Genomic DNA, 144,179 nt, shown 5'->3' on the forward strand with positions numbered 1-144,179 from the left:
CCTTACAACCATAAAATGCCTGACTGTTTAAACCCTGAGCTGTGTTATTTAACTGTAAAGCTGTGCATTGCTGAAAGTTCTCTGACCATCCCCTGTATAATGTCTGCAGTCTCTGAGTGTCTCCTGCAGTATGTCCGCAGTCTCTGATTGTCTCCTGCAGTATGTCCGCAGTCTCTGATTGTCTCCTGCAGTATGTCCGCAGTCTCTGAGTGTCTCCTGCAGTATTTCCGCAGTCTCTGGTAATCTCCTGCAGTATGTCTGCAGTCTCTGATTGTCTCCTGTACTATGTCCGCAGTCTCTGATTGTCTCCTGCAGTATTTCCGCAGTCTCTGATTGTCTCCTGCAGTATGTCCGCAGTCTCTGATTGTCTCCTGCAGTATGTCCGCAGTCTCTGATTGTCTCCTGCAGTATGTCCGCAGTCTCTGATTGTCTCCTGCAGTATGTCCGCAGTCTCTGGTAATCTCCTGCAGTATGTCCGCAGTCTCTGATTGTCTCCTGCAGTATGTCCGCAGTCTCTGGTAATCTCCTGCAGTATGTCCGCAGTCTCTGAGTATCTCCTGCAGTATTTCCGCAGTCTCTGATTGTCTCCTGCAGTATGTCCGCAGCCTCTGATTGTCTCCTGCAGTATGTCCGCAGTCTCTGATTGTCTCAAGCAGTATGTCCGCAGTCTCTGATTGTCTCCTGCAGTATGTCCGCAGTCTCCGAGTGTCTCCTGCAGTATTTCCGCAGTCTCTGATTGTCTCCTGCAGTATGTCCGCAGTCTCTGATTGTCTCCTGCAGTATGTCCGCAGTCTCTGGTAATCTCCTGCAGTATGTCCGCAGTCTCTGATTGTCTCCTGCAGTATGTCCGCAGTCTCTGGTAATCTCCTGCAGTATTTCTGCAGTCTCTGAGTGTCTCCTGCAGTATTTCCGCAGTCTCTGATTGTCTCCTGCAGTATGTCTGCAGTCTCTGATTGTCTCCTGCAGTATGTCCGCAGTCTCTGATTGTCTCCTGCAGTATGTCCGCAGTCTCTGATTGTCTCCTGCTGTATGTCCGCAGTCTCTGGTAATCTCCTGCAGTATGTCCGCAGTCTCTGATTGTCTCCTGCAGTATGTCCTCAGTCTCTGATTGTCTCCTGCAGTATGTCCGCAGTCACTGATTGTCTCCTGCTGTATGTCCGCAGTCTCTGGTAATCTCCTGCAGTATGTCCGCAGTCTCTGATTGTCTCCTGCAGTATGTCCGCAGTCTCTGAGTGTCTCCTGCAGTATGTCCGCAGTCTCTGATTGTCTCCTGCAGTATGTCCACAGTCTCTGATTGTCTCCTGCAGTATGTCCTCAGTCTCTGATTGTCTCCTGCAGTATGTCCGCAGTCTCTGATTGTCTTCTGCAGTATGTCCGCAGTCTCTGAACCTCTCCTGTAGTATGTGTATTAATGTGCCCCTTTACTTGCTCAATTATTTGGGATTGCTCCACTGCTCAGTGAGAGGTAATGATACGCATGAACCTCTAGCAACCAATCAGCAAACAGTAGTGATCTGCTTTAATCTCTAGCAACCAATCAGTAAGTGCTAATGATGTGCTGTAACCCCTAGCAACCAATTAGTGAGCGCTAATAATGTACATTAACCTCTAGCAACCAATCGGCAAGCAGAAATTATGTGTTGTAACCTCTAGAAACCAGCCATTGAGCAGTAATGATAGGCTGTAACCTCTGGCAAACAATTACAATCGCTGCCTGTTCTGCTGCAGTAAACTGATTTTGAGTCTACCTGCTATTTTTTGTATGTCTCAGAATGGAGGGGGGGCCCCAAGAAAATGTTTGCCCAGGGCCCAATCAAAATTAAAGACGGCCCTGTCTGGAAGGGATGTTCAGCTTTTGGTAACACCTTTGGTAACAGGTAAAACAAGAAGTGGTATGTTATAAAAACAACTGTGGTGAACCCTGGCTCTATCCCATGCTCATTTACTAAGGCAGCCATAACTGCTTGTAACTGATGACACGGTCCATGTGTCAAGCTGGAGGGAAAAGAGTGGTTGGCAGACATAAATGATCACCTTTTTCCAAAGTCCTGTTTCATAAGAAGTTGCCTCCTGTGGACCACTTGTTCTTCTCGTTCTGGGGTCCTTAAAGTTGAATTATTAATCCCAGCTATACTGGGCCAGAACTAGGGTGGAATCTGTGAGTTGCACAGACCCATCAAGTGTCCGGGGCTGTTATGCAGCATCCTTAGTCACCTGGTCTGCTTCCATGTGTGAAAGTTAATATGGCTACCTAAGCAAGAACCTGGAAGACTGATAACAGCCAATCAAATTAACTTGGCATGCTTTATTGGTTTACCTGCCGAAGTAAAAACAAACTTCTGGCCCTTCAAATGGAACCAAAAGCTCTCGATATCTTGACTATCTATATAAATATACGTTCTTTTATCTTGAGCTGGGGAAAAAGGATCCAATGACTTTGAATACAGGGTATCCTTCTGGGTGATAAACTGCATACTCAAATCTACAAAAAATGTGATATCTGGGTCTTCAGGGAGTGTGTCCCGCACTGGGCTCACAGCAGCTGATTCTAACACCATCAATTTAACACATGTGTCTTCCTTTGTCTCCAGCCTCCTCGAATAGAGGCAATAAGGTGGCTGGATTCAAATGTACGCATTTTTCATTGTTAGATTTGTACATAAACAAACTCATATTTTAAACCTTTGATTAGACAAACATTTAATTAGCTGTATATTTGCTGCACAGAATGTCGGACCATTAAAAATTAAATGTTTGACCAAAACAATATCTAACTTTGTCTAATAGCACCTTTGCATAAAAGCTGTAGCTCTGATATATCGGGATGAACCCTTCATTACTGGGTCCAGCTTGCATAAATATATTACAATGGCTTGTTTTCTATCATGCTGTTTGTGTAAGAACTCCAGTTTCATGTTTCAAAAGACAACTTTTTCCTGGCAATATTATAATAAATGATAACAATACCCTGCGGTCATGCAGAGATGCCCATAAATCCAAAATATTCTTCTGCTTATACCACTGTACTTACAAGGAAAAGGGGCACATCATTTTACAATCCACACATTCTGCTTTGGATTTCAAAAATAAAAACAAAAGGATCAACAATCTGTATGATTGTATCTACAACTATGCGTGTTTCTTAACGCACTCGCTAGGAAAGCCTCCCTCCATTGGGATTGACCCCCTTTTGAGGTCCTATGCCCACCAACCTTGTTTCGCAATTATATGAAATATGACTCTGACATACCAGAAAACAACATATGCACCTACACTTGCTGATTAGTAAGGTACTAGCTCGTCTCCAACATCTAGAAGAATTGGTGGCCCAACATCATGACAGATTCTCCACCTTGTTGCCACATGGACTACTTGGATAGTTTTTTTGGGTCACCCTCATTTTAAAAGGCTCCTCTCCTAAAACCCAACTGTAAATCTAAATGTTCGGAGGCCTGCCTTCCCAAAGATTCTTTTTGGAATGTAGATTTACTTAACCACTTCAGCCCAGAAGGATTTGCACCCTTCCTGGCCAGGCCATTTTTTGCAATACGGCACTGCGTCGCTTTAACTGACAATTGCCTGGTCGTGCGACGTTATACCCATACAAAATGTATGTCCTTTTTTGGCCGGAGAGGGAGGGACCAGATGTGGATTCTGCGTTGGAGCCGAGGCTGATTCCCTGAAGCCTGTGCACCTCCCCCCTGGGATGGCCGACTAGAGAAGGGCCGTTCCGTGTCTCCTGTCCTGGCCGGCACCCCCCCTACCCCCCTGCCCGCTAGCCTGTCATCCAGATGATCCCGCTGCGGGCTCCATAGCAGCAATTGTTGCCATGACGGGCAGAAGATCCCCCTCCTCCAGAGCGTTGGGCGTGCACCTGTCTACTCGTGCTTCCAGCAAACTGGGAGAGCCACACAGAACTACAGAGCACGGAGCTTTAGATCCAGCTGACAGGACACGACGCTTGAGGCTGGGAGCACACAGTAGCTGAGGAAAGAGGGAGAAGGTTGCTCGTGATGGGATGCCCAAAACCGCAAGTAACACTGTCACTGATAAGCATGCTAAGGGACCAAATGCTAAAGCTGTTGCAGTAAGGTGTGGTGAATATGAATCTGACTGATATAGACGTGTGATGTATGGTTAATCCAGGATACCAAATCGTTAGACATATGTTCAGAAGACCACAGATTTCCCTACTGAAACGCAGATATGGTGATCATAAAGTAAATTGGGTGATAACACAATAACGCTAACTAGATATACCTGCCACAAAAAAGGTGACTATTTAAACTGTGCTGGGAAAATCAAGATCATATAATAAAAACAAAATAAAAAAAGGGGGAGAGAAAAGAGTAAAGGTGCTTTTTTAGCAACATAGAGAATTGTTTACACCGGAAAACACAGAGACTAGTGCACTCTCGCAAACAGCGAGACTGGCTTATATCTGAAAACTTGTCCTCCTCAGGTAGAGGTGTATAGAGACAACAAAAATTGATGTATGTATAGACTTGCTGACACTAGTGGATGCTCATTGGTCAGTTTCACTCACGTAGAGCCCAAAACAAAGTAGTTTGACGGCACAGAGGTCCTACAAGGAGGAGGAGACTGAATCGTGAGGTACCTGGTTGAACTATCTCAACTGAAGCGCCCGTACTAAAGAGAAATGAGAGGTAAATCAGTGAAGGGGGCTACAGGGAACCCCCCCCCCAACCTCCCAGGTTAAGCGCAAGCCCAGGAACTATTAAAAAATATATGGTACAAGAAGGGAGCAAAGAAAGCCCGGGCAAACAAGTGGCTGCCAAAAACAAAACAACAGAGGGAACCCAAAAGACTGGCACAAGAAGACAGTTTGAAGATGCAGATACCAGCCTAGCGGGTAGTGAGGTACCCGTGGCAGCAGAGGAAGAGGCCAGAATGAAACCCAAACAAAAAAAACAGCTTCCAACCGAGAGTGAAATGGCAGAAATGTTTGCAAGACTAGAAATATTTATAAAGGGAGAAATAGCAACCCTGCATGAAGATATGAATCATATTGTAAAAAGGGTGGAAGACATTATAGTCAGGTTGGACTCGCAGGGAGAGGAGATTAAAAAACTTAAGGCACAGCTAAATGAGATGCAGAAAGATCAGATACATATATTATACAAAATTGAAGATCAAGAGAACCGGAACAGAAGGAAAAATCTGAGGATTAGAGGTCTCCCGGAGATACAAGGAGAAAAGGAGGAACTGCAGGAGACAATGGACAAAATCTTTGGGCATATGGTAAAGAGCAACTAGTAAAATCCAGTTTGAAAGAATACATCGGATTAGAAAACCTGCTGAGATTGCTGGGAATGCTCCAAGAGATATCACTGCAAGATTCCATAATTACCAAGATAAAGAACAGATTAGGGTATGCCTGAAAAATAATCTACTGGCGATATACGGAGAGACAACACTGCAGGTCTTCCCAGACCTAGCAGCTGAGACCTTGGCCAGAAGCAGAATCCTGCAGCCCCTGCTGATCCAGCTTAAAGCACATAATGTCCAATACACATGAGGTTTTCCTGCTTGCTTAACAGGACGCAAAGAAGGCTGCTCCGCAGTGTTAAGGTTCCCAGAGGATACACCAAAATTCTGTAATCGCTTAAATGTGCCATTAATAGAAATCCCGGGCTGGTGGGAAAGAACTGAAAATATAGGCGGTCATGAAATATCGCAAGCATGGCAACCTGTCCTCAAACCGAAAAGACCAGAAGGGAGGAAGATGTAAAAGATCAAGGACTTTGTACATTAGTTCAGAGACGTAAAAGTGTACCTGAAGAGGCTGGAGGGAGGGAGCTGTGGGTTGGTGTGGGGGGTGGGCGGGAGGGGGGGCTGAGGGTGAGGGGAACGGGCAGGGGAACCCCCAATAAAAATTTGGGGGGAAATAGCGGCTCTGATGGTGGCCAGGCCGAGTTCAACCTCTAGGGGACTAACCGTGGGACCAGGAGGAGAAAGTGGGGCCTGGGTTGGTTGGGTCATGGGGAGACCTTTTTACCCCAAATGGGAGGGTAGGGATGAAGGAGGGGGGGAGGGAGGGGGAGGAGGTGGGGATTGTGGTGGGAGGGGGGGAGATGGGGCAGAGCAGAGCATTCACTATATCGACTCCTACTCCTTCAGCTGGCTTGGATCTGTAAATCCTCTCCTACTGTAAAAAAAGATGTCTCGCTTAAATTTAATTTCATATAATGTAAGAGGCCTGAAATCCCCCATAAAACGTGCTAATATAATGGGTGAACTGAAATTCTTGAAAGCAGAGGTGGTTTTGCTACAGGAGACTCACCTTTTTCTTGGTAAGAGTAAAAAAATTTTTTCTAAGGATTTCCCAATTTGGTACTATGGAGACTCTCTGACTAGTGGCGCAAAAGGAGTCGCTATAGGGTTTGCCAAGGAAGTAAGGTTTAAGCTAGAAGAGAGAATGACCGACCCAGAGGAGCACTATCTTTTTCTAAGAGGTAAATTAAATGGATTAGAATGCTCACTGGCAAATATATAAGGCCCGAATAAGAACTCAAATAGATATCTATTGGGAGTTCTGGTGAACTTTGAGGAATTTAAGAAGGGGGGGCCATAATAGCAGGAGATTTTAATCTCTGTCTGGAACCAGGGAAAGATAGTACGTCCCATGCACGGGGGACGGGTGTGGTATGGATGAATAAATTGAAAAAGAAGCTGCATCAGTATCAACTTGTAGATGTATGGAGGATGCAACATAATAATGTAAGAGATTACACATTCTACTCCCCGCGCATGCGACGTACTCGAGACTAGATTTTTTTCTAGTTGAGCACTGGTTACTTGAGGAGGCTATTGGTACAAATATTGGAACAATGACCTTCTCAGACCATGCGCCTGTGAGTCTACAACTGAAAATAGGGGAGCGTCAAAATCAGGGTAATAGTTGGAGACTAAATGAGGACCTTCTTCATGGCAAAGAAGTTGATAAGTGAATCAAAGAAGAGCTAGAACTGTACTTTAAAATAAATGTGCCAGGCGAGCTATCAGAAGCCACAGTTTGGGAGGCTCATCAAGCGTATATCAGAGGCATTTTAATGATGGTGGGATCTGAGAAAAAAAAAATAAATGAGAAAGATAAGCTATCCCTGACAAAAGAAATCTATGATTTAGAACAACAACATAAGAAAATGGGTGATGGGGAGGTTTTGGCAAGGTTATTTAGGAAAAGAGAGGCTATGCGGGACCTAGTGGAACAAGAAACCCGTAAGGTATACAACCTTATGAAAAAAGAAAGATACATAGATCGAAATAAACCGGGCAAATTTCTGGCAAAGGCTCTGAGAAAAAAGAAAAATACCAACTATATTGAAAAAATAAAAACAATGACAGGGGATATCAGACATAAAAATAGAGACATTGCGACAATATTTCAAGAGTACTACGGGGGGTTATATGCAATTAACAAAAATGATACACAAGAGGTGAAGGAAAAAAATGAGAGAAAATAAAAGATTATTTAAAATATATCCAATTATCTAAAATTGTGGAAACTGAACAGAGTGTTTTAGAAGCACTCCAGGAAACACCAGTGGGCAAAAAGCCCTGACCCCGATGGGTTGACAGTTCTATATTATAAAAAATACCAGGATCAATGAATTCCCGAAATGTGCTCTTATATGAACGGGATTGGGGATAAATGGGAGATGAGGAGGGAAGCACTGGAAGCCAACATTGTCATTATTCTGAAAGAAGGTAAGGACAGTATGCTTTGCTCCAGCTACAGGCCCATATCTCTCCTAAATGTAGATACGAAATTATTTGCCAAAGTGCTAGCTGAAAGATTGAAACAGATAATTAATGAGATCATACACCCAGATCAGGTTGGGTTCATACCAGGAAGAGGAGGGCGAGATAACGGTATCAAAACACTATTGGCAGTGCAGAAAATCAAAGATGGTGGAGCCCCAGGACTACTCCTGTCAATCGACGCTGAAAAAGCGTTTGACAGAGTGGACTGGGGCTTCATGATGTGCACGTTGGAGGAGATTGGACTTGGGGACAGAATCCTCAGATGGATAAAGGAACTATACTCCCAACCCACAGCGAGAGTGAAGGTAAGCAGCTTACTCTCTGAGCCATTTGAAATGTTCAATGGCACAAGACAGGGGTGCCCACTTTCCCCATTGTTATTTGTGCTGGCCCTTGAACCCCTCCTTTCTAAGATAAGGCAAAACCCGGATATTAGTGGGTTAAAAATTGGCAAAGATGTGTATAAATTTGCTGCCTTCGCGGACAACATTTTATTTTATGTCACTCGCCCGAGGATTACCCTCCCGAATCTGATATCTACCCTAACAGAATACGGGAAGTTCTCTAATTTTAAGGTCAACCTGGCCAAATTGGAAACGTTAGACATTAATAAAAGCAAACTTAGAGAAAACAGATACGAACTGACTACACGCACTGAAAACCAGTTACAAACCCACAAGCACAAACTGAAGAGCAGTAACAATCGGAAAAGCACAAGTCTGAAAAGCGCAAATCGTCTCTCACCAAACTTCTACTAACATGAGATAAACACGAGATTAGCAGAAGGAGCCCAAAGGGTGGCGCACTGGGTATTGATCTTCTGTTTTCTAGTTCCGTCGTACGTGTTGTACGTCACCACTAGGGATGAGCTTCGAGTTCGAGTCGAACTCATGTTCAACTCGAACATCGGCTGTTCACCAGTTCGACGAACAGCGAACAATTTGGGATGTTCGCGGCAAATTCGAAAGCCGCGGAACACCCTTTAAAAGTCTATGGGAGAAATCAAAAGTGCTAATTTTAAAGGCTTATATGCATGGTATTGTCATAAAAAGTGTTTGGGGACCTGGGTCCTGCCCCAGGGGACATGGATCAATGCAAAAAAAAGATTTAAAAACGGTCGTTTTTTCGGGAGCAGTGATTTTAATAGTGCTTAAAGTCAAACAATAAAAGTGTAATATCCCTTTAAATTTCGTACCTGGGGGGGTGACTATAGTATGTCTGTAAAGGGGCGCATGTTTCCCATGTTTAGAACAGTCTGACAGCAAAATGACATTTCAAAGAAAAAAAAGTCATTTAAAACTACTCGCGGCTATTAATGAATTGCCGGTCCAACAATACACATAAAAGTTCATTGATAAAAACGGCATAGGAATTCCCCACAGGGGAACCCCGAATCAAAATTTTTAAAAAAAATGACGTAGGGGGTCCCCCTAAATTCCATACCAGGCCCTTCAGGTCTGGTATGGATTTTAAGGGGAACCCCGCGGCAACATTTTTTAAAAAAATGGCATGGGGTACCCCCAAAAATCCATACCAGACCCTTATCCGAGCATGCAACCTGGCAGGCTGCAGGAAAAGAGGGGGGGGCGAGAGAGCGCCCCCCCCTCCTGAACTGTACCAGGCCACATGCCCTTAACATTGGGAGGGTGCTTTGGGGGTAGCCCCCCAAAACACCTTGTCCCCATGTTGATGGGGACAAGGGCCTCATCCCCACAACCCTTGGCCGGTGGTTGTGGGGGTCTGCGGGCGGGGGGCTTATCGGAATCTAACAAGGGGACCCCCAGATCCCAGCCCTCCCCCCTGTGTGAAATGGTAAGGGGGTACAAAAGTACCCCTACCATTTCACAAAAAAAATTTCAAAAATTTTAAAAATTACAAGAGACAGTTTTTGACAATTCCTTTATTTAAATGCTTCTTCTTTCTTCTATCTTCTTTCTTCTGTCTTCTATCTTCCTTCGGTTTCTTCCTCCATCTTCTTCTTCTTCTGGTTCTTGTTCTTCTGGTTCTTCTTGTTCTTCTGGTTCTTCATCCGGTTTTCTCGTCCGGCATCTTCCTCAGCAGCGCCTTCTTCACTTCATCTTCTTTCCTCGGGCCGCTCTGCATCCACGATTGGACGGGAGGCTCCCGCTGTGTGACACTTCTCCTTATCTGACAGTTCTTAAATAACGGAGGGAGGGTGACCTCCCCCCCTGGCGCACAGGGACTTCCCTGTGGCATTCCCCGTGACGTCAGAGGGGGGCAGGATCACCCTGCCAGGTTGCTTGCTCGGATAAGGGTCTGGCATGGATTTTTGGGGGTACCCCACACCATTTTTTTTTATTTTGGCGCGGGGTTCCCCTTAAAATCCATACCAGACCTGAAGGGCCTGGTATGGAATTTAGTGGGACCCCCCACGTCATTTTTTTTTTTTTGTTTATTTATGTAAAGAACCCGGCCCACATGGACCAACAAGTTACAGAGTACCACATGTACCACATAACATTACAGAGTGTCAAGACTCAATACAACATGCGTAACAGTTACAAATTTCCATTAATCCCTTTATCAAAGCGGTACATAGCATGGTAGTTCTCGTTACTTCAAAGGATGTAAATTCTTTGTTAATGCGGTGGTTTTATGGAGTAATACTGTCCACGGGGTCGGTCCTCATTTCCTTATAAAAGAATTTAGCAGAGGTATGAAGGAGAGAGTGAAAAAAGTAGTAGAAAGAGGGGGGTGGGGGGAAGGAGGGGAGGGAACAAGGGATTGAAAGGAGGGGGGGGATTGTCTGGTGTTCTAAAATTACAGTGGGTCCTATTGCTACTAGTGAGGTATCAGCTTTATGCTATTGATTGTACGTTTATGGGACACCGTCAGTTCTTCTCAGTGCTTGGCCTGCAGACAGGTATATAGACATAGTCCACAGCTGCCAGGTTTTAGAGAATGTTTCTTCTCTGTGTTGTGCTGTAAGAATAAGGTCTTCCATTTTTCTTATTTCTTCCACTTTCTCCAGTGGGAGGGTGGATTTCCAGCAAAGCGGAATGCAGGCCTTAGCCGCATCCAATAAGTGGCGTACCACTTTTTGTAAACTCTGTCAGGGGTGTCCGTAGCATACAACAAAAAGAGTGCCGGGTCATCGGTTACTATCCTGTCAGTGAAAAGCTGCACAGTTTCCCGAACCACTTTCCAGAAGTGTGTCAGTTTGGGGCACGTCCAAAAAATGTGTAAGAGAGTTCCCTTTTCCCCCTGACAACGCCAGCACAAATCTGACATTGTAGGGAAAAATGTATGCAGTAATGTTGGGGTTCTGTACCATCCGGAAAGTATTTTATAACTTGTTTCTTGGATCTTGGCGCAAATGGAAAATTTATGCGTGAATCTAAGTATGTGCTGCCTCTTTGTGGTGGTGAACCTGGAATCTAAATCTGTTTCCCATTTCAGCAGTCCTGGGGGTACAAAGTCCATGGGGGGTGTATTCAGGAGGTTGTAGGCCAGCGATAGCGTGTGTGGTAGAGCTCCCGTATCTGTACATAGTACTTCTAGGGTTGTGAGCATTTGGTTGCTATCCGCGGGGGGTGGGATAGAGTTGAAAAAGTGACTCAACTGGAGTGTCCGCATGAAGTCTAATCGGTATAAGCCATTGGGGTCAGAGAGTTCTCTGTGTGTTCTCCACTGTCCTCCGGTGCTAAAGTGGGATGCTAGATGTAGACCAGCCTCACCTAATTTCCGGAAGATTCCGTCTTCCAATCCCGGTGTGAACAGAGGATTACCTATGATGGGATATAGAGATGAGTTCTGGGATGAGAGGGCCGTCTGGGAAATGAGTTGTGAACATATTCGTGCCAAGTTACCTATCAATGGATGTCGTTTAAGTTCTGTTGGTATGCCCTGGTAACACCATGGTGTGCCACCCAATGGAATTATGGTGTGGGATTGCACCAGTTGAGACCACAACTTAGACTCCTGGTGGCGACACCAGTCTATGAGCCTCCCCAAGTGTACCGCCTGGTAGTATGCACGAATGTTTGGTAGTGCAAGACCCCCTGAGTTTTTTGGGAGAACAAGTAATTTGTTGGAGAGTCTGGGTCTTTTCTTAGCCCAAACAAAATCTGTAAAGGCTGTTTGTACACGCTTAAAAAAGTCAGAGGGAATGTGTATAGGTAGGGCCTGCATTAGGTACAGTAGTTTCGGTAAAATGGACATCTTCAAAATGTTGCATCGGCCTAGCCAGGAATGGAGACCAGTTTGCCAATTAGTCAGTAGTGATTTGATTTTTGCCAGCATTGGTAGGAAGTTGAGTTTGAACAATTTGAAAGTGTTTGGGGGATATATGTACCTAAATATTTTAGGGCGTTATTCGTCCATTTCAGTTTAAAACTGGAATGGAGGTGAGTGAGTTGTGCTTGCGGGATCCCCACCCTCATCGCCTCTGACTTCGCAAAATTAATTTTCAGGTAGGAAAGTGCACCATAAATGGTAAACTCTCATAGTAGGTTTGGGAGTGAGATTATTGGATTTGATAACGAGAACATCAAGTCGTCAGCGTATGCTGAGATCTTATATTGAGTGTGGTTAATGGACACTCCGGTTATGTCCGGGTTGAGTCGAACATGACACAAGAAAGGTTCTAATGAGAGCGCAAAGAGTAGGGGTGAAAGTGGGCATCCCTGGCGTGTTCCGTTTGTGATTGTAAAAGCGTTTGATGTTACACCGTTAACCCTGACTCTCACTGACGGTGCGGTATAAATAGCTGAGATCCAGTTCAGCATCTTACTACCTAGACCTATGTGTCTTAGTGTTGCAAACATGAACGATCAGTTTACCCGGTCAAATGCCTTCTCGGCGTCTGTGCTAAGGAAAACCGTCGGTACGTTAGCTGAGGTGGCTTTATAGAGCAGGTTCAGGACTTTAGTAGTGTTGTCCCTCTCTTCCCTAGTTGGAACAAAGCCTACTTGGTCTAAGCGTATTAAACTAGTTATCTGTTGTTGCATTCTGGTGGCCAGTTTTTTTGTAAACAATTTTAAGTCTGTATTCAAGAGGGATATTGGACGGTAGCTCCTGCATTGTGTCGGATCTTTATCCTCTTTGGGTATCACTGCTATTTGGGCCTGTAGCATGTTATGGTGTAGCGTAGTTCCTTTGCCTAAATCATTGAAGAGTTTGGTCATGTGTTGTCCTAGGGATGAGAGTGGTGTTTTATAGTATTGGATTGTCAGTCCGTCTGGTCCTGGTGATTTCCCTTTTTTGGCATTTTTTATCGCCAGATGTATTTCTGTTAACGATATGGGTTCGTCTAGGAGGTCTTGCGTCGTGGTCGATAAAGTTGGCATGTGGGAGCTTGCTATATAATCTGCTATGTGTTCTGAGGGAGGTGGTGGCATTTGTAGGTTGTATAGTGTCTCGTAATAGGACATGAATTCTTGTGTAATCTGCTGGGGTAAAGTCGCCTTCTGTCCCATTGGAGTGTAAATATACAGTATATATGATGCCGTTTTCTACGATTTTAACGATTGCGCAAGTAATCTACCGCATTTATTGCCCGACTCGAATATCTTCTTTCGGGAGATTTCGAGTGCCGCCTTAGCTTTATAGTGGAGAAGGTCTGTTATCTGTGTGCGTATCGTGTCTAGTTCACTACCCAGCATGCGAGTCGGTGTCTGTTTGTGTTCAGCCTCTAAGTTACGAAGCCTAGTGAGAAGTGATGCATATTGCAGCGAAACCGGAGCGTGGTCCGACCAGGTGATAGACCCAATTGCCGAGCCCTTGACAGCGTGTAACTGGTTTTGGGGTATTAAGAAAAGGTCGATACACGAGTACCCTTAATGAGGGCAGGAGAAGAAGGAATAGTCCCGCTCTCCCGGGTGAAAAAGACGCCAAACATCAACTAATTGTGTCGCGTGGAGGGCGGAGTGTATCCCTCCCTCTACGTATGCCTCTAGAGACTGAGGAGGTACCTGTAGAGGTGTCCTCTGTGGGGAGTAGTGGAATGTTTAGATCGCCTCCGATTATGAGTTGGCCCTCTGTAAAGTTCTGGAGTGTATCTAAGTGCCTCTTCACGAAAGAGTCTTGTTGGGTGTTTGGGGCATAGAAGTTGGTGATGGTCACTTTAGCGCCACCTATGAGGCCCTTCAGGAAGAGAAACCTCCCGGCCGGGTCTGTCCTCACATCGACCAAGGTCCATGGGACCTTTGCTGAAATCTGGATAGAAACCCCTCTAGATTTGGCGTCTGAATGGGTGGAATGATATACCGTTGGGTAATGTCTATTTTTAAGTATCGGGAATTTGTTTTCCCGGAAGTGTGTCTCCTGCAGCAGCACAATGTCAGCTTTTAAACGTTTCATGTCATTTAATAGCATCCGTCTCTTCTCAGGGACGTTGAGCCCTTTTGCGTTAAGAGTGACAATATTGAGCACCTCCATGTTCGCGAGCCAGGGTTAAGGGGAGCGGGGAAAGGGGCTTAGAGGAGAGAGGGTATAGGAAACAGAAAGGAGCAGTGACAAAGGTTAAAGGAACCACTCAGTAGTGGCAAAAGGTGTCGCGAGAGTAATTCTCTCAGTCAACACAAACCAACAGTGTTGGGAAACTAAGGTTTTTAGCAAATTATTGCTTCAACGCCCACCAGGTGTAACCGGGTTGAAGCGTTTGCCTATGTGGGGGAGAGTCTAGCAAGAGCCATGTGAGGAGGTCCCTGCCTTTCCCTGGCCCCCGAACCTAAAAATGCATGTGTAAATGTTAGCAGATCTAAATTACCCGCATGTGCAGGGTTAACATGTGTATGTTGATTTATACGGATACCCAATATCCCCAGGTTAAGGATCACAGGAACAATGATATACTTGGAACATTTCAACTTGTACATCAACCATACAATCTGGCGGTAACATTATCCAACTTTGTTTGCCTCTTGTGGAACCAACATTAACATTAATCCCTGTTTATCTAAAATCTATATGACTACTTATTTGTCTACCGGCCTCCCTGTCATGGGGAGATGCGTATTTGGGCCAAGGAGCGGTGTCCGGAAGGCCCGCATAATAAAGGGGGAACGATACACTAACCCTCCATCGCCCCCGCAAGCCCCTCGCCCCCGCCCCCATTCCCCCGGCATCAATGTGTATTTACATTAGCTCCCCCTGCATCCCCCACCAGCCCCCTACAGGGAAAGCGTCACCACATCATCTACTGATTGCCACTCATTTCCCCATTAATCCCCGCCCCTCCCCCCCTCCCCACCCATCAAAAAACATCTCTATATCAACTCACATGACCCTCCCGGGGGGTCTCGTGTGACTGTCAAAACATAAGTCCAGCGATCTTCATTTACGACAGCAACAGCATTTTCGGTTGCTGTGTTTGTAGAAGTCTATATCTAGCTGTGCGGGTCACGTACTAACAGCCAGATTCCACCCCGTAGAAAGTCTCAGGGGATGTTTGTCCGTGATCTGGGGTATAAGGTGGGAGCAAGTTCTCTCCCTCCTCCCGGATCATGCAGAGTCACGTATAGGTGGGAGAGGGGGGCGGACAAGGGGGGGAGCAGCCGCACAGTTTCCGCCGACACTCACCGCCTGGTATTTTCTCCTCTGTGCGATACTCGTGTCAGTTCCAGATAAGGCGGGAGGTGGCAGTGTATGGTGCACTGCTGGCAGCATGAGGGCAGAGATGGACAACAACTGAGGGGCAGAGGGCGGGGCGAGGGGTCTCATCTCGCGTATAACGGCAGAGCCGGAATGTTCAGGAAACTCTCGATCGGGGCAACGTCTAGGGTGCAGCAAGTGTTTGCCAGTGAAAAAATAAACATAAACAGCCAAAAACTAAAACTAAAAAGATGCGCAATGTGAAAGAGGCTCTGTCCGTTCGGAAGGTGACCGCCAACGGATAACCCCATCTGTATGTGCAGCCATGTCTTCTCGCCACCTCCAGTACCGGTTTCCGCATGGCACAGCGCTGCAATGTGGCCCTGGAGAGATCCGGGAGTATTTGGGTGTGTGCGCCGTCAAATTCGATGTCTCCCTGGTCCCAGGCTTTCCGCAAAAGGATCTCCTTCTGCGCGTAGCGGTGTAGGCAGCACAGAACGTTGCAAGGCCTCGCTGGATCCGTGGATTTGGGCCCCAGGGTGCAGTGTATCCGATCGATCTCCAGGGTAGGAGAGGGGTTCTCCAGGAGTCTGTTGAATATCGCCGTCGCCGTGTCGGCTAAGTCCTCAGGACCCGTGGCCTCCGGGAGCCCCCGCAGCCGCAAGTTATTCCGGCGGCTACGGTCTTCCATCTCCTCCAGATGAAGTTGCATCTCCTGGGCTTCGATTGAGTAGGCTTGGTGTGTTTGTTCCAGGACCTGTAGTTTATCTTCTAAAGCGGCCATTCTGGTCTCCCCGGAGGTGACTCGGTTTTCCACGTGGTGTACGTCTTCTCTCACCTCCTGGATGTCCTTACTGTGAGATTCTTCGATCCTTAGGATCAGAGCCTCTATGTCCGCCCTGGTGGGTAGCGCTCTGAGCATACTGCGTAGGTCATCCTCTACAGGATCCTGGCTTAGTGGAGATCTCTCCATGCCTGAGTAGAAGACCGCCGGCGTCCCTGTGAGGGATAGAGGCGGCAGCTTGTGATCAGAAGCGAGTCTCTGAGTCCCGACGGAGGTTGAGGCCATGGAGGTTCCACGTGGTGCAGCCACTATGGCGCCAGGGGATAAGTCTGCTCTGCCTCTAAAAAAGTGAGGAATCCAGGGTTGTATAGTCCGGGGGTTAGTTCCACGAGTAGTCGATCGTGTCCTGTAGCGTTTGGGATTGTTCATGCCGTGCTCACATGAGGTGAAAGTTGTCTTTTGGTCCGGATAGGCTGGGTCGGGCACGGAGCTCCTCCGGTGCACGCCTTTACTCGGCCATTGCTAAGCCACGCCCCCCTGTAGATTATCACTATGGTTTCTTGCTCCTGATGATAGGCACAAAGACCTTGAAACGCGTAGAGCCAACAACAACCTAGTGTATACAACGATGCATCTGTTCAGGCCGTTCCAATACAATTGTTTTCCTTTTTTATAAATTTTATTTCTGATTTTTTAACCTGCATATTTATCAATCTAATCATGTTCTAAATATTTTTTATATTTCATATCATGTATTGATTCCTTGTTGGAATATGTATTTATGTATATTTTTCTGGCTTCAATGAATTGTAAAGTTATACAAATGGTTATATATAGCAAAATGCATTGAATTATATGAATATAAAAAACTTTATGATAATCTGAATTCATTAAAAGCTACATTTTTTTTTCATTTTATTACTGCTCCCATGTGCTTATATAAAGTCCCGCCATTTGCTCTTTTTATTTAATATGTCTCAAGTGTATCTTGCATGGCCAAAACATCACCCGCTTGGGCACCACATGCTTGACCAGACATGTCGACCTGCCATGCAGTTCGTTGGCAAGCATACTTAAAAGTCCCACACCAAAGAACAAAGCAGACCTCTCCTTGCTCCTCATCAGCTGGGATCTCCAACCCCACTATACCTTCAGTCCTCTCTGAAACCTACACTGAGAGGAATGAAGGTGTAGAATTAGGTGTGTCACAGCCAAGTACTTGCGGGCAATCTGCTATCGGTACACCGACGGCAGATTTCCATGCCCCAGCTGCTGCACCGCCGAAAGAAGTTCACTCCCAGCCATCCACATGCCCAGCGGTTGAATGCTAGCTTGGCTAAATTGCTAGCACTTCAACTGCTGCCTTTTCAGTTGGTAGACTCTGCCCCCTTCCGTGAGTTTGTGGAATGTGCAGTTCCTCAGTGGCAGGTTCCCAAACGCCACTTTTTCTCACGGAAGGTGATTCCAGCTCTCTACCGGCATGTGGAAGGCAATGTCTTGGCCTCGCTGGACAGGGCGGTCAGCGGTAAGGTGCGGTAAGGTACCGCTGACTCATGGTGCAGCAGGCATGGACAGGGATGTTATTTATCTTTCACCGCACACTGGGTGACTCTTCTGGTAGCTGGGAAGGATGCAGGACAGGGTGCAGTAGTGTTGGAGGTTGTTCCGCCACCACGCCTCCAAAATTCTACTAGTGGTGATTCTGACACACCTCTCTCCTCCACCCCCTCCTCTTCTTCTTCCTCCATGCCTCTTCCTGTGCTGATTTGTCCTCAGAACCAGCGGTGCTCTGTAGGCGTTCAAGTGGCTATGCAAGCACAATGGCACCAACCTCCTCTCCGCCCTCCGACAGGGACAACTGACCCATGTGCCCTGTTTGGTTCACGTTCTTAACTTGGTGGTGCAGCGGTTCTTGGGCAGGTACCCGGGCTTACAGGATGTCCTGAGGCAGGCCAGGAAAGTCTGTGTGCATTTCCGCAGGTCATATAATGCCAGTGCTCGGCTGGCTGACCTCCAAAAGGAATTTAACCTACCCAAGAACCGCCTAATCTGTGACATGCCCACCAGGTGGAACTCAATGTTGGCCATGCTGCAGCAGCTGCACATGCAGCAGAGGGCCATCAATGAGTACCTATGTGACTATGGCACAAGGACAGGGTCAGGGGACCTTGTTTTTTTTCCCCACGCCAGTGGGCTATGATCAGGGATGCATGCACTGTCCTGTCACCATTTGAGGAGGCCACGAGGATGGTGAGCAGTGACAGTGCATGCATAAGTGACACTGTCCCTCTTGTCCACCTGTTTGAGCACATGCTGCGTGGAATAATGGACAGGGCACTTGAGGCAGAACAGAGGGAGGAAGAGGAGGAATTCCTTACCTCTCAAGGCCCCCTTTATCCAGTGTTCCTGCATGCACACACAGGAAGAGGAGGGGGAGGAGGATTGTGCCAGCATGGAGGTGGAGCCTGGTACTCAGCATCAGCAGCAGTCTTCAAGGGATCATTTACAGTCCGAAGAAACCCATAGACTTGTGGCTGGGAGGAGGTGGCTGCAGATCATGTCGTCCTTAGTGACCCAGAGTACTCTGGACCGAATGCCTCAGCAAACCTATGCTGCATGGCCTCCCTGATCCTGCAAAGCCTGCAGAAGGATCCTCATATTCGTGGTATCAAGGGGAGGGATCATTAGTGGCTGACAACCCTCCTTGATCCACGTTACAAGGGTAAGGTTGCGGATCTTATCTTGCCGTCACAGAGGGAGCAGAGGATGAAACATCTTGGGGAGGCCTTGCAGAAAGTTTTGTGCAACGCGTTTCCAGAGCCTGGGAGGTTACAATTTCCTGGTCCTCTTGGACAACATGTTGCTGAGGCTTCGGTCAGTCACAGAAGGAGCGGTGGAGAAGGTGGCTGTCTGACCGATGCGTTCAGACAATTTTTTAGTCCGCAGCCCCAAGGTCTGATCGGTTCCAGCAACCATCGCCAGTGTCTGATTCACATGGTGCAGGATTACTTAGGGGCAAGATCAGACTTGGACACCTTTCCCACCGAAATTACTCTGGGTTACTGGGTTTTGAGAATGTATCACTGGCCACAGCTTGCACAGTATGCAATTGAGCTACTGGCCTGTCCTGCATCCGGCGTTCTTTCGGAACGCACATTCAGTGCTGCTGGAGGCTTTGTAACTGATCACAGGGTGCACCTGTCCACCGAATTGGTCGATCGGCTGACCTTAATAAAAAATAATCAGTCTTGGATCACCAGCTACCAAGCACCTGATGCTGATGTAACCGTTTCTTTTTTAATGTGAGATCCCTTCAAGACTGCCTATGCTGATGCTGAGTGACAGTCCTGTTATGCTGAGTGACAATCCTCTTCCTCCTCAATTTTCATGCTGATAGCTTGTAAGAACATTTTTGGTTCTGGGCACCGCCACCAGTGGCCAAGGCCCAATTTTTCTGCCCCTGTTTAACAGGGGCGTGTAATTACAATTTTTGATGCAATACTTTGCAGCAGGGCTCATTCCTGCGCTCCAACTATAGTATCTGTGAGGGGTTGCAGTGTTGTGGCACCAGCACCCGTGCCCAAGACCCAATTTTTCAGCCCCTGTTTAACAGGGGCGTATAATTAAAATTTTTGCTGCAATACTTTGCAGCAGGGCTCATTCCTGCGCTCCAACTATAGCATCTGTGAGGGGTTGCAGTATTGTGGCAGCAGTGGCTAAGGCCCAATTTTTCTGCCCCTGTTTAACAGGGGAGTGTAATTACAATTTTTGATGCAATACTTTGCAGCAGGGCTCATTCCTGCGCTCCAACAAGAGTATCTGTGAGGGGTTGCAGTGTTGTGGCACCAGCACCAGTGCCCAAGGCCCAATTTTTCAGCCCCTGTTTAACAGGGGCGTGTAATTACAATTTGTGATGCAATACTTTGCAGCAGGGCTCATTCCTGCGCTCCAACTATAGCATCTGTGAGGGATTGCAGTGTTGTGGCAACAGTGCCTAAGGCACAATTTTTCTGCCCCTGTTCAACAGGCACATGTAATTACAATTCTTGATCTAATATTTCACAGCAAGGCCAATTCCTGCGCCCACCAAGAGTAACTGTGAGGGCTTACAGTGTTGTGGCAACACCACCACCACCAAAGGCCCAATTTTTCTGCCCCTGCTCAACAGGTGCATGTAATTACAATTCTTGATATAATATTTCACAGCAGAGCCTGTTCCAGCACCCACCAAGAGTAACTGTGAGGACTTATAGTGTTGTGGCACTAGCATCACCACCAAAGCCCCGATTTTTCTACCACTGTTCAACAATGGCATGTAATTACAATTCTTGATCTAATATTTCACAGCAGGGCACATTCCTGCGCCCACCAAGAGTAACTGTGAGGGCTTATGTCGCGCACACACGAGCAGACTTTTCAACCGGACTGGTCCGACGGACCGAGTCTGGCAGACAATTCGACCGTGTGTGGGCTTCATCGGACCTGCAGCGGAATTTTTCGGTCGAAAATCTGACGGACTTTAGATTTGGAACATGTTTCAAATCTTTACATCGGAACTCTGCTGGACCCAGTTCCTATCGAAAAGTCAGCTCGTCTGTATGCTAGTCCGACGGACAAAAACTGACGCTAGGGCAGCTATTGGTTACTGGCTATCAACTTCCTTATTTTAGTCCGGTCGTACGTCATCATGTACGAATCCGTCAGACTTTGGTGTGATCGTGTGTAGGCAAGTCCGTTCGTTTGGAAAGTCCGTTGGAGGTCCGCCGAAAGTCCGTCGGATAGTCCGTCGGACCAGTCCAGTCGAAGAGTCTGCTCGTGTGTGGGCTTCATCGGACCTGCAGCAGAATTTTTCGGTCGAAAATCTGACGGACTTTAGATTTGGAACATGTTTCAAATCTTTACATCGGAACTCTGCTGGACCCAGTTCCTATCGAAAAGTCAGCTCGTCTGTATGCTAGTCCGACGGACAAAAACTGACGCTAGGGCAGCTATTGGAAAGTCCGTTGGAGGTCCGCCGAAAGTCCGTCGGATAGTCCGTCGGACCAGTCCGGTCGAAGAGTCTGCTCGTGTGTACACGGCATTATAGTGTTGTGGCAACACCAACACCTAAGGCCCCAATTTCTGCAGAGTATATAGGGCAGGCCCCTACTTTCAAACATCCAACTTACAAACGACTCCTACTTGCAAACGGAAGGAGACAACAGGAAGTGAGATGAAATCTACCCCTAGGAAGGGAAATTCTCTCCTGTAAGAGTTAATATGGGAAAAATAGGTCTCCTCTTCACTGATGCTTTATTGCCAATCCTTGTTTCACTAAAACCCCCAAATTTTCAAAAAACATTTGTCATTGGGACAGAAAGTGAGGTGAAATCTTCTGAAGAGGTGCACAGACAGCAAAACAAATGTTAAAGGGGTGATAACCCTTCCCTATGTTTTCCAGAAAGTTTAAAAATAGATTTTTTGGCTGGAGCTACACTTTAAAAATGTAACAGTTCAAAATTACAGATTCTACTTAACAACAAACCTACAGTCCCTGTCTTGTTTGCACCGCCTGTATACTGCTGTTCAGAGTATATAGGGTCTGGGGGCCCCACGCCTTTCCTTTTTTTAATTTGGGTGTGGGGTTCCCTTTAATATCCATACAAGACCCAAAGGGCCTGGTAATGGACTGGGGGGTTTACCCATGCCGTTAGTCTCACTAATTTTCATCCATATTGCCGGGACCCGACATTACATTGAAGCCGCAAGCAGTTTTAAATTACTTTTATTCCTTTAAAAATGTCATTTTGTGCAGGGACTGTTTTAAGCACGGGAAACACATGCCACTTTACATGCATACTATAGACACACCCTAGGTACGATATTTAAAGGAATATTTCACTTTTTTTCACTTTAAGCATCATTAAAATCACTGCTCCTGAAAAAACGGTCGTTTTAAAGACTTTTTTTTGCATTGATACATGTCCCCTGGGGCAGGACCCGGGGCCCCAAACCCTTTTTAGGACAATAACTTGCATATTAGCCTTTAAATTTATCACTTTTGATTTCGAACGTTCAAGTCCCATTGACTTTAATGGGGTTCTAAACTTCGCGCAAACTTTTGGTCCGTTCGCCGGTTCTGGTGCGAACCGAACCGGGGGGGGTGTTCAGCTCATCCCTAGTTACCACTTTAGATTTACAGAGGAGGTCTACTGCTAAAATTACTGCCCTCGATCTGACCTTCACGGTGATACCTCACATGCATGGCGCAATTGCTGTTTACATATGACACCAGACCGACGCTTGCGTTCGCCTTTGCGAGCACGGGGGGGGACAAGGGTGCTTTTTTTTATTATTTATTATTTTTTTTATTATTATTTATTTTGCTTTTTTGATTTATTTTTAAACTGTTCCTTTCATTTTTTTTTTATAATTTTTATTGTTATCTCAGGGAATGTAAATATGCCCTATGATAGCAATAGGTAGTGACAGGTACTCTTTTTTGAAAACATTGGGGTCTATTAGACCCTAGCTCTCTCCTCTGCCCTCAAAGCATCTGACCACACCAAGATCAGTGTGATTAAATGCTTTCCCAATTTTCTAATGGCACTGTTTATATCTGGCGAAACGTAAGTCAGGAAATGCTTGTAGCTTCCGGTTTCTTAGGCCATAGCGATGATTGGAGCCATTCTGGTCTCTGATCAGCTCTATGGTCAGCTGGCGGAACCACCAGCTGCATTCTCGGGTTCCCTGTTGGGACAGGAGAGCCAGAGAAAACCATGGAAGATGATGGGGGGAACGTTCCCTCCCACTGCTTGTAAAAGCAGTCTAGAGGCTAATTAGCAACTAGAATTGCTTTTACATGAAAGCCGACCGCTGGCTGAAAAGAATGTTACCAAGATGATCATTCTGGTATAACCACTCAAAGTCCAGCAACATACCAGTATGTTGCTGGTCCTTGTTGGGCATATATTGTAATGTTCTTTTTTTCATGCAGCCTGTGGGCTGAACGAAAAAAAGAGATTGATCGGTGGGTATGCCCACCATTAGAATACCGCCCTTCATCCACCCACTTCTAATGATGGGCATACATGCACCATTTTCTTTTAACTGTGGTGGTGAAATCACCTCCTAGAGCATTGGAGTTGCTGATTTACGTATCGTGGGAGTAAACGCTGTTGCTGTCAAGATATATAAATCAGTGCTGCATCTGAATGTTGTACCTGCTAAGCAAATGATGGTTAACAATTAACCAAAGTAACATTACAGTATAACAGTAAGACTTACCATACCTGCAAAGCAAATACAATAAAACAAAGTCAAAATTAAACATTTTTTAACACAATCTGTGCCTAAAAAATATATGCCGAAGCATGGGGGCAATCCGCCTCTAATGTTAGGAACAAATCGCTCCTCCACCCCTGCCCACATGCTTCGGCATATATGCTCTTTTTTTAACTGTGGTGGTGAAATCACCTCTGCTGCAGCTGAATGGCATACCTGCTAAGCAAATGATGGTTAACAATAACAGTATAACAGTAAGACTTACCATACCTGCAAAGCAAATACAATAAAACATAGTAAAAATAAAACATTACAGTTCTAAAATACAGTAACAAAAGAGAGAGAACAATAGAGCAGACAATAGAGAGTGAATGTAAGAGAGAGAACAATAGAAAGAAGAAAAATAAAACCACAACTATTTTTGGCTTTTTTATTTTTTTTGTGTTTTTAATTTTTAATTTTTTTGCACTTTTATATAAACTGTAAACTATAAAGTTCCAGATTAGGGTCTCTCAAAATGTGGTGACCATCTCATCTTTCGAGACCCTGTGTTATTATGCCTAAAACTGTCCAATACTATACCCTAAGCTAACTTTTTTTTTTGAAAGCCCATGGCGTGTGAAACACCTAAAAACTTCACCCGGTGCCAAAAAAATGTGCACACACATAAGCAGTGAAACACAAAAAAGTGCAACGGGTACACAAGCTCTCTAAAATCAGAGGGCCTTGCCCTGAATCCCCCGAGGCGTTAGGCTTCTGACGGGGACAAGGGTACTTACACTTGGTCCATCTGGCCGAAACCAGACAAACCCCTTTCTCTGGAGGGCCTGCCGGAACAGACCCACCCAAGTACTCAGTGGGGCTCCCCCGAAGGGAGACCCCACGAGAGAGGGCGAACCAAGCCAAAAGGCCATGTCCACCCCCTCCCAAGACTTTCAGGGCAGGCCCGAGGACCTGCAACCCTACTAATCACACATTTGCATGTGCCCTCCCCACTCTCTGGAGTTGCACAGCACCTCCTCTGGAAACTGATAAGGACAGATACTACACTTGATCTTAGCCAAAAGGCCGAGAAGCGATAACCCAATTATTCTCTTTTCCAAGAGAGCGGTGGCCTGGCTGAAACGATTTGAAGCATTTCCCAATCTGAAGCATTTGGATTGGGAAGTTGGGCCACAGCACCGTGGCTGTGATGATCTCTTCCTGGAATTTAAGGAAGGATCCAGTTCATTCTGAAGCTTTGTATAGCACATAAGCATTCAGCAGAGCCAATTGAAATAAGTATACAGACACTTTCTTGTACCAGCGTCTGGCCTTACGGGAAATTAGGTACCACGCCAACAACTGGTTGTTGAGGTCCACCCCTTATATTCTTGGACACAGAGGGGTTTCTCCACAACACCAGTCGCCGTAGGAATTTGGACCGTCATGTCTGCGTGAAGGGAGGACAGAACGAAAACATTCTTATTATCCGTCCACTTCACAGCGAGCAAATTATTACACTTCAAGCAGGCTCTCTACCCCAGCCTAAGATGGGAAACTACAAGCCGCTGGAGTAAGCCCCGGCGATTAGATCGCACGGTGCCTCATGCGCCAATTCTGTGATCAAACAAGTGACTAAAAAGTGGCACGCTCATGTAATAATTGTCCACATACAAGTGGTACCCCTTTCCAAATAAGGGTGACACCAAGTCCCACACAATCTTACCAGCGCTCCCTATGTAGTTTGGGCAGTTCTCCGGCTCTTTGTAACTATCTCTTCCCTCGTAAACCATAAAACCATATGTATAGCCTGTGGCCCTCTCACAGAGTTTATACATCTTGACCCCATATCTGGCAGGCTTGGGAAGATACTGTTTGAATGACAAGCGGCCAGAAAACTTAATCAGGGACTCATCAATGCAGACAACTTGATGGGGAGTAAACAAGGTTGCGAACTGTTGGTTGAAGTGGTTTATGAGGGACCGAATTTTGTAGAGCCAGTCAAATCCAGGGTCACCCTAAGTACGACAGAGTTCATTATCACTGAAGTGCATGAACCGCAAGATCTGCTCGTATCGTGTCCTGGTCATGGAGGTAGAGAACACGGGCATATGGTAAATTGGGTCAGTGGACAAATATGACCACAACTCACTCTTTTTAGTTATGCCCATGAGGAGGGATAGGCCCATGAAGCTCTTAAATTCGGAAAACGTAATAGGTTTCCAATCTTTGGCAAGGTCAGCTGGGGATTAGCGGCAATGAATTGACCAGAATAAAAATTGCTTTGGTCCACAATAAATCTATAGAGATCTTCCGTGAAAAACAGCGAATAAAACCCAAGTGATGTAAAATCAACTGTTTCCACCTTGGCAGGGACCACAACTCCGTCGTCAGAGCTATCTGTCAGGGTGCCGCTGCTGTCTACTGGTTCGTATGAGGCTGAATCTGACAGATGAGTGACTTCCTCTTCACTATCTGTCATGCTCAGAAATGTGTAGGCCTCTTCACTACTGTACCTTTGATTTGACATTTTGGTCTCTAAATTTACTGGTACAGTAGTGAGACTCACAGGATAAAAAGCACCTGACTGTCAGCGACTGATTCAAACGCTACCAAAAAAACTGTTAGCGCTCGCAGGGATCAGGCCTGACTCTGCAAATGCTGCAGTTATGTATGTTGTGTTTTTGTAAGTGACAGTGATCGATTGATACTGCACTTGGGTGGGCTGGGCTGGGCGGAGGGGCTAAACGCAGGTGCTAGCAGGTATCTGGGCTGATCCTGCTAATGCTGTGTTTTTGGGAACCCTAAACTGCTGGGGATACTACTATAGTTCTGCTCATGTATTGATCCATTCAGACACCATACTACTAAGCGAGGTGTATGGTGCGTGCGTGGGTGTTAGCGCTACTGGCACTAATGTCACCCGCCGGATGATCAGGGGGTTAAACCTTTATTGGGTAATATACAGCGGTTATCCTGACACTATAAAAAAAAAATCTAGCTAACCAGCGTTACCCGTGACACTTATACAGTGATCACTGGTGACAAGGGGTGATCAAGGGGTTAAACCTTTATTAGGGGGGGTGGGGGGGGTCCCTAGACCTATCTGGGCCTACACTAAGACTTCCAAGAGGAGAGATGACATCACTTCCCCTGCAGTATTTACACTTACACATGCAGGGGAAAGAGCGATCACCAGGTCCAGGCCAGATATCATTGACCTGGGCCTTGGGATTGATCGGTTCTGGATCTAATCCAATCGTCGTGCGCCCGACGTAACATGGCGGAGATTCGCCCAACCGTGCCATTCTGCCTCAGTAAATCTGCGGCGGCTGGTCGGGAAGTGGTTAATAAACAATGTTCAGCATTATGTGTGTATTGTCAAATGTGTTTTTTGAATTCACTGCTTTCCAGTATACAAAGAAAGCACATTATGTGTGTTGGATTTAAATGCAGGGGATATTCTAAAAATGATGAAATGCATAAAAAATGTATAGGGATCTGATATGAATAAGTAATATTTAAAATAATGGTGTTTTACTAACAGGGAAGCAGGGGAACTATTATTGGACATGTGCGATTCAGTTCCTTCAGATTCGTTTTTTGATGAGAATTCCATTTTTGGAGATTTGGATATATCCGAATTTCCAAATGGACATAGTAACAAATCTGAATAAACCCGAAAAAAGTTATAACGAAATTCAGAATGCATTCGTATGCATTGAGGAGCAGGTTGCTAAGGAGTGGGCAGCTGCTGTGTCCTTAACAACCACGACTCATCTGCTGTCAAAGGGATTCCCTGTTGTCAGCAGAATGTAAACAAAACAAATGCTGGTGAACACTGAAGAAATTACACTTTGCTACAATGCAAAGTAGTGAGTGTACTGCTTGTATAACTGTGTAAATTTGCTGTCCCCTCAAAATAACTCAACACACAGCCATTAATGTCTAAACTGCTGGCAACAAAAGTGAGTACACTCCTAAGTGAAAATGTCCAAATTGGGCCCAAAGTGTCAATATTTTGTGTGGCCATCATTATTTTCCAGCACTGCCTCTTGGGCATGGAGTTCACCAGAGATTCAGAGGTTGCCACTGGAGTCCTCTTCTACTCCTCCATGATGACATCATGTAGATGGTGGATGTTAGAGACCTTGCGCTCCTCCACCTTCCGTTTGTGGATGCCCAACAGATGCTCAATAGGGTTTAGATCTGGAGACATGCTTGGCCAGTCCATCACCTTTACCCTCAGCTTCTTTAGCAAGGCAGTGGTCATCTTGGAGGTGTGTTTGGGGTCATTTTCATGTTGGAATACTGCCCTGCGGCCCAGTCTCCGAAGGGAGAGGATCATGCTTTGCTTCATTATGTCACAGTACATGTTGGCATTCATGGTTCCCTCAATGAACTGTAACTCCCCAGTGCCGGCAGCACTCAGGCAGCCCCAGACCATGACACTCCCACCACCATGCTTGACTGTAGACAAGACACACTTGATTCTGCCCAGAAATAAATGTTTGTGCCTTTTCAAAGAATGCATTACGCTCAGCATACAGGGATCAGATGGATGCATTGTGCTCAGAATACAGGGATCAAATGGATGCATTGTGCTTTAGAATACAGGGATAATATGGATGCATTGTGCTCAGAATACAGGGCCCTTCCCAAAGCAGTGTCCTCTTTTCCCTTCACATCCCCCCACATACACAGCAGTGTCCTCTGCGCCCTCTCCCCCATAACACTGTCCTACCTGTGTATATATCTCCTATTGGCTCTCCAAGTCCAGGAAGGGAGGATCATTCTTCTCTTCCTCGGTATTCAGAAGCATTGCACGCTGCTTACAGCAGACACTCTGTGTCCTTTCCACTGGGCTGGCCTCAGTGCATGAAGGGGGGGCTTTACTCACATCTGCAGCCAGTGCAAGTGACTGCATTACTGGGGAATTCTCTCCCCTATCCTGGCGGCGCGCTACGTGCCCACAGAGAGGGCTCGGCGTGCCAGCTATGCCATAGTTTCACCATCACTGGCCTAGGCCATCTTTATGTAGGGCAACAATTCTTTTTTTCAGATCCTCAGAGTTCTGTGCCATAAGGGGCCATGTTGAACTTCCAGTGACCAGTATGAGAGAGTGAGAGCCATAAAACCAAATTTAACACACCTGATCTCCATTCACACCTGAGACTTTGCAACACTAAGGAGTCACATAACACCGGTGAGGGAAAGTGGCTAATTGGGCCAAATTTGGACATTTTCACTTAGGGGTGTACTCACTTTTTTGCCATCGGTTTAGACATTAATGGCTGTGTGTTGAGTTGAGGGGACAGCAAATTGACACTGTTATAAAAGCTGTACACTCACTACTTTACATTGTAGAAAAGTGTCATTTCTTCAGTGTTTTCACATGAAAAGATATAATAAAATATTTACAAAAATGTGAGGGGTGTACTCAAAAGTGAGCACACCCCTCACATTTTTGTAAATCACTGCCTTGCTAAAGAAGCTGAATGTAAAGGTGATGGACTGGCCAAGCATGCCTCCAGACCTAAACCCTATTGAGCATCTGTGGGGCATCCTCAAACAGACGGTGGAGGAGCGCAAGGTCTCTAACATCTACCAGCTCCGTGATGTCATCATGGTGGGGTGGAAGAGGACTCCAGTGACAACCTGTGAAGCTCTGGTGAACTCCATGCCCAAGAGGGTTAAGGAAGTGCTGAAAAATAATGATGGCCACACAAAATATTGACACTTGGGGCCCAATTTGGACATTTTCACTTAGGGGTATACTCACTTTTGTTGCCAGGGGTTTAGACATTAATGGCTGTGTGTTGAGCTATCTTGAGGGGACAGCAAATTTACACTGTTATACAAGCTGTACACTCACTACTTTACATTGTAGCAAAGTGTGCAAAAGTGGGCATGACTTACATACTTACAGGAAAGAAATTTGCACAATTCCCCCATCAACACAGAGCATGTTGACAGGGAAATCACCAATTATCTTCTCCCAGCAGGGAGGGGAAGCCGTCCCCGCCAGTAGAAGACAGTGATTATTGCTAGCGATAATCGTAAGAGAAACTGGCAGGCTGGTTGTACCCAAGTTGATCAACTTGGTACATTTAGCCTGCCCATTAACAGTTCAAATCTTGGCCAGGTTCTGCTGAACCAGCCAAGATTCGAACCGTGTATGGCTGGCCTAAGATTTCCAGGAGCCTTTACTCAGTATGTTGTTGTAGTTGTCTAATAGATTAGGGAAAGATTTGAAAGTTTTAACAGGGTGGGGGCAGGCTACTCGTGAGCAGCAAATGGAGGTGGCTTCATGGTAATGTTACTCCCCAACCCCAGGGAATATCAGCTAACATTTATCCTTTGGGGAGTCCTTTCCTGCTTCATTTTGTTACTCCCCTTTACTGAACATCTAAAGCACACCATGGGGAAAAAACTCCAGCCACCCATGAGGTTACCACCTGAAATGCTGGTCCACCACCAGACAAGGCTGACTCCCCTGATAATATATTGGAAGCTGTGGGCTCAAGTCTGAACCCCCCCCAACCGTGGGAGACTCAGAGCCCTTCTCAAATGTTGATAGTGCAGCTGACTTCCCGGAAGCTCAACAAGCTCCTTTCTTATGACATGCTAATCTCTTATGCCCCGTACACACGGTCGGACTTTGTTCGGACATTCCGACAACAAAATCCTAGGATTTTTTCCGACGGATATTGGCTCAAACTTGTTTTGCCTACACATGGTCGCACAAAGTTGTCGGAATTTCCGATCGACAACCACGCGGTCACGTACACCACGTACGACGAGACTAGAAAAGGCCGGTTCAGAACCAAGCGCGGCACCCTTTGGGCTCCTTTTGCTAATCTCGTGTTAGTAAAAGTTTGGTGAGAGACGATTCGCGCTTTTTCAGACTCGTGGCTTTCAGATCGTTTTCTGCCGTTCAGTTTGTGCTTGTGGGTTTGTATCTGCTCTTCAGTGCGTGCAGCAAGTTCCGCGTGACTTTAGGTAGTCATTGTATTCTTGTTCGTTCGTTACTGGTTTTCAGGTCGCTCTTCACAGGCCTTGCTGTTCTTCAGTGCGTTCTGTTACTTCGTTCTGAGCAGCCGACCGTTTTCTAGCCATGTTTCGTATGCGTACTCCTCGTACAGTTCGTCCTGTGTGGGGGCTTGGTGTTGGGGTCCTGACCTTGACACAAGTCCAGTCCATGAACAGGGTGGGGAGGAGTTCATGGACCAAGAATTGGTTGCTTCAGCGTGACCAGTTCTGTCATATGCCTTTGCTCTGTGAGATCCGTGAGAATAATCCTGATGATTTCAGGAACTTTCTCAGGATGACGGACCCCGTATTTCACCGTTTGTTGGCTTCGCTGACCCCTTATATCAGCAGGCAGGATACCTGCATGAGGCAAGCCATCACTCCGGAGCAGAGGCTCGTCGCTACCCTGCGGTATTTGGCCACAGGGAGAAGCCTGCAGGACCTCAAGTTCTCGACAGGCATCTCCCCCCAGGCTCTTCTTTGTGGACATTTACTGCTTGTGTTTGTTTGAGCTGACCCTGACAGAAATGTGTGGAGTCCAGAAAATGTCGTGATTGTGTAACCTTATACAAAGCACTGTTGGCTGTTATTTACTAAATGCAAAGACACTTTTCACTACAAGTGCACTTGCAACTGCACTAAAACAGCACTTGTAGTGCAAAGTGGATTTGCCCTTAGGAAATTACCCCCATTTTCTCATAAAACAACAATTACATCACCCCAAAAGTGTTGTAGCGTTGAGACAATAATCCACACATTCTTGATGAACAATCTTTTTAATACCTGCACAATCACATGTGCATTTACCAAAGGTTTTTCTGACAAACCAACATGTTTGTTGTATAACAATTTTTGTGGTGTCATTATCCAAAATCAAAATGTGCATTTTATAGAAAACAGGCCTGTGTAAAACCAACAAGAAAGACACAAATCTTGATCTTACAAAGTTCACATTAGGTAGAACTTGAAGGCAATATCAGACATCAGTATTTAGGAACTGTGTTTGATATTGCGTTCAGATGGGGGAAAATCACCCCTTGGAAAGCCAAATTTGGAAGATGCACACAAATTTCCCAATGTCAACATGTGCTATCTGCCATCAGGGGGGATCAAGGGACGTGTTTTGGGGGAGAAAGCCCTTCCTCACCGCTACTTTATTATTGAGGAAGGGGTCGCACCCCCAAAACGCGTCCATTAATCTCCCGTGATGGCAGATAGCACATGTTGACACACTGTGTGCATCCTCCAAATTTGGCTTTGGGAAAAATCACAAAAACATTTTGCACATTGTAGCAGACAAAAGAAGAAAGTGATTTGGAGGGGTTTTAAACTCGCCCCAAAGCATCAATGATGTTTTTATATTTTGGAATAACATCATTGATGTTTTGCTTGATGTTTTCCAATTGTAAATTACACCCCATGATCTCCCCGATCAGGATCTGGGCACTTTCGGATGTGAAAGGATCTTCATCCACAACCTCACGATCACCTAAAAAGAGAGGAACCCAAAATAAATTAGGTTTCCAAAAAAATGCCGCCATCCATCTCTTATCGGAGCCTGTGGTCGCAGACACTCACCTGTTGTGGTGACTAGTTCCACCACGTCTTCATCCTCCTGCTCATCTTGTGTTGGGGGGATTTCCCCTTCTTCCAGAGGGGGGGGGGCTCTGGTCTCCTCGGATGAGGGGTGTCCTCCGAGTCTTTTCTCCCCTATGTAAAACAAAAATGGTATAATTAGCACACAGATATTTAATGTCAGAACTATAAAGATGAAACATTGCTTGGAAGTGGGGTACAATTATCTATTTTAGCCGAGTTCCAAGATGTAGCTTTTTTAGTGTCCTTTGTCAAGCTGCAATACTTTACCTGTTTAGTACAAGCTTCACAGATGGAGACCCCACCTATAGTATACACTGGAGCACCTGTGTGCCCCCCCTAATAAAAATGGTGTTCTTGTGTCCCACACTAGTGCTCCAGTGTCCAGATGTGAAAACAGCTGCTGAGTGTCCTCTCCTTACACACAATCTAGTTTGCATTTCATTCTAGTAACAAAGCCATCTACACAACCCAATTCTTTGAAGCCAAGTATAGGGCGTCAAAATGGTGGCCAAATGCATACGGGCTAAACAATGGTATTTTATAGTCCGAAATAAAAATGTGTGATCCGAACGAATAATGTGCCCATGAACATGAAAGTTGACATTTTAAACTGTACAACAGTTCCTAAAAGCACATGGAGCAGCATGAACGTAACAAACACAAAAAGAATAGGAACACAGCACAACTACTTACTTTTTTGCAGCACTCTCCGGATCTTTCTGTACTGCTCATGTTCTCGTAATTTCAGGTCCGACCACCGCTTCCTGAGCTGATCTTTCGATCGTCGTACCCCGAATTTCCGGTGCAGACTCCTGACCACTTTCGCCATGATCTTGGCCTTTCGGACATTGGGGTTGGGGTAAGGCCCATACTTTCCATCATAGTCGGCCTTCTTCAGGATGTCCACCATCTCCAACATCTCCCCAAAGGACATATTTGAGTCCTTCAATCTCCTTCTGGATCGGGACGTTTCAGGCTCCGGCCTTTCCTCCTCCTCCTCGTTGCTACAATTAGCACAATCCTGCTGTCTATCCGCCATGTGCTCTTCCCCCACTGCGCCGAATGAAAAGGGGCGGGGAATAGACTAGAAAGAACGTCAGGGGCGGGCGGAGTTATACGCATGCGCAGTGTGTATAAATCGTAACACGCACGCGTCTTACGTACGATCTGTGAGCGGAGGAAGGAGCATCGGAGACGCCGATCGTGAGAACGAAGGTAGGATCTAAACTTGGGCCTATACTGCTTCGAAATGGAAGCCTATATTGTAACAAGATTAGGGGAGTTTGGCCTGACATTAGGGTTTGTCTTGTGTTGTGTCTTGCAGAGAAAATGGATGGGTTCAACGACCACAATTTCCTGCCCCTGTTTATTGACAAGTACAGGGAGCTGCCCTGTCTGTGGCAAGTGAGACACCCCCACTATAACCATAAACAAAAGAGGCAGGCAGCGCTGGAGAAACTGCTGGAGTTGGTAAAGCCGGTGGTCCCCACAGCAACCATCCCTTATTTAAAAGCTAAAATTGGTGGCCTGAGGAGCACTTATCTTAGGGAGCGCAAGAAGGTCACAGATTCCCAGAGATCCGGAGCTGCAGCAAATGACATTTATGTCCCCAGGCTGTGGTACTATGAGAGACTGCGATTTCTGTCAGACCACACTGAAGTCAGGGAATCCCTCTCTACTCTTCCTTCCACGCTTCCTTCCATACCAGCTGAGGCTTCTGATGTCCAACCTGGGCCTTCCAGCCAGGAAGAAGTGGAGGAGCCCAGCTGGAGCCAGGTATAGCATTCTTCTACAGATTTCTGGGCAATAAATAAATGATGTTTACTAGATGTTATTATTGATCATTAATTGAAAGTGTTTTACATATCAATAGACAGTAGCGGGCACCCAAAATTGGGACAAGAATGAAAACTGCTGGGCTCAGAAGGATAGTCTGTTATATTTGTTAACATTCAATTTGCAGCAGTCAGGAGGTGAAAATTGTGTGTGATTGATGGAAAAAATACTAAAACTATGTCCCTTTTTCATACACAGGAAGACCTCAGCCAGGAGGAGGCTGTGGAATGTGGCAGCCAGGAGGAGGCGGGGATTAGTGTCAGCCAGGAGGAGGCGGGGCTAAGTGTCAGCCAAGAGAAGCCTGGGACAAGTCGCAGCCTGACTGAGTCTCAGGTTCCTCCCCTCCGCCTTCCATACAAAAGGGCCAGGAAGGCCACTCCCAGTCCTGTGCAGGATTCAGCATACAGGCTGATCCAGGAGGCTTCTGCGTCCCTCAGAGCCTTCCCCAGTCCTGCAGAGGCCTTTGCCTGCATGGCTGCCACCAAATTGCAGGGCATGCAGGAGGGCCAACGCAAGCTCTCTGAGGACGTGATTTATAAAGTCCTACGTAAGGGGGAGAGTGGGGAACTGACACCCAAGACGGATGTCATTGAGATCGACGATCCTCCTCCTCCTCCTCCTCCTGCTGCCACAACTCCACCACCAGAGCCACCACGTGGAAGGAGGCGTGGAAAGAAGACCAGAGAGTGATGACCCTGGGTTCAGTCTGGTCTGACAGAAGATGCAGTCTCTCCTATGACCACAGCCTGGGGACACAGATGTCATCTGCTGCTTTCTGGATCTCTGGGACTTCTGGACCAGACTGCCCTCCCTTAGATATGGACTCCTCAGGCCACCAATTTTGCTTTTAAATAATTGATGTCTGCCCTGGGGGTCCAAGGCTTCGCCCACTTCTGCAGTTTCTCCAGCGTTGCCTCCCTCTTTGTTTTTGTATAGTTGTGACCCCTTAATAAAATTTTTTTAGGTAAATTCTACTCTCCTGTGTGTGTTTTCATCCAAAAAGGACAGTTTGTTGGTGACGATACATTTCTAACATAATATGTGAAATTAACAAGGGACAACAACACCAAACAATCTCCTACAGATTAAATAGAACAACATATTAATGGTGTTGTGGGAACTTGTCACAAAAAACACACAAACATTTTCGGGAGTACAAATCAAAATCACCAAAAAAAAAAAAAAAAAAAAGAGAAACACAAAAAAAGATTCTACATTAAAGGCAAAAAAAAAAAAAAATATACAAAAATATGTTGTCAGATGTGAGAAATCAAAATATATTGAGGGAATCCCGATAAATAGTAACGAAAGAAGTTTGTGAGAAGTGTGTGTGAATATGAGCATCAAAACTACTTAATTCTTGTCACATTATAAAGAAGAAGAGAGTGCGCTGTATTAAACCATTTTGAACATTGCAGCGTGACGAAAGTGCTGTATCCATTGCGAACGCTAAGTTTACCAGAACGAGCTGTCCCGTCTCGGAATTTCTTCTGAGCATGCGTGGCACTTTGTGCGTCGGAACAGGCCACACGCGGTCGGAATTGGCGCGATCAGATTTTGTTGTCGGAAAATTTTATCTCCTGCTCTCCAACTTTGTGTGTCGGAAAATCCGATGGAAAATGTCCGATGGCGCCAACACACGGTCGGAGTTTCCGACAACACGCTCCGATCGGACATTTTCCATCGGAAAATCCGATCGTGTGTACGGGGCATTAGCCCGCTTCAAGATCATGCTGCAAATAAAAACTCTCAGCTGCTACCATTAAACTTGCCTCCCTTCCCAGAGATCAGAAAACTGGGTACTCGTACTAATGCACTGGAGGAAAAGATGGACTTTGCAGCTTACAGTAACAGAAAGCAAACAACAGGATCTAGCTGACTTTAATGGAGAACTGTCACAGGCTCTGCTGAGTCTGAAGAATTTTGAAAATAGATAACTCAGTGACAACCTACGCCTGAGAGTTCTCCCGAAATGCATCTTAGACCTGACTTTCACAGCCACTGCATTATTCCAAGAACTGTCTCCTACCCTGATCGACCACCTGGAGTTTGATTGCATGCATCGTGCCTTGGGCCCCAGGAAACCTGATAGACCACCACGGGACATCATTAAGTTTACCTATTATCACACCAAGGAAACTCTCCAGGCTGCTTGAGACAAACCAGATCTCTCCTTCTAGGGGCACCCATACCCGCTGTTTGTCGATCTGGCACCGATCGCCATTCAGAAAAGGTGACAATGGAAACCTTACACCTCAGTTCATACCGACCAAGACATCAAATATAAGTGTGGATTCCCTTTTAAGCTAATGTTCATGAATCGTGGGCAGTCTCATTCACACTCCTGATGAAGCCAAAACCAAGCTGGAATCCCTGAGCCTAATGCCAGCCATGGATGCCACCTCAAGTACTGTGAAACCCCTCATACTGTGTTCTACAGATGATCACCTGAAGCCCTTGTGGGAGCAGGTTTCTAACTGAAAACATTCCCTCCCTCGTACACCTCCTCTGTCAGGGTGATTTAAAATATCAACTAGACTTTAACATATTTTTCTTTCCCACTCTGCACAGAGATTGTATAGCTGTAGTGGCCACCAAAACCCATGAGAAAATTGAAACAGGATAAAACAGTAAAAAAAGCTATAAAAGTTTTTTTTTTAAATATAAGAATTTTAATGTATTTATCATATAAAAATAATGTACAGTATGTATAAATATATGTATTCAATAAAGAGTACAAGAAGCAGAGTGCCGATTCTTCAGTGCAGGAACTCAAACAAATGAGAAAACCAAGTGCAGGAAAGCAACCAATCAGAATTCCTCCCACCAAGAGTAGAACTCCAATTTGTTTTCTTTGTTTAGGATAGGGAGAGGAAGATTTAGAATCTTCTGTTGGGTCTAAATGGCTTTTTACTATGGGGCCCTGATTAAGGCAGGTGGTTGTTCCTCCTGTTTATTGGGGGATTTTTGGCTGTGCCCCATTAACTCCACCACTACATAACCTTGAGTGTTTCTGGTGCATGGGTGGGTGAAATGGTCCCAGTTGGACCTTGTTGATCATTGATATATATGGATGTATACTGTATGTCTTGCATACATGCATTTGCTATGTTTTGTAACCTTGATATAGGAGACCTGCATGTCTCTGATATGCCAGAATTTATGGAATATAAGTAAAATATGCTGGTTTTGCATTATGGCTTGTTCTGACCTTGGATTTTTGACACTGCCACCTTTGGGCTTTGGAGATAGTGTAGCACAGTTTGTTAATTCAAAGGCTTTAATGGCTGCCTGTGCCCCATTAGAGGGGCTTTCCTCCCACTTTCTGTTCAAGTGATTGCGTTCACTGAAGACAGGATATAAGAACAACAGAAACACTACTGCTCTTCGTAGCGTGGGGAAAAGTTGAAATTCTTCCTAGAGGTCCACAACACTTTGATCCTCGCACTCTATTTAGGCTAAAAAAGCTTAGAAGGTAAAGTCACAATGCTCTTTTAAAGTGCAAAATAAAGCTGTAAAAAACAATAGTGTTAACTATCAGATGCAATATTTTAAATAACCCTTTTTATATAAAAATATAGAAAAATTTTGATTTTTTTTTTAATGATAAAAGTCATTTTGCCTACTACTTCTAATAAGACATAGGAGCAGACCGTCCTTTCTATCACTTGTTTTTTGGCTTAATACCAGTAAAATAATAAGTGTAAGGCATAGACACCTCTGCTGTGTCATTGTTTAATGCCATACGCTGGATATAAACAATTTGGTTGTACAATCTCTTCCAGACTTTCCTAAACCATAGAACGTAAGGACCTACATTTATTTTATAGCCAATTTGGTAAGTCCTCCCACTTAGTTTTTGGCAAATCTATCATCCAGGGAGACTGTACAATCAGTTTTACACTGTGTATGGTCAATTTAAAGAATTATTTTGTTGGCCCACTTTCTAACCCACTGATACTTATCTTCCTCAAATAAACAAAAATTTGATTTTTGCACTCACTGTAAAATCTTTTTCTCTGCATTCATTGAAGGACACAGTCAAATATTTATATTATCACCAATGGGTTATTACGCCACCTGCAGGAGTAGGACGCTAGGCACAACAAAAAGGATCACACCCCAGGAGCGGCCCCTGCTGTTGGCCAAACCCCATTTGCAACACACAGCTCGGTTAGTAGACAGCAGTAAATAGGAACCAACAAGTGAGACAGAAAAAACATACAGGGGTGGGTGCTGTCTTTCCAGCCATGGAGAGAAAATGATTTTATAGTGAGTACAAAAATCCCATTTTTTCTTCCATTCATTGAAGGACACAGCCGGATGGATATTTAGATTGTGACCAATGGGATGTGCTAAAGCACTGCCAGAAAAAAAAGAGGATGGTCTCAGTGTTAAACATCCAAACATATTAAAGAATCACACCCCAGCAAAACCCAGATCGCTGCCTGCAAAACCTCACGGACAAAACTAGAATCTGCAAGAGCAGCACCGTCAATTATTTGTAGAAGTGAGCTGTGTATTGCAGGTGGGGGTTTGACCACCAGCAGGAGCAGCTTCTAGGATGTGTTCTTGTTGTTGTTCCTGGTGTCCTACTCTTGCAGGTGGCATAATAACCCATTGGTAACAATGTAAATGCATGAAGAGAAGTGACAGATTAAAGCTGAACTCCAGGTAGATATCAAACATTGCAGATCTGTATTCATTAACAAACCAATACAAGTATTTTTTAAATTCAAGCAGAGGAAGAAGCAACAGAAGGAGCCAATCAGTTGTGGCACAGTGCTAACGAGTGACATACTGATAAAACTAGAGAGCAAAGTGACAGAGAGATTAACTCATCAGTCTGTAAATTTTACTTAACTACAGCAGAGAAAATCGGTTATCCTGTCCTGCTGTGCTGTGTAACAGAACTGTGTAAATCTCAGTACTGGCTAGACAGAAATGCAAATCATTTGGCAGGCAAATCAGCTCCCATATGTGTATTCTGTCTGTGTATTTAGCTGCTTGCTGTAGTTCAGCTATAAGGCTCAATTACCCCTCTGTATTTTCTATGTGGTGCAGCTGCAGTGCATGGGCTTTTAGGAATATTTCATATGTGTTAATATTCATCCCTGTAGAAGAGTCTGCATGCATGTAGCCATGGCTGCTGGTAGGGAATAGAGGTAGTAGTCTTGTACTGGTCCCAGGCCCCATTGGGTCAGCAGTGGGACACAGGTTTTGGCTTACAAGCAGGATAAATGCCCGTGTAGATGAGGTCTGGGAGTGCCAGTGATTTTCCCAACCTACAGATTACTGGCGATGAGGAGCTGGATCAGAAGCATTAGGAGAGCTAAGTTAGGGGGAATGTCCCAGAACCTGATAGGGGACTCACACCCCAGAATATCCCTTCTCTCTCTGTTTCCCCTCTTTATTACTGATCTGTTTGGGACAGAGAGATGAGTTCAGTCAGTAGCTCAACACTTTCATTTTGTGCTGATCCTTTAAAAAAACAACTGCATGATACAAGCCTTCTTGTGTGCATACCATTCATTTCCATGGGCCTGCTTAATGCTAAGATCGGGGCAGTTTCAAGTTTATAAAAAAATGAACCCAACCCCTCTCCCAGCTGTGAAAGGATTTACTGCTTGTTTTATCTATACCTTGATAAAACCCTACCTTGACCCAAACCTGTAACAGTCCTTCTTTCCAGCCCTGGAATATAGGTGGGTACGCCTACATCATTACACATAATGCAGGACCAGTGTTGGTTGCTGGTCCTGCACTGGTATGATGATGTCAGGGAGAGGTGTGGTGACCAGACAACTTAAAGACCATCAACAACAGTAGTTTTGGGGAAGCAGATATCAAAACCAGAGCTGGTGGAGCAGAAGAACACAGAACCATGGATTAAGGCAAGTATTATTCTGTTATATCATCTTCTAAAAAACAAGTGTTAGATCCAGTAGCAACTGGAGGGGGCAATGTTAACAATTTGGTAATAGCCTGGACTTGAAAAAAATACACAATGTGCTCTCTTAACATCTAAATGGCCCCAAATGTGCTTCCACACAGTAAATAACACATATGCTGTGTTGCCCGCAACTAGGGGACCTTTTTTCAGCATTTATAGGTATAACTGAGCTAAGCTGCATTGCCTGAATGTGAACCTACCATGTGGTGATGAATGAGTTTTTGTTATAAAATGGTTACGCTATACTGAAGGAAAACGAAGACTGCAAAATAAGCCTTTAGGGGAAACAAATCACAGTAGTGCCTAGTGTCTAAACAGATGCTCTCTTTGATTTTCTAGTTTCAGTAAACACCAATAGTGTCCTTCTGGGATCATCCACTGCCATCTTACTTCACCCTACACTGTCACCTATTATTACTTCTAAATGGTCAATATAACTGAACAACCAATCCCAATTCCACTTTGCGACTGCATTGGCAAAATGGGCCTCACCAGAACAGAAGAGTCCCCAAAAGGGGATGATTCATTTACAAGAGGAGCCTGGTGTGCCAAATCTTCCTGTATCTGCAGTGGATTCCAATGCTGAGATCTCCATGCCATTTCCTGGCACTGAGCAAAACATTTCGGGGGGCCTGCAGCAATCTATTAGTGTTGTAACTAATAATGGGTACAACCAGTGTGCAGACTCAGGAACTCTGCGCAGAGATCTCAGAAGGAGTCCTCAGGAAATTAAAAAAAAAATCCATTAGCTGGTGCAACTGTCCAGCAACTACCAAACACTGAAAATTCCATCTTGTGTGAAGTGACATTTTAAGTAAAGACAGCTAAAACCAAAAAAAAAGTTGTCATGTTTTTCTTCTAGGTCCAGCTAACTGAGACTATCTTGAGGTTTCGTGGTTTCTGTTTTGCCTTTATTCGTGATCTTAATGCAAAATTCTCTGGAGCGTATGTCAGCCTGGAATACAAAACAAATAAACACGGAGGTCAGATTGTGAAGGTTCCAATTAAGGTTCAAATGGTGCATCTGTGTAAGCCCGGCGTGTTTCGTGGGACAATGACAACTCTTCAGGGGCTGATGCAGCATCATTCTACAGAAATACAAATGTACATAAGTAATAAGTATAGAATGATCAGCCCCTGAAGAGTCGTCATTGTCCCACGAAACGCGTCAGTCTTACACAGATGCACCATGTCCTACAGACGGTCTACCATGCTTTTAATGCGATATATTTTAGACCCCACATGTTATATAGTCCTATAGGGAATTCTGTCATGGAGATTATTCTTCCACACCATGTTATGCTACGTGTCATGTCATTTATGTCATAATTATGTTTTTTAAAAAATCTGTAATTATGCATTTACTTACTGTCATAGACTTGTAAAATTACTACTGTAGAAGGAACAAATAAATATATGTTTAACAATTATTCATTATCCAATAATATGCCTCATTCAAAGTCCCAATCTCTCTTCCCTTAAGTGAACTAAAAAACGTGCATGTGAAACGCACATTAAAAAGGGTGTGACAAACGGTGGGAGAAAAATAAATAAGTGGCCATGCAATAGTGCACTGATGTGGCCCTGAGGCCTGGAAGACAAAATGTCCAGTCCTAATAGGCGCAATGCAGAAAGTAAGCTTTGGTGGCTGTGACCATGTGCTCATTCACACAGTGGGGTCCTACCCAAGTGTTACTAAGAGCACCCCTAAGACGACCACTCCCAGACACCGCATACTCTCTGCCCTTCCAGCCCATGGCCAGACAAGATAGATCCACTCAAATCAGGCAGTACTGGGCTCTTTCAGCTTTCCTGGGGGAATTACTCTTGTGCCTCAACTGTCTGTGGGTTCCCCCGATTTCTGTCCCAGCCGGTACTAACCTTCCAAGCCCCCATCACTCCAGCAGGGACACATAGCCAGACACTCCAGCTTTGGTCAGGCCAGAATGACAGCACAGCACTCCTACTGGATCACTCATAAGAACAGATAATACACTGGATCTTAGCCAAAAGGCCTGAGAAACATCAATAACATGTTATGTACTGTATGTGAGGAGCCTGGAAAGTGTTACTTGATGACAGTATCCAATTAAAGTGGACCTGTACTTTTCCCATTCTAGACAATGCTCAGACTTAGTGAATGGCTGCCAAGGCACTAAGTGCTGCATTGTGTGAAGCCAGGGGAGCATCGGTGGTCTCAAAAAACCAAGACATCTCCAAGCTCCAATAACAGTTTCAGCTGAGGAAGCAGTTAAATTAAATGCTCTTAAAGTGACTTCTTTGCTAAAATCAAAGTGTGACTAAAAGTGTTACTTGTTCCTCATTCACTCTATCACTGCCCATAGAGCAAAACACTGCTGTGATGAAGACAAATCACTGCTTGAAGACACTTCAGATATTGACACTTCCAGGAGTGTCAATCCCATGGTACAGCGCCACATTCTATTGTTTCGCCCATCAATCTCAACACTACTGCAGAACACAATAGTAACATCTGGTGAGAGAAACCACAGAGTGCATTGGGTACCAGGAGACACTCCTGTAAATGTTGATATCTGAAGAGTCTTCATGCAGCCATTTCCCTTCGTTACAGTGACTCCATAAGCACTTAGAGAAGTAAGTATGTACTATCTTCTTTACAAGGAATATTTAATTCATACATCATCATTATACAGAGTTGTTTTAAAGATCTGCACAAGCTAAACTGGTTATTTTGCTTCCAATGGTCAAAATACATGTCCTCTTTAAAATCATTTAACCTATTATTCTGCACTGAGACCTTTCTTCCACAAGCACAGTATGTGTACAAGACCCCCTTTACTATACACCCTACCTGTCTGGTGGGCTCAGGAACTCGGTACTTGCAGCAGGAACGGACCACATTCACTGCTGTCTCCAAACTTATCTTGTGGCCGACTGAGACATAGATGGGTTTGGAGCTTTTTTTGCAGCTTTTTAATGCCTAGGGGGAGAAAAGAGAGAAAAAAAAAATTTAAATCTTGAAATTAATATTTTTTCTTCAGTATGGACAGGATTACCGGAATGTAGTCAAGGACCAATTTCTGTGTACTGTCATCGCTCTGGGCTGTGTATGAAGGTTGGAGCAGGCTTCATCAATCACATATGAGAACCGACGGCGTGAGTGGTAAGCTCACATGCTGTAGCTGAAAAGAACTTATTGAGGAACTCCCCCCTCCCATTTTTTTCTTTTTAACCCCTCTTGCTTGTTATGTAGGGTTGTCCCTTATTCACATACTTACATGCCCAGTGAATCCAGCGTTGTTCTGCTGCGATCATCACTGCTCTGCTGCCACAGCCGAGGTCCCACATCACCATCTTCTTCTCTGACATCATCAGGGGCTGGCTTTCTCTTCTGAGTTTTTGCAGCCGGCCCCACATTTGCTGTGTGTACCTTCTGTTGCAGGCTCCTTGGATATCTGATAGAGATATCACAGGAGACTTTACAATTTGGAATTGGGTAGGGGTGCAGGGGGGAAAAGTCCATTTTAATACTCAAGGGTTGTAGTCTGCGCTTTATTTTTATTGGGAAAATAGCAATGGATTGGACCTAGAACACCATCCATGAGAAACAAAGCAGGGACATGACATGTTCTGCTCGCATTCAAAATCCGGTCACCCACCAAAGAGACTGGGTGGCGAATGCCAGGGAGGGGCCCATCCCATGCCCCGCAGACCACATGTGTCTAGAAGAGAAGAATGGTGGCAGCACTCCGATTCAATGCTGATAACGCTATTGATCCAGACAAACAAAAAAGCAGACCCTACCTAGGACATCCTCTACTAAAACTTTTCACACAGAAGACCAGGCTTAATCATAGGAGGAGCAGGAGTGGAGAGATATTTATACACAGTGATGAAATTAATATAGACATAAACACACACATATTCTATCTAGTGCCATTACTTCAAAAATTAGCATTAGTAAACCATCTTTCCTGCTATGGACTATATATTAACCTCAAGTGTTAAAGATACTTGCTAAAAGAACTTTTTACTACACGCAGACTAAGTCAGGTAAAAGAGATGACATAATAAACCACTTCCAGCCCAGGCCTATTCTGGCATTCCTCTCCGTGACAGGAGTCACTTTGGGTGGGGGGGCTTGTGGAACCCAGCTTACCTTGGAGAGCTCTGGAAGCTCCTGGTCCAGCTCCTTTGGCCTCTCCTATGTGTAAGTCACCCTGTGTCCATTCGGGGCACAGGGTGACCGAGAACTCCAGTTTGGTCTGCCTAACCCAACTCACCGTACAACCTCACCGGACTCAGCATTTCCTTTTGACACTGCTGTCCTGGATTCTGTGTGTGTGGTTTGTGCTGAAGAAGTGAAGGGGCTCTTTTCACTTGGGACATTAATGTTTGTGAGCAATATCCTTCACCATTAAGACTGCTAGACTCTTGTAGGAGTATTTCACAGACCATTGCTAGATAGTTTGGGGTGGGGGTAGGGTTGCCACCTTTTCTTCAAGCCAAACCGGACCACTTTACTGGCGCACAGCATTTTTTTTAGTATACACTATAGACAATAAGATTATAAAAGACCTTGGAACGGGAGTGGACGGGGTAGTGAGATGTACACCAACAGACTTTGAGGGATGGGAAAGATGGGACGTCTTGTATGCTTTTATGTCAGTCAGCTAAAAAATGTTTTTTTAATTCTTGATGGTATTTCACTATTGTGAGTTCCGTTTCTCCTTGAAGTGTTTATATGGATTTTTATCTATGAAATCTGCTTCCAATGTCTGTGATGCTTAGTGTGGCAGTTGCCCCATGGATAGATGCTAAAGCGCTGTATTACATTCTGATCTGGGGGCTCAAAATTATGGGGGAGCTGCTGTCTTTAGGTGTGAGGCATGGAAGCAGAATTTATCAATTTTAAATTTTTTTAGTATTTTTAGTTAATCACATGCATAAACACACACACTCAAATGCATACAGATACTGAGATATATACATATGCTCAATTACATACAGTACATGTGCACACACATATATACACACTCAGATATACACAATCATATACATGTATACACACATATATACACACTCAGATATATACAATCAGATACATGCATACACACATATATACACACACCCAGATACACACACACACACATATATACACACTCAGATATATACAGTCAGATACACGTATACACGAAAGACAGAAACAGAATATTCCATAGCTCAACTCACCAACCAGTCTGCCAACTGACCAAATTAACCTGTCCAACAGTTTGCCTTAAAAACAGAGGTTTAGTTAGCACGCATTTGCAAACGCATGCATAAGCTGCAAGGCCTCTTCATGGCACCCTGTGTATGCTAGCAGTCCTAACACTACTGAATTTATAAGTGTCTCCACAGTGGAAGCACATGCATTAAATGGATAGATGAGAGCAGGTGGGCCTGGAGGCAGCCCAATCCCCCTTAAAGGAACAGGAGCACACTGGACACCCAGCAAGAGCACAGTGGCGGCGAAGGTGCCCAGTGTGTCCCCCGGACTAATATATACACCAATAACAAACAAATGGCCCCTGCCCCCACCTATAACTGGCCTTCATAGCAAGGAGCACATGGAACCAGTTGAGCTATGGAATGTTCTTGGTTGGTGAGTTGAGCTATGGAATGTTCTGTTTCTGTCTTTCATGTGTTTGCCCTTCCATGTGCTCCTTGCTATGAAGGGCAGTTTTAGGTGGGGGCAGGGGCCATTTGTTTGTTACATGTATACACATATATATATATATACATACACTCAGATATACATGCATACACACATATATACACACTCAGATATACACACACATATATACAGTCAGATACATGCATACACACATATATACAATCAGATACATGTATACACACACACACACATATATACAATCAGATACATGTATACACACAAATAAACACACTAAGATATATACAATCAGATGCATGTATACACACACATATATACAGTCAGATACATGTATACACACATATATACACACTCAGATATAAACAATCAGATAAATGTATACACATACTCAGATATATACACAATCAGATACATGTATACACACATGTATACACACTGAGGTACATGCATACACACACTCAGATATATACTGTACATATGCTCAGTTATATACATGCACACACACATATATACACACACTGAGATACATACATGCACTCGGATACACACAAACATGCATAAATACACTAGACACAACTACAACACACTATCCGATGAATAAATATATATGTAGCCTGGTAATGGGCAGCCAGCTTCTCTCCTCCCCTCTCTGTCTTGCTGTTCCCGCACTCAAAGCCCAGTCTGTGCAGCTCCTTCCTCTTCCCACCGAAACCAGAACAGCCGGAACTATAAGCAGAGCATCGGAAACTGCGGCCAGGAGGTTCTGCATCCCTCCACAGAGACAAACAAGTCCCTTGTAACTAGGCCTGTTTGCATTCAGACAAATATGTAAAGATAGGTGATATTCTGAGACATGTAATAGATGCTAGATTCTGATTAAGCTTTCGTGGGGGCGTTGGAAGAATTTTTGAGGGTTCCCTGGTGTCCGGGTGTCAGGCACCCAGAAACCCGGACAGAGGATGTAAAAACCGGACTGTCCGGGTGAATCCCAGACAGGTGGCAACCCTAGGTGGGGGTTATGTGCTTGTATGAGACTATTTCTGGGTATATTTGCCTGATGTGCCCTGGTCATTCCTTGTGACACTGACATTGGAAATAACACTGCTTTCAGCACTTTGTTACCCAGATTTAAGTGTGACTGCTGTCCCATGTCTCTAAGTTACCAGGCGATCACACTTCTCCCAGCCAGGAACTATTAAAGGCCACCATTGTTACCACACCCAGCTCCTTTGTATTGTTTGTATTATGTGTATCTTGCAAGAAGATTGGGGGCAGGGCAGAGAGGGGAGAGGGATTCCTCCAACAGCCCTCCCTGCTGATAAGATGGTCTATTGTTCAAATGTTTGAGTTCCTTGACTGTCTGTTTCCAGCTTTGAATCTTGCTAACTGCAACCAGCTTTCTTTTCTCCTGGACTCAGGTAGCCCTAAGGTTAGTGCAACCACAGACATAAGATGGGCAATTAAAGGGATCTAACCTCTACACAGGAGCATTGCTCTGCTCAAACGTTTACATTACTCCGTAATGAAGCTCCACTGCCATAAATTTGTCCAGACTGACCAAAAGTGAAAAAAAAGAAAAGTGCGCTTGAGGTTGGCAGTCCCCGTGTCTATGAAACATATCTAAATAGTGTGAAGTCAAACGCCAACCCCCTTCCCCATGGCTAGTCTGTTCCTCTCATGTAGAGGTATTTCCTAGGCTGGTGTGGTAAGAACCAAATGCCAAAATACTCACTGCACCCAGGATATGGCCGGTGCTGCCCTTCAGGTGAAAATAATCTCCTCCATCCTCTAACTGTTTTGCCTGAAAAAGAATTATCACAGAACTAAATGAATAGACATTCAGATCAATAAATAAAGACTAAGAAGACCAAGTAGTAACAATTTACTTTGCATAAAATGGAACTAAACACAAAATTCAGTAACATACATTGTTCTACTTCCTGCCCAGGCCATTTTTCAGCTTTCAGCGCTGTCGCACTTTGAATGACAACTGCGCGGTTGTGCTACACTGTACCCAAACAAATGTTTTATTATTTTCTTCACACAAATAGAGCTTTCTTTTGGTGGTATTTAATCACTGCTGGGCTTTTTATTTTTTACAAAAAAAAAAAAAAGACCAAAAATTTTGGAAAAAAAATGTTTTTTACTTTTTTTCTGTCAGTAAATTTTGTAACTAAGTAATTTTTCGCCTTCACTGATGTGCGCTGATAAGGGGACACTGATGGGCACTGATAGGCTGAACTGGTGGGCATTGATGAGGTGGCACTTATGGGCACTGATGAGGCAGTACTTATGGGCACTGATGAGGCAGTACTTATGGGCACTGATAGGTAGCACTGATATGTGGCACTGATGAGCACTGATAGGGGACACTGATGGGCACTGTTAGGCGGCACTGATGGGCACTAATAGGCGGTCACTGGTGGGCACGGATGGACGGCACTGGTGGGCATGGATAGGCGGTACTGATGGGCACTGATGAGCATTGATGGGTGGCACTGATGGGCATTGATGGGCAGCACTGATAGGCGGCACTGATTGCCAGCACTGACTGGCATCGCTAATGGGCACTGATTGGTGGCACTTGTGGGCAGTGGTGGGCACTGATTGCTGCCACTGGTGGGCAATGATTGATGACACTGTATTGCTATATTATAATCAGGGCACTGATGATCAGTGCCCTGATTACATTTCTAGATGTACCCCTGCGTGGAGATGACGCTGATCGTCTCTCCTCGCCACACACTCTGTCAGTTTGAGGTGAGGAGAGCCGATTACCGGCATCTCCGTGTTTACATGTGACCGGATGTGATTAGACACAGCCGATCACATGATTAAAGAGCCGCAGATGCGGCTCTTTACAGAAATCAGGGGACACGGCGCGGCCGCCAGGCTGCGTGCCCCCGCGGGCGCGCGAGAGCGGCAGTTCTGGGACGCACCACCCCGCCATCATTTGACAGCGGGGCGGGCGGCAAGCAGTTAACAAAGAGTGATAAAGAAAAGTAATTATTTGACATTTTACTAAGGATTACATGATTATTAGATGCTTACATGCTAATGTTAGGTTCTTTATACAAACCTAATTCCAAAAATATTGGGACGCTGGGTAAAGTATTTTATTCACAATAGAAAATAGAAAACATATTAAATGAATAAACTGTAAAAAATGTACCATTTAAAAAAAATATTAAAGGTGATTTTGAAGTTGTTGGCTGCAACAAGCCTCAAAAAAGTTGAGACAGGGTAGATCATAAGCTCAATAATAGCTTGCAATGCCAAGCTGTGGTTTCCAAAGCGAGCAAAGTCCTTTCTTGTATTAAGAGAGGCATGGACTTCAGAGAGAGAGCGATATCATTTTGCCCCTGTACAAATCATTAATAAGTAAGACCTCATCTGGAATATGCAGTTCAGTTTTGACACCAGTTCTCAAAAGAGATATTGGGGAACTACAGAAAGTGCAAAGAAGGGCAACGAAACTGATAAGAGGCATGGAGGAGCTCAGCTATGAGGAAAGATTAGAGGAACTGAATCTATTCCCTCTTGAAAAGAGGAGATTAAGGGGGATATGATCAACATATACAAATACATAAGTGGTCCATATTGTGAACTTGGTGTTGATTTATTCACTTTAACCACTTTAGCCCCGGAAAATTTGCCTGCTCAATGACCAGGCCATTTTTTGCGATATGGCACTGCGTCGCGTCGCGCGACGCTGTACCCAAACAAAATTGACATCTTTCTTTCCTACAAATAGAGCTTTCTTTTGGTGGTATTTGATCACCTCTGCAGTTTTTATTTTTTGCGCTATAAACAAAAGAATTGGGGGCGTGGCCAAGATGGCGCTGTGAGAAGACGTCTCTCAGAGAGCTCCGCCGGGATCCGAGGCTGTTTCCCTGCTTTTTAGCAGATTAAGTGCTGTGCTACCGGCCGAAATCATCTATATGCGCCGCCGATCGGCTCGGGCGTCCGGCGGCAGGGGTAAGCAGCTAAAATTCCCCCCAGAGGCAGAGATACCGGAGGCGGCCTGTGCAGACCGCGTGGAGGCCGAGAGAAGGGTGCACACAAATATGGCGACTCAGACTGAGCAGCCGGGACAGTCCACCTCATCCCAGCCGAGTCTGGCAGATGTGCTGGCAGCTATAGCCACCTGCCAGGCCTCTCTCACAGCCCTCACAGGAAAAGTAGATGCTGTCCAGTCTGATGTGGGGCTGATCAGACAAGACATGGATAAAATCCGTTCCAGATTACACTCTGCTGAGCAGCGCCTGGGGCATGTGGAGGACACTGTGGCGGCTCATGGCGCTGACATCCGTGCCCTTCATACCAAAATTAAGGCATTAGAGTACAAATCTGAAGATGCGGAAAATCGCAATAGGAGGAACAATCTCCGTGTAGTGGGATTGGCGGAGGGAGCTGAGGGTCACCGACCTACAGAATTTATTGAAGAATTGTTACGCAGCCTCCTTCCTGCGGCCCAATTTTCACCATTTTATGCAGTTGAACGGGCTCATCGAATCCTACCTAAACCAGGCCCCCCTGGAGCGCCACCGCGCACTTTCATTTTGAAATTCCTAAACCTCAGGGACAGAGATGAGGTGCTTCGTGCTGCCAGAGTGAAGGGGGATCTACAATTCCAGAATAATAAGCTACTCATTTTCCCTGACTACTCGGTTGAGACTCAGAAGCTTAGACGCTCTTTTGATCAGGTTAAGGCAGCCATGCGTCTTAAGGGCATTCGTTACAGCATCCTCTTTCCTGCACGCCTCCGGGTACAAGATGGGGAAACCACAAGATTTTTCACCTCTCCCAGAGATGCCTCCCAGTGGTTGGAATCGCTCCCTCCGAATCGCTGACAGGTACCTGCTGTGATACAACAGATTCCTTTCTCACATGATGTGAAATGCTTTCTCACCAGTTTCAAGTGAGTTTATGTTGCACCTGTTGTGCATTCGGAATGATCTTTGCTGAGAACTTTCAAGTACTGTACCCCTGGTTAATCCAGGAGAATTAGGATCTGTGACTGCCAATAGCTATAGCACAGTGTGTTCTTTCTTCCTTTATCTGATGCCAGCATAATGATGGAGGACTTTCCGGAATGATCATGGAAGCGGTGCTTCTGTCTCAGGCTGTGGATTAGGGGACATATCTCTTCTTTTCAAATGTTTTCTTTCCCAGTCACAGATGATGCAGTGTGAATGAGTGTCCTTTGGCGGACTCTTGAGGCAGACCGCAGTACTACACAATTAAACTGCCTTCTATCTGTGCTCAATCTGACATGCATAGCAGCGAATATATTGACCCTTCTATTCCAGTAAATCTTGGGAAAATATGATGTATTTGCTGCATTCTGGGGCGGCAAGTGCCTCTGATGCCCGGAAAATCCTTTATTACGAAAAGGAAGTTGCAGTAACCCTCTTCATGACGTTTAATTGTTTTTTATCTTTTTCAGTTTTCCTTGTTCTCTTCTTTTTTTTTTTTTTTTTCTTTTTGGAAAAGGAAAACCATTTTTCTTCTTATATTTGGGAAACTGATGGTAATAGCCTAATATTAACTTGGTAATCTTGGGGAGGTAACCCCTCTCCTCTTTTCTGTTTACGTATGGCGGCGGAGACTCTCACCACTCTGAGTGGACTTTTCATCTCCACGAGTGACTACACCCACTGGTCCACGCTCCCCTTTTATTGGGTGTTAATGTTTGGGGAACAAAGCATTCCTTGGTTGGGGTGGGGGATGCGGGGAGGGGGGAATGTTCTTGGGGTTTTCTCTTTTTGTTTTCTTTTTGGTTTTTTTTCTACGTGCTTTGGAGTATCGATACGGGGAAGGTTTCTAGATACTGGAGTATGCATGACAGTTTATGTAATTGAGTGTGCGGATGCTGATCCCTCGGGTTGGGTGATCCGTGTACCCCCATTAATTCTCCCACCTAATGGCTGAACTTAAAGTAATCTCATGGAACGTGCAAGGCCTTAATACTGCAGTGAAAAGATCCCTAGTGTTTAAGTTCCTACAAAAACATCAACCGCAGATCTGTATCCTCCAGGAGACACATCTGCAGGGTATCAAAACCATTTGCCTTAACAAGACTTGGGTCGGCCTACATTACCACTCCACGTTTTCCACGTATGCCCGTGGGGTCAGCATCTTAGTACACAAGACAGTGCCGTTTAGGCTTCTGGAAGTCAAAACAGACAAGGAGGGTAGATATGTAATTTTATATGCTAACATATATGACAAAACTGTGGTATTAGTCGGATTGTATATTCCCCCTCCAGCTAATGGTAGTATTCTTCATGAAATTATGCAAACTGTGGTACAATATGATACAACTTTTGTTTATTTACTGGGAGATTTTAACATGGCCCCCTCAGTGGAACACGATAGGTTGCACCAGTCGGCTCGTGACACTCCGGACCTCAGACAGTGGGCTGATGTTTATGCCCTCACTGATGTCTGGAGACACATATACCCGACCTCAAAGGTATTTACTTGCCACTCTGCTTCTCATAAAACTCTATCTCGAATTGATCTGATATATGCCTCATGCCCTGCCTTACAATTTGTTAAAGACATTTCTGTGCTTCCCAGGGGAATCTCTGACCACACGCCCCTCTGCCTGACGTTGACCTTGACTGCCCCCCCGGGCCCCCGGCTTTGGAGGCGATCCAAGTTCTGGGCCGATGACGAGCGACTACAGGAGCCCCTTACAGCAGCCATTTGCAATTTTTGGACGGATAATGTGGATTCTGCCACACCGACCGTGCTGTGGGACACCGTTAAGGCTTGGGCTAGAGGGGAGTTTATGACCAGTATTGCTCGCCTTAAACGTGACTCCGCTCATGAATTGGAGGAACTTGAGAGACGGGCGGCTATTCTGGAGGCTGACTTTGTCGCTAACCCGGGTGATGACCGATATAGGGAGTGGAAACAGGCTCTACGCAGACTCTCCACAGCCAGGATGGCACAAACGGATAAGGCGTTACTCTTTTCGGCCCAAAGAGTGTTCGAACATGGGGGGAAAAATGGGAAACTCCTTGCATGGTTGGCTAAGGGTAATATCCCAGCTACCCCTATTGGTTCCATCAGGGACAGTTCCGGCCAGTTACTCACATCCCCCCAAAATATTAACACTCGTTTTCGGGAATACTTCCGAGAGGTTTACTCCTCCAGGTCTGAGGCGTCTGACTCAGACCTGGCCAGGTTTCTATATTCACTATCCATCCCTAACTTAACAGCGGAAGCCAGGGAAGAATTGGAGAAGGATATCTCGCTAGAGGAGATTCAGGTCGCTATGGGACATCTCAAGGGGGGGAAGGCTCCTGGGGCAGATGGCCTATCATCTGAAGTCTATTCCAACTTCAGCGAAATTCTAGCTCCTAAATTAACCTCGCTATTATCTAATTTTATGGCCCTGGAATCTTTACCAGAGTCCATGAACGAGGCAGTAATTGTGTTGATTCCCAAGCCGGGTAAGGATCCGCTAGAGTGTGCCTCGTACAGGCCGATATCGCTACTTAATGTAGACGCCAAGATCTTTGCGAAAGTTCTGGCTATCCGCTTATCCCACGACATAGAAGACCTGATCGGTATAGATCAGACCGGATTTATGCCTGGCAAGGGAACCGATATCAATCTGAGGCGTCTCTTTCTTAATCTTACCATTCCACATGACAATTTAGGGACCAGAGTTATAGCCTCTCTCGACGCCGAAAAGGCGTTTGACTCTGTGGAGTGGAACTATTTGTGGCTGGTACTACAGAGATTTGGGTTTGGCCCTAAGTTTATACATGGCATTCGATTGTTGTACCAGGCCCCCAAAGTTAGGGTCCGTACAAATAATTGGGTCTCGGAGCCCTTTGATTTATTCCACGGCACGAGACAGGGCTGCCCGCTCTCCCCCAGCCTGTTCGCTCTGGCATTGGAGCCACTGGCAATCTCAGTCAGGAGTGCTCCGGATGTCCTGGGCTTGCGGGTGGGTCTGTTGGAAGAGCGGCTGTCTCTGTATGCGGACGACGCGCTTCTATACCTGAATGATGCGGGCCCATCTCTCCTTGCGGCCTTGAGAATCTTTGACAACTTTGGGGGGTTATCTGGTATAAGGATCAACTGGACCAAATCAGTACTGTTCCCTCTGGACGACGCAGCTGCCTCTGGGCCATCGTCCTCCTCACTACAGTGGGTGACGGAGTTTAAATATTTAGGGATAGTAATCACGAAAAACCCATCAGACTTTATAATTAAAAATTTGAGCCCTATCGTGAGTACGTTGCGTGCGAAGTGCTTGGCCTGGGCTGACTTACCTTTAAATCTATTGGGACGCATCAACCTCCTTAAGATGATGATACTTCCTAAATTTAATTATGTTTTTAGAAATTCCCCGGTATGGGTCCCTGTTTCGTTTTTTAAGGAGGTTGATGGTCTGGTGGGAACTTTTATTTGGGGGGGTGGGAACCCCAGATTGGCGCGCTCCACTTTGTGGCTGCCTGCCTGTTTTGGAGGATTAGCCCTCCCCAACTTTCGGGTCTACTACTGGGCGGCTATGTTGGTGTTGGCCTACTGGTGGTTTCAAGGTCCTAAAATGAATGCGGCAGTCTGCCTTGAGGCAAACTATTTGGGCTCCCTTACTGATCTACGAAACTTTCCCTATCGAGGTCCGGGTGCGTATACGCGAGTTCCCGAACCCACTCGGGCAACGTGGAGGGTGTGGGTGGCTGCAAGAAGTAGATTCCTCTCACCGGGTCAATTATCGCCAGCGAACCCGCTATGGGGAAATCCAGCTCTTAAACACTTCCGGACTGTGCCTGACCCACAGCTTTGGGCCAGGTTCGGCATTACAACTATAGAACAAATTATGCCCAGAGGGGAATTGCTCTCTATCACGGAAATAATGACTAAATTCCAGCTGCCCAGAGGGATGAGGTTTAGATGTTTTCAACTAAGACATGCGGCACGGGCTCAGTTTCCTCAGATACCTTTGCTTCAGGCAGATCCCATTGAGGAGCTATTGGCGTCTGGAGATGTCTCTAAGCCCCTTTCCACCTTGTATGCTGTACTCCTGGGTAAGGACTCTCCTAAAATAGCAAAACTATGGGACAGTTGGCACACCGACATTCCATCATTAGACAGAGAGGATTGGGAGGAATGTCTAGATAATGGTCCTAAACTGGTGATTGCATCCAAGGATAAATTAATCCAGGTCAAATTTATACATAGGATTTACTACACCCCACAGAGACTCCATCGCATATTCCCTGACAGAGACCCTTTGTGTAACAAATGTAAGTGTCAAATTGGAACCTTTTTCCACATGTTCTGGGAATGCCCATTGATAGCAACATATTGGTGTGCAATATTTGCAGAGATAAATTCAAGGTTGCAAATATCCATACCAATCACTCCGGAGTTGGCCCTTCTCGGGATTCATGACAATGAACAAAGAGCCTATCATTTAAAATTGCTTGTTTCCTCTCTGCTTTATTATGCCAAGAAGGAGATACTGATGAAGTGGACAGACCCCTCACCCCCGACCGTGTCGGCCTGGGAGGCACAGATTGAGGCAGCTATACCTATGTACAGAATCACATATATCAATCGAGGTTGTCCATGGAAATTTGAGAAAGTGTGGACACCTTGGCTCTCATCTTAGGGAACCACAGTGGATTTATGTATTATGTGGGGGGAGGGAGGGGTAGTCCCCGGATACATGAGGTACTTTTCTCTGTGATCATCTTGTCTAAAATATTAATATATACTGATGGTTCACCTCTTACACATGTATGACACTGCTATGCGATTGCTCATGCTTATCTGTCATGTAATGTTCTGAATTATGTCAAGAGGTATTCTGTAACCGTCTTCCTTATGATACAATAAAGCACACCTGTTTGTTAAAAAAAAAAATAAACAAAAGAATTGTGACAATTTTGAAAAAAGCACAATCTCTTTTACTTTTTGCTATAATAAATATTTTTTCTTCAGTTTAGGCTGATATGTATTCTTCTATATATTTTTGGTAAAAAAAATCACAATAAGCGTATATTGATTATTTTGTGCAAAAGTTACAGCGTCTTACAGCCTGTGTCCACCATGCAGCCTGTGTCCCATGCAGCCTGTGTTCAATGCAGCCTGTGTCCAATGCAGCCTGTGCCCACCATGCAGCCTGTGCCCAATGCAGCCTGTGACCCATTCAGCCTGTGTCCAATGCAGCCTATGCCCAATGCAGCCTGTACCCACCATGCAGCCTGTGTCCCATTCAGCCTGTGTCCAATGCAACCTGTGTCCAATGCAGCCTGTGCCTAATGCAGCCTGTGTCCCATGCAGCCTGTACCCACCAAGCAGCCTGTGTCCCATGCAGCCTGTGTCCAATGCAGCCTGTGACCACCATGCAGCCTGTGACCACCATGCAGCCTGTGTCCCATGCAGAAGGTGTCCACTGTAGCCTGTGCCCACCATGCAACCTGTGTGCAATGCAGCCTGTGCCCACCATGCAGCCTGTGTGCAGTGCAGCCTATGCCCACCATGCAGCCTACCTGTGGAGGGGAAGAGAGGGGAGCCGCCGCCGCCGCTGTATGTTCCCTCGCCGTGCAGCATCACATAAGCCCCTCCCCTTGTCCGGGGAACTTTGATACACATCACCCGTCCTAGGATTGGATGTGTGATCTGTCTATCAAAGTCAAGGAAAAAGAGGAGGGGCTGTATGTGACGGCGCACGGCAGGGGAACACACAGTTATTGAAATGAAAGGTGTGATGTTCCCTGCTCTGATCATCCATCTCTTCTCTTCCCCTCTGTGATCGGTAGTGGTTTCTAGGCAGCCCTTCTCGCCAGCCCTCAAAATCCGCTCACAAAATGCGAGCGGGCGAGTGGAATTTTTGAGGGCTGCTCTATAGTGTGTACCTGTCTCAATTAAGAGCAGTAAGTGTAATTTCTGTCCGCTGCTACGTTCCTCTGCTTTTAGCAACTATCACTTCTGACAGGTTTTCCTTACACCAAGAAATAAATGGTGACAGGGGAGGGAGCTCCAGCTGATTGACAGCCTCAGCTCTGTTCCTGTGAGCTGTGTGAAGGGGGGGGGGGTGTCCCTTCCCTCCAATCAGCTCTTACAGTTCTTCTCACTGAGTTCTGCAGATTATAACTTTAGCTCTCTGCCTCCTTTTTTCTGAGAGCTCAGATGAGCTTTATAAATGTTGGACTTTGAATGGATGTAAAGAAGAGAAGACTACAGATAAACAGGTATAACGCATGTAGGAGGATTTGATTCGTCTCTGCTTATAACCTGAGGCCAGTCACTTCACTGGGTATATGTAAGGGTTTACAACCACTTTAAATAGCCTTGATCCCCTTCAGTCTGGATTTCATCCTCAACATACCACAGAAACTGCTCTCCTAAAACTAACAAACAATCTACTAACGACCAAAACTAAGGGACACTATTCTGTATTCTTACGCCTGGACCTCTCTGCTGCCTTTGATATGGTTGACCACCCCCTCCTCCTCAAAAAACTCTATACCTTTGGTCTCCATGACTGTACTCTTCGCTGGTTCTCTAGCTACTTATCCACCTTTAGCGTTACTTAAAAATCTACTTCCTCCTCTCCTCATCGTTCTCTTCATTCTTCTCAAGACCTCCTGCTCTCTAGCTCTCTCATCACCTCCTCCTATGCTCATCTCAAGGACTTTTCCAGAGCCTCTCCAAGCCTATGGAACTCCTTACCCCAATCTGTCCGTCTATCTCCTACTCTATTAGCTTTTAGATGATCCCTAAAAACCCTCCTCTTCAGAGAACCCTATCCTACTGACACCTAACAACTGTATTTTCATTTTGTCCATCTGATCATCCCCCACAGCTACTACCCTTTGTTCCACTTGACCCTCCCTTCTAGACTGTAAGCTCGGGGCAGGGCCCTATGATCTCTCCTGTATCTAATTTTATTATAATTGTACTGTCTTCCCCGATGTAAAGCACTGCGCAAACTGTTGGCGCTATATAAATCCTGTATAATGATAATAATAATAAATCTCAGGTACAGTATAACCAAAAGAATTCAACGCAGACTGCACATTTGCTCTAACATGATGCAGTACACAGACTGATCACTTGAGAGTTCAGCTGACACTTTGATAGGGGAGCTCTGTAGCTGATCATGAATTTGTGTCTATTACCTGTTCCTTGTGCGCCTCATTATTTTCCAGTCCGTCCACCTGGAGCAAATTCTTGGCCACTCCGATTGTTGGGAGATCGGTGAGGATTCCAAGATGGCAGGCCACTCCAAACCCTGGAAACAGGAACATGGGACATAATGGATACACGTTATAAATATATTATATATACAGTATGTAGTCAGGAGCTGGCTCCTATGCCGGCAATCCAGGGACATTTTCTGTATTATTATTGTGGGGTTTGCTCCCTCTAGTGTTTGTTGGACTTTATGTGTCAATTTCCTTTTACCTGTGATAGGATTTAGAGCAAAGCATCATGGGATGTGTAGTTCAGAATGCTGAAGTGACTATGCCAGCGGGACTGATCTGAACTACAATTAACAGAATGCTGAGTGGACAGAAGGCATTGCTGGGGAAGGATATAAAAAGGGCTGCGCAGCCTAGATCAGCCTAGATCAGCCTCTCGGGATGCCATTTGACTCTGCCAGCAGGAGGTCTGTGTGACAGTGAGCTGCTGTTGATTTGCGGCCTACACAGCGGGGAGCTGGACAGCTATACCCAGAGGGACCTCTGCGAACAGCATCGCTTCTTCCCTGCAGAGGACCAGAGGGTGTTACAGGTCATCCAGAGATGCCTGCACTTTAGATCCCAGTGGGCTGCAGCGTGGCGTGCGCCATTCCCAGAGCCAGGATACAGAGAGAGTTCCTGTTAGAGTCTTCTCATCATCCACATCGTTGCCAACTGTATCTGAGTTCCAGAGTGGTGAGCGGACATAGCCCATCTTATTGCTTAAGACACTGCTTTCAGACATCACTCACACAGTTCAGCTGGTGGTACTTGTAGTTCCACCCAAGTCAGTTCTTATTTTAAAACGAACACTGAAAGCAGACATCTATGCCCAGTTCACATTATTGATTCTAGTAGCTATACTGGATAACACCATTAGGATCAAATCAAAGAAAGTTACAATACAACAAGGATAACTTAAGTTAAGTTATTGAGTTCAGGAGTGCAGTATGTACAGAGTTCATGAGTGTACTGCGTACAGAGTACAAAGATCAGGAGTGTGCTATATACAAAGTGCAAAGATCAAGATTATGCTACTTACCAAAAATCAGGAGTACCCTATATGCAGAGTGTAAAGTTTAGGAGAGTGCTAGGTACAGAGTTCAGAGTGCAATTCATACAGAGTGAAGAGCTCAGGAGTGTACTGCATACACCGTGCAGAATTCAGTAGTGAGCTACGTACAGAGTGCAAAGATTAGGAGTGTGCTAAATACAAAGAGAAAAGATTAAGATTCTACTACGCACTGAGTGCAAAGATCAGGACTGTCCTATATACTAAGCGCAGGATTCAGGAGTGCACTACATACAGAGTGAAGAGCCCAAAAGTGCAAAGAGTTCAGGAGTGCGCTGCATAGAGAATGCACCGCAGAGTTCATGACTGTGCTACGTACAGATTGCAGGGCTCAGGAATGCATGTCTCACAGGACAGTTTACAACTCCCCTTCCAGTACAGAGCTCTCCTCCCACCCCCAAATCCTCTCTTCCCCACCTACAAAGTATCAGGAGAGGGGCTGCTACAGATGTGCAGCTACAGCTTACAGTAGGAGTGCAATGTTGTTAGGTGGGGGGAGGGGGCATTAGTGCAATGAGGGGGTATAGGCAATGATATTGGTGCTAAGTTAATAGGGCATTGGTGCTAAATGGGGGGGGGGGGGGCAATGTGCTAAATGGGGGGGGCAAATTCTAATTTGGGGGAGAGTTGGAACGTTGGTGCTAAGTGGGGGGATGTTTGGGATAAGTGGAGAGAGAGGGGTTACTTGGGATAAGTGGAGGATATTGGGGATACATGGGAGGAGAGGAGAGGAGAAACATTTGGGAAATGTGGCGGGACAGGAGGGACATTGGGGATAAGTGGGGGGAGAGGAGGGGCATTGGGGATAAGTGGGGGGAGAGGAGGGGCATTTCGAATAAGTGGGAGGGGAGGGGAGGGGAGGGGGGACATTTAGGATAAGTGAGGATAAGTGGGATAATGGGGATAAGTGGGGGGACAGGAGAAACATTGGAGGGACAGGAGGGACATTGGGGGGAATGGTAGGGACCATGAGGATAAGTGGGAGGACAGGAGGGACACTGAGGATAAGTGGGAGGAGGGGTGGGACATTGAGGATAAGTGGGGGGAGAGGAGGAACATTTGGAATAAGTGAGAGGAGAGAAGGGGCATTGGGGATAAGTGGGGGGACAGGAGGGACATTGGGGGACAGGAGGGACATTGGGGGACAGGAGGAACATTGGAGGGACAGGAGGGACATTAGGGGGGGATGGCAGGGATATTGAGGATAAGTGGGAGGACAGGAGGGACATTGGGGGAAATGAGGAACATTGGAGGGACATTGGGGGAACAGGAGGGACATTGAGGAAAAGTGGGAGGAGGGGAGGGACATTGGGGGAAATGAGGAATATTGGAGGGACAGGAGGGACATTGGGGGGACAGGAGGGACATTGAGGATAAGTGGGAGGACAGGAGGGACATTGGGGGGGGGGACAGGAGGGACATTGAGGATAAGTGGGGGACAGAAGGGACATTGGGGGGCAGGAGGGACATTGGGGGACAGGAGGAACATTGGGGGGGGCGGGAGGGACATTGAGGATAAGTGGGAGGACAGGAGGGACATGGGGGGGGACAGGAGGGACATTGGGGGACAGGAGGGACATTGGGGGACAGGAGGGACATTGGGGATAAGTGGGGGACAGGAGGGACATTGGGGATAAGAGGGGGCAGGAGGGACATTGGGGGACAGGAGGAATATTGGGGGGGGCAGGAGGTACATTGAGGATAAGTGGGAGGACAGGAGGGACATGGGGGGGCGGGAGGGACATTGAGGATAAGTGGGAGGAGGGGAGGGACATTTGAGATAAGTGGGGGGAGAGGGTGATGCTCTGTGTATGTGAAGTGTACATCCGTTTCACATACCGCAGTTTACTTGGTCAGGAAGATCCGGTTCCCCGGAGATGTCATTTCATTGCATGTGGGGTAGAGCTGGCAGCCTGGCGCCGCACCGCCAGACTGGCTGCCACAATGTAGAAAGGGGAGATCCATCATCCAGTCCAGAGCGGCGGAAGAGAAGGCAGCAGCAGTTCACACAGTAAGGCAGAGGCGGGACTCCTGGAGCAATCCAGCCCTGCCACCGCACGTGACCTCCGTTCATCCAATCACCGGGCACCCAGAACCTGGTGGCCAGAGCACAGCCAGTGACACCGTCCGTACACAGTTAGCATTTGGACGGAGTGTCACTGGCACCTGATGCTGCGCCCCACCAAATTTTGCGCCCGGGGCCACAGCACCCCCCGCGCCCCCCACGCTACGCCACTGGTGCCAGTTCTCTACCCTCTTGTTAACCTGGTTTCTGTGATTGGGTTAATATCCATGTTCAGTTACAGTTAAAGGAACTTTGCACCATTATATTTTTTTTTATAATGATAATTATTATCATTGTGATAATTATAGATAAAATATCTGTTTGTAGGTGTGTTTTCTTACTATCTGACAGTGTTGAGATATACCTATTTTTGTGTTCTCACTAATTCAGTAAACATACTTGAACTGTTTCTATTAGCAGCCCTCACGGGGGTACCGCTACATTTGGAGGTCCCACCGAGATACCCCATCTGGGACACTCGAGCAAGTCAGGTGACGTGTCCAGGGTAGAAGAGAAAATGGACCCGGTCACAGCCACTGACTGGGGCTGAGAACATGGGACCTGACTGGAACTAACCACAGTTTTTAAAGCTGCCAGGAGTCTCGTGTTTCAACAAGGAGGTGCGACAGCTGATGAGAAAGGCTGTCCCAGAACAAGGGTCCTACCTTTTAGAATTAAAATACGAGTGTGATAACGATTACACGTATGTTCTCTTGGAATGGAGGGAGAGTATTCCAGAGTTTCAGAGGAGTGTTGTAGGTCTGGCAGAAGGCCTGGATGGTCAAGTGATCCCATTGCAGTCAACAGGTGATCTGGAAATGCGAAAAACCCAGGGAGGAATGGTTCTCCCGGATCCGATAAAATACTACAAAGAAATACACCTCGCTAGGGCACTAGCCTGGTGCAGAGACGAGGGACATAAAACCTGGGTAGCGATCGAACAATCATGTACGGAGATTCCATTCCGATGTTTGCCATGGCTGCAGCCAATAATATTGGGAACCTTAAGACATCACCCTTTGATAGGGTCAACCCTAAGAGTAATTCAACAAAGTAATTTATTTTCAAAAGTGGATGGGGAAATTACTTGGCTCCATCCAGTTTTGGGAAATCCGTCATTCCCCCAGGATATACAGATAGCTGCTTTAAACAAGCTATGAGATATGGTAAAACCAGATTAGGTGACTTCCTTGAAGGATCAAGGATGAAAACCTCGTTGGAAATACAGCTGATGTTCAATCTGCCACTGGATCCGTGGCGGATGCAACAGCTTACCCACTTTCTCAGCTCTCCTATTCGGGGGGAGAGATCAGATCGCTTAAATACACCAATGGAAAACCTATGTTTGATAGAAAAACCTTCCGCCCGTGGAGTATCCGAGGCATATAAAATACAAATAGATCCTCCTGTGGACTATGTCCCTAGATTTCTTGAGAAATGGGAAAGAGACTTAGACACCAAATTCTCTAAAGAGCAACGGAGCCATATTCTATATTTTTCCCATTACTCTTCAACAGCTAGTAACTATCAAGAGTTATGCTATAAAATTCTTACAAGATGGTACAAAGTTCCATCATTAATACAGAAAATCTATCTGGAAAAGACAAATATCTGTTGGTGTTGTGGAGAGTCGGTGGGTGATATGCTACATATCTTTTGGTCATGTCGGAACTTATTGGATTTCTGTTCCAAAGTGCAAGACATCATAAAACAGTTAACAGAGCACGATCTGGGATCTGACCCAGTTAGATATCTCCTCCATCTTTCAGATTTCTCAAAACAAAAATACCGAAACTCATTGGTCGCTCATTTGTTGAACGCAGCAAAGGCCTGCATTCCGGCCTTATGGAAGCGGGAGACACCCCCTTCGATCTTGTTGTGGTTTAAAAAAATAGCCGATATATATACTATGGAAAAAGGTATTGCAATTACGCAGGATAAAGAGGAGAAATTAAATTTAAAATGGAAACCATGGTCCCATTTTGTATGTACCAGGGAATATGGCTGTGCACTTGTGGAGGGAGAATTGGCGGGGTAAAGGAGGAGAGAGAACCTAATGCAGCATACACACGGTCAGACTTTTCCGACCGAGTCCGGCGGAAAATCCAATCGTCTGTGGGCTTCATTGGGCCTTCAGCGGACTTTTGCAGTCGAAAATCTGATGGACTTTAGATTTGGAACATGCTTCAAATCTTTACGTCCTAACTCCGCCAGAAATCCGCTTGTCTATATGCTAGTCTGACGGACAAAAACCGACGCTAGGGCAGCTATTGGCTACTGGCTATCAACTTCCTTATTTTAGTCCGGTGTACATCATCACGTACGAATCCGTCGGACTTTGGTGTGATCGTGTGTAGGCAAGTCCGTTCGTCAAAAAGTCAGTCAAAAGTCCGTTGAAAGTCCGTCGGAAAGTCCGTCGGACCAGTCCGGTTGAAAAGTCCGCCCGTGTGTACGCGGCTTTACTTTTTTTTTTTTTTTAATTATTTATTTATTTTTTACAATGGTCTTATATATAATCGGATGAAAAACGAAATGATGTATGCTAAGATATGTTCTGTGATACGCATGCAACTAAAATGTTTTTGTTTATATGTATAATAATTGTTGAAAATAAAATATAGAATTAAAAAAAAAAAAAAAAAAAACAGGTGATCTGGATGAAGACCCCAACCAGTCGCAATGAGGGAGTCCGGTTGCAGATGGCTCAATCACAGGTAGTCTGATTGCTGGAATGCCCCGCTTCATTCTACACAGATATGAGTCGATTGGTTGAGAGCCTGATAAAGAGTCATGCCATCTCTGCTAATCAGGGGTATCGGAAGTTGCAATTCTTCTCAGGCCATGTTCCCACCCCAAGAGTAGGAGGGTGAAGGAAGAGTTTGACAGTTGGATGGATCAAGCCAAGCAGGCAATAGAAGATTGGAATGTGTCTGAAGCAGTGAAGAGACAATGGATCAGTGAAAGCCTCCGGAGTCAAGCAGTTGATGTAATTCGAAGTCTGAAAAGGGGAAAACCAGACTGTGAGGCTATGAACTACATTGAGGCTCTGTGTGCTGTCTATGGAAGATTGGAGAAACTACCGGACTTAATGTACAAATTTGAACATACTCACCAGTGTCGAGGAGAAAGGTTATCGGATAATGTTGTTTGGGTGGATCGAAAATAAAATATAGAATTAAAAAAAAAAAATCTGGATGAAGACCACTCCCAGTCGCAATGAGGGAGTCCGGTTGCAGATGGCTCAATCACAGGTAGTCCGATTGCTGGAATGCCCCCTGCTTCATTCTACACAGATATGACCTGAGCTTTTGATCTTGCAGCTGACGTACCATACACTCCTGTTCCATCCATTAAGGTGCTAACAATTGCCACTTTACAAGCAATTGTCCTCAAGGATGCGAATTTCAGGATCTCATTGTATATAGTTGCAGGTGGTATACCTCTCCACCGCTTGATATGAAAACCCCTTCTGGATGTGACACACCTTCCATGAAATATACATATATGAATTAAGCCCTTTAATATTAAGTTGGACACTATCCTGACACTTTTTAAACACAACTCCCCTAAAAGCGAATAATAGCAATCTTTTGGAATATGGGTGAATTCAGGATGTCCTGTGGATGGCGCTTCTTGGCCTGGCACGGATGAATCTCCCATTCTTATTATTTGAGTGTGTCTTTTCAGCTGCTGTTGAAACAACGAAATATTTGGAAACTACAGCATTGGGAGTGGTGCAAACTGTTAAAGTCCCTGAGGAAGATCGGCACTTCAGAGTGCATTTAAAACGCGTCGGACTATTGCTTTGCGAGCTCCCCCCTCTTTTTAAGCTGGTCTTTTCCCCTTGTATAGATGTTTCTTTTATCATCAGTTATCTGCATTCATTCATATTTATATTTTATTACATTTGTTGATTTATTTATTGTTTGTCCAATAAATTTTGTACTTTTATAATATTATTGCCTGCGTCCATTTAAAGTCCCAAACCTGAGGAATCCTGTTCTTTATGATATGCCGGGATGGGACGCATAGGCAACCTAGTCAGCTAGATGAGGCAAAGCCTCACCATTACGACTTAAAGAGTGGGTACTACCAGATCCCCGTGCATCCGGAAGACAAAGAAAAAACTGCATTCATCTGCCCTTTGGGGTTTTATGAGTTCAGTCGAATGCCCAAGGGATTGTCGGGGGCCCCAGCAACCTTCCAGCGATTGATGGAAAGAACGGTAAGAGACATGAATCTAGTAGAAGTATTAGTGTATCTGGACGACATCATTGTGTTTGGAAGAACATTAGAAGAACATGAAGCCCGGTTAGAGAAGGTTTTTTCACGGCTCCATGAAGAAGGATTGAAACTGTCCTTGGAGAAGTGTCAGTTCTACAGAACCTCTGTTACATATTTGGGTCATGTTGTCTCTGCAGGAGGGGTTGCCACGGACCCGAAGAAGTTGGAGGCTGTTACTACATGGCCTAGGCCAAGGACTGTGACTGAATTAAGATCTTTCTTGGGGTTCTGCTGTTATTATCGGCGGTTTGTGGCAAACTTCGCCAAGATTGCTTGGCCTCTCAACGAACTGCTACAAGTGGCCACGGAAGCAGGAGAGGATGGATTCAAGGCAAAGAAGTCTGGTGGTCGCAGGAAGGGAGAATCAGTACAAGATCAATGGACTCATCAGTGTGAAAAAGCATTTTGGCATTTAAAGAAGAGTCTCACTGAAGCCCTGGTCTTGACTTATGCTGACCCTGGCAAGCCTGTTGAACTTCATGTGGATGCCAGTAGAGATGGTCTGGGAGGGGTTCTCTATTAAGAACAAGACGATGGTCTCAGACCAGTAGCCTATGTGAGTCGTAGCCTTACCCCATCCGAAAGAAACTACCCTGTTCACAAGCTGGAGTTCCTGTCTCTAAAATGGGCAGTAGTAGACAAACTGAAGGATTACTTGTATGCAGCTGAGTTTGTAGTAAAGACGAATAATATCCTTTGACCTACCTTTTGACTTCAGCCAAATTGGATGCGACAGGACACAGATGGCTGGCAGCTTTGGCTGGATTCCAATTCAGCTTAAAGTACTGAGCAGGGGCAGGAAATCGAGATGCAGATGCCTTATCTCATAGACCTCATAGAAGGGAGGAAGAGTTGGGGCACTGGGCCTATGTGACTGCAGAAGGTGTGCAGGCCTTGTGCCAAGGCACGGCTCGGAAGATGAAGGGAGGTGTTGCCGCCAAATCTATTGGAGTTCACCCCTCTCGGATACCCAGACGCTACTGTGAGCTGACGCAAGTCCGGGGTGAGGGCCTTCCTCAGTTGTCCAAAAGAGATTTAAGAAGGGATCAGGATCTTCAATGTCATCTGGCTATTCAAGCTCTGAACAAACAGGACCCCGGATTACTGTTGAAGAGCTCTGTGAATGGAGCGAAGATTCTACATCGGGAATGGAACAGATTGCAGTTAAGGGATGGAGTACTGTATAGGCAAGGTCCTTCAGAGGAAGGGGGAGGAGAAATGGCAGTTATTCCTTCCTGAGAAACATCATTCAATCATCCTGACCTCTTTGCATAATGACCATGGGCATTTAGGAACAGAAAGGACTTTCTGCCTAATTAGAGAGGTTCTACTGGCCCAATATGAGAGGAGAGATGGAAAGCTATGGTCACTCCTGTTTAGCATGTATCCAGCATAAGACATTGCCAGTTAGGGCTGCTCCCATGGGACATTTGCAGAGCCAAGTGCCTTAGAGTTGGTTTGCATTGACTTCCTGTGCCTGGAACCTGATACAGGTGGAAGAAATAACATCCTGGTGGCGAATGACCATTTCACCCGCTATGCGTAGGCCTATCCCACCAAAGATCAGAAGGCGACCACTGTGGCTAAAATCCTTGTCGAGAAGTTCTTCATGCATTATGGGTTGCCTGTCAGAATCCACTCTTTTTTTTTTTTTATTTACTTTCTTTTTATTGTTTTTCATATTGCAAAAAATTAAAAGCATACAGCATCATAAATAGTATATAGTATAAGCAAATTATGAAAAAACATTGTTATTATTATACTCTGTCCCTACACCCTCCCTCCAACCCAACCTTCTCCCTCCCCCCTACCACATATCGCCCAAGCATTATCTATACCTATCAGGATGTTGATTGTCTAACTCTATAGGTGAAGAGGAAGAGAAAGAACCAGAATCCACTCTGATCAAGGAAGAGACTTTGAGAGTCGGTTAGTCCACCAGATGTGCACCTTGCTAGGCATAAAGAAATCTCGAACCACGCCTTACCACCCACAAGGGGATCCTCAGCCTGAGAGGTTTAACTGAGCTTTATTGAATATGTTGGGGACTCCCCCCCGGAGAAGTAACAGCACTAGGGAAATCATATTGCTGCTGTGGTACATGCTTACAACAGTACTGTGACGCCACTGGTTATTCTCCATATCGCCTCATGTTTGGAAGAGAAGCTCGCCTTCCTGTTGACTTAGAATTTGGCACTTCCATTGACAATACTTCTTTGACCTCACACAGAGGTTATGTTGAAAGGCTAAGGAAGAACCTGCGGCAAGCGTATGAGAAAGCTATGGAACATACCTCAGCTAGGGAATCAAGGAACAAAAGGAACTTTGATTTAAAAGTGAGAATACACTACTTACAACCAGGAGATCGTGTGTTATTGAAGAACTTCGGGGTAGCAGGGAAACACAAGTTGGCTGACCGATGGCGACCGCAACCTTATGTCATTTGTAAACAGCTTCCCGAGCTAACACTCTACCAAATCAGATCTAAAGGCGAACAAGGGCCTTTGAAGATGTGGCATCGAAACCATCTGCTTCGATTGTCTGATGCGGTCAGGGTGCCTCAAGTATCCTCTTCACCTTCTCCAAAGCCAACGCCACCCAGGACTCGTTCACAGTGACAAACTTCTATTCCTCCTGAGTAAGAAGAAGATGATGAGGAAGAATATGTACCACGACAACTTCCTACTCCCACTGTATTACCAGAGGAAGAAGAAGATGATGAGGAAGAAGAAGAAGATTTGGTAATCGTGCCTTTCTGGATGTGGTTTGCAGAAAATGAACCTGATGCAGGAACTATGAATGAGAAAGGAGGAGGAGTGCCAACTAAAGTGTCAACTGGAGGGACAAACAAAGTGACTAAGACAATACAAAGATCTCTCAGCCCAGAACTGGAGATCCTACCATCATTCAGGAAAGCTGATAGGATAAAGATTGAGAGTATTAGCCCCACTTCTGAGATGGAAACAAGAGATTTGATCAATTTTTCTGATGAACCTTTGATTGTACCTGAATCAGATTGCCCTGCAGAGGTTGAAGTTCCTTGCATGGGTGTGGAAAACGGAGAATGTCAGATACCTATCCCTACTCTCCTTGAAGAGGTTGATCTTTCCTCCCCACTGCTAAGTTCTGAGTCTGCAGTTATGAATCTCCATTTAGAGCCATGCAGCCCTAATCATGCCAGGAGCCCAAAAGAGAATCCTGTTCAACCCGCTGAGTATTCCCTGGGCCGGTTGAGACAAAATATAAATCCTCCCAAGAGACTCAATTATGATACTTTAGGAGAGAACTCTGATGAACTGAGGCTATTCGAAGGCAAGTTCCCATGCCTAATCCCTCTACCACCAATTGAGTAGGCGGTGACTCTGCTCTGACCTCTGACACCAGTGGGTGGGACATAGCAATTGCCCTGACCTGTTCAAAAACTGAGTTTGAATTAACTGAAAGTGTATATAAGTGGTTTCAGCAAAATCCTGAGGTGTGTCAATATCTGGTGAATTTAGATTGTAGTTGATATTATTATAGATTTGTTTGTGACGACTGACTTCTTCTCACAAAGTTATTAAGTTGATGTCTCTGTGTCTTTGGGGACCAAAGAATTCAAGTGGGGGGAAAATGTAGCGAGCAGCTGGCTATTATGCCTGCAATCCAGAGACATTTTCTGTGTTATTATTGTGGGCTTGGCTCCCTCTAGTCTTTGCTGTACTCTATGTGTCAATTTCCTTTTTCCTGTGATAGGATTTAGAGCAAAGCATCATGGGATGTGTAGTTCAGAATGCTGAAGTGACTATGCCAGCGGGACTGATCTGAACTACAATTAACAAAATGCTGAGTGGACAGAAAGGATTGCTGGGAAAGGATATAAAAAGGGCTGCTGCGGCCTAGATCAGCCTCTCGGGAGTGACGCCGTTTGACTCTGCCAGCAGGAGGTCTGTGTGACAGTGAGCTGCTGTTGATTTGCAGCCTAAACAACAGGGAGCCGGACAGCTATACCCAGAGGGACCTCTGCGGACAGCATCACTTTTTATCTGCAGCGGACTGGAGGGTGTTCCAGGTCTTCCAGAGACACCTGCACTAACACAGTTCAGCTGGTGGTACTTGTAGTTCCACCAAAGTCAGTTCTTATTTTATAACGAACACTGAAAGCAGACATCTATGCCCAGTTCACATTATTGATTCTAGTAGCTATGCTTGATAACATCATTAGGATCATATCAAAGGAAGTTACAATACAACAAGGCCAACTTAAAGTTCTGCCAAATTTGCTATACCCGGTTATCAAAGATTACTTTAGTTACAACACAACGAGGCTAGCTGAAGACATCTGTACTTCAAGGAATACCCTTTTACCTTTTGTTATCCTTTTCCCTCATCTGCTTTAATTGCATTGGACTTCATCTAAAGGGAGCTAGCCAATTTGAATATAATAGTCTGTATATTGTTTCTTTATATTATGCAAGATTTAATGGCCTGTGAGTTGAGGAGGCAGAAGGGAGAATCCCGACCCAGCAGATATAGTGCCAGTTCTCTACCCTCCTGTTAACCTGTTCACATAGGTTTCTGTGATTGGGTTAATATCCGTGTCAGTTACAGTTAAAGGAACTTTGCACCATTATATTGTTTTTTTTACAAGTATAGATAAAATATCTGCTTGTAGGGGTGTTGAGATATACCTATTTTTGTGTTCTCACTAATTCAGTAAACATACTTGAACTGTTTCTTTAATGCTGTGTCAGTCTCTATTTACTAATACAGTTAGTAATATGACTGAATTCAGGGTGTCAGAGGTAATCAGTGGGGTACAGAGTCTATCAGCAGCCCTCACGGGGAGGGGTACCGCTACAAGTTTATCAATGTAGTCAGCTTAAAGTGGTTGTAAACCTCAAAAACAAAATACAAACAGAATGTAAAATCCATAAGAGAACAAGAGCACAAATTATTTGTACATGGTATGACAGGGAGAAAAACGGCCTGCCATCTGTACTCCTCCCTGCGGTGCTGATTATAAAAAAACCTTAAAAAAATGTGTGATACCACGCCCCCTCTCCTTTTATTGATAGTCTGTGTAAGGACATCCATGAACAAGCCTGGGTAAAGATGGTGTGTCTCCTGCACCTTAACTGAGATCAGAGCTGCCAGTTCTCCACAATGTTCACCGTTACTGATTCCTGAGAGCACAGTATGGGATGAGCTTTTAAAGGCTGCTGGTGCCAGAAATTCAAGGCACTCTGGGCCGTACTGCTCGGTGTTGGCAAGTGGTAAAAAAAAAAAAAACTGTAGCTTTTAAACGGTAAAGTTAATGATGTACTTTTTTATAAATTTTGAGCCAAAATTTGCATATTGAAGAGAAGTGATCTCAAAAGTGCATTGTCTCCCGTGGTGCAGTGCTGGAGGATCTGGAGAGTACTGAGTCACGGCAAAAAAAACCTGAAAGGGGAAGGCACATTGGGACCTGTTGACAGGTCTAAGTGTAAGCAATGGCGGCTGGTGGTACATTTTTTTTTTTGGGGGGGGGGTGGCTGTGGGTGCATTCTTTGCTGCCCCTCCCCCCAAAAAATGGGGGGACGCCCACAATCCCCTCCCCCCAGTAGGTCATTTAGTCGGTCACACAGCTGTGAACACTACACATTGTACTGCACGCCTACCTACTGCAGCGCCATATATAGAGAGGTCATGCAGTGCCTGTGGATGCACGATGCGGTCTCTGGGACTTGAAGTCCCCCTAGGATTGTACAGGTCAGGCTCAGTATACACACTGGAGACTGTCGCTCCTCTTTGCCCATACTCTCTATGGCTCTGATCAGCAGCTCCTCCTCCATACAGCTCAGCTCTCTCCCAGTGGCTGTGAAACTCTCCAGCAGCTCCAGCACCCGAATCACTTGCGGGATCACCCCAGACACAGACTCTGGGCCGTACTGCTCGGTGAGGCTCTGCAGCTCGGAGCCCAGGCTCTTGGGTATGCTGTACACATTCTCCAAGGACAGAGCAGCAGGAGTGTGCCGCCATACCGTCCTCACCTTCCTTCTCCCTCCTCCTCCTAGGCCAATGGGTTCGCTTCTCCTTTCGGCCAATCGGGAAAGGGGTCCCAGGACCTGCTATTGTCACACAACTGGGTGGGCTCAGGACGCAGTGTTCTGCGCCCCGAGCCCACCCTTTTTTGAAGCCTATTAGAGCCTGTGGCTCTAATCACGGGCTTCAAAAAAAAAACCCTTTGGAATCCACGCGCCCGGCCCCCCCGCATGTGGATTAAGGAGCGGACGCAGCATGGAAAGGGGGGGCGGCGTCCGTGCGCCCTGCATTACGGGCCGCCAATGACTGGTGGCAGATCACGTGGCATTCTTGGAGTCGGGATTCACTGTGGATACATTCGATATTGGACATTTACGTTGAACTATTTACTTAATATATTTGTTTTAGTTATAGTATCACGTTAGGAAAGTCTTTTTAGCCAAGGTGTTCCCACCACTGCTGCACTATTATTTTGTGTAGAATCCTTTAATTTGGTATAGTTTTACTATTGAGGGGTTTCCAACATTATTGTAACTGCATTACTGATTAATAAGCATTCTTTTTTGAGGCAAGAGGTTCCCACCACTGTTGCATTATACTGTAACTTTGTTTTGAATAATTATTTGATTTTAATTTTAATTGTGATAGTTTTGGTTTTGATGGGTCTCTATCACTATATGTAACTGTATCACCAATTTTATATCAGGCTCTGAATATTATTTGCACACTTATTGGTTTATTATTCGTAAATAATGTTGTTTTTATGAACCATCGCCATATGTTTTTCAACCATTGCAACTTTGAACCTATTACACACTAAGGATTTCCACCACTATTTGTGAATCACCATCTTGAGAGGTAGCGCGCACTTTGTTAGTTTTTGTTTTATTGCCAAAGTCATCTGCAAATGAAAAAAAAATTTTTTTTTTTTTTTCAATTTTGCACATTTTCTTGTTTTAAAGAATAAAGTTACCGGATTGAATGTAAACAGAAGAAGAATATTACAGCGGTTGTAAACCCAAAACATTTTTTACCTTAATGCAATCCTTGCATTGAGGTAAAAAATGTTTAGATGTCAACATCCCCTCTCACCTCCCATCCCCCTCCCTTACCCCCTTACTTACCTAAACCCTCATTCGATCCAGCGCCATGCACGTCTGCAGCTCTTCTCTCCCCTCACTTCTGGGTCTCGCTGGCTTTACTGAGGCACCGGGAGCCATTGGCTCCTGGTGCTGTCAACCAAAGTCAGTGACGGGGGGTGGGGCCGAGTGCTGCTGTCTGAGTCAATGGATGCAGCAGCGGGGCTCGGGTGCGAGCCTGCACGAGTGCCCCCATGGGAAGCAGCTTCCCATGGAGACACTGGACAGGGGGGAGGAGCCAGGAGCGTTGGCAGGGGACCCGAAAAAGGAGGTTCGCAGCCGCTCAGGTAAGTTTAGGCATATTTGTTTTAAAATATAGCAGGACGTAAGAGATGCATCCTAAAAACATTGCTGAAGTTTTTTTTTAAGGACATATCTCTTATGTTCAAAATGCTTAAGTGGTTCATTTTCAGTGCCCAAGAAGGACTGACTATACTGTATACATTACAACGTGCAGAGACACTCCAGTGTACCACACCCCAAAAAATCATGCAAGATTATCAAATTATGAAGACTTACCCCGATGGTGGAGGATACCATTACCATCCACAAGCAGCACCTGGAAAATAAAAACCACCCTTGTTAGGTATTCCTTTTATGAGACATAAGAAGAATTATTTCTATATTATAAAAATTTGACACCGGCACACAGCCTCTACTTTTCCCCACAACTACCCCAGGGGTTCTGCTAAAGCAAATACTGACTTCAGCTAGGAAGTCGCCATGTTGGCCCGCCCACTCCTGCCTAACAAGCCTCCATGATGGTCTGTGAAGCTGGCCATCACATTGCTGAAATGCAGTCAGGAGGGGCAGGGCCAGGCACTGACTTTCTGGTTAAAGTCATTATTTTCATAACAAAGGGATATTCAATGATAGGTCATTGACATTGGACCTGCAGCTGACCTCCATCTGACCTGAATTTGACTACGGTTGCTGACCTCTTCATCTGGAAATGCTAGCTGCCTAACATTGAATGAATTCCCCTAATAACAATTCCAACATTTTCAATTTCTCATCACCTCCTGTCTCGGTGACAATGGACAGCAGGACACAAAGGGGGGTACCCAGGACCTCTTTCTATGAAAATGCTAGTTGCCTGGCTTATTTATTAGCCTTAAAAGAGAAGTAGGGCCAAAGCTTGTTTGGACATAATTCTCATGTAGGTCACAGGAGTGCACTTACTTTTGCACTCCTATGACCCAGAATCAGCCAACAGGGGGCTAAACCCTGCTATCAGCTGACATCACAGAGCCTCTCCAGACTCTGGGAGGATGCCAATAATAAAGTCGGGATCCACCCAGATTCCTGGCGGGCAGCTGGCTCGGCCTCTCAGTGCACCACTGAGAGCCTGAGTCAGATATTCCCATCCCATCCACAGCCCAACGCTCTAATGAGTGCAGGAGGGTCATCTGAGAACTGAGTGATTAAAGACCACATGATTGTTCACTTCTGGGACTTAGAGGAGACGGGGGACAGCTTGCAGCATCAGACCGATGTTGCAGCAGGTAGGTCAGTATGTGTATTAATTGTTTTCAATACCTGCACTTCTTCTTTAATACTTTCTGAATCACTAACTAAGTGATAAGGAATTACAAATTTGTTGCATGCTTGCTCTGGCACACCAAATTGCTGAAGCCCGGTAAATAGCATTTTTAGGAGACCAAAAATGGCAGCCTCCATATTTCTCCTGCGACTGGTTTACTTTAACCACTTCAATACAGGGCACTTATACACCTTCCTGCCCACACCAATTTTTAGCTTTCAGTGCTCTCACACTTTGAATGACAATTACTCAGTCATGCTATGACAACAACATTTCTATCATTTTTTTCTCACCAATAGAGCTTTCTTTTGTTGGTATTTAATCACTGCTGGTTTTTTTTATTTTTTGCGATATAAGCAAAAAAAAGAAAACATTTAAAAAAAAAAACTCACTTTTTTTTAGTTTCTATTAGTTTTTTCTATTCTACTAGTTTCTAGTAAAATTTTGCAAATAAGCACCGTATTTTTTCTTCATAAATTTGGGCCACAATTTATACTGCTACATATCTTTGGTAAAAATAACCCAAATTAGTGGATATTATTTATTCTGTGTGAAAGTTATAGAGTCTACAAGCTATGGTGCCAATCATTGAAAATTGATCACACCTGATGTACTGACAGCCTATCTCATTTCTTAAGACAATAACAAGCCAGGAAAGTACAAATACCCCCAAATGACCCTTTTTGGAAAGTAGACAGTCCAAGGTATTTAGTAAGAGGCATGGTGAGTTTTTTGAAGTTGTATTTTTTCCCACAATTCTTGGGAAAATTAATACATTTTTTATTTATTTTATTTTTATTTTATTTTTTACACAAACTTGTCATATTAACAGGTTATTTCTCACACACAGCATATGCATACTTGCAACTACACCCCAAAATACATTCTGCTACTCATCCTGAGTATGAGGATACCACACGTGTGAGACTTTTACACACCCTGGCCACATACAGAGGCCCAACATGCAGGGAGCACCATCAGGCGTTCTAGGGACAAAAATTACACATTTCATTTCTTGACTACCTCTTACACTATTGAAGGCCCTGGAGCACCAGGACAATGGAAATGCCCATAAAAATGACACAATTTTGGAAAGCAAACACCCCAACGTATATTCTATGAGGTATTATGAGTCTTTTGAAAGGTTCATTTTTTCCCACAAGTTTTCGGAAAACGTGGAAAGAAAATGAAAACATATATATATTTTTTTTTTTACATAAAGTTTTCAATTTATAAGATATTTCTAACACATAGCATGTACATAGCAAAAATGACACCCCAAAATACATTCTGCTACCCCTCCTGAGTATGGCGATACCACATGTGTGAGACTTTTACACAGCCCGGCCACATACAGAGGCCCAACATTTAAGTAGCACCTTCAGGCGTTCTACGAGCATAAATTACACATCTCATTTCTCAACCACCTATTACACTTTTGAAGGCCCTGGAGCACCAGGACAATGCCCACAAAATGACCCCATTTTGGACAGCAAAACACACAGGCATAATGAGTCTTTTGAATGCTTCATTTCTTTCCAGAAGTTTTTGGAACATGTGAAAAAAAAATGAAAACGCTTTTTTTTTTTTTTCTAACACAAAGTTGTCCATTTATAAGATATTTCTAACACATACCAAGTACATAGCAAAAATGACACCCCAAAATACATTCTGCTACTCCTGAGTATGGCGATACCACATGTGTGAGACTTTTACACAGCCTGGCCCAAAATCCAAGTCGCACCTCCAGCCATTTTAGGAGCATAAATTACACATATAATTTCATGACAACCTATCTCACTTTTTAAGGACCTGGAGCACCAGGACAATGGAAACGCCCACAAATTGACCCCATGTTGGAAAGCAAACACCCCAAAGTATATTATATGAGGCATTATGAGTCTTTTGAATGGTTCATTTTTTTTCAACAAGTTTTCGGAAAACGTGGAAAGAAAATGAACAGATATTTTTCCAGTCTCATAGGCAATAGAGATTTTTGGAGACCTTCCTGTCCTTGACCAGCTCTATGATCAGCCGATGCAACTGCTGCCTTCAGTGCCGGCTAATCAGCCGCTCAGATCACTTTTACAATTAGGAGAATCACCGGATGGCCCCCATATAAACACTTGATCACAATCACGTATCTATACAGTACATAATTGTGCGGCAAGTGGTTAAATTGCATCTATTTTGTTGTTACTGTTTTGCGGTCCAATTGCAGAAGGGTCCTCTGCATCTTTGAGTCCAGTTCAGGTGTGAAGTCAGGCAAAAATTTGTAACCTGAATCACACCTGAACAGGGACGCACTGGACCCCATGCTGGGAACCGGAGCCAGAAATATGTGAACCCGGCCTTAGTGTGATTGGGAGGAATTGTGTCACATTATTGGTGTCATTGGGAGACATTGTGCTCCTTCATTGGTATCAGTGTGGGGAATAATGTCCAATTGTTGGTATCAGTGGTTGATATAGTGCCTCAAGGCCAGTTAAAAGCAAGCAAAGGACCACATCTGGCCCCTGGGCCAAAGTTTGGAGACCACTGGCATAGCTAGTAGTATTTAGTTACTACCAACTGGACTTGTTCTGTAATGTTGAAGACGTTTTATAGTTTCTCCAATCCAATTCCAATGAATGTCAAGAAGATACACCCAGAACAAAGGGGAGAAGCAGAACACATGAAGCAATATAGTCCTCCTATATGTAACTGGAGTGTCAGGAAAACCCAGAATGCTTGTTAACATTGCATTCCTGTGTTCTTCAAGCCGAGCAATACACTAAGACAGAAGCTTGTACATCCAAGAGACACAACATCCAAAGTGAAGTAATTTATTTATATGCAGTGCAATCTAGTCAGGAATGCAAAAGAGCTATACATTGAAAGGACAGAACCAATCTCTCAACTAACAGATGGCCCTGACTTAGGAGGGTGAATTCTACAGGCCAAGACTCGGTAGTCTTCCTATACCTTAAGGAAAAGGGAGAACATTGAAGTGCATATTTTGGACAGAGAGGACAACATGCTTACATAAGGCTTATCTATGCTGAATTGAAATAAACCATCACTTTACACCATATGTCTTCCACATATAACACTCTTTTAACAGCAGTTCACACCTTTAGCTATGTACATTGAAGGATTAACACCTATGTAGACTATCTGCCACCAAGGATGCGATTATGTAACTAGACCACAACTTTCACACCATTAATCTTATTCTTTGACAATTAACATCTGCACACTCCAAGGTTATTGAATTAGGTTGTCTGTGCTACCTGAGTGGATATAAATGTTGGGGTATGTTCCTCACATTCAACAGAACTGGTGAAGTGGCTTGGTGAAGCATGAAACTTCTTTAACGTTATAGAACAGTACAAGAAGTGGCAACCACCCCAATCTATAACTAGCTTTTGCAGCAAGGTGCACATTAAAGAGCAATGCACATCACAAACAGAAAAAAATTACCCAGCACACTTACCAGCCAACCTGCAACCAATTTGTTCCCGGCTAACAATTCACATTAAAAAACAGATGGTCTGGTTGCACACATTTCCCAAATATATGTGTAAGCCGCAGTGCCCACATCTAGGCTCCTCTGTATACTGCGGTTCTAACTCTATAATTTTTATAGTCTCCCAAGTTGTAGCACACATAGCAGTGGATAGATTAAAGTGGAGTTTCACCCAAAAGTGGAAGCTCCACTTATCTGTCTCCTCCCCCACTCCGGTGCCACATTTGGCACCTTCAGCGGAGAGCGGGTACCTGTTTTTGACAGGTACCCATCCCCACGTCTGTCAGAAGTTCGGCTCCCCTCCTCCTTCCCCTGTTGCCGGGCCAGTTAGAGAGCGCAGCACAGCACGCTTAGCGCATGAGCAGTAGGGAACCTGCTGTGAAGCCGCAAGACATCACTGCCAGTTTCCCTTACAGGCTATGGTGGCAGCAGCACCCGAGAGCCGATGAAAATAGGTTGGTTCCCCTGAGCGAACCGCCGTCATTGTAGGTCGACCGCTTTAAGCGGAATAGGGGGCACGACGCCGGAGGCCGAACCTTTAATACCACTTTAATTGGTTAGATACCTCTTTAAATTGACCCTAGTATGTGTATGTATGTGAAATAGGAATCTTAGATTGGAAGCTCCTAGAGTGCAGGGATTGATGTGTATATACAATATGTAAAGCACTGCATAAAATGTTTGTGCTATATTAATAACTGTAATAAATAAATTGGTATCCAATCAGACAAGCCCTGGCACTATACAAGCTATTGGTAGATTTAAATCCGATTGTAAAGTGTACGGTAGCAGAATGTAGAACAGAAAGATCCAGCAAAGATCTCACCTGAGGCATCAGTTCTGGCTTCTTCTCCTGCAAAGTCTTCACTGCCTCCACCAACGATGGCACCTCTCTGAAGGCCAGGAAGCCAGCAACGTAAGGGGCATCCAGCGTTACCATGTGAAAATCTTCATGGATAACCTGCAGAGAGAGCAGGGGTCAACACTGGGGATACCAGCACAATGGCATGTTTTCCTATAACTGTGAAGAGGAAATCTGCATTGTACAAATTCTATGAGATGGTTTGGGAATGGGAAGAGGATGGGATAGGATGGGAATACAGGTTGTGCTTTTCCAATAATTTAACAGTTATGTGGCACTGGAATGGGGCATCATTATCAAAAAATTAATACCTGTGTGTCCACTCCCCCATCCTCCTCATTAAAAGTATCAGTAAACCTAAATTCTTTCGGGACAACAATCCTCACAAATAAAAGCAGCAAGCACTAAACAGCAAAAAAATGTGCCTAAATACCTTTTTCTCCATAGGTCATGTAACTGCTATTCCTCATTCGGGGCTCTGAGGAGTCTGGGTGGTGGGTGGGACCAGGCCGCTATGCTTCAAGTCAATGTAATGCTTTTTTTGTTCTGTTCTATGCAGTGTTACATCCAATTGTTTTTTAAAACATCCCCTGATGAGCCCAGAGTGGCGAAACATGTCGGGACAATCACTGTAACGCTACTACCGAGTGATTATATTTTATCATCTGTTTTAAATTCTAATATATATCTTTGAACATGTGCGCATAATTTATATTGAAACCTTTAATTATGTTTTGTTTGTAACAATAAAAATCGTGTAATTTTATATACTTACTGTAGAGCATTGTAATGACTTTCCTTCTTTGTTGGTACCCATAAAAATCCCGCCAAATAAGTTTCCTTGTTTACATTTACATACAGGGATGTTGGTGCCTTTTGTCTGTCATTGGCACCCACCCATATTACCACTTCCCAAGCCGCTATGCATCACATGTCATCCTGACATACAGTAAGTACTTTTCCAAGTGTGCCTGGCAGTCAATGGCCAAGAAAGAGTCGCTGTCAGCCATTGCTGTTATCTGCTCCGACAAGCTCCTAGCTGCCTACATCACATGCATCACTGTCTGACCAGGCGGTCTTCCTGGATTCTTCATTGCCTGGAAGGTGGACCAAGTCGGTGCACGCCACAGCATACTGACATAAGCATTCTTTCCAGTGTGCCCTACAGTCAATGCCAAGGTTTTTGGAGGAGCCGCTCTCAATCATTGCCATTTTTCACCTGACGGGATGGATAACAGCAATGATTGATGATGGTTCTTCCAGAGAGACATACATGAAGATGACATATCATGCATGGCGGCTTGGTCTTGCCCACGGCTAGGGCAGTGCAGAGCCCAGAATGAGCAAGGTGGTCATATTGTGATGGATTAGGTAAAATGCCCATTTTCTATTTCTAGCTTTTATACTAACAAAGTCTATATTTTTGTGTATACAAAAGTGCTTCATTAACTCCTTGCTCAAAATGGCCGCCAGCAGCACCCCCTCTCATCGAATGCAAGAATGTATAATTAAGATGGCGCCTTTACTCCAAGACTACACCCAAGAGATGACACCTAAGGGTCTGGAAGAAACTCACCTTATATGGACATGGCCAATCACAAGCTACTAATGTCTAGATAACGCTATGTTAGTGCTGTACTCCCATGTGGCATAACTCACTCACATATAAAACCCTGTATAACCAGGAAGAATAAAGAATTATCACATATCTGAACACAGTCTCAGTGTGTGGTTCTTCATGATGCATGCATCAGATTACAAAGGCCTAAATTAGGACGGGGACAGATACTCACCATACGATTAGTATGATTCATTTCAATATGACTTGTGGGGCGAAGTAAACCATAGACGTGACTTTTTAGATTCAGCGCGTGTAATGAGGAACTTCACCCCAGCACTATTCTACTCCCACTAGTTCTATTCTGTGCTGCCATAATTAAATATCATAGCATGCACAGTTATGCCACAGGTCTCTGCCAGGTATCTGGCTTCTGGGACTTTGTAGAGACCCACAGCAGGTATATGCATGCACAGGAACCTACTTCATGTGTGCAGACATGCCACATGTCCCAAATGCCTGGCAAAGAACAGCATTGTCACCTAGGAGAGGAAGAAGGAAGTGTTGGGCTAAAATGTTTCCAAAAATGATAAAACTCTATGCTATTGTGGGGAGGTGGAAGGAAATAAGAGAGAAAAAATATCTTTAGCCACTTGACGACTGCCTGCCCGCAATGTACTGCGAATGGGCGGCCTGTACAGGTCTATTTCCAGGCTTAGATTGTACACAGCAGGAGTCTGTCAGCAATGGGAGTTCACTGCTCCAAGACAATCACCCCTCCTAAGATCAGCTGTCTCCACAACGAGATAGGTGTTGGCTCTGTTTGCAACAGTGGCATAGGAACAAAATATGCTGGACAGCCGCACTCCAATATTCACCTTTTATTGTATAAAAACAAAAACAAAAGTTCAAAGCATCCAAGTGAACAAAGACCAACACGCATAGCTAATGCATTTCACACCGGGTATGGTTCTTAATCATAGCTAGAGTGCTACACATACATATAGGGGTATATATACACACACCAAGATAATCAAGACAAATAGAAAAAAAGCATGTAGGACGTTAATTGTCAAATATAAAATACCTGTGAACCTTAAACTGCAGATATCATCAACCATCAATCAATAAATAAAGAAATCATCACAGAGAATTTAGAAATATGCAAAATGAAAAACACACAAAACAAAACAAAAAACATAATACATATAAAGCAAAAAACATCTACATGCAATGTAAAACTTTGTATTTAATAAAATATACATGCACAGACACGTACAAAAAAGAAAAGGAATGTAATTTCCCCTTTCCCAATGCACAAGTGTCAGCGCATGCAGCTCAAAATGTTTCCTCCCATCTTCTCCCTCTCCACATCACCCCTCACCATACTGGCGTTACTGAAATGCATGTGTCAAAAATGGATGGTAAAATACAGACACTAAAAAAGGGGGAGGGCAATATATAATAAACATGTATATAAATGCATCAATAAGCGCCAGTACCCATAATGAAAATATTATCACTCAAAAATGGCATGATATGAGTAAACCACACTAAAGAAAAAATGCATAGCTAATAAATATACATAATTGTTATCGAATATGGAGGTGGCTAAAGGTGGAACAGCTGCATGCACCTATTAGGGTAACACTAAACCTACATAAATATCATATGGATAGATGGTGCTGCGCTAATCCTGTTATGTGAACCTCTAGTGGTAAAAATAAAAAAATATTAATAAAATAAACTAAATGTATATAAGTGGTCTGAAAAACCAGTGATAAATTAATACAAGTGATAAAACTCACTGCAAAGAATTAAGTTGATAGTGAAATTATTAAAAGGTGTGGGTGTAGACAAATTGACTACCTAAAAAACTAAGATTGAAATATCAATCGTAAATGACCATAACCGTGGCAAGTACAGCATAAGTGGCAAGAAACAATATTAAATAAAGCAGCGTGAATTATACTGAATAGTTATCAATCACAAATTGGCAAAGTACATTGTGCAAAACGCTGTGCAACATAAATGACTACTTCATCTAATGGCTTATGGTGTGAAACAACAAACATTCCATAAAGTGCAAGTGTGCAGACAAAAAAAAAAAAATATATAAAAACTCCAAACTAGATATTAATAAAATAAGATAAAATAAAAGTGAATGTCCCAAAAAATTGATGAAAAAAAAGAGGAAAATCACACACGAAAAACGTCCTTATTCTTGATAATATCTGTGACAATATGGTGCTGGTATGCGCATGTAGCAGTTAAAGTGCCTGGTGACTCAGAATCTCATGCAGCTTCGTGTGCAAACACTACAGTGGGTAGTGGCCCCTTACCTCAAAGTAATGGGGCAACAGCATATGACCAAACTGGTTCTTTGTCTTTTCCACCTAGCGGCTCCTATGTATTCCTCACCGTCCCGGGGTAAGGTTCCCTCAGATGTGATGCAGGGGGGTGTTTAAAGTGGAATAAAAAGGAACCCAATAGTGTAATTCCCTTTACAATAAACTGGTTTATTAAGCAAAGAAAGTAGGTACTCACATTAACAAATAAATGATACAGTGTTTGTATCCGACGAGCGGCGAGCTCGTAGCCTTCTCTCAGTGTGTCAGTGTCCAGCCTGTCCCGTCCCCCATGCCCATTTTTCATAATTTGCCGAAAGTACACTAAGGGTGTAATCCCTTGTTTGGCAGACCCATAATAGCAGGCATCGGATCCCTTGATGAGCGGCTAGGTGAATGGGTTGATCATCAATTACAACCATTGGTCTCTGCCTTGCCTGGTTTCCTTAGGGATACAAAGCAGCTTCTGATGGATGTACAATACCTTAAATGGGATCTTGATTTGATTTGGATCACTTGTGATGTAGCAAGCTTATATTCCTCCATCCCCCATTCCCTAGGTATTCAGGCATTGGTTTATTTTTTGAAACATACCAGTAATTATTCCCTGGTCCACCAAGAGCTTATTTATGTTGTTTAGAGTATTTTTTTTTTACTCACAATTTTTCCATGTTCGATGGGGACTACTATCTCCAGAAATGCGGGGCCTCTATGGGCACCAAATTTTCCCCCTCCCTTGCAAATCTGTACATGGGATGGTGGGAGAGGTCCCACATTTTTGGCGCTGGTTCTCCCCATTGTTCTAAAGTCAGATTCTTTAGCCGCTATATAGATGACCTGCTCTTTGTGTGTACTAAAGATGTGGGGGATATTAGTGAGTGGCTTTTGTACCTTAATGACAATAGTCTTAACGTAAAATTCACGGGCACCATGGATCAAAGACAGGTTCAATTTCTCCATGTTGTTCTGATAGGTGAAGGAGATGGAATTCCATCCAAACTCTATAAGAAACCGTCAGCTGGCAATTCTCTGTTGAGAGCACACTCGGGTATGGGGAAATGACATTCGTTGTCTTTATTGTACGTATCTGTGCATGTACCGGTATATTTTATTACTTACAAAGTTTTACATTGCATGTAGATTTTTTTGTTTTATATGTATTATGTTTGTTTTGTTTTGGGTGTTTTTCATTTTACATATTTCTAATTGTAGAATTCTCTGTGATGATTTATTTATTTAATGATTGATGGTTGATGATATCTGCATTTTAATATTTACAGGTGTTTTATATTTGACAATTGACAATTTGACATGCTTTTGTCTATTTGTCTTGATTATCTTGGTATGTGTATATATACAGCTGTATGTATGTGTAGCACTCTATCTATGATTAAGCACCAAATAAGGTGTAAAACACGTTAGCTATGCGTGTTGATCTGTGTTCACTTGGATGCTTTTTTTCTTTTTTTTTTTCATACAATAAAAGGTGAATATTGGAGTGCGGCTGTCCAGCATATTTTGTTCCTAGGAGTCTGTCAGCAAGTCCTGGAAAATGATTCATGACCGAGACCTGCTGATGGGCTGCGTCCAATCACAGCCCAGAGCCCTGTGTTGGCAATCAACACAGGGCTCTATACAGAGGTAACAATCTCTCTGTTTTGCAGGAATAAGAAACAAAGAGATCTTTAGTAAAAAGCAGCACGCATTACACATTGTTAGGCACACATTTAATCCCTTAATTGACCTAGATGTTAACCCCTTCCCAGCCAGTATCATTAGTACAGTGACAGTGTATATATAGTATTAGCACTGATCACTGTATTAGTGTCACTGGAGTTGTCAGTGGCAGTGAGTCAGTCCCCCCCCCCCCCCGCGTCAGTTAGATTTAGATTGTCCGCCACACTATCGCAGTCCCATTATAAGTTGCTGATCACCGCCATTAGTAGTATAAAAAGAAGGTTGCAATATATATACTGTAGCGCTTGGTTGCTACTAGTAACTAACATCCACCATGTCACCCTGCTGCCAGACCTCCATCTATCCCTTCTGAGACAATGAACAGTCATTTTGTGTTGTTTTTGTTTTGTTTATTGGGGAATATAACTTGGTTGGGGGAAAGGAAATATGGGATGCCCATGGAACAATTCCTTTGCCATCATATTTAAGAATTAGAACAAAAGGTTGAGCCAAGAAGTACTTATGTGCACATAATATCTATAGGCACTTCCCCTGCATAACACCATGCAGACTATTTCTCCTCCTCTGCATAACAACATGCAGACTATTTCTCCTCCTCTGCATAACACCATGCAGACTATTTCTGCATATCTCCTGCAGACTGTTGCTCTCAGGACTACCACCCTCCTGCACAAACTTCCACTGTAGATCATTACTCTTCCTGACACATCGTCCTCTTTTGACAAAAGAGACCACTCTGAACAGTCTCAGTTGCTGGCTAGAATTGGTTGCACTGTTACTAGGCCAGAGGTCTGCAGTACCTCTCCCCGGTGGCCCAGTAATTTAGTAGCATGTGCTGATTGGTGGACTACTACTCCCAGCTAGTCCAGCCTGAAAATCCTGCGCCCTCAGGCCGCAGCGATTTGACACTCTCCCCACAGTCTCTCCTCTGGGCTCGCCCCCAGCTCCCCTGGCATACCCCATCCAGAACTCCACTGTGGTCCACTGAATGACCTTCTCCTGCCCCAAGTCCATGATGGAGAGCTTTAACTGGACATACGTTCCGGCAACTTCTCCAGCCCCTCTGTTCCAGAAGACTTCATCCATAACCGTGTAAAGATGAAGCTCCCTCCCAGCTCATCCCGGCTCCTCCACTAGGCCTCGCACCCCCCCCAGATGAGGATGGGGCCCCTGCTGTTGCCTAGTACTCCATTCTCCATGTCTCCCAGCTGACAACTTCTCCCCAGTGGGCTGTTATCCCAGCTTATATGGGAGACTTGCCCCCTGCCAATTCCAGTTGGGGATTGGTCACAGCTCCTCATATGAGCTGCCTGCCACTCCAGTCCTAGGCCCTGCCTCCTTTTCCAGATCATTATTCCTAGAAGCAGGTGATGCGCCTCAGAATTAAAGCACAGGTGGAAACACCCACTGCTGCACTAACCACTCCCTGCCCCCCAGATCAAAACAAGCAGGCCTAGCCTGAAGCATAGGCCTGCCCAAATTTACCTGCACTGACAGTTTCCCTTACAAAGTCGTTACTCTAGTAGAGGGTGCTACAATACCATAGTAGGCGCTATAACTTTCACACAAACCAATCAATATACTCTTTTTTTACCGAAGACATGTAGCTGAATACATTTTGACAAACATTTATGAAGAAATTACATTTTTAAATTTTTTTATTTATTATTTTTTTTTTATTTATTTAAATGTTCAGACTTTGTTCGTTTATATAATAAAAACTAAAAAACCCAGTGGCAATCACCCAAATTACCTCCAAAAGAAAACTCTATTTGTGTGAAAAAAATGATATAAATTTTGTTTGTGTACAGCATTGCATGACCGCGCAATTACCAGTTAAAGTAGTGCAGTGCCAAGTAGCAAAAAAAAAATGCCCTGGTCATGAAGGGGATAAAACCTTCCAGAGCTGAAGTGGGTAATGGGTGAACGCCAACTTTAAAGGGACAGCTCTTTGAGTCTGTACTAGGGGAAAAAAAGTCAGTTCCGGACAACCAATCGTTTTCTTTCCTTTGTATATATCTAGCCAGCCACACCCACTTCTCCCTCCCATGAGGAATAGAATTCAGGCCCTGCGGTCTCTAATCTACCTCCAATATAGACTGCTCAGTCATTGAAGCAAATTCTGACACCCCCTCCTCTGTGGCTCTTACTTCCACTTCGTGGATGCCTGGGGATCATCATTACCTCCATCTCAGGGTAGCTCAGCACAACGAGTGAGGCGCAGGCCACAGTGTCATCTCCCTTGATGTAGGACAGATCCACTCCACCGACTCTTTCCAGTCCATCAAGTTCCACATGCTGCTGCCAGCTCTCCGTATTGGTGGTGATCAACTGATCCTTCAGAATTATCTGCTGCCTGGAAGGGAAGGGACAAAAGGAAGCTAAGGACAGACATTATGACAGAAATGACTGCACTGACTGCATATGCGTACACTCAGGGACTCAAAAGACAGTGTTGTCACCCATAGAGCCGGCAGGGTAGCAGATGTCACACATCTGGGGGAGGAAGGAGCTTCAACTCCATGCTGCACCTACTGGCAATGGCAGCCAAAGTAAAGCTGATGTGCCCTAGATGCACATAGGAGGCCATGTTTTGGCTCTAACATAGGTCACAGCATGGATATACTTGAGTTGTTGATGACACCTCCCCCTTCCCCAATGTTAAAGGATAAGTGCAATCAAAACAAAAAACATCTATGACTGAAGCAGGATCTATGAATGGAGGAGGGAGGAGCTATCAATTATATACCTGTCCTTCATTCCCAGATCACTTTGCATTCAAATAAATTGTAGTAGGGCTTCTATAAATGGTGGAGCTGGGAACAAGGGGCAGGCATTGAGGGCCTCTCCGGAGGCCCATTAGTTCTATTAATCCCCACCACACCAAAAGCTTTTGGTGGGTTGGTGAAGAAGGGAAGTGGGGCAGAAGGATTACTGACAGAAGAGGAATCTGTACAGGCCACACATCCAACTGACTATAAGCTATGTCCCTTGTGCTGATTAACCTTTGACTAACACCACCAATTGTGGTATGACCATGGCCGGAGGGGGTGGTGTTCTTACACACACTCCGGTGGCGGCATCCGCTGATAGTGTGTGTAAAGCTGATAAGCCAGCTGTTGGCTGTCAGATGGAAATGACCTGTTAAATTCGCCTTTCCTCAACATGTGCACCCCCGCCATGTTTCCTGGTATCATGTGACATAAAAATTGGAACTACCACTATTTTATTCTCTAGGGCAGGGGTCTCTAACCTTCTTAAAATAAGGTCCATTTTTTTGTGTTTAAAGGGGTTGTAAAGGCAGAAGTTTTTTTTTATCTTAATACATTCTATGCATTAAGATAAAAAGCCTTCTGTGTGTAGCAGCCCCCCTAATACTTACCTGAGTCCCATCTCTATCCAGCGATGTACACAAATGCCTTGACTGTCCGGGACTCTCCCTCCTGATTGGCTGCGACATAGCAGCCATGCCATTGACTCCCACTGCTGTCAATCCAAGTCGGTTAGCCAATCATAAGAGAGAGGTGATGGGGCCAACCGCGGCTCTATGTCTGAATGGATACACGGAGCTGTCGCTTGGCTCGGATACCCCCATAGCAAGCTGCTTGCTGTGGGGGGGCACTCAGCAGAAGGGAGGGGCCATGAGCATAGAAGAAGCCCGAGAAGAGGAGGATCTGGGCTTCTCTGTGCAAAACCATTACACAGAGCAGGTAAGTATAACATGTTTGTTATTTTTAAAGAAAAGAAAACAAGACTTTCGTATCACTGTAGTATCACTGCATCAGAAACGCATGGATAGTATGTTATATGGTATCCAATGGCATAGTTCACATCAGTGTGGTCAGTTCCAGGGCTCTCCAGTTCCAGAAAAAAGCAGAACATGCTGCATTTTTTCTACACTGAACTGTACGGGAACGCAGTAAAAGATATAAAAAATGCACCGGAATGCACATAAACGTAACAAAAAAGCATCAAAATGCACATGTCCCCATTTAAGTTGAAGAGAAGAGGGGAACATGCACTAGAAAGCATTACAAAATGCACACGAAACGCATCAAAATGTGCATGCAGAAAACGCATCCAGACTGTGTTTCTATGGTGTGAACTGGCCCTTAGACTTTAGGGCGGCAGACTATGGCCAGCAGGAGTTGAAACTGTCTTGGCATCAGTGGGAGTAAACAATACATATTGTGGAAGAATAGTGCCCCGTCGTTGGTGTGAGTGGGAGAATAGTTCCCCATCGTTGGTGTCAACGGGACAAATAGTGTCCTATTGTTGGTATCAATGGGAGGAATAGTGTCCTATTGTTTTTCACTTTACATGGCTACTTTCAGCTGGAAGAGATGGAAGTTATCTATGAGGGAAAGGGTTGATCTGATTAAGACTTGATTCCGATCTTCTTGTATGTCAGCTTTTCTGCATCTTGCCAGTGTCTCTCTATGCTAGGGTCAGTAGTGTGTTCTTCCAGATGTTGTGGGGGAACAGACTGAACCCCACCAAGAGGAATGTCACCTATCTATCCAGGAGGGAGGGTGGCTTAGGTATGGTCAACCCAGTTCTTTTCTTTTCACTGCTTTTTCTCAAGTTTAACATTGGTAATATGCTTGCAGTGGAACCTCCTGGATGGGTAGGCATTTTTAGATCTTGGTTTAGGCCTTTTCGGCGACTTTGGGAAGAAGGTGGCCAAGTGAAGAATCTCAGGGGTCATCGTGGTCAGCTACCAGCCTATGTCGCTCCGTGCCTGAAGTTATTACGGCAGTGGCGATTGTCGGCTGAAGATCTCAGATCGGTTCCGAGGAAAGTCCTTATGAGTCGAGTCTTGAGCGAAGTCTTTCATGACCCACTGGCCTTAAGGGATTGCCCAGGCCCAGTTTTGAGGGCAGGGTTAAGACTTATTAATTTGGACAGAGTACCCCCTAAATTCAGGGATCTGGCCTGGTTGTGCTTCCATGGGAGACTCTATGTTAGGGGCAATTTGAAATTCCGCAGTGGGATGGATCGTAGCTGTCCTCGGGAGGAGTGTGCAGGTGAGGAGGAGACTATGGACCATTTTCTGCTTCATTGCCCTTTTAACATAGAGGTGTACAAACAGGTGGGGCGGGCCCTCGGTGTTCCTTTCCTCTCCAGGTTGGGTTATGCTGAGTGGGTGTATGGAGCATTCAATACTGGTGGTGTTTTTTGTTTAGATACACTTTTTCTAGTTAGCCTAGTAGTCCGTTATTTCACCTGGAACGCACGGTGTCAGGTCAGCATTCGGCATAAAATCCTTCCTGTTGAGGTGGTGGTGTATGACATTTTGCATGAGGTGGAGAAGATTTGGGTGCTTGAGAGAGACAAGCGGAGTCAGGGGGCTCTCTTATCACCCTAGATTTTTTTTTTTTGGATTAATTTTTGATAAATGGCTGCGTACATAGGTGATGGGTTGTGCCTCTTAGGCCCTCTCTGCTGCTTTATGTAAATAATTTTGGTAGTGGATTATGTATATATTGTATATATTCTGAACATGGATGTGTATTCTTTGGATTTCTGTTGAAGTTTTGTACTATGGTTTTGTTTTTTACTTTTGTATAAAATTGGTTGCTTGATTCTTTTTAATAAAAGATCAATAGTGTCCTATTGTTGGTGTCAGTGGGAGGAACAGTGTGCTATTGTTGGTGTCAGTGGGAGAAATAGTTCCCCGTTGTTGGTGTCAGTGGGAGGAATAGTGCCCCATTGTTGGTGTCAGTAATAGGAATAGTGCCCCAATGTTGGTGTCAGTGAGAGGAATAGTGTCCTATTGTTGGTGTCAGTGGGAGGAATAGTGTCCCACCCATCATTGGAGCACAGGTGTGTCAGGAGGAGGCTGTCTGTCTGGAGCTGCTGCAGATCCGTGTGAGAGGGGACTGGTGAGGAAATCTATCCCAGCTCTCCTGGCCCCTTTCTGGGGAAGCCATGGAGGACAGCAGGGCCTCTCCTGCTGGAAGCTCACAGCCATCTCCTGGGCCGTCGGGTGACATGCCTTCCTCTGTACAAGCTGATCTCTCTACCCCTGGTGGGGATGAAGGTTCCGAAGCCATTCGGGAGCGAGTGGTGGCCGGGATTAAGGTCCTAAATAGGGAGAGGGATAAGCTTTACAAGTTACGAGCGGAGCTGAAGCGTCTGCGAAGGCAGCGGGAGGGCTTACACAGCCAGAAGCGTGGATCCATGGATCCGGAGATGCAGTTGGCCAAAGTCCGTGTGGACCATCAGGAGACCATTGTGGCCATGATGGAAGGCAGAGATGGGCCATTTAAGGAGAAGTTTGGAAATGACAGGAGGTTTGGAAGGATGACAAAGATGGAGGTGGAGGAGGAGACCCCCAGTTCTGACCCCCTGCCCCCTCAGGGAGAGGTAAGCAGCCCCATGCCTTCCCAGGACTCAGGAGGCATGCTCAGGGCCATCCAGGCAATGGAGTCTCCTATGCGGAGGAATCAGTTAATGTTTAATGAGGAGGACATTACAGATGATGTACCTGATAAGGTAAAGACTGCCAAGTCCCATGTTGTGGATAAGACTGTTTTTGTGCCTTTCAACACTGACAATGTGCCTAATGACAATCAGGCTGCTGATCCTGTGTGCAGCAATGTTGTGCCTGCTGATGCTGCAATGCAGCAAGAGTTACTTTTAAAAAATGTCATTTCTGTAGAAGAACCACAGGTGTCAGCAGAGCCCATTAACCCTTCTTTAGGTGAGTCCAAAGCTGTTTGCCCCACAGCTGCTGAGGACTCTACAGCGCAGCATCAGGAGACAGCTGGTATTGCAGCAGAAACTGTGACCTTTCCTGATGGGAAATTGAATATTGCTGTGACTGATAACAATCACCCCAGTATCAGTGTGATGGACAATCGTCCTGCTATGGATTCTGCCAGTTCAGTTCAGACAGTTGATAATGATGTACAGACTAATGTGACTTCAGTGTGGGGCCTTGGCCCTGATAAACCTACCTTTGCTCAGGTGGTACGCTCTGCTCCTGGTAGCTCTGCTCCCAAGCGGGGTTTTCCCCTACAGGCTACCACTTTGAGCACCCCAGGATCTGGTCTTGGGTCTCTGGCTTCTGCTGGGGGTCCCAGACGTAATGTTGTTATTCTGAAATGGGAAGGTGGTGCGATCCCTCCAGCACGGCGTGTAGTGGTGGATTTGATTTTGGAGATGGGTTTTGGGGCAAATGATCTGTATGCCTTTATACATGTAGCTGGGACACGGGATTATACAGTTAGCTTCACCAGGCCAGAGGGTCTTGACCTGTTCTGGGAGAGATATGAGGCTCGGTGCAGGTCAAGACCTGAATGGGAAGGTCTGGCCCCAGTTGCAGTTTCTCAGAGGTCTACAGTAAAAAAAATCACAATTATCCTCACTAATGAGAGTGTCCCTGCCCGGGATCTAGAGGTTTGGTTAAGGAACTATGGGGAGGTTTTGACCAAGCCCAATAAAATCCTTGATGAGCGTAACATCTGGACTGGGGGTTGGTCAGTTACAATCAGGTTGGCCAGGGATGGGAATGTTGTCCGTCACCTGCCCTCCTCAGCTTTTATAGGGAGGGATAGGATGACTGTTTTTTACCCTGGTCAGCCGAAGCTGTGTCACCGCTGTGGAGAAAAGGGGCATTTGAGTTCCTCCTGTTCAGCCTTGATATGTTCAGTGTGTCGGGGTCAGGGTCATATGGCTAAGGACTGCACCGAAATGATCAGGTGCAACCTGTGCCTGCGCCTTGGCCACCCCTACAGCAGATGTCCTGAAGCCTGGCACAATATGGAGAAGGAGGTAATTGATGACATGTCAGGGCTGGACAGCATGGAGAGTGAGGCCCCTGGTGTACCATCCTCCTCTGCGGTGACCGACTCCCCTGGTCCTGCTCAGGATCCCTCTCCAGTTCCTGTGGCCACCCCTCATGTGTCTGTAAGTATTCCTTCTGTATCTGTATCTGTCTCCCCCCAGCCTACTGTACCCTCTCCTCTTGTGTCAGAACCTTCCAAGTCTGTGCCCCCTGAGTCAGTTACCCCCCAGGAGTCTACCCCTCCTAAGTCTGATTCAAAGGGAGCACCCCCCCACCAGCAGTGGTAGTGGGTACTAAAAAGGTTGCTTCTTCCTCTGTAAAAAAGTCTTCTGTAAAGACTTCACAGAGAAAAGTAAGAGATGAGGGCATCTCTGAAGCTGACCTGCAGTACCTGGAGGAGAGAAGGAAGGTTGGGAAGCGGAAGAAGCAGGTGGTGAGGACAGAACAGGCTCCAGTGCCTGTCTCCAACTGGTATAGGTCCTCTAATTGGGATATCTCTTCATCTGGAGCTTCTTCGGAGCGAAGTTCTGATTCCGAAATGGAGTTTGAGGCGGCCTCAAGAAAGAGAGAGGCTTCTGGTGATGAGCAGCAGAGGGGAGCTAAGAAGCAAACCACCCAATAACCCAAATGGCGGTTCCCCCTCCGTTAAAAGTGGTGACAATAAATGTCGCCAGCATTAAGTCAGTAAGAGCTCGTTCTATGGCCTTCTTTTTGTTCAGCCAATTAGATGCTGAAATTTTATTTTTGCAAGAGACTAGGCTCACCTCCTTGGCAGATATTCATATGGCCAAGAGAGAGTGGAGGTATGGTCCATCTTACTGGTCTCTTGCGGCCGAGCCTTACGGCGGTGTGGCGGTGTTGTTTAAAACCGGCATGGTAACTGTCCGGCGGGTTATTGAGGTGGAGATTGGGAGATGTATGGTCTTAGACGTCCTTGTGGGAGGGCAGGACCTGCGCCTAATTAATGTTTATGGACCGCACACAAAGTGGGACAGGAAATGCCTTTTTACAAGGATCAAGCCATTTCTTTTTACATCCCGGCAAGTGGTCTTTGGAGGTGACTTTAATACAGTAACTAGGCCCAAGGACAGGAAGGACTTCAAGGACAGGCTGGGATATGATAGCGTTTTTTTAAATAGTATGGTTAGGGATGCTGGTCTTGTGGATGTGCACATTAAGCACCTCCCGGATGACACTGGGTTCACCTTTCATCGAGGTAATAGTCAGAGTAGAATAGATAGGTTTTTTTTGAAGGAGACCTCTGCTTTCTCACCCCCAGTGGTGCAGGCAGTAGAGTTCTCTGATCACTGTATGCTATCTGTGGTCCTGAATGCTTCAGACGCCCCTCAGAGGGGTAAGGGCATCTGGAGATTGAATTCGACTCTACTCAAGGAAGAACATGTTAGACAATCCTTTGAGGAATTCTTTCAGGCACAGGTGACCATCCTGGACTTTTGTAGCAGCAAGGCTGAGTGGTGGGAGCTGACCAAAAAGAGGATTGCTGGATTCTTCAGGGGCCTAGCCAATAGAAAGCAGTTTAATAAATACATGACCTACCAACGTTTACGGAGGAAGCTGGATATTCTTGTCTCGAGAGGAGGAGATCCTGGGGCAATCTCGGAAGTGAAACTCCTTCTCAGGAAGTGTCAATATGACCGGCATGCCTCTTTGGTTCTGGAGAGGGACTATGGGAAGTACCACTCGCCTGACCCTTACCAGAACTGCAAACAAGGTGTAGCTGTTAAAACGGTCGTTGGCCTTAAGGACAGTACAGGTTCCTTGACAAAGTCCAGGCCAGGGATTCTGGAGGTCGTGAGGTCCTTTTATGCTGACCTTCTTGGGAGGAAAGAGCTTGACCGTGACAAGATGGAAAGCTTTTTGGACTCTACTCCAGGTCTAAATGATGAAGATGTCCCATTGATGAATTTGACAGAGGAGATCACAGTTGAAGAGGTGATGAGGGCAATTGAACAGCTTGCCATCAAAAAGTCACCTGGACCGGATGGCTTGACGGCTGAGTTTTACAAAGCTTTTAAGCCTATTCTGGCCCCACATTTGGTAGAGGTTTTTAACAGTTGCCTTGCAGAGGGGGTACTTCCCCCTTCCATGAGGCACTCAGCTGTGATTCTTCTTTCAAAGGGTAAAGATCCTTCGATGATTGAGAATTGGCGCCCCATCAGCCTTCTTAATGTCGATAGAAAGATACTGGCAAAGATCATTTTCTGGCGCCTATCGTCAGTAGCAGAGTCTTTGCTTTCTCGTCATCAGCACTGTTCGGTCCAGGGTAGGTGCACCTTCACAGCAGTTTTAGCTGTCCGGGAGGCCTTGGAGCGATGCAGGGCTGCAGGCTGGGGAAAGTATTTGCTGACATTGGATCAGGTAAAAGCTTTTGATCGTGTTAACCACGAGTACCTGTGGTTGCTCCTTAGTAAGTACGGTCTGCCGGGTGGTTTTGTCAATTGGTTAAAAGTCTTGTATAAGGGGGCAGAAAGCTTTCCTCTTGTTAATGGTTGGGTTGGGCAGTCCTTTGAGGTTGGCTCCGGGGTGCGCCAGGGTTGTCCCCTGAGTCCCTTGCTCTATGTGTTTGCAATCGACCCCTTCATCAGGAGGCTAGAGAGCGGCATGTTGTGTGGGGTGCCAGTGGGGCTCCCAGGTGAGCCGCCTTTGAGGGTTGTTGCCTATGCGGACGATGTGTCCGTGATTGTCACTGGGGCGGATGAAGCAGAGGAGGTGGTCTCTCTGACATCACGGTATTCTGAAGCATCAGGCTCCAAGATCAATCGGGAAAAGACTGAAGTTTTCTGGATGGGAAAGGAAGGTGAGGGTTTTGATCTCCCGGACACCTTTCCAGTGCCCCAGGAAAGAATTAAGATTTTAGGCATTGAATTTGGACCTGGTGATTATGGCCTCAAAAACTGGGAAGGCAGACTGGAAATTGCCAATACTAAGGTGGTCAGCTGGAAGAGATGGAAGTTATCTATGGGGGAAAGGGTTGATCCGATTAAGACTTACCTGATTCCGATCTTCTTGTATGTCAGCTTTGTCTGCATCTTGCCAGTGTCTCTCTATGCTAGGGTCAGTAGTGTGTTCTTCCAGATGTTGTGGGGGAACAGACTGAACCCCATCAAGAGGAATGTCACCTATCTATCCAGGAGGGAGGGTGGCTTAGGTATGGTCAACCCAGTTCTTTTCTTTTCACTGCTTTTTCTCAAGTTTAACATTGGTAATATGCTTGCAGTGGAACCTCCTGGATGGGTAGGCATCTTTAGATCTTGGTTTAGGCCTTTTCTGCGACTTTGGGAAGAGGGTGGCCAAGTGAAGAATCTCAGGGGTCATCGTGGTCAGCTACCAGCCTATGTCGCTCCGTGCCTGAAGTTACTACGGCAGTGGCGATTGTCGGCTGAAGATCTCAGATCGGTTCCGAGGAAAGTCCTTATGAGTCGAGTCTTGAGCGAAGTCTTTCATGAGCCACTGGCCTTAAGGGATTGCCCAGGCCCAGTTTTGAGGGCAGGGTTAAGACTTATTAATTTGGACAGAGTACCCCCTAAATTTAGGGATCTGGCCTGGTTGTGCTTCCATGGGAGGCTCTATGTTAGGGGCAATTTGAAATTCCGCAGTGGGGTGGATCGTAGCTGTCCTCGGGAGGAGTGTGCAGGTGAGGAGGAGACTATGGACCATTTTCTGCTTCATTGCCCTTTTAACATAGAAGTGTACAAACAGGTGGGACGGGCCCTCGGTGTCCCTTTCCTCTCCAGGCTGGGTTATGCTGAGTGGGTGTATGGAGCATTCAATACTGGTGGGGTTTTTTGTTTAGATACACTTTTTCTAGTTAGCCTAGTAGTCCGTTATTTCACTTGGAACGCACGGTGTCAGGTCTGCATTCGGCATAAAATCCTTCCTGTTCAGGTGGTGGTGTATGACATTCTGCATGAGGTGGAGAAGATTCGGGTGCTCGAGAGAGACAAGCGGAGTCAGGGGGCTTGGTTGAAGGCGTGGAGGGGTTTCAAGCCTCCCTGACTGCCAGGAGTCTCTTTCCCGGGTGTGGCTGTCTGTCTCTTATCACCCTAGATTATTATTATTTGGATTTATTTTTTTGATAAATGGCTGCGTACGTAGGTGATGGGTTGTGCCTCTTAGGCCCTCTCTGCTGCTTTATGTAAATAATTTTGGTAGTGGATTATGTATATATTGTATATATTCTGAACATGGATGTGTATTCCTTGGATTTATGTTGAAGTTTTGTACTTTGGTTTTGTTTTTTACTTTTGTATAAAATTGGTTGCTTGATTCTTTTTAATAAAAGATCAATAGTGTCCTGTTGTTGGTGTCAGTGGGAGGAATAGTGCCCCACCCATCATTGTAGCACAGGTGTGTCAGGAGGAAGCTGTCTGGAGCTGCTGCAGGTGATCCGTGTGAGAGGGGAGTGGTGAGGAAATCTATCCCAGCTCTCCTGGCTCCTTTCTGGGGAAGCCATGGAGGCCAGCAGGGCCTCTCCTGCTGGAAGCTCCCAGCCTTCTCCTGGGCCATCAGGTGACATGCCTTCCTCTGTACAAGCCATGGCTGGGGATCTCTCTACCCCTGGTGAAGATGAAGGCTCAGAGGCCATCCGGGAGCGAGTGGTGGCCGGGATCAAAGTCCTGAATAGGGAGAGAGACAAGCTCTATAAACTGAGAGCGGAGGTGAAGCGCTTGAGAAGGCAGCGTGAGGGCTTGCATAGCCAGAGACGTGGATCCATGGATCCGGAGATCCAACTGGCTAAGGTCCGGGTTGAACATCAGGAGACCATTGTGGCCATGATGGAAGGCAGAGATGGGCCCTTCAAAGAAAAATTCTGTAATGACAGAAGGTTTGCCAGGATGACAAAGATGGAGGTGGAGGAGGAGACCCCCAGTTCAGACCCCCTGCCCCCTCAGGGAGAGGTAAGCAGCCCCATGCCTTCTCAGGACTCAGGAGGCATGCTCAAGGTAATCCAGGCAATGGAGTCTCCTTTGAGGGGTGATCAGCTGGTGTTCCATGAGGAGGACATAACAGATAATGTGCCTGACAAGGTAAAGCCCGTCAAGCCCCATGTGGTGCATAAAACTGTTTTTGTGACTGATACAGACAATGTGCCCAGTGACAATCAGGCTGCTAGTCCTATGTGTAGCAATACTGTGCCTGCTGATGCTGCAGTGCAGCAAAGTTTGCGTTTAAAAAATGACATTCCTGCAGATGAACTACAAGATTCAGCAGAACCAATTAACCCCCCTTTAGCTGAGTCTAAAGCTGTTTGCCCCAAACCTGCTGAAGACTCTACAGCACAGCTTCAGGAGACAGCTGGTATTGCAGCAGAAACTGTGACTATTCCTGATGAGAATGTGGATGTTTGTGTGACTGATAAAAATCATCTCAGTACAAGTGTGATGAACAATGGTCCCAGTTCAAGTGTGATGGACAGTCCTACCAACTCCGTTCAAGCAGTGAATAATAATAGTAATGTACAGACTACTGTGACTTCAGTGTGGGGCCTTGGCCCTGATAAACCCACGTTTGCTCAGGTGGTACGCTCTTCTCCTGGTAGCTCCGCCCCCAAGCGGGGTTTCCCCCTGCAGCCTACCACTTTGGGCACCCCGGGATCTGGTCTTGGGTCTTTGGCTTCTGCTGGGGGTTCGAGAAGAAATGTGGTAATTCTCAAATGGGAAGGTGGTGCAATCCCTCCAGCACGGCGTGCAGTGGTGGATTTGATTTTAGAGATGGGTTTTGGGGCAAATGACCTGTATGCTCTAATACATGTAGCTGGGACACGGGATTATACCATTAGTTTCACCAGGCCAGAGGGTCTTGACCTGTTCTGGGAGCGATATGAGGCTCGGTGCAGGTCAAGACCTGAATGGGAAGGTCTGGCCCCAGTTGCGGTTTCGCAAAGGTCAACGGTGAAAAAGATAACCATCATACTCACCAATGAGAGTGTTCCTGCTCGGGACCTAGAGGTCTGGTTAAGGAACTATGGTGAGGTATTGACTAAGCCCAGCAAAATCCTTGATGAGCGTAACATCTGGACTGGGGGTTGGTCAGTAACAGTCAGGTTGGCCAGGGATGGGAATGTCGTCCGTCACCTGCCCTCCTCAGCTTTTATAGGGAGGGATAGGATGACTATTTTCTACCCTGGTCAGCCGAAGCTGTGTCACTGCTGTGGAGAAAAGGGGCATTTGAGCTCTTCCTGTTCAGCCTTGATATGTTCAGTGTGTCGGGGTCAGGGTCATATGGCTAAGGACTGCACCGAGATGATCAGGTGCAACCTGTGCCTGCGCCTTGGCCACCCTTACAGCAGATGTCCTGAAGCCTGGCACAATATGGAGAAGGAGGTAATTGATGACATGTCAAGGCTGGACAGGATGGAGGGTGAGGCCCCTGGTGTACCATCCTCCTCTGCGGTGACTGACTCCCCTGGTCCTGCTCAGGATCCCTCCCCAGTTCCTGTGGCCACCCCTCCTGTGTCTGTAAGTATTCCTTCTGTATCTGTCTCTGTGTCCCACCAGCCTACTGTACCCTCTCCTCATGTGTCAGAACCTTCCAAGTCTGTGCCCCCCAAGTCAGTTACCCCCCAGGAGTCTACCCCTCCTAAGTCTGATTCAAAGGGAGCACCCCCCCACCAGGAGTGGTAGTGAGTACTAAAAAGGTCGCTTCTTCCTCTCTAAAGGAGTCTTCTGTAAAGACTTCAAAGAAAAAAACAAGAGATGAGGGCATCTCTGAAGCGGACCTGCAGTACCTGGAGGAGAGAAGGAAGGTTGGGAAGCGAAAGAAGCAGGTGGTGAGGACAGAACAGGCTCCAGTGCCTGTCTCCAACCGTTATAGGTCCTCTAAGTGGGAGATTTCTTCATCTGGAGCTTCTTCGGAGCGAAGTTCCGATTCTGAGATGGAATTTGAGGCGGCCTCAAGAAAAAGAGAGGCTTCTGGTGATGAGCAGCAGAGGGGAGCTAAGAAGCAGTCTACCCAATAACCCAAATGGCGGTTCCCCCTCCGTTAAAAGTGGTGACAATAAATGTCGCCAGCATTAAGTCAGTAAGAGCTCGTTCTATGGCCTTCTTTTTGTTCAGCCAATTAGATGCTGAAATTTTATTTTTGCAAGAGACTAGGCTCACCTCCTTGGCAGATATTCATATGGCCAAGAGAGAGTGGAGGTATGGTCCATCTTACTGGTCTCTTGCAGCCGAGCCTTACGGCGGTGTGGCGGTGTTGTTTAAAACCGGCATGGTAACTATCCGGCGGGTTATTGAGGTGGAGATTGGGAGATGTATGGTCTTAGACGTCCTTGTGGGAGGGCAGGACCTGCGCCTAATTAATGTTTATGGGCCGCACACAAAGTGGGACAGGAAATGCCTTTTTACAAGGATCAAGCCATTTCTTTTTACATCCCGGCAAGTGGTCTTTGGAGGTGACTTTAATACAATAACTAGGCCCAAGGACAGGAAGGACTTCAAAGACAGGCTGGGATATGATAGCATTTTTTTAAATAGTATGGTTAGGGATGCTGGTCTTGTGGATGTGCACATTAAGCACCTCCCGGATGACACCGGGTTCACCTTTCATCGAGGTAATAGTCAGAGTAGGATAGATAGGTTTTTTTTGAAGGAGACCTCTGCTTTCTCACCCCCAGTGGTGCAGGCAGTAGAGTTCTCTGATCACTGTATGCTATCTGTGGTCCTGAATGCTTCAGACGTCCCTCAGAGGGGTAAGGGCATCTGGAGAATGAATTCGACTCTACTCAAGGAAGAACATGTTAGACAATCCTTTGAGGAATTCTTTCAGGCACAGGTGACCATCCTGGACTTTTGTAGCAGCAAGGCTGAGTGGTGGGAGCTGACCAAAAAGAGGATTGCTGGATTCTTCAGGGGCCTAGCCAATAGAAAGCAGTTTAATAAATACATGACCTACCAACGTTTACAGAGGAAGCTGGATATTCTTGTCTCGAGAGGAGGAGATCCTGGGGCAATCTCCGAAGTGAAACTCCTTCTCAGGAAGTGTCAATATGACCGGCATGCCTCTTTGGTTCTGGAGAGGGACTATGGGAAGTACCACTCGCCTGACCCTTACCAGAACTGCAAACAAGGTGTAGCTGTTAAAACGGTCGTTGGCCTTAAGGACAGTACAGGTTCCTTGACAAAGTCCAGGTCAGGGATTCTGGAGGTCGTGAGGTCCTTTTATGCTGACCTTTTTGGGAGGAAAGAGCTTGACCGTGACAAGATGGAAAGCTTTTTGGACTCTACTCCAGGTCTAAATTATGAAGATGTCCCATTGATGAATTTGACAGAGGAGATCACAGTTGAAGAGGTGATGAGGGCAATCGAACAGCTTGCCATCATAAAGTCACCTGGACCGGATGGCTTGACGGCTGAGTTTTACAAAGCTTTTAAGCCTATTCTGGCCCCACATTTGGTAGAGGTTTTTAACAGTTGCCTTGCTGAGGGGATACTTCCCCCTTCTATGAGGCACTCAGCTGTGATTCTTCTTTCAAAGGGTAAAGATCCTTCGATAAATGAGAATTGGCGCCCCATCAGCCTTCTTAATGTCGATAGAAAGATACTGGCAAAGATCATTTTCTGGCGCCTATCGTCAGTAGCAGAGTCTTTGCTTTCTCGCCATCAGCACTGTTCGGTCCAGGGTAGGTGCACCTTCACAGCAGTTTTAGCTGTCCGGGAGGCCTTGGAGCGGTGCAGGGCTGCAGGCTGGGGAAAGTATTTGCTGACATTGGATCAGGCAAAAGCTTTTGATCGTGTTAACCATGAGTACCTGTGGTTGCTCCTTAGTAAGTACGGTCTGCCAGGTGGTTTTGTCGATTGGTTAAAAGTCTTGTATAAGGGGGCAGAAAGCTTTCCTCTTGTTAATGGTTGGGTTGGGCAGTCCTTTGAGGTTGGCTCCGGGGTGCGCCAGGGTTGTCCCCTGAGTCCCCTGCTCTATGTGTTTGCAATCGACCCCTTCATCAGGAGGCTAGAGAGCAGCATGTTGTGTGGGGTGCCAGTGGGGCTCCCGGGTGAGCCGCCTTTGAGGGTTGTTGCCTATGTGGACGATGTGTCGGTGATTGTCACTGGGGCGGATGAAGCAGAGGAGGTGGTCTCTCTGACATCACGGTATTCTGAAGCATCAGGCTCCAAGATCAATCAGGAAAAGACTGAAGTTTTCTGGATGGGAAAGGAAAGTGAGGGGTTTGATCTCCCGGACACCTTTCCAGTGCCCCAGGAAAGAATTAAGATTCTAGGCATTGAATTTGGACCTGGCGATTATGGCCTCAAAAACTGGGAAGGCAGACTGGAAATTGCCAATACTAAGGTGGTCAGCTGGAAGAGATGGAAGTTACCTATGAGGGAAAGGGTTGATCTGATTAAGACTTACCTGATTCCGATCTTGTATGTCAGCTTTGTCTGCATCTTGCCAGTGTCTCTCTATGCTAGGGTCAGTAGTGTGTTCTTCCAGATGTTGTGGGGGAACAGACTGAACCCCATCAAGAGGAATGTCACCTATATATCCAGGAGGGAGGGTGGCTTAGGTATGGTCAACCCAGTTCTTTTCTTTTCACTGCTTTTTCTCAAGTTTAACATTGGTAATATGCTTGCAGTGGAACCTCCTGGATGGGCAGGCATATTAAGATCTTGGTTTAGGCCTTTTCTACGACTTTGGGAAGAAGGTGGCCAAGTGAAGAATCTCAGGGGTCATCGTGGTCAGCTACCAGCCTATGTCGCTCCGTGCCTGAAGTTACTACGGCAGTGGCGATTGTCGGCTGAAGATCTCAGATCGGTTCCGAGGAAAGTCCTTATGAGCCGAGTCTTGAGCGAAGTCTTTCATGACCCATTGGCCTTAAGGGATTGCCCAGGCCCAGTTTTGAGGGCAGGGTTAAGACTTATTAATTTGGACAGAGTACCCCCTAAATTCAGGGATCTGGCCTGGTTGTGCTTCCATGGGAGGCTCTATGTTAGGGGCAATTTGAAATTCCGCAGTGGGGTGGATCGTAGCTGTCCTCGGGAGGAGTGTGCAGGTGAGGAGGAGACTATGGACCATTTTCTGCTTCATTGCCCCTTTAACATAGAGGTGTACAAACAGGTGGGGCGGGCCCTCTGTGTCCCTTTCCTCTCCAGGCTGGGTTATGCTGAGTGGGTGTACGGAGCATTCAATACTGGTGGTGGTTTTTGTTTAGATACACTTTTTCTAGTTAGCCTAGTAGTCCGTTATTTCACTTAGAACGCACGGTGTCAGGTCAGCATTCGGCATAAAATCCTTCCTGTTCAGGTGGTGGTGTATGACATTCTGCATGAGGTGGAGAAGATTCGGGTACTTGAGAGAGACAAGCGGAGTCAGGGGGCTTGGTTGAAGGCGTGGAGGTGTTTCAAGCCTCCCTGACTGCCAGGAGTCTCTTTCCCGGGTGTGGCTGTCTGTCTCTTATCACCCTAGATTATTATTTTTTTTGGGATTAATTTTTGATAAATGGCTGCGTACATAGGTGATGGGTTGTGCCTCTTAGGCCCTCTCTGCTGCTTTATCTAAATAGTTTTGGTAACGGATTATGTATATATTGTATAAATTCTGAACATGAATGTGTATTCCTTGGATTTCTGTTGAAGTTTTGTACTATGGTTTTGTTTTTAATTTTGTATAAAATTTGTTACTTGATTCTTTTTAATAAAAGATCAATAGTGTCCCGTTGTTGGTGTCAGTAGAAGGTATAGTTTCCTGTTGTTGGTGTCAGTGGAAGGAATAGTGTCCCGTTGTTGGTGTCAGTGGAAGGAATAGTGTCCCGTTGTTGTTGTCAGTGGAAAGAACAGTGTCCCGTTGTTGTCAGTGGAAAGAATAGTGTCCCGTTGTTGTTGTCAGTGGAAAGAATAGTGTCCCGTTGTTGGTGTCAGTGGAAAGAATAGTGTCCCGTTGTTGTCAGTGGAAAGAATAGTGTCCCATTGTTGTCAGTGGAAAGAATAGTGTCCCGTTGTTGTTCTCAGTGGAAAGAATAGTGTCCCGTTGTTGGTGTCAGTGGAAAGAATAGTGTCCCGTTGTTGTTAGTGGAAAGAATAGTGTCCCGTTGTTGAATAGTGTACTGTTGTTGTTGTCAGTGGAAAGAATGGTGTCCCGTTGTTGTTAGTGGAAAGAATAGTGTCTCGTTGTTGTTGTCAGTGGAAAGAATAGTGTCCCATTGTTGTCAGTGGAAAGAATAGTGTCCCGTTGTTGTCAGTGGAAAGAATAGTGTCCCGTTGTTGGTGTCAGTGGAAAGAATAGTGTCCCATTGTTGTTAGTGGAAAGAATAGTGTCCCGTTGTTGAATAGTGTCCCGTTGTTGTTGTCAGTGGAAAGAATGGTGTCCCGTTGTTGTTAGTGGAAAGAATAGTGTCTCGTTGTTGTTGTCAGTGGAAAGAATAGTGTCCCGTTGTTGTTAGTGGAAAGAATAGTGTCCCGTTGTTGTCAGTGGAAAGAATAGTGTCCCGTTGTTGTCAGTGGAAAGAATAGTGTCTCGTTGTTGTTAGTGGAAAAAATAGTGTCCCGTTGTTGTTGTCAGTGGAAAGAATAGTGTCTCGTTGTTGTTGTCAGTGGAAAGAATAGTGTCCCGTTGTTGTTGTCAGTGGAAAGAATAGTGTCCCGTTGTTGGTGTCAGTGGGAGGAATAGTTCCCTGTTGTTGGTGTCAGTGAGAGGAATAGTGTCCCGTTGTTGGTGTCAGTGGAAGGAATAGTTCCCCATTGATAGTGTTAGTGGAAGGAATAGTGTCCCATTGTTGGTGTCAGTGGAAAGAATAGTGTCCTGTTGTTGGTGTCAGTGGGAGGAATAGTGCCCCACCCATCATTGGAGCACAGGTGTGTCAGGAGGAGGCTGTCTCTCTGGAGCTGCTGCAGATCCGTGTGAGAGGGGACTGGTGAGGAAATCTATCCCAGCTCTCCTGGCCCCTTTCTGGGGAAGCCATGGAGGCCAGCAGGGCCTCTCCTGCTGGAAGCTCACAGCCATCTCCTGGGCCATCAGGTAACATACCTGCCCCTATACAACCCATGGTTGGTGATCTCTCTGCCCCTGGTGAAGATGAAGGTTCCGGGGCCATCCGGGAGCGAGTGGTGGCCGGGATTAAGGTCCTGAATAGGGAAAGAGACAAGCTCTACAAGCTCAGAGCGGAGCTGAAGCGCCTGAGAAGGCAACGTGAGGGCTTGCATAGCCAGAAACGTGGATCCATGGATCCGGAGATCCAACTGGCCAAGGTTCGGGTGGAACACCAGGAGATCATTGTGGCCATGATGGAAGGCAGAGATGGGCCATTTAAAGAAAAGTTTTGTAACGATAAAAGATTTGCGAGGATGACAAAGATGGAGGTGGAGGAGGAGACCCCCAGTTCTGACCCCCTGCCCCCTCAGGGAGAGGTAAGCAGCCCCATGCCTTCCCAGGACTCAGGAGGCATGCTCAGGGCCATCCAGGTAATGGAGTCTCCTATGCGGGGGGATCAGCTGGCATTTAATGATGAGGACATTACAGACAATGTGCCTGACAAGGTAAAGCCTGTCAAGTCCCATATTGTGGATAAAACAATTTTTGTGGCATTCAACACTGTGACTGATACAGACAATGTGCCCAGTGAGAGTCAGGCTGCTAGTCCTATGTGTAGTAATGCTGTGCCTGCTGATACTGCAGTACAGCAAAGTTTGCTTTTAAAAAATGACATTCCTGCAGATGAACTACAAGATTCAGCAGAGCCTATTAACCCCCCTTTGGCTGAAGCTGTTTGCCCCACAGCTGCTGAGGACTCTACAGCACAGCTTCAGGAGACAACTGGTATTGCAGCAGAAACTGTGATTATTCCTGATGGGAATGTGAAGTTTTGTGTGACTGATAAAAATCATCCCAGTACCAGTGTGATGAACAATGGTCCCAGTTCAAGTGTGGACAGTCCTACCAACTCCGTTCAAGCAGTGAATAATAATAGTAATGTACAGACTGCTGTGACTTCAGTGTGGGGCCTTGGCCCTGAAAAACTTACCTTTGCTCAGGTGGTACGCTCTGCTCCTGGTAGCTCTGCCCCCAAGCGGGGTTTTCCCCTACAGGCTACCACTTTGAGCACCCCAGGATCTGGTCTTGGGTCTCTGGCTTCTGCTGGGGGTCCCAGACGTAATGTTGTTATTCTGAAATGGGAAGGTGGTGCGATCCCTCCAGCACGGCGTGCAGTGGTGGACATGATTTTAGAGATGGGTTTTGGGGCAAATGATCTGTATGCCTTTATACATGTAGCTGGGACACGGGATTATACAGTTAGCTTCACCAGGCCAGAGGGTCTTGACCTGTTCTGGGAGAGATATGAGGCTCGTTGCAGGTCAAGACCTGAATGGGAAGGTCTGGCCCCAGTTGCAGTTTCTCAGAGGTCTACAGTAAAAAAAATCACAATTATCCTCACTAATGAGAGTGTCCCTGCCCGGGATCTAGAGGTTTGGTTAAGGAACTATGGGGAGGTTTTGACCAAGCCCAATAAAATCCTTGATGAGCGTAACATCTGGACTGGGGGTTGGTCAGTTACAGTCAGGTTGGCCAGGGATGGGAATGTTGTCCGTCACCTGCCCTCCTCAGCTTTTATAGGGAGGGATAGGATGACTGTTTTTTACCCTGGTCAGCCGAAGCTGTGTCACCGCTGTGGAGAAAAGGGGCATTTGAGTTCCTCCTGTTCAGCCTTGATATGTTCAGTGTGTCGGGGTCAGGGTCATATGGCTAAGGACTGCACCGAAATGATCAGGTGCAACCTGTGCCTGCGCCTTGGCCACCCCTACAGCAGATGTCCTGAAGCCTGGCACAATATGGAGAAGGAGGTAATTGATGACATGTCAAGGCTGGACAGGATGGAGGGTGAGGCCCCTGGTGTACCATCCTCCTCTGCGGTGACTGACTCCCCTGGTCCTGCTCAGGATCCCTCTCCAGTTCCTGTGGCCACCCCTCATGTGTCTGTAAGTATTCCTTCTGTATCTGTATCTGTCTCCCCCCAGCCTACTGTACCCTCTCCTCTTGTGTCAGAACCTTCCAAGTCTGTGCCCCCTGAGTCGGTTACCCCCCAGGAGTCTACCCCTCCTCAGTCTGATTCAAAGGGAGCACCCCCCCCACCAGCAGTGGTGGTGGGTACTAAAAAGGTTGCTTCTTCCTCTGTAAAGAAGTCTTCTGTAAAGACTTCACAGAAAAAAGTAAGAGATGAGGGCATCTCTGAAGCTGACCTGCAGTACCTGGAGGAGAGAAGGAAGGTTGGGAAGCGGAAGAAGCAGGTGGTGAGGACAGAACAGGCTCCAGTGCCTGTCTCCAACCGGTATAGGTCCTCCAATTGGGATATCTCTTCATCTGGAGCTTCTTCGGAGCGAAGTTCTGATTCTGAAATGGAGTTTGAGGCGGCCTCAAGAAAGAGAGAGGCTTCTGGTGATGAGCAGCAGAGGGGAGCTAAGAAGCAAACCACCCAATAACCCAAATGGCGGTTCCCCCTCCGTTAAAAGTGGTGACAATAAATGTCGCCAGCATTAAGTCAGTAAGAGCTCGTTCTATGGCCTTCTTTTTGTTCAGCCAATTAGATGCTGAAATTTTATTTTTGCAAGAGACTAGGCTCACCTCCTTGGCAGATATTCATATGGCCAAGAGAGAGTGGAGGTATGGTCCATCTTACTGGTCTCTTGCGGCCGAGCCTTACGGCGGTGTGGCGGTGTTGTTTAAAACCGGCATGGTAACTGTCCGGCGGGTTATTGAGGTGGAGATTGGGAGATGTATGGTCTTAGACGTCCTTGTGGGAGGGCAGGACCTGCGCCTAATTAATGTTTATGGACCGCACACAAAGTGGGACAGGAAATGCCTTTTTACAAGGATCAAGCCATTTCTTTTTACATCCCGGCAAGTGGTCTTTGGAGGTGACTTTAATACAGTAACTAGGCCCAAGGACAGGAAGGACTTCAAGGACAGGCTGGGATATGATAGCGTTTTTTTAAATAGTATGGTTAGGGATGCTGGTCTTGTGGATGTGCACATTAAGCACCTCCCGGATGACACTGGGTTCACCTTTCATCGAGGTAATAGTCAGAGTAGAATAGATAGGTTTTTTTTGAAGGAGACCTCTGCTTTCTCACCCCCAGTGGTGCAGGCAGTAGAGTTCTCTGATCACTGTATGCTATCTGTGGTCCTGAATGCTTCAGACGCCCCTCAGAGGGGCAAGGGCATCTGGAGATTGAATTCGACTCTACTCAAGGAAGAACATGTTAGACAATCCTTTGAGGAATTCTTTCAGGCACAGGTGACCATCCTGGACTTTTGTAGCAGCAAGGCTGAGTGGTGGGAGCTGACCAAAAAGAGGATCGCTGGATTCTTCAGGGGCCTAGCCAATAGAAAGCAGTTTAATAAATACATGACCTACCAACGTTTACGGAGGAAGCTGGATATTCTTGTCTCGAGAGGAGGAGATCCTGGGGCAATCTCAGAAGTGAAACTCCTTCTCAGGAAGTGTCAATATGACCGGCATGCCTCTTTGGTTCTGGAGAGGGACTATGGGAAGTACCACTCGCCTGACCCTTACCAGAACTGCAAACAAGGTGTAGCTGTTAAAACGGTCGTTGGCCTTAAGGACAGTACAGGTTCCTTGACAAAGTCCAGGTCAGGGATTCTGGAGGTCGTGAGGTCCTTTTATGCTGACCTTCTTGGGAGGAAAGAGCTTGACCGTGACAAGATGGAAAGCTTTTTGGACTCTACTCCAGGTCTAAATGATGAAGATGTCCTATTGATGAATTTGACAGAGGAGATCACAGTTGAAGAGGTGATAAGGGCAATTGAACAGCTTGCCATCAAAAAGTCACCTGGACCGGATGGCTTGACGGCTGAGTTTTACAAAGCTTTTAAGTCTATTCTGGCCCCACATTTGGTAGAGGTTTTTAACAGTTGCCTTGCTGAGGGGGTACTTCCTTCTTCCATGAGGCACTCAGCTGTGATTCTTCTTTCAAAGGGTAAAGATCCTTCGATGATTGAGAATTGGCGCCCCATCAGCCTTCTTAATGTCGATAGAAAGATACTGGCAAAGATCATTTTCTGGCGCCTATCGTCAGTAGCAGAGTCTTTGCTTTCTCGCCATCAGCACTGTTCGGTCCAGGGTAGGTGCACCTTCACAGCAGTTTTAGCTGTCCGGGAGGCCTTGGAGCGGTGCAGGGCTGCAGGCTGGGGAAAGTATTTGCTGACATTGGATCAGGCAAAGGCTTTTGATCGTGTTAACCATGAGTACCTGTGGTTGCTCCTTAGTAAGTACGGTCTGCCGGGTGGTTTTGTCGATTGGTTAAAAGTCTTGTATGAGGGGGCAGAGAGCTTTCCTCTTGTTAATGGTTGGGTTGGGCAGTCCTTTGAGGTTGGCTCCGGGGTGCGCCAGGGTTGTCCCCTGAGTCCCCTGCTCTATGTGTTTGCAATCGACCCCTTCATCAGGAGGCTAGAGAGCGGCATGTTGTGTGGGGTGCCAGTGGGGCTTCCGGGTGAGCCGCCTTTGAGGGTTGTTGCCTATGCGGACGATGTGTCGGTGATTGTCACTGGGGCGGATGAAGCAGAGGAGGTGGTCTCTCTGACATCACGGTATTCTGAAGCATCAGGCTCCAAGATCAATCAGGAAAAGAGTGAAGTTTTCTGGATGGGAAAGGAAGGTGAGGGGTTTGATCTCCCGGACACCTTTCCAGTGCCCCAGGAAAGAATTAAGATTTTAGGCATTGAATTTGGACCTGGCGATTATGGCCTCAAAAACTGGGAAGGCAGACTGGAAATTGCCAATACTAAGGTGGTCAGCTGGAAGAGATGGAAGTTATCTATGAGGGAAAGGGTTGATCTGATTAAGACTTACCTGATTCCGATCTTCTTGTATGTCAGCTTTGTCTGCATCTTGCCAGTGTCTCTCTATGCTAGGGTCAGTAGTGTGTTCTTCCAGATGTTGTGGGGGAACAGACTGAACCCCATCAAGAGGAATGTCACCTATCTATCCAGGAGGGAGGGTGGCTTAGGTATGGTCAACCCAGTTCTTTTCTTTTCACTGCTTTTTCTCAAGTTTAATATTGGTAATATGCTTGCAGTGGAACCTCCTGGATGGGCAGGCATATTTAGATCTTGGTTTAGGCCTTTTCTACGACTTTGGGAAGAAGGTGGCCAAGTGAAGAATCTCAGGGGTCATCGTGGTCAGCTACCAGCCTATGTCGCTCCGTGCCTGAAGTTACTACGGCAGTGGCGATTGTCGGCTGAAGATCTCAGATCGGTTCCGAGGAAAGTCCTTATGAGTCGAGTCTTGAGCGAAGTCTTTCATGACCCACTGGCCTTAAGGGATTGCCCAGGCCCAGTTTTGAGGGCAGGGTTAAGACTTATTAATTTGGACAGAGTACCCCCTAAATTCAGGGATCTGGCCTGGTTGTGCTTCCATGGGAGACTCTATGTTAGGGGCAATTTGAAATTCCGCAGTGGGGTGGATCGTAGCTGTCCTCGGGAGGAGTGTACAGGTGAGGAGGAGACTATGGACCATTTTCTGCTTCATTGCCCTTTTAACATAGAGGTGTACAAACAGGTGGGACGGGCCCTCGGTGTCCCTTTCCTCTCCAGGCTGGGTTATGCTGAGTGGGTGTATGGAGCATTCAATACTGGTGGGGTTTTTTGTTTAGATACACTTTTTCTAGTTAGCCTAGTAGTCCGTTATTTCACTTGGAACGCACGGTGTCAGGTCTGCATTCGGCGTAAAATCCTTCCTGTTCAGGTGGTGGTGTATGACATTCTGCATGAGGTGGAGAAGATTCGGGTGCTCGAGAGAGACAAGCGGAGTCAGGGGGCTTGGTTGAAGGCGTGGAGGGGTTTCAAGCCTCCCTGACTGCCAGGAGTCTCTTTCCCGGGTGTGGCTGTCTGTCTCTTATCACCCTAGATTATTATTTTTTTGGATTAATTTTTGATAAATGGCTGCGTACATAGGTGATGGGTTGTGCCTCTTAGGCCCTCTCTGCTGCTTTATGTAAATAATTTTGGTAGTGGATTATGTATATATTGTATATATTCTGAACATGGATGTGTATTCCTTGGATTTCTGTTGAAGTTTTGTACTATGGTTTTGTTTTTTACTTTTGTATAAAATTGGTTGCTTGATTCTTTTAATAAAAGATCAATAGTGTCCCATTGTTGGTGTCAGTGGAAAGAATAGTGTCCTGTTGTTGGTGTCAGTGGAAAGAATAGTGTCTCATTGTGGGTGTCAGTGGGAGGAATTATGTCCCGTTGTTGGTGTCGGTGGGAGGAATAGTGTCCCATTGTTGTCAGTGGAAAGAATAGTGTCCCGTTGTTGTCAGTGGAAAGAATAGTGTCCCGTTGTTGGTGTCAGTGGAAAGAATAGTGTCCCATTGTTGTTAGTGGAAAGAATAGTGTCCCGTTGTTGAATAGTGTCCCGTTGTTGTTGTCAGTGGAAAGAATGGTGTCCCGTTGTTGTTAGTGGAAAGAATAGTGTCTCGTTGTTGTTGTCAGTGGAAAGAATAGTGTCCCGTTGTTGTTAGTGGAAAGAATAGTGTCCCGTTGTTGTCAGTGGAAAGAATAGTGTCCCGTTGTTGTCAGTGGAAAGAATAGTGTCTCGTTGTTGTTAGTGGAAAAAATAGTGTCCCGTTGTTGTTGTCAGTGGAAAGAATAGTGTCTCGTTGTTGTTGTCAGTGGAAAGAATAGTGTCCCGTTGTTGTTGTCAGTGGAAAGAATAGTGTCCCGTTGTTGGTGTCAGTGGGAGGAATAGTTCCCTGTTGTTGGTGTCAGTGAGAGGAATAGTGTCCCGTTGTTGGTGTCAGTGGAAGGAATAGTTCCCCATTGATAGTGTTAGTGGAAGGAATAGTGTCCCATTGTTGGTGTCAGTGGAAAGAATAGTGTCCTGTTGTTGGTGTCAGTGGGAGGAATAGTGCCCCACCCATCATTGGAGCACAGGTGTGTCAGGAGGAGACTGTCTCTCTGGAGCTGCTGCAGATCTGTGTGAGAGGGGACTGGTGAGGAAATCTATCCCAGCTCTCCTGGCCCCTTTCTGGGGAAGCCATGGAGGCCAGCAGGGCCTCTCCTGCTGGAAGCTCACAGCCATCTCCTGGGCCATCAGGTAACATACCTGCCCCTATACAACCCATGGTTGGTGATCTCTCTGCTCCTGGTGAAGATGAAGGTTCCGGGGCCATCCGGGAGCGAGTGGTGGCCGGGATTAAGGTCCTGAATAGGGAAAGAGACAAGCTCTACAAGCTCAGAGCGGAGCTGAAGCGCCTGAGAAGGCAACGTGAGGGCTTGCATAGCCAGAAACGTGGATCCATGGATCCGGAGATCCAACTGGCCAAGGTTCGGGTGGAACACCAGGAGACCATTGTGGCCATGATGGAAGGCAGAGATGGGCCATTTAAAGAAAAGTTTTGTAACGATAAAAGATTTGCGAGGATGACAAAGATGGAGGTGGAGGAGGAGACCCCCAGTTCTGACCCCCTGCCCCCTCAGGGAGAGGTAAGCAGCCCCATGCCTTCCCAGGACTCAGGAGGCATGCTCAGGGCCATCCAGGTAATGGAGTCTCCTATGCGGGGGGATCAGCTGGCATTTAATGATGAGGACATTACAGACAATGTGCCTGACAAGGTAAAGCCTGTCAAGTCCCATATTGTGGATAAAACAATTTTTGTGGCATTCAACACTGTGACTGATACAGACAATGTGCCCAGTGAGAGTCAGGCTGCTAGTCCTATCTGTAGTAATGCTGTGCCTGCTGATGCTGCAGTACAGCAAAGTTTGCTTTTAAAAAATGACATTCCTGCAGATGAACTACAAGATTCAGCAGAGCCTATTAACCCCCCTTTGGCTGAAGCTGTTTGCCCCACAGCTGCTGAGGACTCTACAGCACAGCTTCAGGAGACAGCTGATATTACATCAGAAACTGTGATTATTCCTGATGGGAATGTGAAGTTTTGTGTGACTGATAAAAATCATCCCAGTACCAGTGTGATGAACAATGGTCCCAGTTCAAGTGTGATGGACAGTCCTACCAACTCCGTTCAAGCAGTGAATAATAATAGTAATGTACAGACTGCTGTGACTTCAGTGTGGGGCCTTGGCCCTGATAAACTTACCTTTGCTCAGGTGGTACGCTCTGCTCCTGGTAGCTCTGCCCCCAAGCGGGGTTTTCCCCTACAGGCTACCACTTTGAACACCCCAGGATCTGGTCTTGGGTCTCTGGCTTCTGCTGGGGGTCCCAGACGTAATGTTGTTATTCTGAAATGGGAAGGTGGTGCGATCCCTCCAGCACGGCGTGCAGTGGTGGACATGATTTTAGAGATGGGTTTTGGGGCAAATGATCTGTATGCCTTTATACATGTAGCTGGGAGCCGGGATTATACAGTTAGCTTCACCAGGCCAGAGGGTCTTGACCTGTTCTGGGAGAGATATGAGGCTCGTTGCAGGTCAAGACCTGAATGGGAAGGTCTGGCCCCAGTTGCAGTTTCTCAGAGGTCTACAGTAAAAAAAATCACAATTATCCTCACTAATGAGAGTGTTCCTGCCCGGGATCTAGAGGTTTGGTTAAGGAACTATGGGGAGGTTTTGACCAAGCCCAATAAAATCCTTGATGAGCGTAACATCTGGACTGGGGGTTGGTCAGTTACAGTCAGGTTGGCCAGGGATGGGAATGTTGTCCGTCACCTGCCCTCCTCAGCTTTTATAGGGAGGGATAGGATGACTGTTTTTTACCCTGGTCAGCCGAAGCTGTGTCACCGCTGTGGAGAAAAGGGGCATTTGAGTTCCTCCTGTTCAGCCTTGATATGTTCAGTGTGTCGAGGTCAGGGTCATATGGCTAAGGACTGCACCGAAATGATCAGGTGCAACCTGTGCCTGCGCCTTGGCCACCCCTACAGCAGATGTCCTGAAGCCTGGCACAATATGGAGAAGGAGGTAATTGATGACATGTCAAGGCTGGACAGGATGGAGGGTGAGGCCCCTGGTGTACCATCCTCCTCTGCGGTGACTGACTCCCCTGGTCCTGCTCAGGATCCCTCTCCAGTTCCTGTGGCCACCCCTCATGTGTCTGTAAGTATTCCTTCTGTATCTGTCTCCCCCCAGCCTACTGTACCCTCTCCTCTTGTGTCAGAACCTTCCAAGTCTGTGCCCCCTGAGTCAGTTACCCCCCAGGAGTCTACCCCTCCTAAGTCTGATTCAAAGGGAGCACCCCCCCCCACCAGCAGTGGTAGTGGGTACTAAAAAGGTTGCTTCTTCCTCTGTAAAGAAGTCTTCTGTAAAGACTTCACAGAAAAAAGTAAGAGATGAGGGCATCTCTGAAGCTGACCTGCAGTACCTGGAGGAGAGAAGGAAGGTTGGGAAGCGGAAGAAGCAGGTGGTGAGGACGGAACAGGCTCCAGTGCCTGTCTCCAACCGGTATAGGTCCTCTAATTGGGATATCTCTTCATCTGGAGCTTCTTCGGAGCGAAGTTCTGATTCCGAAATGGAGTTTGAGGCGGCCTCAAGAAAGAGAGAGGCTTCTGGTGATGAGCAGCAGAGGGGAGCTAAGAAGCAAACCACCCAATAACCCAAATGGCGGTTCCCCCTCCGTTAAAAGTGGTGACAATAAATGTCGCCAGCATTAAGTCAGTAAGAGCTCGTTCTATGGCCTTCTTTTTGTTCAGCCAATTAGATGCTGAAATTTTATTTTTGCAAGAGACTAGGCTCACCTCCTTGGCAGATATTCATATGGCCAAGAGAGAGTGGAGGTATGGTCCATCTTACTGGTCTCTTGCGGCCGAGCCTTACGGCGGTGTGGCGGTGTTGTTTAAAACCGGCATGGTAACTGTCCGGCGGGTTATTGAGGTGGAGATTGGGAGATGTATGGTCTTAGACGTCCTTGTGGGAGGGCAGGACCTGCGCCTAATTAATGTTTATGGACCGCACACAAAGTGGGACAGGAAATGCCTTTTTACAAGGATCAAGCCATTTCTTTTTACATCCCGGCAAGTGGTCTTTGGAGGTGACTTTAATACAGTAACTAGGCCCAAGGACAGGAAGGACTTCAAGGGCAGGCTGGGATATGATAGCGTTTTTTTAAATAGTATTGTTAGGGATGCTGGTCTTGTGGATGTGCACATTAAGCACCTCCCGGATGACACCGGGTTCACCTTTCATCGAGGTAATAGTCAGAGTAGAATAGATAGGTTTTTTTTGAAGGAGACCTCTGCTTTCTCACCCCCAGTGGTGCAGGCAGTAGAGTTCTCTGATCACTGTATGCTATCTGTGGTCCTGAATGCTTCAGACGCCCCTCAGAGGGGCAAGGGCATCTGGAGATTGAATTCGACTCTACTCAAGGAAGAACATGTTAGACAATCCTTTGAGGAATTCTTTCAGGCACAGGTGACCATCCTGGACTTTTGTAGCAGCAAGGCTGAGTGGTGGGAGCTGACCAAAAAGAGGATTGCTGGATTCTTCAGGGGCCTAGCCAATAGAAAGCAGTTTAATAAATACATGACCTACCAACGTTTACGGAGGAAGCTGGATATTCTTGTCTCGAGAGGAGGAGATCCTGGGGCAATCTCCGAAGTGAAACTCCTTCTCAGGAAGTGTCAATATGACCGGCATGCCTCTTTGGTTCTGGAGAGGGACTATGGGAAGTACCACTCGCCTGACCCTTACCAGAACTGCAAACAAGGTGTAGCTGTTAAAACGGTCGTTGGCCTTAAGGACAGTACAGGTTCCTTGACAAAGTCCAGGTCAGGGATTCTGGAGGTCGTGAGGTCCTTTTATGCTGACCTTCTTGGGAGGAAAGAGCTTGACCGTGACAAGATGGAAAGCTTTTTGGACTCTACTCCAGGTCTAAATGATGAAGATGTCCCATTGATGAATTTGACAGAGGAGATCACAGTTGAAGAGGTGATAAGGGCAATTGAACAGCTTGCCATCAAAAAGTCACCTGGACCGGATGGCTTGACGGCTGAGTTTTACAAAGCTTTTAAGTCTATTCTGGCCCCACATTTGGTAGAGGTTTTTAACAGTTGCCTTGCTGAGGGGGTACTTCCCTCTTCCATGAGGCACTCAGCTGTGATTCTTCTTTCAAAGGGTAAAGATCCTTCGATGGTTGAGAATTGGCGCCCCATCAGCCTTCTTAATGTCGATAGAAAGATACTGGCAAAGATCATTTTCTGGCGCCTATCGTCAGTAGCAGAGTCTTTGCTTTCTCGCCATCAGCACTGTTCGGTCCAGGGTAGGTGCACCTTCACAGCAGTTTTAGCTGTCCGGGAGGCCTTGGAGCGGTGCAGGGCTGCAGGCTGGGGAAAGTATTTGCTGACATTGGATCAGGCAAAGGCTTTTGATCGTGTTAACCATGAGTACCTGTGGTTGCTCCTTAGTAAGTACGGTCTGCCGGGTGGTTTTGTCGATTGGTTAAAAGTCTTGTATGAGGGGGCAGAGAGCTTTCCTCTTGTTAATGGTTGGGTTGGGCAGTCCTTTGAGGTTGGCTCCGGGGTGCGCCAGGGTTGTCCCCTGAGTCCCCTGCTCTATGTGTTTGCAATCGACCCCTTCATCAGGAGGCTAGAGAGCGGCATGTTGTGTGGGGTGCCAGTGGGGCTTCCGGGTGAGCCGCCTTTGAGGGTTGTTGCCTATGCGGACGATGTGTCGGTGATTGTCACTGGGGCGGATGAAGCAGAGGAGGTGGTCTCTCTGACATCACGGTATTCTGAAGCATCAGGCTCCAAGATCAATCAGGAAAAGAGTGAAGTTTTCTGGATGGGAAAGGAAGGTGAGGGGTTTGATCTCCCGGACACCTTTCCAGTGCCCCAGGAAAGAATTAAGATTTTAGGCATTGAATTTGGACCTGGCGATTATGGCCTCAAAAACTGGGAAGGCAGACTGGAAATTGCCAATACTAAGGTGGTCAGCTGGAAGAGATGGAAGTTATCTATGAGGGAAAGGGTTGATCTGATTAAGACTTACCTGATTCCGATCTTCTTGTATGTCAGCTTTGTCTGCATCTTGCCAGTGTCTCTCTATGCTAGGGTCAGTAGTGTGTTCTTCCAGATGTTGTGGGGGAACAGACTGAACCCCATCAAGAGGAATGTCACCTATCTATCCAGGAGGGAGGGTGGCTTAGGTATGGTCAACCCAGTTCTTTTCTTTTCACTGCTTTTTCTCAAGTTTAATATTGGTAATATGCTTGCAGTGGAACCTCCTGGATGGGCAGGCATATTTAGATCTTGGTTTAGGCCTTTTCTACGACTTTGGGAAGAAGGTGGCCAAGTGAAGAATCTCAGGGGTCATCGTGGTCAGCTACCAGCCTATGTCGCTCCGTGCCTGAAGTTACTACGGCAGTGGCGATTGTCGGCTGAAGATCTCAGATCGGTTCCGAGGAAAGTCCTTATGAGTCGAGTCTTGAGCGAAGTCTTTCATGACCCACTGGCCTTAAGGGATTGCCCAGGCCCAGTTTTGAGGGCAGGGTTGAGACTTATTAATTTGGACAGAGTACCCCCTAAATTCAGGGATCTGGCCTGGTTGTGCTTCCATGGGAGACTCTATGTTAGGGGCAATTTGAAATTCCGCAGTGGGGTGGATCGTAGCTGTCCTCGGGAGGAGTGTGCAGGTGAGGAGGAGACTATGGACCATTTTCTGCTTCATTGCCCTTTTAACATAGAGGTGTACAAACAGGTGGGGCGGGCCCTCGGTGTCCCTTTCCTCTCCAGGCTGGGTTATGCTGAGTGGGTGTACGGAGCATTCAATACTGGTGGGGTTTTTTGTTTAGATACACTTTTTCTAGTTAGCCTAGTAGTCCGTTATTTCACTTGGAACGCACGGTGTCAGGTCTGCATTCGGCGTAAAATCCTTCCTGTTCCGGTGGTGGTGTATGACATTCTGCATGAGGTGGAGAAGATTCGGGTGCTCGAGAGAGACAAGCGGAGTCAGGGGGCTTGGTTGAAGGCGTGGAGGGGTTTCAAGCCTCCCTGACTGCCAGGAGTCTCTTTCCCGGGTGTGGCTGTCTGTCTCTTTGGATAGCAGCAAAATTAACAGTGTTCACTTTCACTCTGCATAAATATAATAAAAATTGATTTCGCGCTAAATGCATCTATCACCTAAAAATAAAGTGCATACAATAATACAGATCACTAACCGTGCAGTATTTAAAAGTGCTCCATAGTGCAATAATATATCAAAGTGCTATGTGCATCAAAGTGAAAATAAATGAAAGAATAAATGACAATGCAAATGAAAAACGTAAAATGTGATCAAAAGTTCATAATGTGCACCAAAGTCTATATTATGTTGTTCCACTAGGGTCATTCAGTGAAGGTAAACAGTAATATTAATCTTGAATTTTCTAATCCGGTGGCACCGGGCTCTCTAGACTCTCACCTTGAAGTCACGGGCGGTGACGTAACGCGTAGGGCGTGGCCGAGCACAGACGAAACCGGAAACTAGTAAGGAGGCGTCTCCAACGCCGCTCCGCAACTCCTATACCTTTTATGCTGTTTTTAACTTGTTTAAATGTAAGAGACCACCTGTATTTTTTAATAAATAGCCAGTTGTTTTAACTTACTACACCATCGGAGGCATCTTTTCTCTCTCTCCTTCCCATTTACACCACCGGACTGGTGGAGCCCAGGTGGGCAACCCTCTTTGTCCTTACAAATCACAGGTACTGTCAAGCAGAGAGATCGCTGCAACATCAGAGAAGTTTTACTTCCACATCACCATATTACAAAGAGTAAAGAATCTGGTTACAATGCCCCTTATAATCTGATTCAAGGTGAGAGTCTAGAGAGCCCGGTGCCACCGGATTAGAAAATTCAAGATTAACATTACTGTTTACCTTCACTGAATGACCCTAGTGGAACAACATAATATAGACTTTGGTGCACATTATGAACTTTTGATCACATTTTACGTTTTTCATTTGCATTGTCATTTATTCTTTCATTTATTTTCACTTTGATGCACATAGCACTTTGATATATTATTGCACTATGGAGCACTTTTAAATACTGCACGGTTAGTGATCTGTATTATTGTATGCACTTTATTTTTAGGTGATAGATGCATTTAGCGCGAAATCAATTTTTATTATATGTCTGTCTCTTATCACCCTAGATTATTATTTTTTTGGATTAATTTTTGATAATTGGCTGCGTACATAGGTGATGGGTTGTGCCTCTTAGGCCCTCTCTGCTGCTTTATGTAAATAATTTTGGTAGTGGATTATGTATATATTGTATATATTCTGAACATGAATGTGTATTCCTTGGATTTCTGTTGAAGTTTTGTACTATGGTTTTGTTTTTTACTTTTGTATAAAATTGGTTGCTTGATTCTTTTAATAAAAGATCAATAGTGTCCCATTGTTGGTGTCAGTGGAAAGAATAGTGTCCTGTTGTTGGTGTCGGTGGAAAGAATAGTGTCTTGTTGGTGTCAGTGGGAGGAATAGTTCCCTGTTGGTGTCAGTGAGAGGAATAGTGTCCCGTTGTTGGTGTCAGTGGAAAGAATAGTGTCCCAAATAGTGTCCTATTGTTGGTGTCAGTGGAAAGAATAGTGTCCCATTGTGGGTGTCAGTGGGAGGAATAGTTCCCCGTTGCTGGTGTCAGTGAGAGGAATAGTGTCCCATTGTTGGTGTCAGTGGAAGGAATAGTGTCCCGTTGTTGGTGTCAGTAGAAGGAATAGTGTCCCGTTGTTGTTGTCAGTGGAAAGAACAGTGTCCCGTTGTTGTCAGTGGAAAGAATAGTGTCCCGTTGTTGTTGTCAGTGGAAAGAATAGTGTCCCGTTGTTGTTGTCAGTGGAAAGAATAGTGTCCCGTTGTTGGTGTCAGTGGAAAGAATAGTGTCCCGTTGTTGTCAGTGGAAAGAATAGTGTCCCGTTGTTGTCAGTGGAAAGAATAGTGTCCCGTTGTTGTTGTCAGTGGAAAGAATAGTGTCCCGTTGTTGGTGTCAGTGGAAAGAATAGTGTCCCGTTGTTGTTAGTGGAAAGAATAGTGTCCCGTTGTTGAATAGTGTCCCGTTGTTGTTGTCAGTGGAAAGAATGGTGTCCCGTTGTTGTTAGTGGAAAGAATAGTGTCTCGTTGTTGTTGTCAGTGGAAAGAATAGTGTCCCATTGTTGTCAGTGGAAAGAATAGTGTCCCGTTGTTGTTGTCAGTGGAAAGAATAGTGTCCCGTTGTTGGTGTCAGTGGAAAGAATAGTGTCCCGTTGTTGTTAGTGGAAAGAATAGTGTCCCATTGTTGAATAGTGTCCCATTGTTGTTGTCAGTGGAAAGAATGGTGTCCCGTTGTTGTTAGTGGAAAGAATAGTGTCTCGTTGTTGTTGTCAGTGGAAAGAATAGTGTCCCGTTGTTGTCAGTGGAAAGAATAGTGTCCCGTTGTTGTCAGTGGAAAGAATAGTGTCCCGTTGTTGTCAGTGGAAAGAATAGTGTCCCGTTGTTGGTGTCAGTGGAAAGAATAGTGTCCCGTTGTTGTTAGTGGATAGAATAGTGTCCCGTTGTTGAATAGTGTCCCGTTGTTGTTGTCAGTGGAAAGAATGGTGTCCCGTTGTTGTTAGTGGAAAGAATAGTGTCTCGTTGTTGTTGTCAGTGGAAAGAATAGTGTCCCGTTGTTGTCAGTGGAAAGAATAGTGTCCCGTTGTTGTCAGTGGAAAGAATAGTGTCTCGTTGTTGTTGTCAGTGGAAAAAATAGTGTCCCGTTGTTGTTGTCAGTGGAAAGAATAGTGTCTCGTTGTTGTCAGTGGAAAGAATAGTGTCCCGTTGTTGTTGTCAGTGGAAAGAATAGTGTCTCGTTGTTGTTGTCAGTGGAAAAAATAGTGTCCCGTTGTTGTCAGTGGAAAAAATAGTGTCCCGTTGTTGTCAGTGGAAATAATAGTGTCCCGTTGTTGTCAGTGGAAAGAATAGTGTCCCGTTGTTGTCAGTGGAAAGACTAGTGTCTCGTTGTTGTTGTCAGTGGAAAAAATAGTGTCCCGTTGTTGTTGTCAGTGGAAAGAATAGTGTCCCGTTGTTGTCAGTGGAGAGAATAGTGTTCCGTTGTTGGTGTCAGTGGAAAGAATAGTGTCTCGTTGTTGTCAGTGGAAAGAATAGTGTCCCGTTGTTGGTGTCAGTGGAAAGAATGGTGTCCCGTTGTTGTTGTCAGTGGAAAGAATAGTGTCTCGTTGTTGTTGTCAGTGGAAAAAATAGTGTCCCGTTGTTGTTGTCAGTGGAAAAAATAGTGTCCCGTTGTTGTCAGTGGAAATAATAGTGTCCCGTTGTTGTCAGTGGAAAGAATAGTGTCCCGTTGTTGTCAGTGGAAAGAATAGTGTCTCGTTGTTGTTGCCAGTGGAAAAAATAGTGTCCCGTTGTTGTTGTCAGTGGAAAGAATAGTGTCCCGTTGTTGTCAGTGGAGAGAATAGTGTTCCGTTGTTGGTGTCAGTGGAAAGAATAGTGTCTCGTTGTTGTCAGTGGAAAGAATAGTGTCCCGTTGTTGGTGTCAGTGGAAAGAATAGTGTCCCGTTGTTGTCAGTGGAAAGAATAGTGTCTCGTTGTTGTTGTCAGTGGAAAGAATAGTGTCTCGTTGTTGTTGTCAGTGGAAAGAATAGTGTCTCGTTGTTGTCAGTGGAAAGAATAGTGTCCCGTTGTTGGTGTCAGTGGAAAGAATAGTGTCCCGTTGTTGGTGTCAGTAGGAGGAATAGTGTCTTAAGGGCCGGATAAAGTAAGTCAAAGGACCGCAGTTTTGAGACCACTGCTCTAGGGTGTCCGCTTTCAAAATCTATATAATGTTTGGGGGTTATGTAATCTTCAGGCCTAAAGTGATTTTTTTTTTAAACATGCGTGTATGAAAGGCTTTGGCAGCGAAAAGGTTAAATGCTTGATTTCCATCTGGAGTCATGGTGATCCCAATCCCTCAGCGCACTCCATATACACACCTGCCCTTACCTCCAGCACCGGGGGTGGGGCCTCCAGGAAGAAGGGGCGGTTCTGGGTGCCCATTGGGTAATGTGCGCCGGTGTTCTGCCATATAGTGTCCTCCTATCGGATAGTGTCCGCTCCTTACTGCGCAGGCGCAGCGCTTGCGCGGTACGGAGCAGAAGGAGATGCCGAAAATGTCCGAAGTTGATCAGCTGACCATCAGCTGTACACGGCGCTTCGGCAGTTCTTAGCGATGGCTGTGTAAGAGGGCCCCTCGCGGACTCGCTTCGCTCGCCACGCTTCGGGCACGGCCTCGCTGCGCTAGGCAACTATATATTCTCACTCTATGTCCACTTGGATAGTAGGGAATGATCCTGGACATAGGGTGAGAATAAAACGCAGGCGCTGTGTACAGCTGATGATCAGCTGTTAAACTTCGGAGACTTTCGGCGTCTCGTTTGTCCTCCGTACTGCGCCTGCGCAGTACAGGGAGGACACTATATGATAGGGGACTGTATTTGACAAGACACCGGTCCTTTAAATGCCGGAAGAAAGCGAAGAAAACTAATCACAGCATAAAAGGGGTTCAGCAGAGTCTGCAGCTGATTGGCTGGGACTTCAGGAACAAGTCCCATTCCTGAAGGGCTAATAACAAGGTGTTGGTACTCACTTCTCCCATTCCACCAACGTCTCCTCCTGGGAGTTCAGCGCCTCTGCCATGGTGACAACTCGTGCTTCCCCGGAAGCGTACCGCCCACTACACTCCGTTCCGAAGCTTGATTGGCTGTCATCTCTTTCCCTGTTTGACGATAGGCAGAATGAATGGCATCGCTATAAGATAGACATTGGAGTCGTCCTACCATGTGACAGAGGTGAGCCAATCAAGAAACACCAGGAAGCATTCTAAAATATGTCGCCGGTGTGCGCGCGTCTCCAACCAATTGTTCAGCTTTACATGCCAATAACAATAATAAATATTTGTCAATTCTACTCATTTTATACTCCCTAATGGAATTTTTATTCATTGTCGCACTATGGAAATAGAACGCAATGTGACACCCATGTTCATCTCACTGGTGCTGTAGATAGAAGAGAGCCGACAGATTGCACCGTATTGCACCATTTACTTGCAATGAAAATATAACCAATAGATGGCGGTGTGCTACCTACAGAGCAGTAAGGACAAAAGTAATCCAATAGATGGCGCTGTAATAACCTGCATTAAAAAGTACATCCAATAGATGGCGCTGTACTAAGTATGTACCTGCAATGATATATTGAACCAATAGATGACAATGTAATAATTCTTTCACTTTTTATTTAGTAAATCCAATAGATGGCGCTATTCTCTTCCGCTGGAATGACAAATACATCCATTAGATGGCGATGATCTACTACCGTTACCTGAAATGTCAATTACATTCCAATAGATGGCCATTATCTAGTGTACTTAGCTGTAATGACAATTTCATCTCATAGATGGCGCTGATCTACTGTCATGAGAAACATAGAAACAGAAGCAAAGAAGCGTGACGGCAGAAAAAATACCAAGTTATCCAACGAGTCCACCCCTTTTTTATCTATACAGTGAAACCTTGGATTATGAGCATTCCGTTCCAGGAGAATGCTTGTAATCCAAAGCACTTGCATATCAAAGCGAGTTTCCCCATAGAGTTCAATGGAAACAAAGATAATTAGTTCCGCATTGACTTCTATTGCATGCAATACCGCATGTGGCCAGAGGTGGTGACAGCTCGGCTGAACTCGGAAACCCTCGGAAAGGCTTACAAACACTCAGGAACGGAGTATTTCCAACTATTTCTGAGTGATTCTGAGTATTTCCGAACGGTTCCGAGTGTCACGGGTGCCCCTGCACCTCTGGCCACATGCGGTACTGCACACCACATTCGTTTGAATTCTGCTTGTTTTGCGAGACAACACTCGCAAACCGAGTCAGAATTGAAAAAAAAAATTGGTTATCTTTCAAAACGCACGTTAACCAAGGTTCCACTATATATACTGTATGTATGTATATATATTCCACTATATATACTGTATATGTTTTTATTTTTACCTTTTACATTAGCTGCAATGACAACTGCATCCACCAGATGGCGAAGATATACTATAGTTAACTGCGATTATAAGTACATCCACCAGTTGGCGATGATATGCTGTAGGTTAACTGCAATGGTGATTCCATACAATAGATGGCGACGATCTACTATAGTTGACTGCAATGACAACTAAATCCACCAGATGGCGATGATTTACTATAGTTCACTGCGATTACAACTACATCCACCAGATGGCGATGATATGCTGTAGTTAACTGCAATGGCAATTCCATACAATAGATGGCGACGATCTACTATAGTTGACTGCAATGACAACTAAATCCACCAGATGGCGATGATTTACTATAGTTAATTGCAATAACAATTACATCCAGTAGATGGCAGGGATCTAGTATAGTTAACTACAATAACAATTACATCCAAAAGATGCATTGAAATAGTCACACGGATTCAGGAGATCAAAGGCACCTTCATCCCTAATTAGAAATGTATAGAAAGAACTGGAAAACAGAACAACGTATATAAAATTATCACAGCATGATAACAAACAATTTAATGCATGTAGAGCTGATAAAGCTATACAAATGCCTATTGGCTCAATATGTCTTGCTGATTGCTTATTCAGGAGCATTGGCTACAAGAAAATAAGATATCAAACAACAATTTATAATATAAGGATACATTTTTTAATGAAAAAAATAAATTAGACACTTACCCAATGCATAATACATAGGGCATATAACATCCTAATTAATGAGCTATGGCAGTAGTGGAGCATCAAGTGCAACAATGGGGATCGCAGGGTGGGCAGCAAAGAAGACGAAATCACTCCTAAATTAGGCATAACAATACAGAAATGAGGGTCAATCCCACCTGAAAACTTGCTGAAATACCTTTGTCCGGATATTGATTTAAGGTAACCAAGACCCACATTTTCTTTACCTATTCTCCCTTCCTTCCCCCTTCCATTTTCTCCCCTCCCTCTCCCCCTTTTTTTCCTCCTCCGCACCCCCCCCTTATTTCCCCTCCCCCTTTTCTCTTCACTTCCTAGTATCTTTCAGCTCCATTTGTTTTATTTTATTTTATTTTTTTTTATCCTCATTAATGTATTGTTATGCCTAGTTTTGTCTTCTTTGGTGCCCACCCTGCGATCCCCATTGTTGGACTTGATGCTCCCCTCTCTGCTCCCCTTTTCTGAATAAACAGGATTCTAAATAAAATCTGTTTATCATATATAAGATAGGTGATTTTCACCATTATTGCACATTACTGTATGTGAGTTCCACTACTGCCACAGCTCATTAATTTGGATGTTATATGCCCTATATAGTATGTAAGTGTCTAAATTTTTCTTTCATTAACCACTTCAATACCGAGCACTTTCACCCCCTTCCTATCCAGGCCAATTTTCAGCTTTCAGCGCTGTCACATTTTGAATGACAATTGCGCGGTCATGCAACACTGTACCCAAATAAAATTTTGATTTTTTTTTTTCACACAAATAGAGCTTTCTTTTAGTGGTATTTGGTCACCTCTGCAATTTTTATCTTGTGCGCTATAAACAAAAAAGACCGAAAATTATGAAAAAAACAATATTTTTAACTTTTTGCTATAATAAATATCCCAAATTTAAAAAAAAAGAAAATTCCTCAGTTTAGGCCGATATGTATTCTTCTAAATATTTTTGGTAAAAAAAATTGCAATAAGTGTATATTGATTGGTTTGAGCAAAAGTTATAACGCTTACAAAATAGGTTATTGATTTATGGCATTTTTATTATTTTATTTTTTTACTTGTAATGGCAGTGACTGCGACATTGCGGGGGACAGATCGGACACTTTTGACACTTTTTTGAAACCATTGACATTTATACAGCGATCAGTGCTATAAATAGCCATACAGCGATCAGTGCTATAAATAGCCACTGATTACTGTATAAATGTCACTGGCGGGGAAGAGGTTAACACTAGGGGGCGATCAAGGGGTTAAATGTGTTCCCTGACTGTCTTCTATATGTAGGGGAATGGGACTGACTGGGGAAGGAGACCGATCGGTGTTCCTATATACTAGGAACACACGATCGATCTCCTCTCCCCTGACAGGACGTGGATCTGTGTTTACACACACAGATCCACATCCCTGCCCTGTCACGAGTGATCTCAGATGCCCAGGGGACATCGCAGGCACCGGGCATGTGCATCGGTTCCTTGGTGATGCGGCAGCGCAAGCGCCCCCTATTCCAGCGGGAAGTGAAGGACGTTATATGACTCCCGCCCGGGATGGGAGATCCCCTCTGTGAAAGTCATAAGACTATGCGGGGATAGAAAGTGGTTAAAAAAATATATCTTTATATTATAAATTGTAATAAATTGTTGTTTGATATCTTACAAAACACAAAAAGTTGCCCTGGGACGTTAAATGAGGTGAATGCGGTTAGCCAGTCATATGACACAAGTAAATACAGTATTAAAGTTTATTAAAAGTTGTCATGCGTATATGAACAACACAAAAATGGGCAAGCTGATCAGCTGATATATACAGTGTAAAACAGTGTAATTACACCTATAGCAGTATAAAATGTACATAGCAATATACACAGGCATAGAAAGTGATCCTACGCGTTTCACAAGACCATGCTCACTTCGTTAAGGGTAAATGCGTATATACATCTGTAAAAAATAATGAGAAACCAAATAGGTATGTGCACAATGATGGTATTGTGACAAATGGTCAAGGGGGTATAAAGCACAAGGCCCCATACTTACCAACGGCTAGGTCAGACTACCAGATGCTGAATTTCCAGAGGCGGCAGCAATAAGTGCCCAGCTCGGGAGCTGAGAAAGCAAGAAAAACCCCAGACCCAACAGAGCGCAACCGGGGAGCAGGCATGGCTAGGATGTGGGTATGTGTCCCCAAGGATCTCCTTATATCCATAGAGAATATCAACTGAAACATAAATGCATGTATAACAATTCTGCCATGGCAGCATAAATGTGAAGCAGTATATGACACAATGTAAATATGTGTATACGTGAACCAATCTGGTTCAGTACTGGTATGGACTTGGAATCTGGGGGACAATAAAAGAGAAGTGAAGAGAATATATATAATGATGAGTGAAGTGTGTGACCCACAAAAGATAATCCAACGTCAATGGCGATTCCATACAATAGATGGCGATGATCTACTATTGATTACTGCAATGACAATTACATCCAATAGATGGCAATAATCTACTATAGTTAATTGCAATAACAATTACATCCAATAGATGGCGGGGATCTAGTATAGTTAACTGCAATAATAACTAAATCCAATAGATGTATTGAAATAGTCACACTGATTCAGGTGATCAAAGGCACCCTCATCCCTAATTAGAAATGTATAGCAAGAACTGGAAAAGGGACACTTTTATGGTGCCACAAATATGACAACAATTTGATAACAAATGTGAAATATTTTATTAATATAAAAATATAAAAAGGAGTAAACAAATGTTGACTCTCATAAACAGACAAACATATATAAAATTATCACAGCATGATAACATACAATATTTTTGATTGAAAATGTATACTTTATTTTGCATTAAAATGTACAAAAAGCAAATACTACAACAGGTTACATTCCACCCTGTACTGCGACACAGCGCATAAATACACTACGTAACAATACAGTTTGAAGCATACAAATAAATTACATTCATCCTGTGGTGTGATGCCTAATGTGTTGCGCAGAGTGATATTAGACTGAAACATCACATCATGCATGACGCCGCATTACCCCGAAAGCATTAACTAAAACCATGTTTCTACATACATATTACTTAAGCAAATCATGTAACATTTCAAAACAAATTACATTTCAACAGGCAATGGGTGTGATGGGGGATAGGGGAGGGGAAAAAGAGTTCATAGGCCCAAAGCTTTATTGAACTGCCAAGGATACACAGGGGGGAGGGGAAATCTTCAGACCTCTTCCTCCTTAAAGTCCATCAAGTGGTAGTCTCTGGGCAGACTGTGAGGCAGTCTGTGACAGTCCTTAATGGGCATCCTCTCCCGCAGGTGGATGAGGCACTTTCTGGCGCACCACAAAGCGTCTTTAAAGCAACACAGCACCTGCCAGGCGCTGTCAATTTCCTCCTGTGTGTAAGTTCCTCAAAAGAGTCTGTGCCACAAAGTCTTTAAGTTCAGGTTACAAGGCCCTCTGCAAAGGGGCACTCCCAGAAAACGTGCCAAGCAGTTTCCTCCTGGATGATACAAAAGGGGCAGTGCCTGTATCTGCACAGGTTTCTGGCATGCATGAATTTCCAGAGCGACAACCCCCCCTTGGATTTCCATCCATGCCAGATCTTTGTGCCTGTTGGTGAGTCTCTTTAAAGAAACATTCCTCCAGACCAATTTGCAAGTAGCTGAAGGGAGGCCTGCGAACAGTCTCAACAATATCCCATGCTCTAATCAACTTGTGGATAGTTTTTTGCTTCCACAGGTCGGGCTTAACACCATGCAACCCCAGCTCCTTGATAAACTTAAAAGTATCCAAGTAATAGCAAGGAGTGTCCCAGTTGTAGGGGATGGAACTGTCCCATTTGTTCCATCCAAGGGACCTCCAAAGAGTCAGGAGGAAAAACAGGACATGGAGTTACCGCCAGAATCCAAAGTTCTGTCAACCAGTCCTGCGCATGCAGTTACAAGCAAAAACACCCTCAGAAGTGTGGCGATGTCAGGCACACCTTTACCGCCTTTGAGAGGTTCCTTAAACATAACCACCCGCTTCACTGTGTCCATTTTGGAGCCCCAGATGAAGTGAAACACTGCCCTGGTAATGACCTTGCAGGTGTTAACCTGGGGGGGGGCATGCTTGGGTGAGGTACTGCAACACAAGGAGGATCTCGCTGCCAAGTACCAGTGTTTTACCTTCGATGGTGAGCTCTCTGAGGCTCCAAACCAGAAGTCCAAACTTCTGTCACATCTTGGCCAGTCTCTCCCCCTAGGACTTCAGGGCTGTGCCCTCAGCTCCAAACCAGACCCCAAGAATTTTGATGAAATCCATTTTGATGCTGAAAGGAATGGGTGCAGAAGAAGGCAGGAACCACTTTTCAAAGAGCATGACTTCTGACCTCCCACAGTTGACCTTTGCCCCTGAAGCTTTGCTAAAGCCCTCACAGGTCTGGATGAGTGTGTCGATAGAGCGCCGATCAGCACAGAACACTGTCACGTCGTCCATGTACAGTGAGCACTTGACTTCCCGTCTGACCGGGCCTGGTGCAGTGATCCCTCTGATCTCTGGGTTGCGTCCGATGCTTCGGGTGAAGGGATCTAAACAGCAAACAAAAGAGGTGAGAGAGGACAGCCTTGTCTGACCCCAGAGAGAACTGGGAAGGAGTCAGTTTTCCAGCCATTTACCAACACCAAACTACACATGTCATTATACATCACATTCACATACAAACAAAACATTTCCCCAAGACCAAACCTGCACAGAGCTCTGCACATAAACTCATGAAAGACACGGCCAAAGGCCTTCTCCTGGTCAAGGCTGACCATGGGCGCGTGCACACGGCGGCCAAGAATGTACTGGACCGTGTCCCAGACAAGTGCAAGGCTGTCCACAATCCTGCGACCAGGAATGCCACAAGTCTGATCCGGGTGGACGATCCGTCCGATGACAGACTTCAGCCTGTTGGCCAAAACCTTGGTGAGGATTTTGTAGTCCACGTTCAAGAGAGAGATCGGATGCCAATTTTTCAGGTCCGATCTCTCCCCCTTCCACTTATACAAAATCATGATAATCCCTTCCTTCAGCAATGGAGGCATTCTGCCCTCCACCACCATCTCCTCATACAGCTCAAGCAGATTTTGGCCCACGAGATGCCACAGCGCTACATAGAGCTCTACTGGGAGACCATCGCAGCCCAGGATCCTGCCCCGCCTAAAGGATTTGGTGGCAGAGTGCAGCTCCTCCAACGCCAAGGGAGCGTTGGTGGCCATTGAACCTGCAGGATCAATTGTATTAGAGATACCTGACAAGAACCTGTTGGCCGCATTCGTGTCTGTTTCTTTCGGGGAGTAGAGGTTGGTGAAGTAGTCGCTGACCACTTGCATCACAGCCTCCTTCCCCTTCTGGAGTGCTCCGGTCTTGTCAGCTCTGACAAGGGTGTGTGTCCTGAGTGAAGTTTCCCGAAAAAAAGAATTACACTTCTCACCTTTCTCAAGATTCTCCACCTTGGCACGGAAGACGATGTGCCTGGCTGAATTCTTCTTTGAAGTGTCCTCTTGGCCCTGCCTAACATCCCAGTGCAGTGATGAAGGTCCTGCAGGGACTGAAACTGACATTTCAGTTCCTTCTTCCTGGCATACACTTGCTGACGTCCCCTTGCCTGAAAGAAGCTGCGCAGCTTAACTTTCACAAACTCCCACCACTCACCCTTCCGAAGAATCTCTTTTCCTCCTTCCAGGTGGCATAGGACTCCCTGAGTTCCCCCTTCAATTCCTCATTTTCCAGCAGGGTACTATTCAGCTTCCAGGAACCCGGGCTGGGGGTAAAGCCTTCGCCCAGGCCACCCCGAAAGTGAATGGCCCGGTGGTCAGAGAAAAAGCAGGGGACCATGGAGAACTCACGATGCCTGACGGCACCATGAACAGTTCATGCAACCTTTCCCTATGGTTCCCAGGGTGTCCTGCAAGGAAGCCTCCGAGATCATCTCCCTGAGCAGCCTAGAAGAAACATCAAGTTTCATGTACATGCTAGAGCTGCGCTCATCCCCCTCGTTTGGACAGTTAAAATCACCGCCGATCACTATTGTTTTGCTGGTGACGAGTTGGGTCCACAGGGTATGGAAAAGTTCCAGCCATGCATTCTTATCTGGAGGGGGCATACCCCTAATGAGGCGTTTATGATCAAAAGACGGCCACAGACGAGCTCATGGATAGAATCAACCATGAAGCACCCACCCCTGACAAGAATGGCTACCCCTACAGACTTACAATCGCCACCCCCGGACCAGTAGGAGGGACCAAGGGTCCACTGGGAGGACTGATGAGTGTACCTCCTCAAGGGAGGAAGAGCGCACTCCTGAAGCATGTAGACATCGCTCTGCTGAGTGGAAAAAAAGGTCAGCACTGCTTGACTTCTAGACGTATCCTTGATACTCCTCACATGATGGAAAAGATGGAGATCTTAGCCATAATGAAAAAGGGTATGAGGGCTAGTCAGCAAGGGGCCGAACTTACCTTCCCGGAGGGGGGGGTGTGACTCTTCCACTGCATCCGCTGCCTGTATAATGCATTTAGAGCTGATAAAGATATATTAATGCCTGTTGACTCAACATGTTTTCGCTAATTGCTTCTTCAGGAGCTGTGAGGCAATAAATTGGCTACAAGAAAATACAAAAAACAAGATATAAGATATCAAACAACAATTTATTACAATTTATAATATACGGATACATTTTTGAATGAAAGAAAAATTAGACACTTACACAATGCATAATACATAGCGCATATAACATCCTAATTAATGAACTCTGGAAGTAGTGGAACTCACACACAGTAATGTGCAATAATGGTAAAACTCACCTATCACCTATCATATATATGATAAACACATTAATCAGAATCCTGTTTGTTCAGAAAATGGGAGCAGAGAGAGAAGCATCAAGTTTAACAATGGGGATCGCAGGGTGGGCACCAAAGAAGACTAAATCACTCCTAAATTAAGTATAACAATACAGCAATGAGGGTCAATCCCACCCGAAAACTTGCTGAAATACCTAAAAAAAACAAACGAAAACAAATGGAGCTGAAAGATATTAGGAAATGAACAGAAAAGGAGAGGAAAAGAGGGGGGGGGGGGGAATAGGGGTTGGACTGTATGTAAGTTCCACTACTGCCATAGCTCATTAATTAGGATGTTATATGCCCTATATATTATGCATTGTGTAAGTGTCTAATTTTTCTTTCATTAAAAAATGTCTCTGTATATTATAAATTGTAGTAAATTGTTGTTGTTTTTGTTGTTTGACATCTTACATCTTGTTTTTGGTATTTTCTTGTAGCCAATATATTGCCTCACAGCTCCTGAAGAAGCAATTAGCGAAACATATATAGTGGCATAGTTACATAGTAGGTGAGGTTAAAAAAAGACACAAGTCCATCAAGTCCAACCTATGTGTGTGCTTTTATGTTAATATTACATTGTATATCCCTGTATGTTACTGTCGTTCAGGTGCTCATCCAATAGTTTCTTGAAACTATCGATGCTCCCCGCTGAAACCACCACCTGTGGAAGGGAATTCCACATCCTTACCGCTCTTACAGTAAAGAACCCTCTACGTAGTTTAAGGTTAAACTTCTTTTCTCCTAATTTTAATGAGTGGCCACGTGTCTTATTAAACTCCCTTACGCAGAAAAGTTTTATCCCTATTGTGGGGTCTCCAGTACGGTATTTGTATATTGAAATCATATTCCCTCTCAAGCGTCTCTTCTCCAGAGAGAATAAGTTCAGTGCTCGTATCCTTTCTTCATAACTAATATCATCCGGCCCCTTTATTAGCTTTGCTGCCCTTCTTTGTACTCGCTCCATTTCCAGCACATCCTTCCTGAGGACTGGTGTCCAGAATTGGACAGCATACTCCAGGTGCGGCCAGACCAGAGTCTTGTAGAGTGGGAGAATTACCGCTTTATCTCTTGAGTTAATCCCCTATTTAATGCATGCCAATATTCTGTTTGCTTTGTTATCGGCAGCTTGGCATTGCATGCCATTGCTGAGCCTATCATCTACTAGGACCCACAGGTCCTTTTCCATCCTTCATTCCCCCAGAGGTTCTCCCCCCAGTGTATAGATTGCATTCATATTTTTGCCACCCAAATGCATTATTTTACATTTTTCCCACATTAAACCTTATTTGCCATGTAGTTGCCCACCCCATTAATTTGTTCAGATCTACTTGCAAAGTTTCTACATCCTGCGGAGAAGTTATTGCTCTGATTAGCTTAGTATCGTCCGCAAATACAGATATTGAGCTGTTGACCCCATCCTCCAGGTCGTTTATGAATAAATTAAATAGGACTGGTCCCAGGACAGAGCCCTGGGGGACCCCACTTTCTGCCTCTGACCATTCCGAGTATTCCCCACTTATCACTACCTTCTGAATTCACCCTTGTAGCCAGTTTTCAATCCATGTACTCACCCTATGGTCCATGCCAACTGACCTTACTTTGTACAGTAAACATTTATGGGGAACTGTGTCAAATGCTTTGGCAAAATTCAGATACACCACGTCTATGGGCCTTCCTTTATCTAGCAAAAAAGAGGGTTTCACCATATCAGGTTAAGGCAGTGTGGTTGCCAGATCCCTAGGATATGATTAGGAAAAAGAGAAATCCCCCTTCAATAGGACTTTAAAGGCAACATACACTTATAAAGTACGAAAAATGGTTTATTAGATATACATAAATGTCTACAATCAAATGCAATGATCGATATTAAAAAACATCAAAGTTTGTACAAAATATACATACATATGAAAAAACAACAAAAACAAAACACAACAGTTTACATGAAAAATATGACAAAGAGATAATGATACTCCCCGGTAAATAGTAATCCCCGGTACCCGACGCGTTTCTGGTTATACACCTTTGTCAGGGGTATAGGATCAAGGTAAATATAGTCATAATTTGTTTTTACTCTAAAAGATAAAAGGAATTATCAAAAAATGGTACAGACAAGAATGGGGTATGCATAGTGGCCATAGAGCTCAGATGAACAAACATGCCATTACAAAGAGTACATACCATGTAAAATTATTCCATAAGGAAAATAGGTGAAAATACCCTTTGGAATAAGGACATACTGGTGCTACTCACTGATCTGGAGCTTTATTGAAAGCTCTGACCAGCTACCTACCTTATTCTCTGTACAGCGGACACTGGTAAATATACAAACATTCTTTATGCCTCTGTAATTCATCTATATTACAACACTATATGCATGAGGGTTCTATACTATATGGCTTGGCAATAGTCATCTAGGCTCCATATTAATGATCATAGGCAGTGCTCACTTCTGTTTCCTTTTTTTTTTTCTTTCTTTCTCTGTCATTTCGAAAAAAGTTTCTTTATATTTATCTGAATTTGGTGCTGTGTCCTTTTATTGCCAGTTCAGTTCAATCACTGGAATTTATTTGCTGCTGTTCATCAGGCAAACAATAAACTGGAAACTTTTTGTTCCAAGATCTCACTACTGCTTGGTTGGCGTCCATCTGCACCCCCACTGGCACAGTTGCCTCACCTATTTTCCTTATGGAATCATTTTACGTGGTATGTACTCTTTGTAATGGCATGTTTGTTCATCTGACCTCTATGGCCACTAAGCATACCCCATTCTTGTCTGTACCATTTTTTGATATGTCTTTTTATCTTTTAGAGTAAAAACAAATTATGACTACATTTACCTCAATCCTATACCCATGAAGAAGGTGTATAACCAGAAACACGTCGGGTACCGGGGATTACTATTTACCGGAGAGTATCATTATCTCTTTGTCATATTTTTCATGTAAACTGTTGTGTTTTTTTTTTTGTTGTTGTTTTTCATATGTACGTATATTTTGTACAAACTTTGATGTTTTTTTAATATCGATCATTCCATTTGATCTTAGACTTTTATGTACAGTGGGGACAGAAAGTATTCAGACCCCCTTAAATGTTTCACTCTTTGTTATATTGCAGCCATTTGCTAAAATCATTTAAGTTCACTTTTTTTCCTCATTAATGTACACACAGCACCCCATATTGACAGAAAAACACAGAATTGTTGACATTTTTGCAGATTAAAAAAGAAGAACTGAAATATCACATGGTCCTAAGTATTCAGACCCTTTGCTCAGTATTTAGTAGAAGCACCCTTTTGATCTAATACAGCCATGAGTCTTTTTGGGAAAGATGCAACAAGTTTTTCACCCCTGGATTTGGGGATCCTCTGGCATTCCTCCTTGCAGATCCTCTCCAGTTCTGTCAGGTTGGATGGTAAACGTTGGTGGACAGCCATTTTTAGGTCTCTCCAGAGATGCTCAATTGGGTTTAAGTCAAGGCTCTGGCTGGACCATTCAAAAACAGTCACAGAGTTGTTGTGAAGCCACTCCTTCGTTATTTTAGCTGTGTGCTTAGGGTCATTGTCTTGTTGGAAGGTAAACCTGAGCACTCTGGAGAAAGTTTTCGCACAGGATATCCATCTTTCCCTCGATTGCAACCAGTCGTCCTGTCCCTGCAGCTGAAAAACACCCCCACAGCATGATGCTGCCACCACCATGCTTCACTGTTGGGACTGTATTGGACAGGTGATGAGCAGTGCCTGGTTTTCTCCACACATACCGCTTAGAATTAAGGCCAAAAAGTTCTATCTTGGTCTCATCAGACCAGAGAATCTTATTTCTCACCATCTTGGAGTCCTTCAGGTGTTTTTTTAGACTGAGTTTTTTGAAGACTGAGGAGAAGAATAAATTCAATATCTTCGCCATCTCAGCATCCTTTGTAACCAGATTCCCTTCCACATTCTTTATGGGGCCAATGTGATCTGTCCTCACTCTTTTACTGTTTATATACAAAGAATTTCTTGGGGGGTTTTTGTTCTCCTCTGCTATGTGCCTTTCATGTTCTATCTTAGCCGCTCTAATTGCACCCTTACATTTCTTGTTGCATTCTTTATAAAGTCTGAATGCTGATGATCCCTCAGCGTTGTATTTTTTTAAGGCCTTCTCCTTTGCTTTTATATGCATTTTTACATTGGAGTTAAGCCATCCAGGACTTCTGTTCGGTCTTTTAAATTTATTTCCCAATGGGATGCATTGGCTAATGTCCTTATTTAATATGCTCTTAAAGCAAACCCATCTCTCCTCCATGTTCTTTGTTCCTAAGATTTTATCCCAATTTATATCTTCTAGCAAGGTTGATAGTTTAGGAAAGTTGGCTCATTTGAAATTCAGTGTCTTTGTATTCCCCTTATATTTCCTATTTGTGTGATTTATACTGAAGTTAATTGACCTGTGATCGCTGTTTCCTAAATTGCCCCTTATTTCCACATCTGTGATCAGGTCTGTATTGTTGGTAATCAGTAGGTCTAGTAACGCTTTGTTTCTAGTTGGTGCGTCTACCATCTGACCCATGAAATTGTCCTGCAAGACATTTAGAAACTGGCGAGTCTTAGATGAATGTGCAGTTCCTTCCGCCCAGTCTATGTCTGGATAATTAAAATCCCCCATTATGATGAAACTTCCCATCCTTGCCGCTAATCCAATTTGTGATAGAAGGTCCATCTGCCCCTCCTCCCTCTGGTTAGAAATACTCCCAGTATTACTTTCCCCTTAGTTTCATCCCTTTGGAGCTCTACCCATAAAGATTCCACCTCCTCCCTAGCACCTTTAGTGATGTCATCTCTCACATTCACTTGTATGTTATTCTTGATATACAGGCATACCCGTCCCCCTTCTTTAACCCTGCTTATCCCTGCAATAAAAGGAATACCCTTGAATGGTTTCCAGCCAATCATGAGAGCTGTTGAACCAAGTCTCTGAAGTTCCCCCACATGTTGAGCCAACAGGCATTTATATTGTTATCATGCTGTGATCATTTTATATATGTTTATCTGTTTATGAGAGTCAACATTTGATTACTCCTTTTTATATTTTTCTATTAATAAAATATTTCACTTTTTTTTATCAACTTATGGTCATATTTGTGGCACCATAAAAATCCACCTTTTCCAGGTTCTTTCCATATACATCCAATAGATGGCAATGATCTACAATAGGTAACTAAAATGACAACTACATCCACCAGATGGCGATAAGATACTGTAGTTAACTGCAATGACAACTACATCCAATAGATGGCGGGATGTAGAATAGTTTACTGCAATAACAATTACATCCAATAGATGGCGATGATCTATAATAGTTAACTGCAAAAACAATTACATCTAATAGATGGCGATGATCTACAATAGTTAACTACAATAACAACTACATCCAATAGATGGCGATGATCTATAACAGTTGACTGCAATAATAACTACATCCAATAGATGGCGATGATCTACCATAGTTAACTGCAATAACAACTACATCCAATAGATGGCGATGATCTACCATAGTTAACTGCATTGCGATAGATGGCAATGATCTAATGAAATTAGCTGGAATGATAAATACATCCAATAGATGGCGCTGAGCTAATTTAATTAGTCGCAATTGCAACTATAGCCAATAAGTAGTGCAGTATGGTTGCCTTAGCTGAAATTTTAATTATAACCAATAGATAGCGCTGCACTCCCTGTGTCTCTAAATTAAGCAGTAGTAACAAGGTTTGCTCACATATATAATTATGATCATTATATTATTTGTAAGAAGAACAGATACAAAAAACAGCCAAAGAGAGGGAAATAAACGGTCCTGATAGTAAATAACACACGATTGCTGAGTGAATTGTTAGGAATGTTTCCTAAACTCCCAGCTGCTCAGACTGGTGCTTATAGCTGTAATTAAAACGATTCTCTTAGACCTGAAAAACACTAAAATATCCGGCAGATGGCGCTGTAATATTTCTTTAGCAGTTTATAATAAGAGAAACATGCAACAGATGGCTCAATTACACTCCTAGACCTACAATAAATTACACAACCAATAGATGGATGTTGAGCTGAGAGTCAGAGCATTTATAAGGTAAGATAATTGCTGCTGTACAGTGTTAGATAACAAGCTATATACAGTGCTGTGTTGGCCTACTGCCTTTTTTTTTATGGAGCCTGTGGTGGTGCGTAAAAACAAAATACCTAAGAGTACAAAAAAGTACACGTGAAAAACGCACAAAGGAGTGCACTTAAGGGTGTGTCTCTAGTTCTTCTCCTGACCCCCCCCAGGATTCAAGGATCCTGACAGGAGTATGGCTCAGCTTGGTCCACCTAGACAAAAAGCCTGGCAGACCCCTATCCTCATGGTCAACTGAAGCTGATAACCCCCTGATGGCCACAAATCCTCCCCTTAGACTTAAGGGTAGGCCCAAGGACCCACACCTTCCAGCCAAGTGAAAGAAAAGCGGACAAAAGTGCAAAGTGACAAAATGTGAGAGAAAAATAAGTTAAATAAATAGTGCCAGTGCAGGTGCATTGGCTAGGCTTTGTGACCTGGTAGCAAAAATTTCCCCGGAAAGGCCTATCCCATAGAGGCAGAGGGCAGAAAAAAATGAGTGATGATGTGACCTTGTGCTCATTCACACAGTGGATTTCCCAGGCCCATAGTGCTACTGCAAAATTTTTTACATTAATTGCAGTGCTGTGTGCTACACAGGGTGGAGTGTAAGGTGCACTGGGTACATTTGCTGATGACCAAGAAGAATGCAAGATGGGGCACACTACTAGAGCAAGTGATGTTGCCCTGTGTGTTGCAAGTTGGTTAAGGTGACATCTCAGTCACTTCTACCCATTCCTCCGCAATGGCCTCATCTGGTATCTAATCAGAACCACCAATTTCTCACAAGTGACCAAGAGCCTACACAATGGCCCAGGCAAAACTCTTTGTATCTGGAATGCCTAGTGACAGAAGCCACAATGCAGCAGATTGAGCTATTCACGAACAGACCAAATGGTCGCTGTTTCTATGCCATTTCATACCAGGAAAGGTTGTGTGTGACAAGGACGTGGAAACAGCCACCACTTGGTTTATATGGGGATGATAACTTGGCTGGGCTAGTTAAATTATGGGACTTGAAAATGTCCAAACACAGAACAAAGGGACAACTTCCTCCCTATTTACACAGATCTTCTTCCTTCCTCTCCAAATTTGGTTCCTTGTACAGCACCTGCTGCTCACTCCTGGTGGAACTAGCAGTATATCACTAGTTCAGCAGAGCCCATTACAGGCAGGAGCTCTCAGCCTCTTTGACAAAGTAGCACAAATGGAATGAATAGCATAAACACAGTCCTTTCTGTTTCCCTGTGGCCGCTGATCCCAGTTCCAGTTGCTTGCAGAATGCTAGTCCATCTGACTGCTCTTCTTCCCATACCTCCTGACTGACTCCCCACACCAGCCATGCCTGACTGGCACAACCACACATGGAGACTCCACAGGGCAAGGTTAGATGAAGACTTGGCACATCACGGTATTCAAGAGAGCACTGTTACAGCTGACAGCTTCTCCCATTGTCTCATCCCTGCGCCATGCTGATCTACTCACTGTCTCTGTTTGTTCTCTCCCACTGCCTCTCCGGCATGAATTCCTACAACTGCCTTCTGTGGTGGGATCTTTCCAGATCAGCTTTCCTGAGCTCCAGATGGAGGCAACCCTCCCCGGTAAGTGGTTACTCAAGCGCCACTGACAGCCTCCCTCAGTACTGCTTCTCCATCTTCCACCCGACTCCCCTGCTAACATGGCCCATGTCTATTTATGGGTTTTCCTTAGTTTCCTGCCAGGCCCACTCCACTGGGATTGGCCAAAGGCCCATACATATTCAAGACAGCTCCTCCTCACTCCCATCCACTAGTTCTAGAACATTCTCCAATGTTCTAGAAACAAGGGGGACGCATCAGAGAGCTGCCAGGATGAGTCATCCAGCCCTGGCCTCTAGTAAATCTGACCCAATTAAATGACTCAGGTTTAACCCTGAGCCAGCTATATTTTCCCTACACTGCCACTACTAGTAGCATACCTCCCAACTTTTGAACTTCAGAATGAGGGACACTTGACGGAGGAAGTGACCCGCGGCGCTCTACGAGCAAAAGTGGGTGTGGCCACATTTAATAGTGGGAGGGGCTTAATGGGCATGGTTAAACAAAACCCAGTTTTCCTTGTACCTATAAAATAGGCTTTGATTGCTGTGCCACAAGCAAGAGTCACAGGGATACATACAAACCCCAACACAATCATTTAACAAAAAAAAAGAATAAAGAGTTTACATTACAAATGGTTTTGCATAAACTATAGAAGTGTGCGTTACACAAAGTATAGAAGGATTCAGGAGTTCAGGAATGCGTTACTTACAGAGTGCATGGTTCAGGAATGCCTTATGTACAGAGTGCAGGGTCCAGGAATGCGTTACGCACAGAGTGCAGGGTTCAAGAATACGTTATGTACAGAGTGCATGGTTCAGGAATGCGTTACGTACAGAGTGCAGGGTTCAGGAATGCGTTACGTACAGAGTGCAGGGTTCAGGAATGCGCTATGTACAGATACAGGGTACAGGAGTGTGTTATGTACAGATTGCAAAGTTCTGGGGTCTGATATGCACAGGAAGCAGACTTTTGGAGTGTTTTACATACATAATGCAGGGCTCAGGAGAGTGCTAGGTACAGAGCTCTGGGTCTGGAGTGCATTATGCAGAGTGTGCAGGGTTCAGAAGAGTGTGAGGTACAGAGTTTAGGGTTCAGGAGTGCTAGGTACAGAGTGCAGGGTTCTGAAGTGCATTATGCACAGGGTGCAGGGTTCAGAAGAGTGCGAAGTACAGAGTGCAGGGTTCAGGAGAGTGCTAGTTACAGAGTACAGGGTTCTGGAGTGCATCCTGCAGGGGGGGGCAGGATTTAGGAGAGTGCTAGATACAGAGTGAGGGATTCTGGAGTGCATTGTGTACAGGAAGGTGGGTTCTGGCGTGCATTATGTACTGGGTTCTGAAGTGTGTTATGTCCTGGAAAGTGGGTTCTAGGATGCATTATGTACAGGAAGCGGGGTGCTGGCGTGTGTTATGTACAGGAAGGTGGGTTCTGGTGTGCGTTATGCACAGGAAGGTGGGTTCTGGTGATTACGCACAGGGTTCAAGAGAACACTAGGTATAGAGTCCATTAATTCATTTACATCTCAATACTGCACCTCTCGATTGCTACAACCTCTGTACACACATCTCTCCTCTTGCCCTCATCTTCCCATCCCCACCTTACCCAAAGCTCCACCATCCTCCACATGATTACCTTTGTAAAAGCCCTTTTCTGCAACTGGCCCTGTTGTCTTTTCAGTGTAAGTGTACACTCCTTTTTTTTTTTTTTGAAAAGCCAGTGGAGTGCAAAACACCCAAAAACTTCCACCCAGTGCCAAAAAAAGGGCACACACAAAAACGTGCAACGAGTGCTACCCTGGTCCCCCAAGGCTCCAGACAGTGAGACTGAGGTACTTCACTTGGGTCTATCTGGCCGAAACCGGGCGGATTCCCGTTCTCTGGAAGGTCTGCTGAAACAGACCCACCCAAGTACTAGGTGGGACTCCCCCGAAGGGAAACCCCATGAGAGAGAGCGAACCAAGCCAGAAGGCCTTTGTCCACCCCCTCCCAAGACTTTCAGAGTAAGCCTGATGACCAAACGTGTATACACACCAAACAAAATAATACAAAAAAGTGACAAACACAGGGAGAAATAAAAAGAAAATGGGGAAAAGGGGGGTGAGAGTGTGAACAGTGACCAATGTGTATTACAATGTCCAGCCCTCCGTCCAGGAATAAAAATTTCCCCTGGTTCTAGACAAAAAAAACATGTGTTGTGATGAAGTAACCCTAGTACCAAAACACTGACTGTACAGCACCACTGGCTTTATGTGTAGCCCTGACCCCCCAGCCAGGAAGGCCTGGAGTTCTGGAAGCTTGGTGAGAGCCCTTTACCATCAGGCCCCACTGTTACTCCTACCTAATTACATTCAGGAAATACTAACCACCCCCCCCCCCCCCCCCCAAGGAGGAGTAAGTGTTCTCTCCCGAATAACTGACCGGAGCTTGACCCGAGGACCCACATCCTTACTTATCACACAGTGAGACAAACCGTGTACAAACCTAAAGACAAAACGTGACAAACATAGGCATCAATCAAAATAAATAAAAGAAAGTGGGGAAGGGATAGTGGAGAGGAGAGTGAAAAAAGGTGGCCATTGTGTAAAACAATGACCAGGCCCTCCGGCCAGGAATAAAAAATTCCTCTGGTCCCAGCCAAAAGGCACAGCCCAAGAGGCAGTTGCTTAAAAAAGAACATGTTCTATGGTGCAGTGACCGTGGTGCCTCAAATCAAAGTGACTGCCACTCATAGTGATTATTTGGCACCCCTGGACTGCCACTCCAGGAGAAATTTTTTTTTTTTTTTTTATCGAAAAGCCAGTGGCGTGCAAAGCACACCTCAAAAACTTCCACCCGGTGCCAAAAAAAAGTGCCCACACATAGAGAGTGAAACACAAAAACGTGCACCGGGTGTACAGAGTCCTCCACTAGGGAAGCACCTTACCCTGATCCCCCGGGGCGTTAGGCTCCAGACAGGGACTGAGGTACTCAGACAAAGGGTCCATCAGGCCGAAACCAGGCGGACCCCCACAACTGGTAGGACTGCCGAAGCAGACCAACCCAAGTACAGTGGGGCTCCCCCGAAGGGAGACCCCTCAAAGGAGAGGGCGAACCAAGCCAAAAAGCCTATGTCCACCCCCTCCCAAGACTTTCAGAGTAGGCCCGAGGACCCACACCCTACTCGCCACACAGTGACAAAACGTGTATACAAGACAACCAAAAAAAGACAAAAAGGTGACAAACAGGGGTAAAGAAAGAGTGGGGAAGATAGTGAGATGGGTGAGTGAAAGTGGCCATTGTGCATTTAGGAACATTCCAGGAGCACATTTTTTGATTGAAAATGTATACTTTATTTTGCAAGAAAATATACAAAAAACAAATACTTAAACAGGGTACATTCTGTACTGCGACGCAGCGCATAAATACACTACATAACAATACATTGCCAAGCATACAAATAAATTACATTCATCCTGCGGTATGATGCCTAATGTGTTGTGCAGAGTAGTAATACCCCGAAACATCACATCATGCATGACGCCGCATTACCCTGAAAGCAGTACTTAAAAAAACATTTCACAAAAAGTCCAGTTATACAGTCAAATAACATTCAAATGGGCAACGGGTGTGATGGGGGGGGGTGGAGAAGGTGGGGTAGGGGAGGGAGTAAAGAGTTCACAGGCCCGAAGCTTTATTTGAACTGCCAAAGGATACACGGGGGGGGAGAGGGGGGGGGATGGGGAAATCTTCAGACCTCCTCTTCCTCCTTGAAGTCCATCAGGTGATAGTCTCTGAGCAGACTGTGAACCAGTCTGCGACAGTCCTCGATGGACATCCTCTCCCGCTGGTGGATGAGGCGCTTTCTGGCGCACCATAAAGCGTCCTTAAAGCAACACAGCACCCGCCAGGCACCGTCAATGTCCTCCTGTGAATGAGTTCCACAGAAGAGTCCGTTCAACACACCAAAGTGTGTGATTGCAGTCTGTGGCACAAAGTCTTTGAGTTCAGGTTCCAAGGCCCGCAACAGGTCCTGTGCAAAGGGGCACTCCCAGAAAACATGCAGAGCAGTTTCCTCCTGGATGATGCAAAAGGGGCAGTGCCTGTATCTGCACAGGTTTCTGGCATGCATGAATGTCCTGAGTGGCAACCCCCCTTGGATTGCCATCCATGCCAGATCTTTGTGCCTGTTGGTGAGTCTCTTTGAAGAAACATTTCTCCAGACCACTTTACAAGTGGCTGAAGGGAGGCCTGGAACAGTCTCATCAATGTCCGATGCTCTGATCAACTTGTGGATAGTTTTTGGCTTCCACAAGTCGGGCTTCACTCCATGTAGCCCCAGCTCCTTAATAAACTTGAAGGTGTCCAAGTAGTACCAAGGGGTGTCCCAGTTGTAGGGGATGGAGCTGTCCCATTTGTCCCAGCCAAGGGTCCTCCATAGAGGCAGGAGGAAAAAACGGGACATAGAGTTACCACCAGAGTCCACAGTTCTGTCCACCAATGTCCTGCGGATGCAGTTACAAGCAAAGCACACCCTCAATAGTGTAGCGATGTCGGGCACGCCCTTACCGCCCTTGAGGGGTTCCTTGAACATAACCGCCCGCTTCACTCTGTCCATTTTGGAGCTCCAGATGAAGTGAAACACCGCCCTGGTGATGACCTTACAGGTGTTAACCCGAGGGGGCCAGGCCTGGGCGAGGTACTGCAACACAGGGAGGATCTCGCTGCGGAGTACCAGTGTTTTTCCTTCGATGGTGAGTTCTCTGAGGCTCCAAAGTCCAAACTTCTGTCGCATCTTTGACAGTCTTTCTTCCCAGGACTTCAGGGCTGCGCCCTCAGCTCCAAACCAGACCCCAAGAATTTTGATGAAGTCCGTCTTGATGCTGAATGGAATTGGTGCAGAAGAAGGCAGGAACCACTTTCCGAAGAGCATGACTTCTGACTTCCCGCAGTTGACCTTTGCCCCTGAAGCTTGGCCGAAGTCCTCACAGGTCTAGGCGAGTGTGTCGATGGAGCGCCGATCAGCACAGAACACCGTCACGTCATCCATGTAGAGTGAGCACTTGACCTCCCGTCTGTCCGGTCCTGGTGCGGTGATCCCTCTGATCTCTGGGTTCCGTCTGATGCTTCGGGTGAAGAGCTCTATACAACAAACAAAAAGCAGAGGTGAGAGAGGGCAGCCTTGTCTGACCCCAGACAAGACTGGAAAGGGGTCAGTTTTCCAGCCATTTACCAGCACCAAACTAGAAATGTCAGTGTACATTACATTTACATACGAACAAAACATTTCCCCAAGACCAAACCTGCGCAGAGCTCTGCACATAAACTCTTGGGAGACACGGTCAAAGGCCTTCTCCTGGTCAAGGCTGACCAGGGCCGCGTGCACACGGCGGCCATGAATGTACTGGACCGTGTCCCGGACAAGCGCAAGGCTGTCCGCAATCCTGCGACCAGGAATGCCGCAAGTCTGATCCGGGTGGATGATCTGTCCGATGACAGACTTCAGCCTGTTGGCCAGGACCTTGGCGAGGATTTTGTAGTCCACGTTCAGAAGAGAGATCGGACGCCAATTTTTAAGATCCGATCTCTCCCCCTTCCGCTTATACAAAATCGTGATCATCCCCTCCCTCAGTGACGGAGGCATTCTGCCCTCCACCACCATCTCCTCGTACAGCTTGAGCAGGTCCAGGCCCACGAGATCCCACAGTGCTACATAGAGCTCAACTGGGAGACCATCGCAGCCCGGGGTCCTGCCCCGCCTAAAGGATTTAGCGGCAGAGTGCAGCTCCTCCAGCACCAAGGGGGCGTTGACGGTTGATGAACCTGCAGGATCAATTTGGTTAGAGATACCTGACAGGAACCTGTCGGCCGCCTGTGTGTCCGTTTCTTTCGGGGAGTAGAGGTTGGTGTAGTAGTGCATCACAGCCTTCTTCCCCTTCTGGAGTGTTCCGGTCTCGTCACGCAGCTCTGACAAGGGTGTGTGTCCTGAGTGAAGTTTCCTGAAAAAGAAAGAATTACACTTCTCACCTTTCTCAAGATTCTCCACCTTGGCACGGAAGACAATGTGCCTGGATTCTTCCTCGAAGTGTCCTTTCAGGCTCTTCTTGGTGTCCTCCAGGTCCTGCCTAACGTCCCAGCCGCAGTGCTGAAGGTCCTGCAGGGACTGCAACTGACACTGCAGTCTCCTGAGTTCCCTCCTCCTGGCACACACACGCTGGCGTCCCCTTGCCTGAAAGAAGCTACGCAGCTTAACCTTCACAAACTAACACCAGTCACTTACCCTTCCGAAGAATCTCTTTTCCTCCGTCCAGGTGGCATAGGCCTCTCGGAGTTCCCCCATCAATTCCTCGTTTTCCAGCAGGGTGCTATTCAGCTTCCAGGAACCCAGTCCGCGGGCAAAGCCCTCGCCCAGGTCACCCCGAAAGTGAATAGCCCTGTGGTCA

The 144,179-nt window shown here is 45.5% G+C and overlaps 1 protein-coding gene and 1 non-coding gene across 2 annotated transcripts; both read right to left on the minus strand.

Annotated features, from left to right (window-relative positions):
* Positions 1–24,272: 24,272 nt before the first annotated feature.
* On the minus strand, positions 24,273–24,469 carry LOC141141885 (U2 spliceosomal RNA). Its single transcript, XR_012244272.1, has one exon. It is a non-coding gene; the product is annotated as a U2 spliceosomal RNA (small nuclear RNA).
* A 12,018-nt stretch (positions 24,470–36,487) lies between these two features.
* Positions 36,488–121,170, minus strand: ENDOV (endonuclease V). The gene is made up of 8 exons (XM_073625210.1): positions 121,033–121,170; positions 85,936–86,107; positions 78,112–78,246; positions 72,754–72,793; positions 57,606–57,718; positions 47,180–47,248; positions 42,625–42,753; positions 36,488–40,746 (listed from the first exon to the last, which is right to left on the minus strand). The coding sequence occupies exons 1-8, from the start codon at positions 121,080–121,082 to the stop codon at positions 40,660–40,662; spliced, it is 795 nt and encodes a 264-aa protein (XP_073481311.1). The 5' UTR covers positions 121,083–121,170; the 3' UTR covers positions 36,488–40,659.
* Positions 121,171–144,179: the final 23,009 nt, after the last annotated feature.

Source organism: Aquarana catesbeiana, linkage group LG04 (genome assembly GCF_042186555.1).
Source record: "Aquarana catesbeiana isolate 2022-GZ linkage group LG04, ASM4218655v1, whole genome shotgun sequence".
In the NCBI taxonomy this organism is placed as follows: Eukaryota; Metazoa; Chordata; class Amphibia; order Anura; family Ranidae; genus Aquarana; species Aquarana catesbeiana.

Excerpts from the sequence above, each read along its gene's own strand:
- ENDOV (XM_073625210.1), bottom strand. The coding sequence starts at position 121,082 with ATGGCAGAGGCGCTGAACTCCCAGGAGGAGACGTTGGTGGAATGGGAG. Across the intron at positions 86,108-121,032 it reads ACGTTGGTGGAATGGGAGAA|GCAGCAGATAATTCTGAAGG; the intron begins GTGAGTACCAAC and ends CTTCCCTTCCAG. Across the intron at positions 72,794-78,111 it reads AGCCAGAACTGATGCCTCAG|GTGCTGCTTGTGGATGGTAA; the intron begins GTGAGATCTTTG and ends TTTATTTTCCAG.